This window comes from Eschrichtius robustus, chromosome 10 (genome assembly GCF_028021215.1).
Source record: "Eschrichtius robustus isolate mEscRob2 chromosome 10, mEscRob2.pri, whole genome shotgun sequence".
Taxonomy (NCBI): domain Eukaryota; kingdom Metazoa; phylum Chordata; class Mammalia; order Artiodactyla; family Eschrichtiidae; genus Eschrichtius; species Eschrichtius robustus.
In genome coordinates this window covers 7,912,729-8,040,854 of record NC_090833.1, presented here as the reverse complement: position 1 = coordinate 8,040,854, position 128,126 = coordinate 7,912,729, and the positions used below count along the sequence as shown (strand labels likewise).

Below are 128,126 nucleotides of genomic sequence, written 5' to 3'. Positions count from 1 at the left end.
CCCAGGGGGCAGATGAAAAGAATCACCCCAACAGCCCACCAAGGGGAACTTTCAGGGGCCAGGCCTGGCCAAGGTGCTTCATGTGGAACTTGGCTCCATGTACTCACTGTTCCCATTTTGCAGATGAGCAGACAGAGGCCTGCTGAGATGAGATTATTGGCCCAAGAAGATGGTGGAGCTGGAATTTGAACAGGTCTCATCAGGCACCAAAGGTGGTTTACATAAGTGTGACACCCGGCTGGCAGGGAACCTGAGGCCCAGGATAAGGGAGGAACACTCCAAAAGTGGCACAGCATGGCAGCTGGGGCTGAGGTCTCAGGGCCCAGAGAGGACAGGGGACAGGCAGAGGGCCACTTTCTCTCTGTCCCCTCCATGGTTGGAAAATCCTTCAGGGACAAATGACAGCCCTAAATGAAAGCATGTGTGTATGGGGAGGGGTGGGACACACTTTAATGGCTTTTTTTTTTTTGTCTGTGTTGGGTCTTTATTGTGGTGCGTGGGCTTCTCATTGCGGTGGCTTCTCCTGTTGTGGAGCACGGGCTCTAGGAGCGCAGCTTCAGTAGTTGTGGCACACAGGCTCAGTAGTCGTGGCTCACGGGCTCTAGAGCGCAGGCTCAGTAGTTGTGGTGCACGGGCTTAGTTGCTCCACAGCATGTGGGATCTTCCCGGACCAGGGCTTGAACCCGTGTCCCCTGCATTTGGCAGGCGGATTCTTAAACACCGTGCCACCAGGGAAGTCCCTTTAATGGCGTTTCTGACGTTCAGGACCCTGCCATGCTTGCTCTGAGCTGTGAGATCTCGAGCCAGTGCCCTCCACCCTCAGTCATCCTATTTGTAAAGTGGGCATGATGATGCCTTCCTCACCAGGCTGTTGTGAGGTTTCCATGGGTCGGGGCACTGCAGCGCAGAGCCCTGGGCCTGGCACTCAGGAAGCGCTCACCCATCAGTGCTCCCTGAGCCTGGGAGACAATCCCAGAACTGTCCCTTGTTCGTTTTGCAAACAGTAAGAGCCAACAACATGCTTACCATGGTGCTGGTCACGAGTAGCACTTTAGGGTCAGGCCCAAGGAAGCTCAGAGGAGGAAGCTTGAGCTGCCTGGAGGAGGTGGCATTTAGGCCTGGCCTGTGGAGGTCTGGGCAAGTTGGGGGTGGGGAGAGAAAAAGGGGTGAGGAGGGCATGTTGGGCTGGGGACCAGCCTGAGCAAAGGCATAGAGGCAAGAAGTGGCCTGACCACCATGGGACAAGCAGGGGTGTGGTGGTGACGGGAAGCCTGGAGGCGCAGACTCTGGCCCTGCTCTGGGAGGGGGACCTTGAATGCCAGGGCTTTCTCCTGAAGGCCATGGGGAGTCATGAAGGGTTCTGGAGCAGACGGTGCTGGCAGAGCAGGCTTTGAGAAGACAAATTTTGGTGTTTGCTGGCGGGACCCACAGCGGGGATGGAGCCAGGGCTTTTTCTCTTTATACTGTCCTGGTCACAGATGGAGAAATTGAAGTCCAGGGAAGGAGGAGAAGGTGGGAACGCTGGCTGCCTCTGAAGGGAGCAGAGGGCAGAGCCGGAGTGTGTGTGTGTCTGCAGGAGCTGACCCCTGGGTGAAGGGCGGGTGTGGCTCCTTGGGTGGGGAACGGGGTTGGGTTGGGGGGGGAAGGTTCGCTTGCCCAGCCCTGCGGCTGGCTGCGTGGCCAATTCCCGGCCAGGCCTGAGTGTGGGCTCACAGGAGACCCATCTCGGGCCAGCAGGCCAGGAAGGCCGTGACAGGCAGGACGGGGCCACCCCAGAGCGGCAGCCCGAGAGTGGCAGCTCCTCCGTCTTTTCCTGCAGCCACGGAGATGGGGAGGTGGGCGCCACGAGGCAAAGGGTGGCTTCAGTGGGGGAAGGTTGGGTGAGGTTTCCCAGGCCCCTCTACCAGCGTCTGTGCCCCAGGGACAGTTAGTTAATCCAGTTCCCTGGGGCTGAACTCTCCCTCTGCCCCGCCCTAGGCGTTCACCTTATCAGCTCTGAATCCTCACAGCCACCCCTAAGTCACACCATTGACAGAGGAGGAGCCCAAGGCCTCCTGAGGTTTGGGAGACCCCCAGCTGGAGACCCCAGGACTGCCTGGCTCCAAGCTCAGCTCCTTCCCTGCTGCTCCCGTCTGAGCTGAATCTGGAGAGGACAAATGTCACTGGGTGAGGGGGATTGTGGTCCAGAATGGGCATTGGGGCATCTGAGGCCGTAACATGGACCCCATAGGAGGCCCTTCTCAAACCTCCCTCCCTCCCACCTTCATGCTGCACAATCCAACCCCTCCCACGTTGTAAACAAGATCCACCGGGTTTCTCTTGAAAGCAGGAGAGGCTGCAGGTGGACACAGGAAGAACTTGCAGCAAACTTCCAGGGAAAGAAAAATCTATAGGCAGCACAGGAGGGCCTGGAGCCCTGACCCCAGAGACCTGGTGGAGGAAGAAAGAGATTGGGACACCCTGGGGTGGAGAGGCGGTCACCCCGAAGCTCCCACAGCACCGTGGGCCTCCCCCACCCCCGCTTGTGTGTCGTGCTACGTAGGTCTCTCCACTCGACTAGAAGCCCCTCGAGGGCAGGGGCTTCTGATGCCTCTGCACCACTGTGTCCCCAGCACAGAGCCAGGACTCTTTGGCCCTTGAAATCATCAAGTGCCCTGGAAGGTAAGGCAGGGGCTGGGGCCATGGAGGCATAGGGAAACTGAGGCACAGAGAGGTAAGCCTCGCTCCTGTTCCCCAGTGGAAGACGCCAGTCCGGGACTGGGCTGCCTGTCCCCAGGAAGCTGCACGGTCACACTGTCTCACGGGCGGGGACAGACCTTGAGTTAGCGGTCTCCTGTTTGCCCCCCAGATGCACGCTCCGTCCCAGTGGACACATCTACCTCCTCTCAGCCCTGCACAGTTCAGAGAGGGGAAGGAGGAGGAGGATTTGTTCCTCTGGTGCCTTCCCTGCAGGGTCACTGCAAATTGGGGGCCTCCCTGCACTGAAGGCCACAGCCCTGACCTGGCCCTCTCCACAAAGCCCTTCAGGCCAAGGGTGGTCATGGCCCACGGCCGCTGCCAGCCCCGGGCTCTGCATGGTCCCCTGTGGTTCCCCTCCACCCTGCCCACACCTGTGTCAACAGACCCTTCATTAAACTCTTCTCAAATTATCCCACTGGAGCGTGCCATCTGTTTCCTGCTGGGGCTCTGACTGATACAGACATTTTCGGGTGCCGCCTGCCTATCCACACGCCAAAGAGACGTGGCCAATAGCCAGACGTCTGTGCCTGGGCCCCACCGTGGGCAGGTACATGAACTCCACTCCTTCCTCCCCCGTGGCTGGCCGGGAAGGCCAGGGCTGCAGGAAGGGATGGAGCACGTGTACCCTGGCCACTGGCCACTGGAGGAATTTTAGGCGGCCCCCAGGGATCCCCCCACCAGGCGGCAGTCCGTCTCCAGCACCGGCCTGGAGCCAGGGGCTGTCGAAAAGAGCAGGGCCAGACCCACATGGGCAAGGGAAAAAGTGGGTACAGGGGAAAGAGGGCACTGGCCTGGGAGTCAGGGTATCCAGGCTCTGCCCTTGTGGCTTCAGGCAAGACTTTAACATATTCTGGGTCTCAGTTTCTTCCTCTGCGCAGTGGGAGGCCAGCCTGCTGGCCTGGGGGAGCTCAAAGCCCAGGAGGACAATCAGAATCACTGCACCACTCACACACTTGCCCTGTGCCAAGTGCCACCTCACAGCCACTTTAACGGGCTGAGACCGTCATGTCCCCACTTTACAATGGAGGAACCTGAGGCTCAGGTGTGCCGGACAACAGGGCTGAGGAGAAGCAGAGGATAATTCAAATCTGGGCCTGTCTTTCCTCCCTTGGCTTCCAGAACATTCCGTCCTGGTTTTCCTCCCTGGTCGCCTTACCTGTCTCTTCACTGGTTCCTCCCCATCCTCCCATGCTTGGACCCTGGGTATCTTCCCTTCTCTGTTCACCCTCACTTCCAAGTCAGGTTTTCTCAAATCTTTGTGACCATGACATCATGTCCCAGCACAAACCCTGGGATTCAGGCTCAAATAATTAAAACAAACATTTTGTGAACCTATGTATAGGTATATATACCCTTATGAGGTACATCCACCCTGTTCCATTTTCTTTCAAATATTGTTCACTAGCCACCCTATTGATTTCATTGCCCACCCATGGGTCTCGGCCACAGAATATAATGCCCTAGATGATCGCTACTCAAAGTGTAGTCTTTTTTTTTTTTTTTCTTTTTTTGGCCACGCCATGTGGCATGCGGGATCTTAGTTCCCTGGCCAGGGATCGAACCCGCGCCCCCTGCAGTGGAAGTGCAGAGTCTTAACCACTGGACAGCCAGGAGTCTTAGTATCTCCTGGGAGCTTCTCTCAGGCCCTGCCCCAGACCTGCTGAGTCAGAACCTGCCTTTCATCAGAATCCTTAGGGCATTCACGTGCACATTAAAGTTTGAGAAGGACTGTTCTGGGTGCCCTTATCCAGACAAATAGCTTTATTTATTTATTTGTTTGTTTTAAATAAATTTATTTATTTATTTATTTTTGGCTGTGTTGGGTCTTGCTGCGTGCAGGCTTTCTCTAGTTGCGGCGAGCGGGGGCTACTCTTCATTGCGGTGCGCGGGCTTCTTATTGCGGTGGCTTCTCTTGTTGCAGAGAACAGGCTCTAGGCGTGCAGGCTTCAGTAGCTGTGGCATGCAGGCTCAGTAGTTGTGGCTCGCGGGCTCTAGAGCGCAGGCTCAGTAGTTGTGGCGCGTGGGTTTGTTGCTCCGCAGCATGTGGGATCTTCCCGGACCAGGGCTCGAACCTGTGTCCCCTGCATAGGCAGGCGGATTCTTAACCACTGCGCCACCAGGGAAGCCCAGACAAATAGCTTTAAATACCATCCATATACTGGTGGCTCCCAGCTTTGTGTCTCTAGCCAGAACTCTCCCCCAGGCTCCAGGCTCTTAATAAGCAACTCAGACTTCACACATCCAAAACTGGGCTCTATTCGTCCTCTGCCAACTGTTCCTGCCTCAGTCTCCCCATCTCAGACCATGACGGCTCCCTCCTCTCGTTGCTCAAGACTTAAGGGTGACCTTGACTCTTTCTGTTATGCCCCTCATCCAACCTATAAGTAAATCCTGTTGTCTCCTCCCCCCAAACTCCCATTGTTTGTGGGGTTCCCACCACCCTACAGCTGCCGCTCTGGTCACCACCAGCACCTCTGGGAATATAGCAGTCACCGCCTCAGTGGGCTTTCTTGCTTCCACCTTTGCTCCCAGCCCATTCTGTACACCGCAAAGGGAATCCGTCAAAACCAAGTCAAGTTCCATCTCTCCGCTGCTCAGTACCCTCTGCAGGCAACCATGTCACTCAGTGTAAAAGGCAGAGCCCCTTAAATGGCCCTCGAGGTTCCCCACCCCTGTCCCCTCTTCAACCTCTGCTCTTCCCCAACTCGCTCAATCCACTGCAGCTGGCCTCCTTGCTGTTCCTTGAACGTACCAAGCACGTGCCCACCTCAGGGCCTTTGCACTTGCTGTTCCCGCTCCCTGAAACACTGTCCCCCTAGATAACCACAGGTCTTGCTCCTCATCCTTTAAGTTGCAGATCAAATGTCGCACGGGCAGTGAGGGCTTCCCATCGCATTGTAAATAGCCCTCTCCCCACGCCAGCAACTGGACCTCGGGTGCATGTCCCCATCTGACATACTATATATTGTTTATTCTGTCTGTCTCCCTCTTTACAACAGAAGTTCCATGAGGGCAAGGGCCTTGCTTTGTTTGCTGCTGAATCCCCATCGCTTAGCATAGTGCCTGGCCCACAACAGGCATTCAGTAAGTGCTCATGCAATGAATGAATGGACTTAACCACTGGGCTACACAGCCTGGGGTCTCATAGGTTGTGATTCTGAGTCTCCAGGGTGTGGGTGTTGGGGGCATTCTGAGCCCAAGGACAGGGTCTCTGAAGAGGGCAAATGACTCCCCAAGGGTACAGGGAGGTTACCAGGGTCAGTGGTCCTGCCAGACTCTATTCTAGAAGAGGGAAATCCCTCAAAGTCTCCCTCTCTTTCCCTGAGGAAAGGTCCTGGTACCTGCCGCCTCCTGGGTGATGTTGACCTTCTTGACAAAACCCGACGATGCCCAAGGTCTAGAGAACCCGTGAAGACGACCTAGGAGGCAGAAGGATTCCACTGGGCCAGGATTCTAGAACCTCTGAGTTGTAGGGGCTCTGAGTTCATAGGAAGGGAAACTGAGGCCCAAGAAGGGGAGAGACTGTCCAGCACCCCATGAACCACAGTGGGCAACAGAAGCAGGAGACCCTGCACCAGAACCCCAGGATGGGGGCAGAAGCAGGAGAGGCAGGCGAGGGTCTAGTCCTGTGCCCCTGCCTCGCTGTGTGACCTGGGGCAAGCCACACAACCTCTCTGGGTCTGCTTGCCAGAGAGGAAGCCCTGTGCTCGCCTGCTGCGCATGTCCAGTAGGGCTCTGCGCCCCCCTCCAAAGCCCCCCCACTGTGGAGCCGCCAGGCCTTCCTGTTTACTCGAGGCCCCTCTCGCGGCTGGGAGGCGACAGCCTTGGCCTCCTCTGCTCCCCGCTTCCGCTTCCTTCCTCTCCCACTTCAGCGCCTCCGGCCAGGCCCTCAGGAGCCCCGAGGCCAAGACTTAGGGGCTCAGTGAACGGGAGGCATCTGAGGACACCTCCCTACCTGGGATCCCACCCTGTCTGAGACCCTGAAGTTACAGAGGCACTGTACCAGTCCTCTGAATGGTTAGAATGTTCCAACATCTTGGGACAAGCCTGGAGTGTCCCCAGAGACCTCAAGAGTGTGACAGCTTCTGCTGTCTCAGATCCAATGCCATGCCGCCCTCTCAGCCCACCGCTGGGGGCTGAGCACACGCTGACCCTAGAGATGCCCCCTCCTCCCACGCCCTCCCTGGGCTCCCGCCTCCACAGAGCAGCTTCTCTCTGAGCTCCTCAAAGTGTGGGCCTCGGACCAGCAGCTGGGGCCTCTCTCCCAAACCAGACTTGCTGAATCAGAATCAGCTTTTTAATAAGACCCCAGGGAGATGCGTGTGCAGGTTAAAGCTGGAAGCGCTGCAGATCTGACAATCCTGCCTGTTTTAAAAACCCTTCCTGAGCCTCACCTATTAGGTATTCCTGCCCCAAAGGCTTCACTTGCATCTACGAAGCCTCTACAACTAACATCCAGTTTACAATAAATTCAGGGGACGGGGGAGCTAGTTAAACACCACCACGAAGAAGCAACAGACAAATCTGGAAGGAACAATTTTCTGCAGGACAGCTGATCCCGTCACAGGCCAACGTCAAAGAGTAGGAAGGGCATTCTAGGTTAACAGAGGTTTAATGGACATCACAACCAAATGCAGCATGTGGTCCTGGATAGAATCCCGGTTTGACCAAAGATACATTTTGGGGACAATTGGGGAAAATTGCATGTGGTCTGATTATTACCTATCACAATGTTACTGTTAACTTAGTGTTCTTGGACCTCTGAGTTGTGGTTATATAGGAAAGTGTCCTTATTTATTGGAAAGTCATGCTGAAGTCAGACTTCAGTGGTGAAATTTTCTCATATCTGTAATTTACTTTAAAATAGCTTGGCGAAAGTAAAACAATGAAGTATGGAAAAATGTTCCCAATTACTAAATCTTGGTGATAGGTATATGGGTGTTCATTATATTATTTCCTCCAATTTTCACTTTGTTTGAAATTTTTCATTCAAAAACAAAGCTCCTTCTGAGCTTCCCATCGCTCTTAAGGGAAAGACTTGATACTTGAGTCAGCATTCAAGGCCCTGAGAGCCCAGCTGCCCACCACCCACCAGGCTTGGCTCTTGCTACTGCCCTGCCTCTAGCCTGCACTCCTGTCCCTCTAAGGCCTCAGCCCTCCCCACAACTGGTCCTCTCCACCTCTGAGGCTCTGCAGAGCTGTTCCCTCCGCCCTTCCATGCCCTCTGTCTCACGGTGAAGCAAACTCCTCTGTACCCTCAAGGCCCCACTCCAGAGTTCCAGTTCAAGGAAACTCCCGCTACCAGGGGCCCCTCTGAGCTCTGTGCACTGAGCTGCCCAGAGCTGGTCTGGGCTGAGTAGGTGGGATGGAATTTTGTGAATACGGCTGCCCTCATTCTGGGAGCCACAGCACAGCAGGCTGGGGGCTCGCGACCCCATCTTTTGCCAGCATAGCCGTTGCTCCGGAAACGTGAACTAAGGAAACCCTCAAAGGGAGGCTCGCGGTGGCAAGGATGGGGTGGTGGTAGTTACTGGAGCTGTTAAAAAATTTTGTGCTTTTTTCAAGTTTTCAAGGGTTTTTTTTTCTTTAGTGAATAAAGTGATTCCATGGTGAATAGTTTGGGTCAGCTTAGGTTTTCATAAACTGAAAACACACCTGAATTAATGAAGCTGTAATTTAAAAAAATGAAGATATTGAAGACAATTTTGTCAGGTGGATTTCTCTTAGCTTTTTATCATCTTGGGGGCATGTTTTTCCACTCATCCTTGGGCTGATCATGACAACGTCGACAGAGGACGTGTGTGTGCACGTGTGTGCGTGTGCATGCGTGTGTGCGTGTTTTAGCCCAGTTTGACAGATGCGACTTGGAGACCCCGAGGTGGGCGGTCACAGAGTGAGTTGGGGCTTCCCGGCGCGCCTCAGGTGGCACGGGGCACAGAAAGACCAGCTGCAGAGACCTTCGGCCCGCACTCCACCCAGGGCCGCATGATGCCTGCCTTCTAGAACCTATCTCCCTGTGCTATCAGTTATTGATTTCGTGTTCTTCTTTCAATAGACTCATCTTTTATAACTTAAATACGTTTATTTTAAAGGAAAGTTTAAATAACTACTGTAAATGGAAAACCAGCCGCACTTGCTGTAGGTAGAAGGGGACACACAGGGGCACCATCAGCCCCGCACAGGATTTCGTTCCAGCTGGGGGTGCCCTGCTGAAGGCTCTCTTGGCTTTAAAGGGAGCCAGCTGGGCTTGGGACAGGTGTTAGGGACACGTGAGCACCAATGGAGACTTTCTCCGTGATGAGGTCAAAGAGTGAAAGAGAACAGAAGAGGGAAGATGTTTCTCCCCAGGGGATTCCGGGGCAGCCCCAAAGCACCCCAGCCCTGCACCTCCCTGAGGCTGCTCTGGTCTCCGGTCCCACAGGCCACGGTAACTGACCACCCACACCCCTTGCTCAGTGTGTTCTCATCCTAACCTTGGGGGAGGGTTGGGGGAGGGGGCACTGATCCTAATTCAGATTTGGAAATGGGCTCAGGAAGGGCAGGTTGTGACCTGTCCAGGACCACATGGTGGGATATCCTTCAGGTCTCGCCTCATCAGGGAGGCACCCCTGACCATGACCCCCCATTCAATCCCGATGCCCTTTCCGGACCCTCAGAGCTTCTTGCACCAAGGAGGCCAATTCGCTGCCCACTCGGCCGGCTGATGTGTGCTGCCCCCACTGCCCAGGAAGCCCTCCCACAGCCCATGACCACGCTGCCTGCTCCAGCCCAGTCCCCAGCAGGGGTTCGGGACAGAGAACACACTCGGAGAGCTAAGGGGCTCGGGACCAAGGCCACGTGACAAGGATGCAGAGGAACCCAGGCCAGGGCCCAGCTCTGCCTGACCATGAGTCCCCAAGAGCCAGGACCACTCCTCAGTCACCCAGTGTCCCCAGGCCTGGCACAGCCCAGGCCCAGCACGCCATGTGTGAGGAAGGGCCCTGCGTCTTCCAACGGAGCTAGGAGAGGGGCGCCGGCTGAGGTGGGCTGAGGGGCCCGAAGAGGTACGGGAAGGGCAGGGGCTGGGGACTCAAGTCTGGGGCGGCCACACCATGTGAATCATCCCTGATGGAATCAAAGAAAAAGAAGTAAAACTGAATGTCCTTGGAAATTCCTTTAGTGCTCGGCTGTCCATGAAAACAGGATAAAGTGGCTTCCTCTGCCTGTGCTCCGGCCGGGCAGGGTGGAAGCGCTGAGCTCAGGCTGGGAAGGCCTTGAGTCAGGACGAGGGTGGGGCCGGGCTCTGAGCTGGGGAAGGGGCTCCAGCTTTGCTACTTGAGGGCGTCCAGGTGGGTGCAGACCTGGGAGAAGACACTGTCCACGGAGCCTTCGGCATTGACCTGTGGGGAGATGGGCCATGAGGGCAGGATGCCGGGGAAGGCTGGGTGGGCCCCACCGAGGCAGGGGGCTGACCTCTCCCGAAAGCCAGGCCAGGCTCCCCGAGCCCAGCCACAGTGGACAGCAGGCCCTCATCCAACCAGTGGGGAAACCAAGGCCCAGACAGGAGAGCTGGCCCAAGGTCACAGCAATTTGAGGCCAAGCCAGGCAAAGACCCAGGTTTCCTAGGGCCCCCTTGGGCCCGCACCTTGCGAATGATGCCACGTTTCTCGTAGAAGGCGATCACGGGCTCTGTGGCCTTGTAGTAGGTCTCCAGGCGCTGCTTGATGGTCTCTTCATTGTCGTCCACACGTCCGCTGGTCTCTCCACGCTTCAGGAGCCGCTTGGTCATGGTCTCGGGGCCTGCGTCCACGTACAGCAGCAGCGTGGGATGTCCGATCTGCGGGCGGGGCACTATTTACAGGGGCTTCATTCCTGCCCCCTGGGGCCATCTCCTCCTCATCTTCCCACTTCTGAGTCCCCACTGAGACCCACTCGGACCCTCAAGCCCTTCCTGCAAGGCAGCCTGAGGGACCTTCCTAAAACCAATCTGCCCTGCCCCTCCCCTGCTCAAACCTCTTCCATGGCTCCCCAGTGCCCTCAGGAGAAAGTCCTAACTCCTTACCTGACCTACCCTTCCCACCCTCCTCATCTCGTGCTTCTCAGTCCTTTGCTCTCCTGGCTTCGGCCACATGGACTGTCTGTGGTCTGGGCTCTCATCCACCTCCTCCCTTGCCAGGCCTTTGCTCATGCCGGGAACCTTGGCCAGGAACCCTTTCCCTCAATACCAAGTGCTCGCCTTCAGATTTGAGCTAAAATCTCATTCCTCTAGGACAGTCTTTGCAGATGCCCAACCCCCCCCCACCATCCCAGCTCTCTGGGACATGCTCTTCCAGTCCCCTTTACTTCTGCCTTGAGCTTGTCTCAGGAGGGCCTCTGGTTATTTACTTAAGGTCCCTCTCCCGGCCAGGCCTGGAGCCCCCGAGGGCAGGTAGGTGCGTCTTATACCTGCAAGGCTGGATATGAACTTGACAAAGGAATAAGGAGGGCTGAGTGAAGGGGCGAGGGCCTGCTGAGCTCTGGGGTTTCTGAACAATGTCACTGTCATTGCAATAAGCATTTCATCCGCGGGGAAGATTTGGAAGGGCCAGAAGGCCGACCAGTCCTCCTTCGGTGAGGCCCAGGCGCCCCCTTGTGTCCAGAGCTAAGAAGACCAGGTGCCCAGCCCGCACAGTAGCACTCACAACAGCCCCAGGAGGGATGGGTTAACTTTCATTAGCCACATTTTCTAGATGTGACCCTGAGGGCCTGAGGTGACATCATGCATCTGGTACATCAGGACATGCCTCAGGGCTGCCTGGCATCTGACCTCAGGGTCCATGGCCTCCTAGTCTGAAGGAAACCCAGCCAATCCCCATTGCATAGATAGGGAAACTGAGGCCCAGACCAGGACAGACACTTTCTTGAGGTCTTGCAGCCATTTCGAGGTCAAGGACTATAATATCCTCCCTCTGGATGAGGCTCAAAGCTATGGAAGCCCAAAGATGGCCCAGCCTCACAGAGACAGGCAATGCGGATGGAGGTCTGTCCTGCCCCAGCCCCCTAAGATGCCCCGTCCTCCCCGCAGGCATTCCTGCTGCCGAGAAGCCCTCCCTGAGCCCGCACCCACCCTTAGAGGTCAGCAGACCTCTCCCTCCTCCTAGGCACTTGCAGTTTCATCTGTTTCCCCCATATGGCCTGTGACATCAGAGGTATTGGTGTATGTGTGTGCAACTGTGTATGCACATATGTGTGCATCTCTGTGCATCCCTGTATCTGGATGTACTGCATCCGTGCACACACGTTGCATGAGTGTGCGTGTGTGTACATTACATGCCTGTGTACATGTGTGCATATGCCTCTGGCCTTGTGCATGTGTGTCTGTACCTGTGTGCACATGTACGTGTGCTTGTATGCCTGTGGGCACATGTGCCTGCACATGTGTGTGTTTGGGTGAGGTGCTCCCCCACTGTGGAAAGTCTTCCTGGGGGACACTCATGCCAGGCAGCCCAGAGCCCTCATCCTCAAGGCTCACTCTTTCTAGCCAGATTCCCCGTGGCGCCTGGAAGGAGACTAGACGCCCCTCTGTGGCATTCGAGGCCTCAGCCCGGCCTGAAGGTCCCCACCCACATCACTGCCGGTTGCCCTGCCCCACAGATTCTGTTCTCCCCACACCAGCGTGACCCTTCCAGTCCTAGCCATGCTGTTCCCTGCCCCTCTGATAGTGTGTTTATGGGGTGCCAAGCCCCACTTTTGAAGGATGCATTCTCTCTAATCCCCACGCTGCCCCTCAAGGCAGCTGCGAACTGTCTGTCCCTATTTTGCAGTTGGGGACACCGAGGTTCAGAGAGGCAGACTGACTGGCCCAAGGCCTCAAGCAGCTGAGCTGGAACCTGCGGCCAGGTTTGTGAATTCCCCAGCCTTTGCCTGCCCATCCCATGTCACAGCTCCATGAGGGTGCACTTACCCTCCGTTCAAACTCTTCTCCCTGCCGCACCTCCCGGGGGTAGCCGTCGATCAGGAAGCCTTTGGAAGTATCTACCTTGGCCACTATGGCGTCTCGGAGCATGTCCAACACTGTGTCCTGGAGGCGTGGCAAAAGAAGGCGGAGTCATGAGCCCCTATTCTCCACCCCCTCCTCGGGCCTCTGCACGCGTGGCCCCACAGCCTGAAACGCCTTCTGCCCTAACACACATTTCCCAAACAAGCCTCCCTCTCCAGGAAGTCTTCTGTGAACTGTGATGACTTGATTGATTGATTGATTGAATCATTCATTCATTTGTTCATTCATTCATTCATTTCTTCATTCACTCAATAATATGACTGAGCCCCTCCTCCCAGCCTCCTGTCTGGGCCCTGAGGACACAGCTGTGAACAAAGCAGACCTTCCCTGCCCTCCGCAAACTCACAGTCTGCTGAGGGGACAGACAATTACACAGTTGATTTATAGTTTCCAAGCATGACATGGGTTATACGGGCAAAGAAGGGAGGCTACTGGAGTATAAAGTTGGCGGGAGCGGGGGGTCTTAGCCTAAGTCTGAGGAGTCAGCAAGGTATGAAAGATGAGGAGGAAAGAACATTCCAGGCAGGAAAGAGTGTGACCAATGTGAGGGGACAGAAAGGCCAGGGTGGTGGGAGTCTGGAATGGTTGGCAGGGCAGGTCCTGGAGGCTCGTGGGAGCTTCCGGAAGGAGCTTTCTGCCAAGGGCAGTGGGGACCCTCAGGAGGGTTCAGAAACAGGGAAGGTCATGGTCAGCCTTGCTAGTGTGTCATGGGCTTTGCTGGCTGGTGTCCACTCAGGGCCACCATCACCCCCAACCCTCACCCTGCCGGGGCCCACTCACCAGTGGCACCAGCTGCCCCTTCTCCATGATTTCCGACAGCATCTTGCCCCTGGCTGAGCCTGAGCTGACCTCAGCCCGCAGGAGGTCCCCGGTGGAGAGGTGGGTGTAGCCGTACTTCTGGACAATCTTCTCACACTGGGTGCCCTTCCCCGAGCCAGGCCCGCCTGCAAGCGCCCGCCCTTTCAGAAGCCCCGAGAAATGGGACCCCTGCAGGGACAGGGTCTGCCCGGGTCACCCAGTGAAGCGGGGGCAGAGCCCAGGGTGCAGCCCCAGTCCCAGGCTCCCACCAGGGCCTGCACAGCCCCGCCCTGCCTGCTGCCTCACCCGCCTGCCTTGGACTCACCCACCACAAAGATGATCTTGGTTTTCTTCAGCTTCTCTGTGGGAGAGAAAAGGGAAGCAGAGCTCAGTGAGTCACTGGACAGAGAACCAGAGGTACCTCTGGGATCCCAGGCCTGTGCTGGGCCCCAGGCAGTTGCACACACACAGCTCATCGTCCCGTCAGAGAGGCAGATGAGTCGGCCCAGAGTGAGGGATAATGGGGCGAGGAAAAGTCAGAGACTGAGACAGGTCAGGGAGAAGAGGGTGTTCCAGGCAGAGAGGCAGAGGCCTGAAGGCTACGGGCTCAGCACACGCTGTGAGGGTGCCCCTCAGGGGCTCGGACGCCAACCCTCGCGGCCCCTCCCTGTGGGCAGCTGGACCGAGACGCCTGGTCACCTCGGGCGTTAGCGTCTTCCACGCTGCGGGCGTCTGGTGCCGAGCAGCAGGCCTGCATGGTCCTGCTGCGCCGTGTCCCCTACCCTTCCCCTCCCAGGCCCCGGGCCAGCCTGCCGCCTGCCTTCCCTGGGCGGTACCAGTGTGGAGTTGGCAACCACAACATACGTTGCCCTGGAGACGGTTGCCGGGGAAGAGGGCTCTGGTGGGCACGTGGAACCCTTGCCCGGAGAGGGAGGGAGCTTACGTTTCAACCTCTATCTCAGAACTCAGCAAGACCGTAGCCCCACCAGAGAGAGGGGAACCTAGGCCTAGAGGCAGGGGCCTGCTCCAGGGATGCCAGAGCTAGGACTGGGGCCGGGGCCTCTTCCCAGGCTGCCAGGCCTTCCCCACTTCTCAGGGAAGTAGGAGCTCGCTGTGTGCACTTAGGAAAGAAGTCCCTGCCCCAGTGGGGAGGTGAGCTCGGCAGTTCCCCAGGGTCCTCCCAGCCACGGGGCTGGAGGTCTAGAGGAGCTGCCGAAGAACGAGTTCTGTGGGTCCCCATCGTCTGCTGCCGTGTGATGGGCACAAGCCTGGCCGTGGGGGGAGGCCACAGCCCAGTGGCAGCGGATGTTCAGAGGCCTGGGGGTGGAAGGATGACCGCCGGCCTCAGGCCGCAGCAGCAGCCAGGACAGCTGGGTTCCTTTAAGAGCCGCCCAGGCCGAGGCCCAGCGCCAGGGAGGGACGGGTGGTGCTGCCAGGAGGCGGGCCAGCCGGGCTCTTGGCCCACGTCTCCCTCCAGGTCCCAGCCCGTAGGAGCCAGGAGGGCCCAAGACACCCTCAAGACCCACCCCTGCTGGTCCGGGAGAGGGGCAGGAATGTGTCAGTGTTTGCCTCGGCATTTGCACTCTTGGGGCCTCTCCACAGGGCAGGCCTTCCCTCACCAGTGCCGCCTCCCTCTCCAGAAAGAGCCAGAGATTCAGCTCTATAAATACCAGTGTAGGAGGTGAGCTGTGGGGCCCTTAGGAGCCTCAAGGAGGCCTCTCCCCTTCTAGAAGTAATCCTGGAGCTGGTATATCCCGCGAGAGGCCTGAGGAGGATGCTGGAGGCCCCCAGATAGGCCCCTTCTAGCAGCCCCAGAGCCACGTCCGAACCCTCCCCGAATGTCTTCCGAAAGCCCACCCCCTAAACAGATGGGCACACTGAGGCCCAGGCTGTGAGCAGGAAAAGAGAGGAGCTTCCGTACCTTCCATGCTGCCGAGGTCTGGGGAGCCGAGGCAGCACTCTGCAAGACAAGGGCACAGGCGGGGCGGGTGAGGGGGATTCTCCTGCCTCTGCTCCCGCCCCGCCACATGGTGTGGCTAGGCCCTGACCGTCCTCTGAGGGTGGAGGGGCCGTTGGGGGCAGGGAAGGCCCAGGAGGCTGGGAGAACTTGACAAAGTCCCCTTTCCTCTGGGTGCCTCCACTGTCCTGTCCCTGCCTCCTCCCTCTGGAGCCAGACAGCGGGGGGGCAGCACCGAGGGGCACAAACAGCCACACAAGCAACCGCTGAGGGGCTCCCCTTGCAATTCCCGGAAAACAGACCCTGGGTCCTGCATCTGCCCGACAACTTGACAACGCTCCCCAGGGCCGGGAGGAAGGCCCGGAGGAAGGCAGGTGGGAGGGGAGCTGCACGTGTCCTCATCTGGGATGAGGTTTGGACCAGGATGCTCAAAGGGACACAGAGGCCCAGGGTGGGAGAGAAATTTGCGGGGCTGCTCACGTGGCCACAGCCTGTACGGTCCTCAACTGAGGGGGTCCCCAGGCTCTCACCCTTGCACAGGGCCAACTTCCACCCCTGATGTGGCCCCTGCCCACACTTTCCCCTCAGTGTGTAAATCAAGCCCAATGCCTCTTGGGACCCCCCCCGCTCTGCATCCACAGCCCCAGGGGTCTCCCTCCACCTTCCCTTCCCATCAGTGTCTTCAGAGTTACTGCAACACATCTTTGGCCCCCACTTCTTTACTCCCCACCCACCAGCCCTCCCCAAGGCCGCCCGCAACCATCAGAGACACTCTTGCCTTGGCCTTTGACCCTCAACCCTTGGCCAGCATTCCTCCTGCCGGGGACATCCCCACCCGGGGCCCCTACTCCACCCTCTCACTTTTGGCGTCAGGTTCCCAGGACCCCCATCCCTGCTCAGCCAGCCCAGGCCTCCTCTCCCGGCCCCAAACATCTACAGCCCCTGGACAGGCCCAGAGACCCTGCAGACCCCAAGCCTCTAAACAGTCCCTCCCATGTCCCCAGCATTGTGCCCTATCACCCAGCCAGAGGCTGCAGTCAGAGCGAACGCCCTTCTCCCCACGCACATCCACCCCACACACGCAAGTCCCAGCCCTCCGCTCCTGAACTTCCCTCCAGTCTGTGTCCTCACCGCCACTGCCTTGTTCCAAGCAGGGGACCTGGCCACTGCTCCAGCCTCCCGTGGGCCTCCTCACCTCCATACCCCACCAGGCAATCTGCAGGGTTTTCTCTGACAAGCATCAAACCACGTCTTTACCTGCTTAAAACCCTTCCATGTATGGCCCCCTCAGTCCCCAAAATGAACCCTAACGTAGCTGACCGGGCCCAGCAAGCTGGCCCCCAGCACCTTCTGCAGCCTTATCAGCCACTGCTTGAACTGCTTCGATCTCCCTCATCCACCACGACCGTGTCCCACTCCAGGGCCCGGCTAATGTTGCACCCAACACCTGGATGCCCTTCCCCAAGGTGCTACTGTTTAGGACTCAGTTCAGGTGTCACCTCCTTCAGGAAGCCTTCCTGGACTCTGCTCTCCACTCTCACACTGGCAGGTGACCGTTGCCCAGCATCACACACACCACACTGTACTGGGCCTCTCTGTTGTATACTGCAGGCCTGTGTCCACCACACTGGGCCCGGGCCCGGCTGAGCATGGCGCTGGGAGCCTCACTCCGTCCTCACAGTCACCTTGGGAGGGAAGTGAGGCTTGGAGAGGAGGAGAGACTTGCTCCAGGGCCTGGCTGAGGTCACACTTGGGGCTACGTTTTCTGCTGCCCTGGGCCTGGCACCCACTAGGTCCTTTAGCAGCTTTGCTGACCGTCCCGCTGCTCATGGGGTATGAGTTATAACCTCTTTCCTGCTGAGTGTGCTTAAGGAAGAGTAGGAGCTGCCAGTGCCCCTCTGCAGCTGGTGGGGGAGGGAGAGGGTCCCCAGGCCAGGGACAGCCGGCAGCGACACCCTGAGGAGTGTTCCCGACCCCACCCTGCCCTGCCCCCACCTGGTAACCTAAGCCCCTCTGTCCTGCTGGCACCTGCCACTTCTTGGTCCAAAATAACTTGGGTTGTGAGGAGTCCTCACAGAAGCCAGGGGTCCAGGACAGAGTTGGGTTACGGGCTCCGCACCCAGGCCTTATATGGCCCCCAAGTCAGGGCCACGGCAACTCCTAATATGACTGGGTGGTCTGCTGAGGGGCCTGGGGAGCTGAGGCCCAATGGGACAGCGACTTCATCTCAATCACAAGGCAAGGCCAGGGCAAGACCCAGGTCTCCCGGCTTCTGACCAAGAGCAGCATTTCCAGTGGTTGGCAACTGGCTAGGGTTCAAATCCCAACTCCATCACTCAGCTGTGTGACCTTGGGCAGCTGGTGTACCCTCTCTGGGCTTGTACCCTCAGGCCCAGTCCTGCTGCTGCTGGAGAGTCCTAGGTAGGTAACTGAGCAGCACTCAGGAAAGGCCCCATGGGCTGTCCCAGGGCTCCCACAGGGCCCCTGCCTTTCAGGAGGCTGGGGCAGGGGGCCAAACATCCAGGGGGCTTCCCGTCCCCCCAGCACTCAAAATGACATGACAGGATAGCTCCTCCCATCACCTAGGCTGCCCCTGCCCAGGTCCTCGGGGCAGGGAGTCCAGCCACAGCTCCCCCTCCCCAGTCCCCAGCTGGGACGTGCCAAGGGCAGGGACCTGGAGCCCCAAGAGTGCCGGCAGGACAAAGGGGTGACTGTCGCGGAGGCTGGGAGGGAGAGCAACATACACACACACACACATCCACAATGGCACACACAGTGTGGCACAAATACCCAGAGCAGCGCCTGGGGAATACAGGCAAGCAGATGCATACAGATCACAACCATGGATACAAACACACAGCCACACAAACCCCGAGGATACCCTGACACACACAAACACGCACCCCCCAGGTGCGTGCGGCTTCCCCACTCCCCGCAGGGGCACCCCACACACGTGCACAGGCACACACACACGGGCACACACTGACCTGAGGGAGGGGTGCGGGTGGGCACGGGGGACAGTGCGTGCCCTGCCCGTCCTCGCCGGCCGCCCGCCCGCAAAGGCGACTATTTATAAGGCTGTCAGCAGCGCACGGCATGCCGGGAGCCAGCGCTCCTTGATGGCAGGGAGGGAGGGACAGAGGGAGGGAGAGCGGACCGGGAAGGGAGGGGGCACTGGACCAGAGCGGAGCCCTGATGGGAAGCCAGGTCGGGCGCCCTCGCCCGTGCACCTGCAGGTGGCTGTGCCTGCACACGCATAGGGTACTTTACAGCTTCCCCAGGGTTTTTCATTCCTTCGTTACCCGCACTGTGCCCGCATGACTCCAGGGGGACGGAACCAGGCTTCCTGTATGACAGCTGGGGAAACATGCCCAGAGAGGAGAGGCTCTTTGCACAAAATCCCACAGCAAATTGGTGGCAGAGAGAAGCCAGAACCAGGGATGGAGGGCACCGAGGCATGGATTCTGGGGGATTTGCCGGCTGGACAAAGTTCCCCAGCCCCTCCTCGGATCCTGCCCAGAGGCCCCTGGGCCAAGACCCACCTGGATCTCCTCCTCCTCTGTTCGAAGGGACCCAAGAGCTCCTCTGGGACGGTAACTTCCCGGGACTCCAGAGACCACCCACATACCCATCTCCGAGGCGGTGGCTGTGTAGATTATAAAAAAACCCAGCCAGGCAGCTCCCAGTGAGGCCGTGTGAGGATGTGGGTCATTCAGAATGCTGAGGGCACCCAGATGGGGGACTGACAATCCTGATAAAAAAGAACAGCTCCCATTAATGAGACTCAGTGGGCACCAGGTGCCGGGCAGAGCACTGGACTCAGACCATGTCTGTCAATCCTTAAATACAGAGAAGGAAAGTGAGGGTCACAGTTGTAAAAGAGCTTGCCTGGGGTTCCCAGGTAGAGAGTGATGTATTTACCCAGCATTTTGCATGAGACTGGGACACAGCAATAGGTGCCCAATGATGTAGCAGAACAGAGATGAGAGCCTAGGACCATGCAGCTTCAGAACTCAGGCACTTGACCACTAGACCCCATCACAACCTTGAAGGCAGCAGCCCCAGATGGAGGGGGTTGAATTCGGAATTTGTCTTGCAGGCACAAAAGAGCCATGGAAGGTGTTTAAGCAAGAGGATGAGACTATCAGAAGGGTGAGACCACCTTAGATGGGTGGTTTCTTAGCAACAACAGCAGCCTGGACACCAGGACGCCTGGGCCTAATCCCAGCACTGCGACCTGTGACATCAGACAAGGTTCTTATTCGTTGGGATTTTAGTTTCGCCATTTGTGGGAGGGGTGAGTAGTGGGTCAGAGGGTCTGCCTCAGAAATTGTTTGAAAGGCCCTCTCGAAAGCTGTAGGTGGTTGTGTGAACTGGCAAATTGATGATGGGGAAAGCAAATTGATGATGTCAATCAAACTTTCAAATGTGTCTTTCTATTCTTAGGAATCACACAAGTGGGCGCAAAACGTGTACAGGATGTTCTCTAGTGCCAGTGGAGACTGACTGATGGGAGGGACAGTGGCACAGACAGTGACGCTGGGGAGATGGCAACTGCCCTAGAGTCAGCTGGAGAAAGGAAGCTGGAGGTCTGTGTAGCTGGTGGGGCAAGAGAAAGAGGCAAAAGGCGCAACAGCACTGATCTTATCCCACCTTCATGAAAACAATTCTAAACATACGGATGTGTATGTGCGTGTGTGTGTAAAATCTAACCCTAGAATTTATTTTTATTTTTTATTTTTTTTTGCATTTTAACATCTCTGAAATCGGGCTTCCCTGGTGGCGCAGTGGTTAAGAATCCGCCTGCCAATGCAGGGGACAAGGGTTCAAGCCCTGGTCCGGGAAGATCCCACATGCCACAGAGCAACTAAGCCCGTGGCCACAGCTACTGAGCCCGTGTGCCACAACTACTGAAGCCCGCGCGCCTAGAGCCCGTGCTCCGCAACAAGAAGCCACGACAATGAGAAGCCCGTGCACCACAATGAAGACCCAACACGGCCAAAAATAAAAACAAATAAATAAATTTATAAAACAAAACAAAAATCTCTGAAATCGTTTTGTCTTATAATCAAATCAATGGTATCTTAAAGCTGACGAACTACAGCAGAACTGAGAGAGCAGCTGTGCACACAGGAGCGCCTGGGTGGGGGTAGGACTTTCACTTCTTACTTAAAGGCTTCTCCATGCTTTTTTTTTTTTTTTTTAATATAACAAGCATCTATAGATGTACCTTGAGGACATGATGCTAAGGGAAATAAGCCAGTCACAAAAAGACAAATATAGTATGATTCTACTTATACAAAGTATCTAAAGCAGTCAAATTCATAGAAACAGAAAGTAGAATGATAGTTACCAGGTGCTGAGGGGAAAGGGAGAATTTCAGATAGGCAAGATGAAAAATTTCTGGGGATCTGTTTCACAACAGTGTAAAAAAACTTAATACTACTAAACTGTACACTTAAAAATGGGTAAGTGGTAAATCTTATGTGCTTTTTTTCCACAATAAAAAAACCTTAAAAATCTTACAAACTGAACAAAAAATATTTTAAGTACCTGTTTTAATTATTTCATTTGCGCATGACCTATGGATTTTCCGCCAATGCTGGGATATTAAAGTTTCAGGATTTTTTTCCCGGTTACACTCTAAAGAAAGAAAAAAAGGGAGGGAGGGAGGAAGGCAGGAGAGAAGTAGGGAAGGAGAAAAGGAAGGAAGGGAGAGAGGGAAAGAAAACAAAGTACACGGAAGAAAAATCTGGAAGATTAAACCCTAGACTGTCAACAGAGAATAGGACTGGGTGATACCCTCGCTTTCCATCTTACAGTGTTTGTATAGTTCAAGTTATTTTAAAACATAAAAAAAAATACCTAAAACATAACCATACAAAATGAAACCAATTTTTAAAAAACATTTTAAAATATTCTAGCTAATAAAGAATTCCAATGAGCCAGCATCGGGGGATATATCTGGGGTGGCCACTCTCTGAGGTGCACAGCTGGATCCATGCGTCCAGCACATGGGGCTCAGGTGTGGGGCTGCCCCGGGCGGGCCTGGCTGGACCGCAGAGCATCCGCAGGAAACAGCTGGAGTGGCTGCTTCGGGCAGCACATGTGGGGTTTGCAGCTGGTGGGAGATGCCCCCTCCGCCAAGGAGGAGTGGGGGGTAGGGGCCTCACAGGGGTAACGGGGTAAAAGAGTTCATGGGAGGGCCCTGAACCCCAAACTAGGAGGTGGATTTGGTCCTGACCACAGTGGGAAGCCAGTGAAGTTTTCAGAGCAAAGCTGGCCGTGATGAGGTGGCTTCAGGAAGTTAACTTTGGCCATGAGTGGAGCGGTCTCGGCTGGGTCCCATCTGAGGAAGTGAGAGCACGTGGGGTTGAGGACTAGACCCTGGACCTCCTGCCCTCATCCTCCATCAAAGTCCTACCTGCTGATGCTGAACCGAGCTTTCCCAGGGTCCACCCCCAGCAACCGACCCCTCTTGACTCCCTCCTGCTGACCTCCCCTTCATGTCCACCAGTGGGGAGACAGGAGAGCCACAGCATTCTGGGAGAAATTCCCCCTAGAAACCTCTGCCTGGACCCAGATTCCCAGAAGCCTTTGCGTGGGGCTGGAAGTGTGTCGTATCCCCATATCCCCTTCCCATGCAGGGCCCTAGGCTCCCCACGTAATGACTTTGCCAGGAGTCTCGTCCCTCGGATACTGTCTGGTTGCCCCAGGCCTAGACCCTGCAACCCCCCAGCCTCCTGCCTGTCCTGCTGCTGTCTGAGCAAGGATGGCCTCTCCTAGCAGGAAAGATCGAGGCTTTGCCCCGCCTCGGACTGGCACTCACGGCCTTCTGCCATCTGGCCCCAGGTGGTCTCATCTTCCACTGTTCCCTCCTTCTGCGGCCCCGCTGCCTACTGAGCGAGGCCGTGGGTCCTCCCACTAGGCTTCCATTCGGGTCCTTCTTCCCACCTGATATCCGCTCCCTCATCAATTGCACCTAACACAGCGCATGGCACGTGGGCACCTATTGAGCCAATGCATACATGAACTGAGACAAATGCAGGGGCCATTCCCGCTGGCCAGCTCCGTGGCCCCCATCCCGCTGGCCCAGTGCCCAGGAGAGCTCTTTTCCATCTCCAGCAGGCCACCTGCCCTTGTCTCACAGTCACCCTTTGTTAGGCCTCCACTCCCAAGGGCATCTTATCTTCCTAAACAGGTTGTAATCTCCTAGAGTCACGGACCCCCTTGCTCCTGCCAACCTGGAGTAAACAAGCCCTTTAGCTGAGAGGACAGAGGCAGCAGTGAGGGATCCACAGTTCACACGCCGCCTGGCCCAGGGCTGCAGCCCTGCCTGGCTCCCTCCTGCCGGAGCCTGCAGGGTACTCCGGCGCCCTGCCCTCAGCAACGCCCTCCTACAGCCAACCTCTGACCCCATCACCTGCCTCTCCCCTTCAACCCTCTGCTCTGGCCTCCTCCATCCCGTCCCCCGCAGATGCTTCTGTGACAGAAATGTCCTCTCCCGCCCCCCTTCTCTTCCTGCCGGAAGCTCTTCCCCAAAACCTCTGCAGGAATCTTCCTCGGGAAGAACGTCACCTCCTCCAAAGCTGTGCTCGCAGCGCCCTGTGTTGCTCTGTGTGGCCCTTACTGCCCTGAGCCTGTCGTGGGGCCCCTCCGCTCCCTCTGTCCTGAGCTCCTTGAGAGCAGTGTCTGGTTTCAGCCAAGAGGGAACTGGGGCTCTGAGAGGGGCAGTGACTTGCTCAAGGTCACACAGGCAGGGGGAGGCCAGACTGGAAGAGCCAGGTGGGCTTGGCTCCGGAAGCCCACGTACCTCCAGCCCCCAGGGCTGCCAGGTCTCCACCCAAGCTGTAAAATGCATGACTCACTGGCCAGCTGACAAAGCTGGACATCCTGCCTGTGTGTGGGCTCCCAGCCTGGACAGTGTGGGCACTGTCCCGACGGGGCCCGAAGTACAGGGCCAGAGAAAGCAGAGCTCGAACCCAGACACAGGAAATGCAGCCGGAGCTTAGGTGTGTTTATTCCTGTACAAATCATTACAAAACCAAGTCTAGGGTAGTCACCGGCCCCCACCCCTCGTCCCGGTGTGCAATGGCTCACTGCTGGCCTCCTCCTCCTCCGCCTGACTCGTCCCATTCCACAGCCTCCCCCAGTCTTCTCCTCAAGACTCCAGAAGAGCAGGGATTAAACCCACCCCACTGAAGTCCAGCAATAAAGTGCCTGACGTAGAGGGAGGGGACAGAACTCAGGCAACAGCTCCCAGCCCCCTAGGGCATTCCCAGGCCCAGCTGGCGGAGACCCCTGGACTACTCCAGCAGCTGCAGACAAAGGGGCTGCAGGAAACCTCAGTTGGGCTGGGATCTCCCCTCTCTCAGCCCCAAGGGCTCCTCCAACAGGTGGAAAACCTCACTGAGGGATGGCAGAAAAGGGGGCCTGGCTCTTTAAGAGCCACGCTAATGGCAGCTGGGCGGAAGGGCTAAGAAAACAGCTGAAGGTTTGTCCTTCTTTTCAGAGTCCCCCAAAGCCTGGGAGAGTTTGCGCAAAAATATCCTCAAGTTTCCAGGAGGAGGTGGGGAAGGGAACCCCAGACCCTCAGAGAGCTGAGCCCCCCGGCAAGGGGTGGTGGCTGGAGGGGTCCAGTCTTGACGGAGGACAGACCCAAGGTGGTCATTGGGGGAGGTGGGAGGGTTCTCAGACTCTAGAACCTGACACAGGCAGAAGGATGCCCAGAGAGGGGGCAAGGGGTCTGTCCAAGGCCACTCAGGGCAGAGCCAAGAACCGGACACCAGCCTCCCACGCCTGGAACCCCCCTAACCCCACAGATGCCCCTGCCTGGGCTCCAGACAGCTCCCACCTCCACACAGCCTCTTTCTGGCTCTGGGGAGTGAGGGGTCGACACGAGTTCCCAGCTCCTTGGGACAGGACCCCACTGTCCCAACCAATAGGAAGTGATTTGGAGTCCGTCCTGGGGCTCTGAACCAAGGCCTCATGGGAAAGGACACGACATTAGCCTCAGATTACTCAGAAATACCCTGATTGACTATGCTCAGACCCTGACTGGACAAGAAATACCCTCAACACCCGACTAACCACATAGAAGCCCAAATCCCTGATTGGCCAAGAGATACACCCAGGCCCTGAATGGCTGGAGATTATATCCTCTTCAAGGCCTGAATGGCCAGAAGACACTCTGACCAGCCTTGATTAGCCAGACGATGGCCCTCGGTCGAGCAGCTGGGCAGAGACCCACTTCTCCTGTGTCCCTTGTGAGAGTCTCACAGGCAGGGTGGCCTAGGTCCAGGAGGGGTGGGAGAAGGTGATTCCGTAGAGCTGGGCCCAGGACGAGAAGACCCTCTTTTCCGTGATGAAGCGGTGGTGGTTGCCCTTGCGGCTGTGCTCATTCTGGATGTAGGTGACACACTCGTCCGGCCCCTTGGGCTCATAGTAGTGGTAGGGCATGCGCTGCAGGCGGGGCCGCTGGCTGGGGCAGAGCAGATGGGGCCATAAGGGCAAGGTGGGCACCAGCAGGACCCTGCCCTTTCCAGCCCCTGACCTGCTGTAGGGCCTCAGTGGGAGAAATCCCTGCCCCTCCCTGGGCCTCAGTTTCCCCATCTGTGAAATGGGTGTAGGACGGACTAGGTGTGTGACTCTCAAACTTTCTTTTTTTTTTTTTTAATGCTGTGGAAACTTTTCCTTTTCCCAAGAGGGTGGCAATATGGGGTAGTGGTAAGGACTGTGGGCTCTGGAGCCTGGCCACTACCCCTTACTGTTCGTGGGAACTGAGGCCACTCACAAAACATCCTGCTCAGTTTTTCTATCTATGAAATGGGGAAAATAGTGCACTTGTCCCTTAGGGTCACTATAAGGAGTAAATGAGATAATAAAAAGCCATGCTTGGTACATGGTCAGCACTTAGTAAAAAATAGCTGTCACCTGCTGGGCTTTTCATATCGTAATAATGAAAATAGTTATTATTAATATACAAACTCTGGGCTCTGGCTAAGCTCGGGATTGAGGCTCCTGGGGTAGCTCTAAAGAGCCTAGATCTCGGCAGAGCAGTTTTAATTCTATAAAATAGAGGCCCTTGAAGGCACCCCAGCCAAGGTTTCTGGGACCCCAGCTCCACCCTGCGGCCAATGGCTGGGCATCGCCCTGGGGGTGCTCACCTGCAGTAGTCGGGGGGGACCATGCCATAGACGTGCACATGGTCACACAACTCCACCGCAATCACCATGGTGAACCAGCCTGTGCTCAGCCATGAGTGGGACTTTTCCCTGGGGGCAGAGAGGGGTCATGATGAGGGGGCATGCAGGCAGGGAGGAAGGGTCAACCCACACAGAGTTTTCCAGAACTCCTCCCACCCACTCATGGGGCCTTCCCCCCACTTCAGTCACCCCCTGTCCAGCCCTGCTGCAGCAGCAGGGGCAAGCTGGCAGAGGGCAAGCTGTCTGGACAGAGATGAGGGGTGTGGGGACTGCTCCTCTGAGGGGAGGAATAGGAACACAGCATGCTGGGAATTAACTCCTGGGGAGACTGGTCACACCTGGGCGGGCTGGGAGTGACCATGATCACAGAGCATGGTAGGTAGATGCAGTGATGTACATGCTAGGAGCAAACTCCTAAGGGGAGACTAATCAGAGAAGGTCATGCCGGAAGCGACCACAAGTTCAGAGCAAGGCATAGAACAAGTAACCAAGAACCTCAGGCTGTGCTGCCCGCTACAGCAGTCACTAGCCACATGTGGGCACACGTGAGCGCTTGACATGTGGTTAAGATGTGCTGTCAGTGTAAAATACACACTTGATTCCTTAGATAGTATGAAAAAAAGAATGTAGAATATGTCACTGATCATTTTTGATACTGATTACATGTTGAACTGAAAATATTTTGGATATATTTGATTGAGCGTGGTTCTTTGAAAAGTTTAAAAGAAAATAAACCTCTCACAAGACTGACAAAGAAGGGAGAAAAGACACAAATTACCAATAGCAAGAATAAAAAAAGAGGATATCATCATAGACCCTGAAGACATTAAAAGAATAATAAGAAAACTGCAAAAAACGACATACATGAATTTGACAATTTAGATGAAATGGGCCAATTCCTTGAAAACCACAAACTACCAAAACTCACTCAAGATGAAACAGATAACCTGAATATCCTATAACTCTTAAAGAAATTGAATTCATAGTTTAAAATCTTCTGAAAAAGAACTCTCCAGGCCAACAGTTTCACTGGTAAATTCTACCAAATATTTAAAGAAGAAATAAAACCAATTCTGTACAATCTCTTCCAGAAAATAGAAGAGAAAATATTTCCCAATTCGCTTTCTGAGGCCAACATTACCGTGATACCAAAACTAGGCAAAGACAGTACAAAATAAACTACAGACCAGTATCTCTCATGAACAAAGACACAAAAATCTCAACAAAATATTGCAAATCATATCTAGCAATATATAAAAAGAATAAGACACCCACAACCAAGTGGAGTTTACTCCAGAAATGCAAAGCTGATTCAACATACAAAAATCAATCAATATAATCCATCAGATTAATAATCTTAAGAAAAACCATGTGAGACAATTCTCCAGCCTGTGGAAGGAAAACCACATTCACAGAAAGATAGACAAAATGGAAAGGCAGAGGACTTTGTACCAGATGAAGGAACAAGATAAAATCCCAGAAAAACAATTAAATGAAGTGGAGATAGGCAACCTTCCAGCAAAACAATTCAGGATAATGATAGTGAAGATGATCCAGGACCTCGGAAAAAGAATGGAGGCAAAGATCGAGAAGATGCAAGAAACGTTTAACAAAGACCTAGAAGAAGTAAAGAACAAACAAACAGAGATGAACGATACAATAACTGAAATGAAAAATACACTAGAAGAAATCAATAGCAGAATAACTGAGGCAGAAGAACGGATAAGTGACCTGGAAGACAGAATGGTGGAATTCACTGCCACGGAACAGAATAAAGAAAAAAGAATGAAAAGAAATGAAGACAGCCTAAGAGACCTCTGGGACAACATTAAACGCAACAACATGCGCATTATAGGGGTCCCAGAAGGAGAAGAGAGAGAGAAAGGACCAGAGAAAATATTTGAAGAGATTATAGTCGAAAACTTCCCTAACATGGGAAAGGAAATAGCCACCCAAGTCCAGGAAGCTCAGAGAGTCCCAAGCAAGATAAACTCAAGGAGAAACACGCTGAGACACATAGTAATCAAATTGACAAAAATTAAAGACAAAGAAAAATTATTGAAAGCAACAAGGGAAAAACGACAAATAACACACAAGGGAACTCCCATAAGGTTAACAGCTGATTTCTCAGCAGAAACTATACAAGCCAGAAGGGGGTGGCACGATATATTTAAAGTGATGAAAGGGAAGAACCTACAACCAAGATTACTCTATCCGGCAAGGATCTCATTCAGATTCGACAGAGAAATCAAAAGCTTTACAGACAAGCAAAAGCTAAGAGAATTAGCACCACCAAACCAGCTGTACAACAAATGCTAAAGGAACTTCTCTAAGTGGGAAACACAAGAGAAGAAAAGGACCTACAAAAACAAACCCATAACAATTAAGAAAATGGTAATAGGAACATACATATCGATAATTACCTTAGATGTGAATGGATTAAATGCTCCAACCAAAAGACACAGGCTCGCTGAATGGATACAGAAACAAGACCCATACATATGCTGTCTACAAGAGACCCACTTCAGACCTAGGGACACATACAGACTGAAAGTGAGGGGATGGAAAAAGATATTCCATGCAAATGGAAATCAAAAGAAAGCTGGAGTAGCAATACTCATATCGGATAAAATAGACTTCAAAATAAAGAATGTTACAAGAGACAAGGAAGGACACTACATAATGATCAGGGGATCAATCCAAGAAGAAGATATAATAATTATAAATATATATGCACCCAACATAGGAGCACCTCAATACATAAGGCAACTGCTAACAACTATAAAAGAGGAAATCGACAATAACACAATAATAGTGGGGGACTTTAACACCTCACTTACACCAATGGACAGATCATCCAGACAGAAAATTAATAAGGAAACACAAACTTTAAATGACACAAAAGACTAGATAGATTTAATTGATATTTATAGGACATTCCATCCAAAAACAGCAGATTACACTTTCTTCTCAAGTGCACACGGAAGATTCTCCAGGATAGATCACATCTTGAGTCACAAATCAAGCCTCGGTAAATTTAAGAAAATTGAAATCATATCAAGCATCTTTTCCGACCACAATGCTATGAGATTAGAAATCAATTACAGGAGAAAAAAAAATCAATTACAGGGAAAAAAACGTAAAAAACACAAACACATGGAGGTTAAACAATACGTTACTAAATAACCAAGAGATCACTGAAGAAATCAAAGAGAAAATCAAAAAACACTGAGAGACAAATTACAACGAAAACGTGACGATCCAAAACCTATGGAATGCAGCAAAAGCAGTTCTAAGAGGAAGCTTATAGCTATACAAGCCTACCTCAAGAAACAAGAAAAACCTCAAATAAACAATCTAACCTTACACCTAAAGGAACTAGAGAAAGAAGAACAAACAAAACCCAAAGTTAGTAGAAGGAAAGAAAACATAAAGATCAGAGCAGAAATAAATGAAATAGAAACAAGGAAAACAGTAGCATAGATCAATAAAACTAAAAGCTGGTTCTTTGAGAAGATAAACAAAATTGATAAACCTTTAGCCAGACTCATCAAGAAAAAGAAGTAGAGGACTCAAATCAATAAAATCAGAAATGAAAAAGGAGAAGTTACAACAGACACCGCAGAAATACAAAGCATCCTAAGAGACTACTACAAGCAACTCTATGCCAATAAAATGGACAACCTGGAAGAAATGGACAAATTCTTAGAAAGGTATAACCTTCCAAGACTGAGCCAGGAAGAAATAGAAAACACGAACAGACCAATCACAAGTAATGAAATTGAAACTGTGATTAAAAATCTTCCAACAAACCAAAAAGTCCAGGACCAGATGGCTTCACAGGTGAATTCTATCAAACATTTAGAGAAGAGCTAACACCCATCCTTCTCAAAGTCTTCCAAAATACTGCAGAGGAAGGAACACTCCCAAACTCATTCTATGAGGCCACCATCACCCTGATACCAAAACCAGACAAAGATGCTACAAAAAAAGAAAATTACAGACCAATATCACTGATGAATATATGTGCAAAAATCCTCAACAAAATACTAGTAAACAGAATCCAACGACACATTAAAAGGATCATACACCATGATCAAGTGAGATTTATCCCAGGGATGCAAGGATTCTTCAATATACGCAAATCAATCAATGTGATATACCATATTAACAAACTGAAGAATAAAAACCATATGATCATCTCAATAGATGCAGAAAAAGCTCTTGACAAAAAAATTCAACACCCATTTATGATAAAAACTCTCCAGAAAGTGGGCATAGAGGGAATCTACCTCAACATAATAAAGGCCATATATGACAAACCCACAGCAAACATCATTCTCAATGGTGAAAAACTGAAAGCATTTCCTCTAAGATCAGGAACAAGACAAGGATGTCCACTCTCACCACTATTATTCAACATAGTTTTGGAAGTCCTAGCCACGACAATCAGAGAAGAAAAAGGAATACAAATTGGAAAAGAAGTAAAACTGTCACTGTTTGCAGATGACATGATACTATACGTAGAGAATCCTAAAAATGCCACCAGAAAACTACTAGAGCTAATCAATGAATTTGGTAAAGTTGCAGGATACAAAATTAATGCGCAGAAATCTCTTGCATTCCTATACACTAACAACGAAAGATCAGAAAGAGAAATTAAGGAAACAATCCCATTCACCATTGCAACAGAAAGAATAAAATACCTAGGAATAAACCTACCTAAGGAGGTAAAAGACCTGTACTCAGAAAACTAGAAGACTCTGATGAAAGAAATCAGAGATGATACAAACAGATGGAGAGATATACCATGTTCTTGGATTGGAAGAATCAATATTGTGAAAATGACTATACTATCCAAAGCAATCTACAGATTCAGTGCAATCCCTAACAAATTACCAGTGGCTTTTTTTACTGAACTAGAACAAAAAAACCTTAAAATTTGTATGGAGACACAAAAGACCCCGAATAGCCAAAGCAGTCTTGAGGGAAAAAAACGGAGCTGGAGGAATCAGACTCCCTGACTTCAGACTATACTACAAAGCTACAGTAATCCAGACAATATGGTACTGGCACAAAAACAGAAATATAGATCAATGGAACAGGATAGAAAACTCAGAGATAAACCCACACACATATGGTCACTTTATCTTTGATAAAGGAGGCAAGGATATACAATGGAGAAAAGACAGCCTCTTCAGTAAGTGGTGCTGGGAAAACTGGACAGCTACATGTAAAAGAATGAAATTAGAACACTCCCTAACACCATACACAAAAATAAACTCAAAATGGATTAGAGACCTAAATGTAAGACTGGACACTATAAAACTCTTAGAGGAAAACATAGGAAGAACACTCTTTGACATAAATCACAGCAAGATCTTTTTGATCCACCTCCTAGAGTAATGAAAATAAAAACAAAAATAAACAGATGGGACCTAATGAAACTTAAAAGCTTTGTAAAGCAAAGGAAACTACAACCAAGACGAAAAGACAACCCTCGGAATGGGAGAAAATATTTGCAAACGAATCAACAGACAAAGGATTAATCTCCAAAATATATAAACAGCTCATGCAGCTCAATATTAAAAAACAACCCAATAAAAAAGATGGGCAGAAGACCTAAATAGACGTTTCTCCAAAGAAGACATACAGATAGCCAAGAAGCACATGAAAAGCTGTTCAACATCACTAATTATTAGAGAAATGTAAATCAAAACTACATGAGGTATCACCTCACACCAGTTAGAATGGGTATCACCAGAAAATCTACAAACAACAAATGCTGGAGAGGGTGTGGAGAAAAGAGAACCCTCTTGCACTGTTGGTGGGAATGTAAATTGATACAGCCACTATGGGGAACAGTATGGAGGTTCCTTAAAAAACTAAAAATAGAATTACCATATGACCCAGCAACCCCACTACTGGGCATATACCCAGAGAAAACCATAATTCAAAAAGACACATGCACCCCAATGTTTACTGCAGCACTATTTACAATAGCCAGGTCATGGAAGCAACCTAAATGCCCATCGACAGACAAATGGATAAAGAAGATGTGGTATATATACACAATGGAATATTACTCAGCCATAAAAAGGAACGAAATTGGGTCATTTGTAGAGACGCGGATGGATCTAGAGACTGTCATACAGAGTGAAGTAAGTCAGAAAGAGAAAAACAAATATCGTATATTAATGCGTATATGTGGAACCTAGAAAAATGGTACAGATGAACCGGTTTGCCGGGTAGACATAGAGACACAGATGTAGAGAACAAACATATGGACACCAAGGGGGGAAAGTGGAGGGGGTGGTGGGATGAATTGGGAGATTGGGATTGACATATATACACTAATATGTATAAAATAGATAACTAATAAGAACCTGCTGTATAAAAAAGAAAAATAAAATTCAAAAATTCAAACAAAAAAAAAAGAAAAACCATGCGATATCAATTGATGCAGAAAATCATTTGATAAATTCAATATCCAGTAATGATTTAAAAAAACTATTAGCAATCCAGTAAGAGAAGGGAACTTCCTCAACCTGATAACTTCCTCAACCCGCAGTTTCAAAAACCTACAGCCAACATCATATTCAATGATGAAAGACTGAACACTTTCCCCCTAAGCCTGAGACCAAGGCAAGGATGTCTACTCTCACCACTTCCAATACAATTCAATGTTATATTGAAAGTACTAGCCAGTGCAACAAGTCAAGAAAAAGAAATAAGAAGCATGCAGATTGGAAAGGAAAAAATAACTGTCCTTATTTGCATGTCCTTACATCATGATCATTTGCACAGAAAATTCCAAAGAATTTACAAGAATCTCCCAGAACCAAGAAGTAAGTTTAGTAGGATTACAGGATACAAGGTCAACAAACAAAAATCTATCATATTTCTACATACGAGCAATGAATAATGGGAAACCAAAAAAAAATTTTTTTAATGCTATTTACAATAGCTCCAAAATTTTAAAAATATTTAGATATAAATCAAACAAAATATGTACAGGATCTATATGTTGGACATATTGAGTTAAATAAAAATATATTAAATTTAATTTCACCTGTTTCTTTTTACTTTTTAAATGTGGCTACTATAAAAATTTTAATTACCTGTGTGGCTTGCATGATATTTCTATTGGATAGCACTGGCCTAGCTTTTCTAGGGAGATTAGTCAGAGAAGGGCATACTGAGGGTGATGTAGCCTTAGAATAGAGCATGCTGGGAACAACTGTGTGCTTAAAGTAAGATGTGCTGGGAATGGTCAACACTTTCCATGAGGCATGTTATGGGGCAGCTCTCCTAGAAGATGCTAGGAGTGACTGTGCAACCTTAGAGTATGCTGGGAGCCCTAGTCTCTCAGAGCCACTCATGCACCCTGGGGGAGAAGAGGCCATGCAGAGCGTGTTGGAAATGACTCAGGCTAAGAGCTGGACATGAAGCCAACTCCCCTAGGAAACCTGACCAGAAGGTGGCAAGAAGTGACCACACCCTCACAGCAGTGCATGCTGGGAGCAACAGGCCCTCTGGACGGAGCGTGCTGAGAGGGAGCACAGGGCTGGCCAGAGGGAGCGGGCAGGAGGTTGGTACCTGTCCTTGCCTGTCTCACTCCGGAAGAGGTCATCAAACTGGTGCATGCGGCCAAGAGAGACGGCGTAAGCCTCCATATTGGGGAACACCAGGCCTGCCCGCTGGATGACGCGCACCAGGCTGCCCTGGGGCTTCTGCATCTTGTTTGGGGGACCCCAGAAGATGAACACGGTTTCAGGGGTCCGGTTGACGAACTCCTGGGGCCTCCGCAGCACACGGAATACGCTGGAATGGGCCACTACGCGGAAGGTGGTCTTGTTGCCCACATCGGCTGAGTAGCCCGTGGTGGGTGCGTCATTCATGCGGATTGTGCACTCGGCCCGCTCGATCTCAGGGCCCAGCTTGGTGCCCAGCAGGTGGCTGGAGCTGGTGACAATCACACACTGGTGGCACCGGGAGGGCAGAGTCTGGGGGGTAAGGAAAGCCAACACTGTTATGACCACTCAGTGCCAGGCGCTGTGCTCCGTACATCCAGGCCTCCAGGAAGCAGGAATTACGATGTTCATTTTAAAGACAGGGAGACTGAGGCCCATTCATTCAACATTCAACAAATCTTTACAGCAAGCTGGCTAATGGCCAAGTACAAGGGACAGAGCAATGAACTAAAGAGACCCCACACCTGGCTTCAAGAAGCTCACGGTTGGGGAGACATGGTGTACAAGTAAACGATAAAATAATGCCAGGTGGTAAGTTAAACACGCTGGGAAGGAAATAAAATAGGGGCAGGGGATCAAGAGTGGCAGGAATGAGGGCTGCTCTAGAAAAGTCACCTGGGGAGGCCTCTCTGAGCTGACACCTGAAGGATGAAAAGGAACCATGCAGGGGAAAGTATTCAAGCAGGAGAAACAGCAAGACCAGAGGCTCTGATGTGGGATGACCATGGTGTGTTGAGAAGCAAATGAAGGCTGCTCGGTTGGGGCAGAGTTAAGGAACAGAAGAACAGGACAGCCATGCGGGGATGTCCCCGAAGTCATACAGCAGAGCAGTGCAGGGCTAGGATTTGAACCCAGGTCTATATGGCCACGGAGCCCCAGCCTCAGCCTCCCCAGAGAAGACATCCTCCCCAATGCACCCATGACATTTCCACATCACCCATGAACAGGACACCACCTTGTCAGTAGGCAAGGGTGTGGAGGCTGCCCTGAGCCTCTGTTTCCACATTGGTGAAATGAACGGGTTGGAACCACAAGCTATCTGAAGCCTATTTTCTGCCCATGGAATTCCCATGCACCCTTCAAGGCTAAGCTCAGGTGCCACCTCCTCCAGACAGCCTTCCCTGAGCCCTTACTCTAAGATCAAGCAACATGTCCCAGGTACCTCAACTGATGGCTTTGCCAGCTTTCCTGAGCTCCTCCTTTCTGGCTTCTCCTATCAGGCTGGAAACAGCTGCAAGCCAAGCTCTGTCTCATTCCCTTCCACATTGCCCACACTCAAGCCATTCCACTTTCTCCCAGGTTCCACCTTTTAAATTTCTCTTTCAAGGGTCCTTAGGGTAGAAAAAGTCTCAACTCGGAGTTGATCTGTCTCTAAACACCTGCTAATGGGCCCTTTTCCAGTGAGAGTATGTTCAGAGCCCCAGGACCAACACACTGTATGCAAAGACCCCGAGAGATTTATGAGGGTTTTAGTGAGGCAGGAGAGAGAGGTAGGCAGGGCCTGGGGAGACCTCCTCCTAGAAGGTGGAGTCCATGCTTGAGGCCAATAATTTTCTCCCTGACCCCAGGGAAAACATTAGGGCTCAGAGGACTACAGGGGGAACTCCAGAAACACAACCTGAGTTTCATGGTTACCCAAGGCCAACAGAAGCCCCAGAATGACTTTTGGCCCCTTGACACAGCTGTAGCTCATCAGGCATTGGGGCAATACCCTGGCTCCTCCCCTCCCTTGCTGTGTGGCCTTGGGCAAGTGACTTCACCTCCCTGAGCCTCAATTTCCTCATCTCTTCAAGGGAGATAACGCTAACCTCACCGGGCTGGTATGAGGATTACTGCTTGTCACAGTGCCCAGTGCACAGCAGGCAACTGACAATGGGCAGCCATTATTGTTACTGTTGTTGTGTTGTCAAGTACCCTAGTGTCCTGCTCCAAAAGCCTATGTAGACTCCCACGCAGAGACAGAGATCAGTGAAAACCAGAGACTTTTCCAAAGGGATTCTGACTCAGGAGATGATAGGATATTAGCACTAAGGGTGGGACCTTGGAGAAAACTGAGGCCCAGAGAGAGACAGGGTACTTGTCTGAGGTCACACAGCAAACAAGGGGCTGAAGGCACTAGACTCTTGGGATTCACCCTTTCCTTTAGGAGGGATGGTGGAAGTAGAGAGAAGAGGTGGAGGAGAAGAAGGAGGTGGGAGCAGCGATGGTGGGCAATGGGGAGGATTAGTCTCCAGGCAGCTCCCAGGGAGCTTCCCAAAGCAGCTGCCCTACCTTGTTGCCGAGAATGGGGATGTAGCCGTCCGTGATGCTCCACTTCTTGAGGTTGACGGGCCGGTGGCTACGGCCCCGCAGGGAGCCATAATGAAAGACTTCATTGGCACTGTTGGAGCTGTAGAGGATGAGGATGGTGATGAGGGCAAAGAGGATCACGAACACTGCTGACCGCTGCTCCTGGAGAGGGGAGAGGCCAGTGAGGGCCCGGCTGCCCGGCAGGCTCCTTGCCACCTACCATGCCTGCTCTTTATTCCAGACCAGTTCAGGCACTACCTCCCCCAGGAAGGCCTCCTCCAGCCCCCTGAGCACCGCCTACCACAGCACCAATCACACTGCATTCAAAGAGCCGTCCCCCTCAATTAAACCATGAGTTCTGAGGGCTGGGACTGAGTCAGCCTTAATCCCCACCGTATCTCAGCTCCCAGGGCAGGGCCCAGAGCACAGCAGGTTCTCAGGGTTTGCTGGATTAGATTGGAAGTGCGGGTCAGAACGATCCTTCCAGCTGCAGCTGGAAGGATACTTGGAGACAGGTGGGACATTCCAACGAGAGGGTCTAGGTCTTCCCCAAACAGTAACTCTTTATAAATGTTTACCATTCATTTAAACCTGAAGGGAAAGGATGTGGTCAGGAATCAGGATGCATGGGTAGTCAGTACACCAACATATGGCAAAGGGCAGGAAAGTGATATTTGAAGTGTCCACTGTTATTTATTTGCCTGGGGTCTGCAAGGCTAGGTGGGACCCGGGAGTCCTGGCTCCTTGTGCTGAGCCCCCTGGGCTGGTTATTAATGTACTGCTTCTCAGCTCCAGGTTTACTCTTTTTGCCTGCTCTGTGAAAATGGATCTGGGCCCTTTACGTGTTTTTCCTTGCCAGCGAACTGCATAATAAACTTTGTCAGTAGAGGGCGCTGGAGAGACATGTCAGGAGGAAGGGAGTTTGCTTCCTGGTTCTGGGGGCTTTGGGCCTGGTGCTGGTGCACTTGCTTCTACAGCGCGCATGGCTTCTCCCAGTGGCCAGCAGCTTCCTCCAGCATCCAGCCTCAGGCCGTTTTGAAGCAGAGTGCTTCTGATTCCTGCTGCGACCACAGCTTCTCCAGAGTTGTGCTCATGTGGCACACTCAAACACCAGCAACACCCAAAAAACATAAGCTTCCCCTTCCTGGAGCAGTTTTCTTTGTTTGTTTGTTTGTTTTTGTTTTTAATAGGAATTGCTATCTATCTATTTACTTATTTATTGCTATTTATTTATTTATTTAGGCTGTGTTGGGTCTTCGTTGCTGTGAGCGGACTCTCTCTAGTTGCGGCAAGCGGGCTTCTCATTGCGGTGGCCTCTCCCGTTGCGGAGCACAGGCTCTAGGCCAGCGGGCTTCATACTTGTGGCTTGCAGGCTCTAGAGCACAGGCCCAGTAGCCGTGGCACACGGGCCCAGCTGCTCCGCGGCATGTGGGATCCTCCCGGACCAGGGCTCGAACCCGTGTCCCCCGCGCTGGCAGGCGGACCCCCAACCACTGAGCCACCAGGGAAGTCCCCGGGAAGCCCCCTGGAGCAGTTTTACCTGATGCTTGAAGTGTCTCTTGGGAGTTACCTCCTGTGAACAGCCTTCCCTGTAGCCTAGCAGGTGGATTTATGACAACTTCCACAGCACAGCACCACAGTGAGTTCTCTGCCATCCAGTGGGCCATAGCTGTGCCCTCTCCAGCCCAGCAAGGCCTGGGTCTCAACCCTGGGTGTGATAGCAGCTCCTTTTTTTTTTTTTTTGGGGGCCGTGCCACACGGCTTTCAGGATCTTAGTTCCCCAACCAGAGATCGAACCTGGGCCCCAGCAGTGGAAGCACCAAGTCCTAACGACTGGAAATTCCCAGTGGCTGCTCCTTATACCTGCTAGTCCTGTATTCTGTAGAGTTCTAATCCCCTGTTACTCCAATGCTCAATTATAATTAATAATTCTTTATGTTAAACTTTCTCTATTCAAATTACTGTGTGGTTTCTCTTTCTGGATTGGACCCAGACACACCCAGATCACCCCACCCCCAACCCCCAGGCTCTGCCAAAGCTGTAGTGCAGCTAGGAAAGGGGTGTGCAGGGCCAGGCACATAGTAGGTGCTCAGGAAAGCATAAATGAACGGATCATGGGGAACCCTGACACCCTCAGAGTGATGCTCACAATATCATGTCATTTTTGACTCTGATCACTGGCCCCTCTCCCAACCTCCCATTCACCTTCACTCCCCACCCCCACCCCCTGCACAGCACTCCACAGTCACCTTCCCGGCCAATCCTTTACCACAGATGGACCAGTCAAGCCTAGGAGGACAGAGGTGGACCTGGGCCCAGAGAGAGGCAGGAGCTTGCCCAGGCCACACAGATCAGTGGCCACAGCAGGGCTCACACCAGGGTCTCCCAGGCATCAGCAGCTTCTCGGCAGGGAAGAGAGACTTGTAGTGCCTGGGTCTGAGGCAGGTCCAAAGGAGCCCATTTCACGGAGGGAAATAAGAAGCTGAGATGGGGACAAGAAATGAAGGGGGACTTACTTTGTTGCTACTCATCTCTCTCCGGCGTCTGCTGAGGGGCAGGGGCCAGCGTCCTGCAGGTGGCCCAGGGGGCAGGGGTGTGGGGTCACACCTGCAAGCCACAGAAAGAGTTATGGCCTGGGTGCCCTCCCCCAAGTCCAGCTGGTCCTAGGCTACACCCTCCCCACCCCTGCCAGCCCTCCTACCCACCCATGACTTCAAGGCTCAGGGCTGTACCCATTTTGCAGGTGGAGACACTGAGGCCCAGAAAGGGCAGGAACTGGCCTGATGTCATACAGCCAGGTGGTGGCAAAGCTCTGCCTCTCTCCCTGCCCGTGCACTCTCCCACTCCGCTCGAAGGCAGCTGGCAGGCCTAAAACTGGCTCCCCTGCTGGGGGGGCCTGCCCCCCACCCAGCAGGAGCCCCATTCACACCCCTACTCTAAACCCTGTCTTATGTTCCTGAGGCCTGGGAATAATATTCCTCGTAGGTCCAAACTCCTCTACACTCATACCCTTCCAGGTCTTACATAAACTGGCCCCTCTGACTAGGACACCCTCCACAATGTTGTTCATGCCCGCTCATCCTCCCAGCCTGAGGTGGGCCAGGAATGTCCCCTGCGTGCCACCTCCCCGCTGAGAGCTCTCTGAGGTCGCAGCTGGCACAGGGCCTCACATTCTCTGCTGTGTCTCCAGAGCCCTGGAGATGGGTGCAGGAGGACTGCTGAATGACTTCATTCTTATCTTTTTTTTCCCCTTTGACTTTGTTCATTAATAAGTAAGATCTTGGGCTTCCCTGGTGGCGCAGTGGTTGAGAATCTGCCTGCCAATGCAGGGGACACGGGTTCGAGCCCTGGTCTGGGAAGATCCCACATGCCGCGGAGCAACTAGGCCCGTGAGCCACAACTACTGAGCCTGCGTGTCTGGAGCCTGTGCTCCGCAACAAGAGAGGCCGCGATAGTGAGGCCCGCGCACCGCGATGAAGAGTGGCTCCCGCTTGCCACAACTAGAGAAAGCCCTCGCACAGAAACGAAGACCCAACACAGCCAAAAATAAATAAATAAATAATTTCTTAAAAAAAATAAAATAAAAAAATAAGTAAGATCTTGGGGGTTAAGGGCTCAGACTCATCTGTCCAATGGTTGTAATCACAGCCCCACCCTGGGGCGCGGTGGGCCCCGGGACCATACAAGCCCAGCTCTGCTCCTCACTCCCCAACGGCTCCCCCATCCACGCAGGACGCAGCTTCTCTGCAGATCTCAATTTCCCCACCTGTCAAAAGGGAGTTAAGTACTTGTGTCCAGCCACCTCCAGCAGATTCGAGGCCAGAAGGCACTAAGGGAAGGAGAGTGCACAGAGAGAGAAACTGGGGCCCAGGAGCTCCCCAGCTCCGTCCTTCCCTCCAGGGGCCTCCCATCTCCCGCCACTATCTCCGCCCCCTGACCTAGCAGCTGTTTACTCCTACACCGCCACCAGGAAGAGCCAGAGAACCCCAGGCCAAAGGAGGTGCCCCCACACCGCTCCTGATTGGTTGGGTCTTAACTCCGCCCACCACCCAACCCCCCGCCCCCTCTCCGCGGGCTCCCCCTCCTCCCAAGCCCAGCTTCAGATTTCTCCGCAGCCAGCCTACAAAGCCAGGCAGGGAGGCCCCCCGGACTCTCATGGAGACTCTCACAGTCCAGTCCAGTCCCTGCGGCACAGATCAGGAAACTGCGGCTCATCAGAAGGGAAGAGCAGCTTGTTCTTAGACTCATAGCCCGTTAAGGCAAAAGTCATCCAGATCCCTGGGTAGTCCCCATCTACCCTGACGCCTCTAGCATTCCAGCTGCCTCTCTGAGCTGAGCCTCCCCTCTCACTACCCTTTCCTTCGGATGCCCCAAGCTCCAGACACACTAGAGCACTCCAGTTCCCAGGCCCACCCACGCCCCCACTTTCCCACCTTTGCCTGAGCAGTGCCCTCAGCCAGGACCACTGTCCCCCTGGTCAGGCCCGTCACAGTCCTGCTCTGAGAAGACCATGGTCAGTACAGCATCTCATGTTCAAGTGCGAATCCCGGTTCCACCACTTACTGGCTGAGGGGCCTCGGGCAAGCCATGTGACCTCTCTGAGCCTCAGTTTCCTCATCTGTGAAATGGAATAATAAGAGTAGGTAACTCACAATGTTGTTAGAAGGATTCAAGCAGATGTGGCAAGGGAAGCACAGGATTTGAAAGTGCTTGATCAGTGCCAGCAGCTGTTAGTTTTGTGGTTATTCATTGTTCAAGGCCTGCCTCTCCACGAGCTTGCCAGAGAAACACTCCCCTGCCCTCTGATGCATGGCCCAGCAACTTCCCTCTAATATCAATAAATGCGGAGCCTTTGCTAAGCATCACCCACTCACTGAATCTTCCTGGCAATTCTGCACAGCAGGGGCTCTTATCCCCATTTCACAGATGAGGAGACCGAGGTTCAGAGAGGCAAAGTGCCTTGCAGAGCTGTCCAGAGCCTGCTGGGGTGCCTTATTTCCCGGCTTGTTTCCAGGGATCAGCCCAGGGCTGAGCCTGACTGGATCCCTCTCAAGGATCCCCCAGGGCTGGAATTGACCAGAGGCCACTGAGTGCGTTCCCAGCACCTGGCCCAGCACCAGAGAGCAGGACTGTTGGGAGCGACTTGCTCAGGCTAGGGAGGCAGCAGCCCATAGCTCTGAGCCAGGATCCTGGACTCAGCCCCAAGGTGGGCCAAGCCGGAGGGCTGAAACCGCGAGCTCAGGCTATGGGGCCACACCCTGCCCTCTGTTTGGGGGCTTTGCTTCTCCCAGCTCGGGGAGTCCTCCTGCAGGCTTGGGACGCCCCCACGAGCCGCGTGGGAGGAGAGCTCACGGGAGAAGGGGGAGGGGGGCTCCTAATTCCAAATGGGGGGCGCCAAAACCGTGGGTGCACCTAGGAGGGGGACGACTCACCCTCTGCGCCCCGCTTGCGCTGAACCCCCCCAACTCCAGCACTCCGGGGGGTACGGAGCTCTAGCCTCAGCTGGGAAGAGAAGGGAGGCAGGACGGCGGCAGGGTCCCCGAGCTCTAATGGGGTAGTCAGCGGCAGGAGGCCCCGCGAACCCCGCGACAGCCCTTGGGCGCGGGGACCGGGATCTCCAGGCGCGGTTGCCAAGAGTGAGTGGGTCTACGGGAGCCCCCGGGGCCCCCATATCGATCTCCATCCCCAGCGGCTCCTGACGGCCCCCCCACCTCCAGGGGCGCAGGCAGCGCCCCCCTCCCGCTGCCCGCCCCCGCGCGGCGCCAGCTCACCTCCCCCGGGGAGCGCCCGGCTCCCCGCGACCCCCGAGCCCCCTCACATGGCGCCGGGAGCCAAGAGCCAGGGTCCGCGCCACTCTGGCCGCCCAGGCCCCGCCGCAGCCCCGGCCCGCCGGGTCCTAGCGCCGCCGCTCGCCTCTCTCCGGTTCAGGCCTGGGAGGCGGGCGGAGCCTTGGGGGGCCGCGGGTGGCCCCGCCCCTGGGCGGTGCAGGCGGGGATGGGTGAGGGGCGGACGAGCCCCGGCCCGGGGCACCCGAGCGCCTCGCTTACTCCTCTGGGCAGCCTGTAGTGACAATGACAATAACAACAGTCTTCCGGAGAACATTTAGTGTGGGTCAGGCCCACTTCTACCTCGCTTTATTGTTACCACGACGGGGATGGGGAAACTGAGTCCCAGAGCACACTGCGCTTGGAATCAGTTGAGTTTCTCCCTGGGCATCCCTACCTCGGGCCTCCAGAGCCCTGCACCCAGTAGTCACCCTGGGTGAACTCAGGGATCCACTCTTGGATTCAAGTTCAGCCCTGCCGTCTACTAGCTGTGCGGCCTTGGCACGTTACTTATGCTTCCCCTGCTTCCAGGAAATAGGGAGAACAACCTCACAGGGTGTTGTAAGGATTAAAAATGTTACATTACTTCTTATAATAATTGTGGTATTCATTACATCATTTTATGCGATAGTGAAAAATAACTTAAGTAGCCTGGACAGCTGGTTAAATGAACAAAGACACAGCCCCGCTAAAATGAATGATGCAGATCAATAGGCACCGACAGGAAGAGATGTCCAGGATATTTACAGGATATGTAATAAGTGAAGAAAGCAAGTTTTTAAAATGCATCTCTATAATCACTTTGGAAAACAAAGCTGGAAAATTTTGCATTCTGCTCCCAGGTATATACCCTGGAGAAATTCTTGCAAATGTATGTAACAAAGCTCATAGCAGCAATGCTTAAAATAATACAAAACTGGAAACAACTCATATAGCTATCAAGGAGAATGGAATTTTTTTATTGCATTATGATACGTTCACATGGTGAAATATTATATAGCAGGGGTGGGGGGGAATGACATGGATGAAGCTTACAGACATGAGGAGTGAAAAAGCCAAGTCCTGGAAGACAAATGAAACTACACAACATACTGTTTAAGCATACAGCAGGCAGTAGGCCGCCTGTCATAGGACAGGAGATAGTTTTGCCTATCAGAGTGATTAAAGTTTTAAAAGCAAAAGTCAAGAGTACAGCAGTCTCTGTGGGGAGGGATGAGGGAGAGGAGAAGAAAGGCAGGGGTGTGCAAGTTATAATAACAAAGGTCTCGTCTTTAAGTGGGACATGAGTTCAAGAGGTTCATTACATGTGTTTTATTTTTACAAGTATAATGCATGCCATCATTCGGGTGTAACACAGTATTTTAAAAGGTGAAAAAAAGAAGAAAGATAAGTCAAATGAAAATAGATACTTTTGCCCGTCGTAGTGACTAAAGTGTCAATAGTGGTTATTTCTCGAATGATAAGATTATGGGCTGCTGTCTTCTTTTGGCTTAACTGTATTTTCCAAAATTTTTAAGATAATGGTCAATGTTTTTATATTTAAAATTTTATTTTTAATATAAAAAATGAACTGCATGTATAGCATGATTCCTTTTTTTATACAACTATCTATGCATATGTGTTTGTAAATGCACACAAAGGCTTCTGGAAGAATCCACTCAGGACTACTGGCAGTAGTTTCCCCTGGAGAGTGGATGTGGGGAGAGTGGGGTAGGTGCTATTTTCACTTTCTGCTTCATAAACTTCCGGGTGGTTTGCATTGGACTAATTTGGGAAGTTAATACCACTCTGTTTTTAATTAAAACAAAAGTCAGGGGGCCCCCAAGGTCCAGCCTCCAGGCCACGGAGGCACTGCCCACCAGGCAGTGCGGCGGGGGGGGGGGGGGGGGGGGAGTGCAAACAGCCGCGGGTGCATGCAAGGCTTCCTGCCCCCCTGGTGTCCACCTCCATCTGCTTCCTGAGCCTCAGCCCCATCCTCACCCCAGCCCTCCTCGGCACCTGACCCACCCTGCTGGCCACAGGACAGAAAACCACAGAGCAGGAGGCCCGGCAGTCAGGCAGGACACCTGATGAACGTAACTGCTGGGAGCTCAGAGAACGGGAGCCCCTTGCTTGAGGTCACAGGCAGGTTAGAGGCGAGGGGTGGAGGCACCCAATCCACCCCTCGCCCTTCTCCCAGCTCCAGGCCAGTGACCTAGACTCCGGAAATAAAAGGGTGCCGCAGCCCAGCTCCTGGACCAAATCGGGACCTGGAGCTCCCCCGTCAGGCCTGCCGTGTCTCTGGGGCCAGGCTTGCTCCAGGAGGCTCTGCTCTAGGGCTAGCTTCCCTTTCCTGGGCCCCAAGAACAATAACAACCATTTCCATAATATTAACAAGGGGACTTCCCTGGCGGTCCAGTGGTTAAGACTCTGCACTTCCACCGCAGGAGGCACAGGTTTGATCCCTGGTCGGGGAACTAAGATCCTCCATGCCTCGCGGCACGGGCCAAAATAATAATAATAACAACAACAACAACAACAAGGATACGAAAACCCACACAGCTCCATGTGTGTCGGGTGCTTTCTCCTGTGCTAATAAGCACTTTGCAAACATACCTCGCTGAATCCTTAAAATAACCTATGGGCGCTGCTGTTACTCCCACTTTCCAGAGGGAGAAAATGAGGCACAGAGAGTACAGAGGTGCCCGAGCTGGGATTCCCGCAGACCTGTCGGCTGAATAACCACAAGCCTTTCTGCCCCCTGGAAGCCCCAGGCCTGCCTCACACGCACGCCAGGGCCTTCACGGACGGCAGGTTGCGGCCAATCCCGGCGCTGCTCCCCGACCCTGCCTGCAGCTGGGCAGCCGGTCCCCCGCCCCGGAGTCGCTCCCCCATGGTCTGATGGAGGTGGCCTATGCTTCAGCCCTTCCTGCCCCAGGATGGGGGTCCAGGGTGTGACTCTCCCCTTCTCACCCCTTAGCAATCTTTACACTGTTAGGTTTCTTCCCTTCCATGGGATACTGGAAAAAGCCCTCAGAGGCCTCTGGGCAGTGGGTCTGGAACCAGGAAGTACTTGGTTCTTCTCAGACAGAGGCTGGAGCGGTCAGGCTGGCCCAGGTGACGCCGGACATGGGTGCCCACCAGTACCTAGGAGAACCAAGGTTCCTGTCCTCACCTGGGTAGATGAGGTTTGAATGTGAGTTCCTGACCTGGCCCGAAGTTCCTTCTGAGGAGAGGCTCCTTAAGATACCTCCAGGCTATGAGACTCACCCAGCTTCCCCTCTGTCCTCAGGAGGAAGCAGAGGGGGTCCCCAGCAGGCCTGCTGAGGAGACAAAGGAGCCTGGGGGTGACAGGAAAACAGAGGCCCAACGAGGGGCTGCACGCCAAGGTGCCCCCCCCAGACACACTCCTCAGGGCTGGGAGGTGGCTCCTGTCCCCCAACTCACCTCCCGGAAGCTGTAGGAACCGCAGTGGCAGAGAAGGGGGTCCAGAGAGCTGTCAGCAGGCCCAGATCCAGTCACCAGTCACCTTCATCTGCCTGGAGGAAGTAGCTGGTGGTTCGTCCCTGCCAGGTCACCAACCCAGAAACACAATACTTGGGCCAACACAGCAATAAACATCTCACCCACCCAAGGCCAGGGCCAAGACAGAGATGCCTCTGTGCACTGGGCCCCAAGGGCTGGGCCAGCATCTCCCAGGCGATGGAACAGGAGGAGGAGGAGGCAACCTGCTGGGAGGGGGTGGAGTTGGAGTCCTAGCAAACCCAGCAGACGCTGGGCCTTGCAGACGGCGGATGACGCGGTGAGCAGACACAGCTGATGGGAGTGGGAAGTCTTCCTGCCCAACTATCACCACCGAGGAGGGCAGGGTTGGGTGAGCAAGGGTGACCCCATTGAAAATGATGGCTCCCACATATCAAGTGCCAGCCCTGGGGACAGGCACTTTACGGATGCCATCTCTCCCAGTTTGTACCATCCCGTGAGGTAGGGACTACTTTAGTACCTTTTACACACGAGGGAGGCACTAACCTGCCAGGGTCCCGCAGCAGGAAGTAGAGCCAGAACGAGGCCAGGTCTGACTCCAGAGCCCTCCCTCTGGGCCCAAAGTTCCCCCACCAACCCCTCTGCCTGCCAGGTTACATTCCCCCCTTACCTCTGCCCAACACCTGCTCACAAGCACTCGCCGGCTGCTGGGCCAGCAGCTGTGGCTCAGCTGCCAGCCTGCTCCCTCCCAAGGGCGTGCTCCCTGCCCCCCAGCCTAGGGCTCTCCTCCCACGCCTGCAGAGGCTTCTGGGCCCACCTGGCACCCGGTAGGGGGAGGCAGGGCACAAAAGGCAGGTGGGCCAGGTGCCAGGTCTCCAGTCTCTCCTGAGAAGGCTGGGGGTGGGAGAGGGACTGTCCTGGGTCACCCAGACTCCCTGGCACAGATGGTTACATGATTTGTGAGGTCTAGTGCAAAAGGCGCAGCCCCTTGTTAAAAAAAAAAAAAAAAGAAGAATTTCAAGTGCCAACAGCAGAACGCTGAGCTAAGCGTGGAGCCCCAGGGCAGTTTCTGCACAGGTCACCAGCCAATGAAGTGGCCAAGCCCCGGAGCTGGAAGCTAGAACCCTAGGGCTCCGTCCCAGCTGACAGCCTGGGGTCCCGGCCCTCCATTAGTCTCCTGGTCTCCAGAAGAGGGAGGGAGGGAGGGAGGAAGGAAGTTAGGAGGGAAGAAGGGAGGAGGGGGGTGAAGCCTCCGTGGGCTTTTTCCAGCCCCCTGGTGCAGGGCCCAGACACTCAGGCGCAGCTCTCAGACCTTGGATTGCACCCTGGCTCGGCCAAGCAGCTTCATCTCACCTGTAAAACGGGCTGTAACTCTAACCCACCCCAGCGTGGCTCTACACCCTTGCTACCTGTTCATTGGTGGATGTGCTTTTCCACTTTACAGGTGACCAAACTGATACTCAGAGAAGGAAAGCCCCAGGCCTGCCCTCCTCCTTCCTTTCTAGCAGTGTAACCAACCCCAGAGTTAACTGGGAATTTAACTGGCAAGGCCAGTGGAATTTGACCCTGGACCAGGAAGGCAACATGATGTGGAAGAATTTCCTCCCACCCTGACTCTCCTCCCACTGGGTACAGGGTGGGGATCCCATGGAAGCCTCTGAGCTGGCGTGTTCCCTGGGTCAAGTGCAGTCATGGGGTCAGACTCCCTGACCTGGTGGGGAAGTGGGTAGGTTCCTGGGGAAGAAACATGCAGGCAGATTAAATGGCCAGAAGCCCAGCCGGCTGTAGGTCTGCCCTCAAGACGACAGGTCACGGCATTGTGGCGGCGAGAGGAGCCCCAATCCCCACCCCCAGACACGTGACAACAGCCAGGACAGGCTTTCAGAAAACATGTTTACCCATACACTCCAGAGGCGGCCCTGGCAGTCACAGTTCAAAGGCCCCTTCGCCCAACAAACCCCAAGCTCTGGGTTGCCCTGACCAGGGCGACCAGCCTGGGAAGTGTGGCACCAAAGGCAGGTGGAGAGGGAGTGCAGAGAGGAAGGGCCAGGGCTGGTGCTCGGTTGAAATTCATGGTGCTGGTGAATGAGGCGCCACCAGCCCCGGGAGCAAACGCCACCGGACAGACTCAGAGGTGGGATGAACCTGACTCAGATTACTCAGGGAGCAAGGGTAGGGAGGAGGGTGCAAAGGTCACCACGGCCCTCCTCTTCTCCCCCTAAGTCTGGAGGCCTGAGATGGCTCCAAGTGTCCCCAGGGTAGGGCAGGAAGGGAACTTCGGTCTGCTCGGCACATGATAGGAGGCAGGATCCATAAATTAAATGTTTTTGGTGGAGTGTGGTCGGAACAGAGGCCTGGTGAAGGCGTTGTGGCTGGCTGGGCGATGGGGCTACTGGGTCCTCCAGGACGGGTGGGCGAACACGATGGGCCTCTTCTTGGCCCAGCGGGAGAACACGGCCTTCTCAGTGATGAAGCGGTGAGCGCTGCGGGGTGCCCGCTCGTGTGCCAGGTACATCTGACACTCGTCCAGCCGGCCCTTCTCGAAGTAGTGGTAAGGCACTGAGGGGTGGCTCTCCTCCCTGTGGGTGGGGAACGGGGACGAGCGTGAGGCACCAGGACTCGCCCGCCTCCCACCAGACCCTGCCACCTACCGGACCACCCCTCGCCAGGTACTACAGGCCACAGAGCCCCATGCTTGGTCCCAGGGGAGGCCAGAACAAAGGAGGAACAGGGCAGCCCCTGAGGATCCCAAAGGCCGGGGTTCAAGCCCTGGCTCTGCCTCTTGCAAGCTGGCTGACTCTAGGCCAAAGACGTACGCCGTGAGCTTCAATAACCCATCTGTAAAATGGGGATGGTGATTATCTACCTTCTCGGCTGAAACCACCGGTCAAAATATGCAAAGCGCCTGGTGCTGGGCTCTTGGGGACGGACCCCTCATTCCCCGCAGCATGGAGCTGCCAGCCCTGCACACCCACCTACACACTGGCTGTCTGGCCAGGTGCCATGGCAGAGGGCACACGGGCTACTTCCATCTCACCCACGTGCTCAGCAAAGAAGTTCCAAAAAGAAAAGAGGGTGAAGACGTGGGACCCTTTCAGTTCAGTTAATTATGTCAGTTATGATAACGTTGAACTATATAATATCACAAGTCAAAACTTAGGTGTAATAGATCACTGACACCATCAGCCCTGATGCTGTGGTAGGCACTTTGGTAGATTATTCTCCCTCTAAACCTTTCCATAACCTTCTGAGGAAAGTGTGATTATTTTCTCTCTTGGACATGAGAAAATAGAGGCTCTGGGAAGTGGCGGCCAGGCCCAAAGGCCACACGGGCAGAGCGGAGGCTGGTATCCAGCCTGTTCCAGAGGTCGGGCTCCTTCCCACCCTGGGCCTCGGCCACCCATCGGGAAGCCCACGCACTCTCCAGCATGGACAGGGCCCACGCATGGTGCCCTCCCGCCCGGCGTCTGGCTGGCCTGACCTGCAGTAGCTGTCGCTGACCATTCCATAGACCACGATCTCCTCACACAGCTCCAGGGCGAGAATCATGGTGAACCAGCCGGTGCTGAGAAAGGAGCCCGACTGCCTCCTGGCAGAGGGAGGGAAGCAGTCAGCCAGCCGCGACCCCCAACTCAACTGGGAGCAAGGCGGCCCCAGCCTCAGCTCTCTCAGGGCACAGCACTGGTTCCCCTCCCAGCAGAGGGCCTCTCACCTTGACGCCCACAGTGGGGCTCTGGGGGTGGCTTAGGACGGGGCAGCCCCAGCCCAAGGCCAGCAGTGGGCAACAGGTGGGGGCGGGGTGCAAAGCCGGGTCCGTTCAACTCTTCCCACCCACAGAGGACTTGAGCAAACCACCCCTCCCCCAGCGGTGGTGCGGCAGCCTTGATCACATCCTGTCCACAGCTAAGGGACCAAGCTTGGGGAGACAGCACGAGGCAGCAGAGCACCGTCGTTGAAAGTGGGGAAGAGGGTCGTCTGGAGTCAAATGGTCTTCGATTTGAATCTGCTCTGCGGCATCAGGTTTGCTCGTGAACTTCTCTGAGCCTCAGTGAGCCATCCGTGAAATGGGGATAATTATGGGTGGTTATGGAGAGGGAACACCGTCAGCCTAGCTCTTCCCCCAGGCCCCAACACCCAACTCAGAGCAAGGAACTGTGTGGCCACCCCAGGCCTCGACTCTCTCAAAGCACCAGCACTGGTTACTCTCCCAGCCGAGGGCCACTCACCTCCACCTCTACCAAGGGGTTGTGGGGTGATTCAGTCATTCAAACTGAACACCTCCCAAGCCCTGTGCTGGCCTGAACCGGCCCCGCCCACTGCTAACATTCTCAAGGGAGGGGGCGGCTGGGAGAGAACTGCTGGGAAGACGAAGAAACAAAAGAATGGGATGAAGGATGTCAGGTAGCAGATGCTCCTTCATTTGGGGTCAACATGACCCTCCATCCACATCTGGAAGCAAAGAGTCGTCCGTGGGAGGACCTGGGGGAAAGAACGGCATGTGCACAGGTCTGCAGGTGAGAGCAGCGTGGATGTCTGAGGAGGCCCAGACAGCCAGGGTGGCTGGAACAGGGTAAGCGAAGGAGGATGAGGTCACAGAGGCAGGCAGGGGCCAGATCACGTGGGGCTCACAGGCCAGGGGAGGGAGGAGGTGGGAGTCTGGACTTTACTCTCCCCGTGATGCGAAGCTGCTGTAGGGTGAGGGCGGGTGACTGATGGGATGAATTCCCTGGGGCAGTTGGAGCTCAGACTGCAGGGGGTGCTGCGAGAGCAGGGGGGATGGTGGCTTAGGTCACGGTGGCACCCGTGGGCACGGGAGGAGATTCGAGAGCCCATCGTACGTGGCGGGTGATGAAACAAGGGGAGTCAAGGGCAAAGCCCAAGTGTTTGTCTGAAAAACTGGAGGCTGGCGGCCGTATTTTCTGAGCTGGGGAGGTGGCAGGGGGGAGCCCGTGTGTGGAGGAGGGGGCCACAGGAGTCGGCGCACTCTTTTAGGCGTGTGGTAGAATGAGATCTTGAGGGCAGCGCCTGGTGCATGAAAAGGGCTGTTAGAACTGTCACTGTTGCTTTCCTTATCAGGAAGGGACGTCAGAGACCAGTTCAGGTCTCAGAGCACCCCCTCCAGAGAGAAGAGCTCCCACACCAGTGGGAGCAGGCCCACACCAGTCACCCCCGAACGCGTGCTGGCGAGGCCGAAAGCCCCTCACCACCGTTTGGAATTCTTCATCTATATGATAACTCGAAGAATGACAGCCCTCTGATTCCCATCCCCCATCAGAGGGCAGGACCACGTCCGCCTGTATCACTGCTGAGCCCCGGCGCCTGACAGAGCAGATGCTCGATGGACCAGAGGCTGCTGGAGAAGGCAGGCCCCCAGCCGCCAGGGAGACCCCAGCAGGCAGGCCCCTGGCTCACCGGTTCTTGCCCGTCTCGTCCTGGAAGACCTGGTCGCAGTAGGCCATCATGCGCTCGGTGAAAGTGTACACCTGCAGGCCCGGGTACGTCCTGGTGAGCTGCAGCAGCACGCGGTAGGTGCGGCCGCCCAGCGCCCGGTCCATGTGTCTCCCCTGGCCCCACACCACGTAGACGGTGTCGCGGGCCTGCTGGAAGTAGTGAGAGTAGTTCCGCAGCAGCAGCGGCACGCTGGTGTGGGAGATGACCCGCAGGGTGCTGCGCCGGCCCACGTCCGCCTCGAAGCCCACGGTGGGCGCCTGGTTCATGCGCAGCACACACTCAGCACCGTCGATCTTGGCACCCAGGCCCGAGCCCAGCATCTGGCCCGAGCTGGACACCACGGCACAGCTGCGGCACGGCTCTCGGACCAGCGGCTGCAGGGGGAGGGAGAGAGAAAGAAAGTCCTGGGGGGCTTCCCTGGTGGCTCAGTGGTTAAGAATCTGCCTGCCAATGCAGGGGACATGGGTTCGAGCCCTGGTCCGGGAAGATCCCACATGTCGCGGAGCAACTAAGCCCGTGTGCCACAACCACTGAGCCTGCGCTCTAGAACCCGCGAGCCACAACTACTGAAGCCCACACACCGAGAGCCCGTGCTCCGCAACAAGAGAAGCCACCGCAATGAGAAGCCCGTGCACCGCAACAAAGAGCAGCCCCCGCTCACTGCAACTAGAGAAAGCCTACTCGAAGCAATGAAGACCCAACACAGCCAAAAATAAATAAAATAAAATAAAATTATATAAAAAAAGAATGAAAACTAAAACAATTCTTTAAAAAAATAAAAAGAAAGTCCTGGGCACACAGCTTCCACCTGCCAGCTCCCCCACCCAGGAACACCCCCTGACCACACTTGACATCTGCATCAGTAAGATGTATCAGTAAAGGGATGTAAGTCCCTTTATCAACCCATTTTGCAGATGAGGAAACCGAGGCTGGGCAGCTGGAGTGACTTTCTCAAGGTCAGACCGTTGACAAGTGGCAGAGCTAAGATTCTGCGTTCAGGGAATCTTCGTGCTTCCTCATCAGCCACATTCCTGACCCTGGTCTCTATTGCTGAGGCCCTAAGAGGCCCTGCATTGCATTTCCTCATTAGGGTTACATAAGCAAATATTTATAAAGCACTCAGAGCAGTGCCTGGCACAGACTGGGTGTCAGGTATGTGTTTGTTAGGTAAATATGAACCTCAGCTCTTCGGAATCACTCTCAGGTCACTCCCTTCTCCGCCCCAGTCCCATTCTCATTGTCCCAGTTTATAAGTAAAAGCAGTCTTTAGTGCCCACGACAACATTGGGAACCTCTCGTTCTGAGCCTCAATCCTGGCTCTGCCCCTTCCTAGCTGTGTGGGCTTAGGCAAGTCACTTTGCCTCTCTGAGCCTCAATTCCCTCATCTGTAAAATGGGGATGAAAATAGCATCTACTTGACCAGGTTGTAAGGAAGGATTCAATTGAAAATGCCTGGAGAGTGATCAGCACAGACCAAGGGCACAATAAGGGTCCAACCGTCACCTCATTATCCCCCAAGAGGCGGAAGCTGAGCCAACAAGCCTGCAAACATTCACTGGGTGTCAGGGGTCAGGGCTCCCAGAAAATGACTTGCTGCCTACCCCAGGCCTCCATTCCCTCCTGGGGGAACACAGGTTTATGGAGGCGCATAAAGGATATGGGAACATTAATTCTAGTCAATAAAAGACACAGTGTTGTAGCCCACTCAGGGACATTTTATGTCTGACATAATGTTGATTTAAGGGCTCGTAGCCCCATTTTCCATGCCCCAGCAATAAACAACAAGACTTCCTTATTCTGCCCTCAGTTTGAGCCTGACCTGACAACTGGGGTCTGGTCAGATCCAATGTCACCATCAGCCCCAGGAGGTGTTCTGCTTGTCCTACACAGGGTCTTTAAGACAATTAATACTTAATTTATAAAATTCAGCCCTTTTGACATTCCAAACTTAGATTTCGTGCTCTGTTAACAAACTTGGGGGACTTCCCTGGTGGTGCAGGGGTTATGAATCCACCTGCCAATGCAGGAGACACAGGTTCAATCCCTGGTCCGGGAAGATCCCACGTGCCACGGAGCAACTAAGCCCGTGTGCCACAACTACTGAGCCTGCACTCTAGGGCCCGCAAGCCACAACTACAGAGCCCACGTGCTGCAACTACTGAAGCCCGCCCGCCTAGAGCACGGGCTCCGCAACAAGAGAAGCCACTGCAATGAGAAGCCCGCACACCGCAACGAAGAGTAGACCCCAATCGCCGCAACTAGAGAAAGCCCGCGCGCAGCAACAAAGACCCAACGCAGCCAAAAATAAATAAAAAACAAACAAACAACAACAACAACAAAATTCAGAGGATCTGGCCACCCTGGGCCCACGTCACCATGAGCTCTGAGCATCTGAAATGAACATTGGCCGTGACCATGGAGCTGGGACAGCGTCCACCCAGCCCACCTTGCCATTTGTCCCACCTGGCCAAACCTGTATGGCACTTGAGTTTGTCCCCCCGACCCCAGCTGTATTTGCATCTTGATCAAAGATTTACACAGCACCCGTTCTAAACACTGTCCATGAATCATCCAGTTGGACGTGCACAGCAACCCTGCTGAGGTAGGAACTGTAATGACAGCCTTTTACAGATAAGGCAACTGTGACTCAGAGGGATGAAGGCCTGAAATAGGTCTCCTCCAAGCCAGGGTCCCTGAGCACGCCTCCCTCTGACCAACACTCAGAGAGCTGTCAAACTCCGAACTGGGAGCTTCCTGCACCGGGTGTTATTGGGGGATGCCTTTGAGAAATATACCAGATGGGGCCGCTGAAATCAGGGTGAAGGGGATAAAGTACTCCAAACTTCGCCCAGCAGAGCAAGCATGGGGAGGTGCGTGCCGTGGGGCAGGGGCCTCAGCTGCCTTCTCACCCCCGGGCCCCACTGTCCCTGTCTCTCCCAGAGGGAGAGCTCTGGGGCTGATATGACTTTTATCTGTGTCATCTGTATCCCCAACAGCAATCAGCACAAGGCAGGGCACATCCAAGGCACCAAATACACACTTGCTGAACAAACGGATTGTGCGTAGACAGGTAAATCTAAAGACACACGCATCACTGTGATGTGATGATGTCTGGCTCCCCTCGCTGGACTGGGACTTCCGGGTGGCCACCCTGTCTGACTCACCTTTTTTTATCCCCAGCACCCAGCTGAGAGCAGCCAGGCAATTATTTGTTGAATTAAAAAAAAAAAAAGACATTTGGGAATTCCCTGACGGTCCAATGGTTAGAACTCGGCACATTCACTGCCATGGCCCGCGTTCAATCCCTGGTCGGGGAACTAAGATCCCGCAAGCTGCGCGGTGCAGCCAAAAAAAAAAAGACATTTCCTCTTAGAACTTGAGGCTCAGAGAGGTAAAGTGACAGGTCAGCTTGTGAGCAGAGGAGCCAAGCCCAGGGTCCAGGCTGGTCTGACATGAGCCCATTTCTCACAATCCCCAGAGAGTTGGGGGGCACCCTGGTAGCCTCGGCCGGGCCTGCCCCCCACATGTTGCCCAGCCAACTCACCTTGCCATCTGGCACGCTGCTGTAGCCACTGAAGTGCTGGGGCCCTGGCACAGTGGGCCTGGGGTTGATAGAGAGGCGGGAGTCCAGGCAGGAGGCCAGGCAGAAGGGCAGGCACGCCCAGCAGCACAGCAGGATGTAGACAGCGGAAAAGCCCAAGGAGCACAGGATGACGAGTAGGAGCCGACCCTGGCGGAGACAGTTGTCATGGGGTGGGAGTGGGGGTCGCTGGGACTCCTAGAAGCTTTTGCAGGGGTGCTGTACCCCAGCCTCATGGGTCCAAACCCCAGCTCAGTAGTTCCCAGAACATCAGCAGAGGCCACCATCTCTGTTAACCAGGCCTTCCTCTGGGCTGCCACGCTCAGAGCACATGACCCTGAGATAAGCCCTATTATTATTCCTATATTCTAGATAAGGGAACCCATCTGGGGTGAAATGGGTAGCTCAAGTCCACACAGTAAGAAAGTAGCAGGGTGGGGCCTCAAAACCAGAAACGGTGCTCTTAACCAGAAGCTGAGGTGTACTGTGCAGCCTTGGGTATAACTCTCCACCTCTCTGGGCCTGCTTCCTCTTTGAAATAGATAACGCCCGAAGCGTGAACTTACTGTGAGGACAGTGGCCAAAGCACTACCATGAAGCGCTGTGCACATGAGGACAGGAGAGTGGCCCATCAGAAGGGCAACCAGCCCCCTTCAGACCCTGGGTTGAGGCTGCCTGCATGCCCATAGCCCATCCCCTCCCCCAGCTGACTCAGTGGCCATCCCCCTAGCTGATGATCGCGATTTGGGTCAGCAGACCGGCTGAGTAAAGGGATGGTAGAAAGGGATGTGAGGGGAGCATCATTCAACGAATGGCTTCAATAACTGAAAGCTGCAGCCCAGAGGCTCCCGCCTCCAGAAACCACGTGCCAAAGGCCATCTGAACCAGGAAGCCCTCCTGGCCCACTGCCTGGCGGGCAGACTTAATGAGTACCCCCCACCAAGCCTTCAAGGCAGGGTTGCCTAGTGGGGGACACAACCCGGGCCTGCCATTGTGTGCTGGGCCACCTTGGTCACCACCTGTGTCTCTCTGGGTGCTAACTCTCCCCCAGCCTGCCCAAGGCACAGGTCCCTCTACCACCCCTCAGAAACCACTGAGCAGCTGGCTGGGGCTCTGTGAAAATCAGAGGTGAAAAAGCAGCCCCACCAGCTCCCCCAGGCATATCCTGCCAGAGGCCCTCGCTTTTCTGCCCACAAGCCACTTCAGCTTCTAAAAATAAATCTCTGTGTGACCAGCTGTGCGGAGGAGGGGGCTCAGCCCCGAAGCCTCAGGCTGTGCCTGGCACCTGGTCCCCTGCCCACAAGGGACCCAGAGACCTTGATTCAGGCAGCCGTGGCTGACTTCCCACAACATCCAAGGCTCTCACCAGGGGCTCCTGAATAAAATCAAGAGCAGCTAAACTGAACTTTCACAACATATTCCACTCCCAGGTAGACAGATGCCTCACCTGGGTGACCCTGGATGCTCACAGGAGGTAGTACTATTATCTCCATTCTACAAGGAAGAGGGGCAAGGCCCTGAAACCAGAGATGGAATGCCACTTGCCTGGGGCCACACAGCCTGCCAGATCAGGGCTGGCCTTTGAGGCCAGTCTGGCCTTCTCCTCAGCTCAGGAGCAGTGGAGTCGGAAGTGACGGTCAGCCCTGGGGTGGGAGAGGCTACTGAGGCTGCTGTGCCAGAAGCCACCTCCAAGTCCCCTGTGAGCCTTCCTCCTTCCGCCACTTACCGGAGCCTTCATGCCGTCACTGCCGCTCAGCAGCCGGGGGGCTGCTGCCTCCAGGGATCACGCTGGGAAGGGATGGGAGCCGGGGACCTGCCAAGACCCAGACACTCAGAGCTGGGTCCCAGGCCTCTGAGGAAACTGCCCAGGGAAACTGAGGCAGGGGAGGGTACAGGCCGGGGTCGGGGCAGATGGCTTCTGGGAATCAAACGCCTTAAAGTCCCCAAACACGGGGAAGCACTGTCCCCATCCTAAAGGAGCTGGAATCAGTGACCCTTGGGAAACCTCCAGCCAACCCAGTCCCCATTGCACAGATGGGGAAGGAGAGGCAGACAAGAGGAGCCCTCGGCTCAAGGTCACCCCTCGACTCTGGGTCGGACAGAATCAGGAGCCTGGAGCCTCGACTCCCATCCCATCCCTCCTACCTCACTAACGGAGAGGCCTGGGGCGGGACAGCACGAGGGATTTCCACCCCACTCCCAGATTCCACCACCCCTCACCCGGCCGGGCGCTAACCTGGAGGGCAGGTTGGGACGCGCCGGCTGCTCCCGATCCGCAGCTCCGAGCTCCATGACCCGCGAGCCGGACGAGCCGGGCAGGAAGCCGGAGCCCCGGGGCGGAGGCGGCGCCGTCGCCGCAGCTTCTGGAGGCTGGAAACTGAAAGGGCGGTCGCTGCCGGCGGCAGGGGCGGGGTTTGCCAGGACGGGGAGGAGACAGGCGCGCTGGGGGCAGGGCTGAACGGCGGTGGCGGGGCTTACGAGCGCGGCTTGCGCGGCGTGAGTGGGAAGTACGCGGCTGGCAGTGGCGGAGGGGCCTCCGGGGCTGGGGGCCGGGCCTCGGCAGCTGGGGGCGGAGTCTGAGCTGCAGTGTCTCCCGTTTGCTGTCCTCCCGCTTGTCTCCCAAGCTCCTGCCGGAGGTGGGTTGGGCGGTCCGCCTAGGAAAGGGCTAGAGGGTGTCGGAGCCAAAGTGCCGTGGCTCCCTTGTCGTCCGGACTGGAGTTTCTCCATTTATGATGTCGGGCGGCGGGGGGCGGGGAGGGGAGCGGTGCGGGACGGTAATTAAGCGGGGTTTTAGGCTCAGGCAGCCCCGGGTTTCAAGCTTGGTAGGGTTGCCAGATTTAGCAAGTAAGATACAAGATGCCCACTTATACTGGAATTTCAGCAACAACCAATAATTATATTAGAAATCTGAAATTCCAGTGTCATTGGGCGTCCTGTATTTTCTCTGGCAACCTTACCTGGACTACCTCGGGTGAGTTCACCTGAGCCTCAGTTTTTCTCCTCTGTGGAGTAGGGGTGATGATAGCACCTACCTGATGATAGCATCTCCCAGTGAGATGGTGCAGAGGCATCTTGTGGCAGAGCCAAGATTCAAACCCTGGGCAGTTACTGCAGAGCCAGGACTCTGACCACCTACTTTCACCTCCCAAACACCCCCGTTTTGCTGCAAGATCCAGCGGTAAGACCAGGTTAGAATCACAGGACTGGGGATATACAGAACATAACCATGGGACTTCCCTGGTGGTCCAGTGGTTAAGAATCGGTCTTGCAATGCAGGGGATGCCGGATCGATCCCTGGTCAGGGAACTGAGATCCCACATGCTGCAGAACAACTTAAGCCCATGCCACAACTAATGAGCCTGGGTACTCTAGAGCCCGCGAACCGCAACTAAGACCTGATACAGCAAATAAATAAATAAATATTTAAAAAAAACAAAAAAACAAAAACCATAACCAGTATTCAATTCATGAGTCACTTGGTTTATTGCACACAACACAGGTTAGTGGGGAAAATAGGAAAGGGGGTAACAAACAACAAGGAGAAGACTGGGAAGGTCATGTCTCAGCACGAGCGAGCGGCGGGCTTTGGTCCAGCTGAACCAGAATCTCATGACAAATGTGAGTGGGAAGTCGCCTTCCGCTCCAACAGAGCATCCGTCTGGAACAGCTCGCAGCAGCGCCAAGTCCTCCAGCAAAGAGCCTTCAAGTTGCTCAGTCTTGTAGTCTCATTTTAAAGGATCTGCCTGTAAGGTGTAACAGTTATGCCCCAAAGAATCTTGTCTCTATCAGTCTCTGTGCCAGTAGAGTCTTCCCGAGGAACCAAACAAATTCCTTACCTAAAGCAAAACTACTGGGCCTTCCCTGGTGGTCCAGTGGTTAATACTCCACGCTCCCACTGCAGGGACCCCGGGTTCGATCCCTGGTCAGGGAACTAGATCCTGCATGCCGCTGCACATGGCAACGAAGATCCCACGTGCCGAAACTAAGACCCAGTGCAGCCAAATAAATAAAGCAACACTGTTAATTTTTTTTTTTTTGGCTACGCCAGGCGGCATGTGGGATCTTAGTTCCCAACCAGGGATGGAAGCCATGCCCCCTGCAGTGGAAGTGCAGAGTCTTAACCGCTGGACCGCCAGGGAAGTCCCTAAAGCAACACTATTAATTTATGACACTCAGACACTTGCAGTCCTGTACTGGACAGTTCACAACAACTAATATGGAAGTTCACATTGGCCACTGTGACTCCATCTTGAGTTACTGAGCTTAAATCCTATGAGTTTCACACAAGATGAGGAAGAATCATGGTACAAAAGAAGTCACACTATAACACCCCCCTTCTCAAAGTGTCCTCCAATTCGAAGCCAACTCAGTGTAGGGCCCCTGCAGGTGCTGAAATGTGTCCCATTCAAAGGCTCACCTGGGGTCCCTTGGGGATTCAAAGTCAAGTGCTTTCCGGGGCCAGATAGGATCGAAGGGGCAAATAGGAGGCAATAGGGAGAGGTGGGCCTGGGGTGAAGTGGAAAGCATACTTCCCATCTAAACTGTTTTTCTTTTTTACAAAATGCTTCATGAGCATTGAAAGAAAGCTCATCTTACCACACACATCCCCTTCTGCAGGGCCCTGGCCTGGGAACCAGCCTGGGCTCCGGCTCTGGTCCCATTTCAAACTCCATTTTCCTTTTTCTAAGAGGTTCTGGTGTGGGCACAACAGCAGGGTATCTGTGTTGGGTATCTGCACCCAGATCAGCAGCTTTCCAGGGCTAGCACTCCATATGCAAAGCCAAATTCCCCCAAGCTGGTGATCTAGGCCTCCATGCCTCTCCCCATCCTGCTGGGGGCTGCTGTTGAAGCAGCCCTGCCCCCGGGGCATCCGTTGAGCACAAACCTTCCTTGTTTCCCCCACTCCAGCCTGAGCACACCTCAGTTCAGTCTCTCTCTGTGGCCCCAACCCCAAGGGGAAAATGGTGAGATGTTCCCTATGGATTCATTGATCACCCACAATGGCTGGTGACGATTCCTTCCCCAGAGAGGCAAATCCTTCCTTGCTAAGGCCACATGGAGACATGGTCAAGTTCTTGTCTTGACAAGCCCAGACATGCCCAAATGTCCTGGGCCCCCAGAGTGGATGAGGATCATACATCCACAGTGGAACTGACACTGGGAAGTCCCACAGCCTCAGATGAAGCTCTTCAATTTGGCTTTGGCAAAAGTCCTCTCCTTACTCTTCTTCATAGAATAAGGAGGCCCTCCTGCTTCCTTCTTAATCACCGTCCACCCACCCTGGCCGCCGTTCCAATCTCCAGTTGCATTGAGCTCGTTCCTACTTCAGGACTTTTGCACTTGCTATATCCTCTACCTGGACTTCTTTATTCAGATGGCCAGCTCTTGTCATTCAGCTCAAATATCACCTCCTCAGAAAGGCCCTTGCCAACTTTTCTATCCAACACCGCACCACCATCCCTCTTGTCCCAACATGATTTATTTTTTTCATAGTACTTGTCACACTCTGAAATCATGCTGTGTATTAACTGGTTTTCTTGTTTATGGTCCATCTGCCCACCAGCTTCTAAGCTCCATGTGGGCAGTCAGGCCAGTCATGTTCTTAGGGCATTTCCAACACCGGCACAGTGCTCGGCACACACTCAGTGCTAGAGAATGTCTGTTGAATGAGCCAGTTAGAAGAGCCAGGAGTCCTGGGCCTCGTGAGACCTTGGACAAACCACTTCCTTTCCAGCCGCAGGCCCTGCCTCAGCCCATTGCCAGAGATCCAAAGTGGGTAGGGGCTGAGCCATCCCCATCTCTGAGTGTAGGGCTCGGGCCCTGACTCAGCCCTGTCGGATCCAGACCCCAGGGAAATGTAGGGCCAAACCCCAGTTTCCTGCTGTGCTGCCCTTCCACCACAGAGTCTCCACGACCCACCCACCTCCTTAGTGATGACCTTAATGCACTCTATGTCTCAGCTTCCTGCTGAGCCAGAACAAGAAATGCTCTGTGGCTTGTGCCAGCTCAGAAAGGTAGAGTAATCACCCAGAGTCACCCAGACAGCTAGGGGTGGTGTCAATTATATATATGTATATATATTCCAGGAACCCGCACTCCAGCCCTGCAGCATAAGATTTCCCTTTCCTCTCCCTTCCCCCACCAGCCATTTTTCCTCCTTTTCTCTCAAGGGCAATGGAATGGCAGTGGTGGGTGTAACTGAGTGAATTTCCCAAGGTCTGGAGTCATCCAGTCCAGGGATCAGCCATTGGCCCACAAAGCCCCTCACACCATCACACTGTCCCCCCAGCCCTGAACTCCAACCACAGTGTCATGTTTTTCTCTCTAGTGCCAGGCTCTCTCTTACTCCAGATCTTTGTTGTGTCCTTGGCTTGGGACCCTCCCAGAGCTGCATCTGATTCTTCTGGTCTCAGTGAAGGGGTTAGAGTACACCCACCCATCAAATAATTAGGTAGAGGCTCCTTCCCTGAGCTCCACGGCCCCATGTGCCTTCACAAGGCTTTGTCACACAGGTTGCTTTTGTCACTGTCCCCCCCCCCCCCGACTGTGAGTTCTGTGGCGGTAGAATCTATGCATCTTGCTCCACCCCACGTCCCCATTTCCCAGCAGAGGGCCTGTCACATAGCAGGTGCTCAGTAAATATTTAATGAGTTAAATGTTTCCATTTTAACGATTAGACCACTGAGGCACAGAGAGGTTTAGCACCTTGTCCTGATCACTCAGCCAGGCCCCAGAGAAGCTCTAGAGGAAAGGGCCACTTGGGCATGGTCGGATTGGACTGGGGTCAAAGGCAGAGTTGGAGTTTCCTGGAGGAGGGAGAAGGAAAGATCAGAGGCTATGCAGGCAATTTTCTTCTCTGCTCCCAGTGATGTCTGTGTGTCCAGGTCCCTCCGTCTGACCACCAACCCCTGGTCCCATTTCACAGATGATAAAAGTGACTCCCAGAGGAGGGCAGAGCTTACTCAAGATCAATAGTGGACCGCAGTCTAATGTTTCCCAGAGCTGAAGCCCCCCCACTCCCCCACCTCCTCCCACCTGCATCCTAGAGGAGCAGGAGTGAGGGGGGCCACCCCAGAGGGAGGCCAGTGGGCCCTGCTTGAGCCAGGGCGGGGGGGTGGGAGGCGCGGGTTCTTGGGCTGGCCTTGCCACTTACCCGTGCATAAGCCCCTTAAAGTCTTTGGGCCTCAGTTTCCCCATCTGGACGACAAGGGGGCTGGGCTTGGTGGCTTCAGCCTCCCCCTTTCCCCAATGAGGACAGGGCTGCGGGAGCTGGTGAGTAAGAATACAGGCTCCTGAGTCCAAAAGGCATAGCTGAGTCCTGGTTCCAGCATTTATTGCTGAATGATCTTGCTCAGTCCCTTCACCCCCTGAGCCTTCATTTCATGGTCTGTAAAAAAAAAAAAGAATAATAGCATTTTTTTTTTTTGAGGATTAAATGAGCTAATGTAGGGGAGTCCCTGATAACAATGCCAGGCACAGCATCCCCAGCAAAATGAGTTCATAATATTAATTAAGGGATGCTGCCCTCTGGAGGCCAAGTGGAGGAACAACAGGCGAGGAGAGCCCGACCCGCTGCCCGGGCCAGGCTGGAACCCGCGTCCCCAGCGGGCGACCATTGTCCAGGTGGGGAGAGCGCGGCTGGGCGCCGGTCACTCGGTGTGCGCCTCCACCCACTGGCAGAGGCGACGGGCGTAGCGAGTTGGGCTGACGGTGGAGAAGGTCCGGCCTGGATAGCGCAGCGTCTTCCACAGGTGCTCCAGCCGCTTGCGGAGCCCATAGACTGTGGCGAGGTCCACGAGGCCCAGGAAATAGCGTTGCTCTGGCCCGTCCAGGATGTGTAGGGCGTTGGGGGCGTCGGGCAGCAGCCGGCGGTTCTGGGCTTCTGGCTCCTCCAGGCTCTGTACCCCTCGCATAGACCTGGGGGCAGACAGGAGGGTGAGGTTACCACCTCCTCCAGGGAGCCCCAGCCTATGGACCCTGTCAGCATGGCCATGCTGCCCCTGGGTCATTCTCACACCTCCCGTGTGCCCGGACCTGTGATGTCAGATAAACTGGGCGGCTGAGTGAAGTGCAGTTGACGGTCTAAAGCTGAGCTGTTCATTATGCAGCCACCAGCCAGCCATATGTGGCCACTGAGCACTTAAATGTGGCCAGTCCCAAATGAGATGCGCAGTTAGTATAAAATACATACTGGATTTCCAAAACAGTATGAGAAAAAGAATGTAAAATATCTCATAAATGTTTATATTGATTAGATGATGAAATGATAAAAGTTTGGATGTACGAAGTAAGTGAAATATGTTATTAAAATTATTTTTACCTATTTCTTTTTTACTTTTTAAAATGAGGCTACTAGAAAATTTAAAACTACATGTGTGGCTCACATTAAATTTCTACTGGGTAGCGCTGGTCTAGAGCATTTGGGTCACACAGACTCTGGCTCTGCACTTATGTGCCACATCACTTTGGGTAAGTCCCATGTTTGGGTACTTCCTAAACTGCTGTTTGGGGTCGTCCAACCCTGGAAGTTTCAGGGTGGCAGAGTTGAAACCTTGCAGACAAAGTCCAACCTGAGTTTGCAGATGGTGTGTCTTTTTGCCTCAAATTGTATTCCAAATCAGAAGATGCCTCTGGCTGGGCCCCCAATCCCAACCAGAAGCAGGCTCAGTTCCCTAACATTGTCCTCTTGTGATGGTGGGAGTTTGGGAGTGGGGGTCGCGGGGTGGGTGGGTCGCTGAGGGCTTTATCCCTGCCCTGCCCAGGTCTTGGGGGAAAAAAGCCAATCAAAGAAAGCCCCACCCAGGCACCAACCAATCAGAACCGAGTGGTCTGGGAGCCAGGACAGAGTGCTGGTACTCTCTGCAGTGCCAGGGTTAACCTGGGGGTGGTGGGTTCTGAATGAGGGGCTGGGAACTGGGTGGGGGTGGGGCTGTAGCTGTGACCATTTACCAGGCAGCATGGAGAAACAACCATCGTAGGCAAACTTGGGTTTACTTGCTGAATGACGGCTGTAATCTGAGCACCATCTGGGGGTAGAGGGCAAGGGAGAAGCTGACCTAGGTTGGATGGGCAGACTTGGTGGATTCTGTGCCCCATGGCAGGCATTCCACCATCTGGTCAGGATGTGCCCACCAAGCCATTACCTTGGGTTGTGCCCAAGACTCACCCATCCCAAGGTCTTCCTCCAAAGGGTGGGGATGGGGGCTAGGTGAGTGGACATCATTTTTCACTTGTCTTGTCCACCCACTGGATCAATGAACTTATTTCCTTGAAGTGCCTGTCTTAATCCCTGAGTAATTCGGTTCAACCACAGATGTGGGCCTTGGAGGACTGAAATCCAAGTAACTAACCAAGTACTAACATGAATCCTCAAAAGTCATTCTACAACTTCACTTCCTCTCTCTGAGGCTCAGTTTCCACATCTCTAAAATGGGAACGAGCCCATCCTCTCAATGAGGCTCATAGTCAGCATGCAAGGATTGGCTGCATGCAAGAGGAAGGCAACAAGATGATGGTGCCAAGTGGTGATGACTTTGGGGTCCTCAAAGTGAAATGACCGAGTTAAGGGGCAAGGGCTCTTTCTAAGGCAAAAATTAAATAGTTCTGAAACCTTTAATGGCTCCACATCTCCTTCTGGAAAATGGGCAGATTCTTCAAAAGCACAACTGGATCTCACCTGGTCTTTCCTCTGCTGTGATCCATCTGTGCCTGCTACCCCTGCCGGCCAGACTTCTCCAGCCCTCCAGCCTACACACACACACACACACACACACACACACACACACACACACACACGTACACACATACACACAAACACTGCACTTTCCAGTCTTCAAGCCTTTGCCTGTGCTGTTCCCCCACTACACCATCTGTCTTTTCCATGTTCTCATCACCTCATTCTTGCTGTTGCCTCTGGGGGGCCCACCTGGCTGTGCGGAAGATGAGGCTACTGCCTGGGCCCCGCTCATCCTCATGGAGACGCTGAAAGGCCATCAGGAGGCTGTAATCCAGCACGTTGAGCTCCCGGAGGAAGGCGGTGTCCAGTTCCATCTGGCGGAGGAGCCAGCTCCGCTGGGGCCCTGCCGGAGCATCAGTGCCCCCACCTGAGTGCTCGTTGAGTGCCAGGCAAGTTTCTGAGGGCTCCGCACACATCTGCCCCAGAAGGGCAGATGTCATTACTGTCCCATTTCACAGATGAGGAAACTCATCTGTAATTTGCCTTGGTCACCTAGCTAGAAAGCTGTGGAGTTAGGATTCTCTGCCTGACTCCAGAATCTGGGCTCTTAAAGACTCAGGCAGAGAGGAGTGCCAGGGACACCCTTCTAACTTCACTCTAAATGGAGGAAGAGCAGGCAGTGACCGCCCCCGTGGCTCACCCAGGTTGATGGTCTTGCCCTGAAAGTTGAGGTCTTTCAGCACCAGGACAAAGGGGCTGCCCTCAGGGGCGGGCTCCACCCAGCGGCTCACCTCGCAGCCCTTGATGTCATACCTGGGAAATGAGGGGTGGGGGAGACAGAATTCAACCTTATAGAGACTTGAGACATACAGGGAACTCACAAGGTAATAAGAAACAAGAGCTTCCACTGGGTGACTGTCCAGATTCTCAGCACAACCCCAGTCCGTTATTGTCCCCATGTTAGAGATGAAGAAAAAGCCTCAGAGAGGTTTTTTGTTTTGTTTTGTTTTTAATTTGCCCAAGACCACACAGTGAGTAAAAGGGCAGAGCAGGGATTCCAACTCAGGCCCTTGAACGTCCAGTCCAGCCTTTACCCCTGCCTGTGACTGCCTCTTGGCACCTTGTCATCCCTGGGGTATCCCAGACAGAGGGGCCCAACCCTAGACGCAGCACCAGAGGGCATGAGTGAAGTCCGCGGCCCTGGGAGAGCACCAGAGTGGAGCTCGGAGGCAGAGGCAGGGCTAGGAGGCTCAGAGGGCCACCTGCAATCAGAGGCTAGTTTGAATCCCTGCTCCTCACGTAGTAGCTGTGTGGCTTTCCCCTCCTCAGCTTCTCTTCGACAAAATGGGGATGATTAAGACAGCTACCCCTCAAGAGTTGTTCTGGGAATAAGGATGGTGATGAATGCAAATGGCTCACACAGCGCCCATGGCATACTGAGTGCTCAAGAGATGCTGGTCGTGGGAATCACTGTCTCCGACCCGTCAGGAGATCTTGGTAACGTCCCTGCGCCTCAGTTTCGCTGTCTGTCTAGTGAGTGTGGGTGCTTCAGGTGGCACATTCCGGGTGGGGCCGGGAGGCCGACTCACCTCTCGGAGATGCGGCCGGTGGGATAGAAGACGCTCTGCATGATGATGAAGTATTTCTGGAGACGGGGGTAGGGAGTGAGGGAGGACAGGATCTCACCCTCCCCCCGCCCCCTCCGGCCCGGCCCCCTCGCCTCGGCCTCACCCACCTTCTTTCCCCGGGCCACCCGCAGACTGTGCACCCCTGGAAAGGGAGAGGGCGTCAGGCAGAGAGAGGCCCCAAACTCGGCAACGCCGGGTGCATCCTGCCCCAGTTCCAGGCCACGCCTCCTTCTCGCGATCCGCCGCTTCCCGAGCCTCCAGGCCACGCCCCCATACCCCTTCCCCAGCTTGGGGTAGTGTCCCAAGTCGACCCGCTTCTAAACTTAGCCCCAAAGATGCCGTGTCCCCCAGGCCTAGCCCTGCCCATATATCCTCCTCCCGGGACTATTCAATCCCAACCTCGCCCCCTTTGGGCCCCGCCCGAGGTCTTGGCCCCGCCCACAGACCCCCGCCCTCCTACGTTGCTGTCTAGGACCCGCCCCCCCACTGAGCTCTGCCCCCAGCCGGCCCCGCCTCCTGTCCAGTCCCCTCCACCCTGCTCGGGCTCAGGTCCCCTACAGCCCCCGTCCTGAAACCGCCCACTCCCTGACCCCCTCCCCTTCTCGCTCTCTCTCTTCACCCCTCCCCTCGCCCCGCAGTCCCGGGTCCCTGGCCGGTCATACCCAGCAACCGCGCAAGCAGCGAGTGTGGGTGCCGCTGCAGGTGCTGCACGTAGCGGGGCAGGTGGGCGAGCAGCGCCCGCACCTCCCGGCGCCGCAGGGTCTTCAGGAAGAAGCGCTGGTCGTGGCTGGGGGGCGGGACGGAGAGGTCACTGACCAGGTGGGGCAGGAGCCGCCTCCCCACCGCCCCTCTCGCCTCCTGCCCTCGCCCTCAGTCTCTCCTCCTCCATCTGACCTCTATCTGGCCCTGACCCAACCTGACCTGGCCATTCTGTCTCTCTCCTCAAGAGCCCCCCTCCACCCCGGACACCTCTCCCACCCCTTCCCCACCCCAGCCGCCAGCTCACGACAGGAAGAAGCTGGCCTTGCTCTTGGAGGTGCTGAGGAACTGCAGGTAGGGGCCGCCGGGACCCAGCGCAGCCTGATAGTCCTCCTCTGCCAGCCCTAGGGAGCGCCGCAGTCGGGCGAAGGCGGGGCCAGCCAGGGTGCCCAGCTCGAAGCCCTGCGGAAAGGAAGAGCAGCCCCAAGAGTGTCCCTGGGGCCCAGGTGTGTGCAGTCGGCTCTGGCGCGGGAGGGTCAGGGTAAGCACACCCTTCCTGCAAAGCCCCGGGGCAAGCCATCATTCCCACTGCACAGATGGGGAAACTGAGGAGAAGAGCAGAACACACCCCCTCCCATGCAGCACTCTTGGGCTTTCTACCTCGTGAACCTGGGTCAGGACCTCAGAGAAATCCTCCTCCGTGGGCAGCCCCTGTAGCAAGGAGCAGAGGGGCTCAGGGCAAGTCTCAACCCCCCGGTGCCAGCCCAGGGTCTCCAAGCATCCTGTACCTGGCCTCACCCCCGTTCCCCCCAATTTGATTCCTCCAGCCAGTGGGGACCACTCTGGGTGTGCCTGAGTTGGGCAGATAGACTGCCAGCCCTCCCAGAGCTGGAGGGAGGAGGAGAGTAACCCAAGGCAGGTCCTAGGTGTGTCTCATTCACTGCTGGGTCCCCAGCACCAGTCTCTGAGTTAGAGCCTGACACATGTGCCCAGACACACGTTGGCCAAAGTGTTGCCAGATGCCCTCCCAGTCGAAGGGGATGGCCTAGAAGCCTAGGACTGTCTGACTCAGCCTGGGAGAAGCAGGATCAGAGAAAGCTTCCTGGAGGAGGTGCCCCCTAAGCTGAAATCTCAAGGGTAGTGGAGAGGAGGAGCAGGGTGCTCATAGGAGCGGGAACAGCATTGGGGGCCACCAGGAAGGGAAGGAGAGCCTGAGTGACTGAAGCGAGTAAGGATGGACTGGGAAGGAGGCTGGACAGTCGGCCCTTGGGGTTGAGCCAGCAGGACCGTGAGGCCAGGCTGAGTATTGGGGAGCCATGGAAGATTTTCAGCAGGTGATGAGATTTAGAGGACTCCTACTCTCTCCCTGGACCTCCAGGTCCCTGTGCTAGGACCTGGCTCCCAGGATGTGGTCACACTGTGCACACGTATGCACACACACAAACAACACACATGCTCACCCGGGCCGTCCAGCTGCTGAGCTTGCAGTGGGCGACCCTTTCTGCTGAGCCAGCCTGGCCCCAGCCTGAGCTCCAGGGAGGATGGGCTGGGCTGGTGGGGTGGGGGCGGGGTCCCTTCTCAACCACACACCCTGGCAGAACCGGGAGGGCCAAAGAGACCAAGGAGTACAATCCCTCCCACCCATTACACAGAGGTGACACTGAAGCCCAAAGAGAGGCAGAGACCCACCTAGATCACACAGCAACCACCCGGGTCAGGGGGTTCCTCGCACTCCCCACACACCCTGGGCTTTCTGGCTTCCTGGCCTCAGCCCCCGCCCCAGAATGTCCCTCCCTCCCTGCACCAAGCCCCTGCCTTCCTCTCCTTCTACCTAGCCCGCTCTGTTTCCCAGCCCTGCAATATTAGCAGGACAGGGCATCAGCCTGGTCTTGCTGTAGGTGCTGTGGAGGTGCACGGGACAGACTGGCCACTCACCGTGGGTGGGTGGTCCATGGACACTTGAGTGGCAGCCCACAGCCCTGCCTGCATCATACACGTCAGCTGGTGCAGCTCATGCCCTGGGCCAATCTCAAACAGGCCTAAGCGAGACTGCTTGTCTCGTAGACGCCAGAGGAGGCCACGGCGGCCAGAGCTCGAGGTGGCAGCTCTGTGTCCAGCCTCTGGGGAGGGGGCCAGGACCTGGGGTGGGAGGCACCAGAAGCAATGAGCCTGAGGCAGCAAGCATCCCACAGGGGAGAGACCCTCGTCTGATCCCACGTCCACTGCTTGTCAGCTCACCCCTCATCCCTCTCTGCCTCAGTTTCCTCAGTTGTAAAATGCAGATAAGGCTGGTACCCACCTCACTGGGTGTTGTGAGGGGACAGTACCTGGAATGCAGTCAGCACCCAAAATAGTGATGGTTATTATCAGTAGGTAGAGCATTTGTTCTGCACCCTCTCACTAGCTTAGGTAAATCACCTAACCTTTCTGCACCTCGTTTTCTCATCTGTAAAATGAGAACTACAATAACTCCTTCGTGGCAGGTATTAACTGTTGTTACTGTTGAGTTTGAGCATCCTGCACAGGAACTCCTTATAGTAGGAGCTGTGATGTCAGTGATTCAGTCATCTATTCCACTCGTCTATGCCGAGTTCCTCCAGGCCAGCGCGGAGGGTCAGCACGAAGCTGAGATCATAGCTGCTGACCCCTTAGCATTGGGCACCCACCAAGTGCCCAGCACTGTCTGAGAGCTTGACCTCCTAACAGCCCTATGAAGGAGAAGCTTTTATCATTGTCTCCATTTTCCCGATGAGGAAACTGAGGAAGTTCTCGGGGGATACCCGCCGGACTCCCCGCTTCAGACCTGCGGCCCCATGTGGGGCGTGTCCCAGTCCCGCCCAGTGCAGGACCCCTTCTGGGCTTGGATGGGGGTGTGTTCGCCGTGCACGGGGCGGGGAGGCCCTGCCCCTGCCCTCCAACCCTTTCCTTTCCTGTCCTCTCTCGGGTCTCTGCACCTACCTCGCGGGGCCCCGGGCTCGGCGCGGCCATCGCCCCCGCAGCAGCTTCCCCGGGCTCTGGCCGCGTCCCCCGCTGCCGGGCCGCCCCGCTGCAGGAGCCAGGCCCCGCCCCTGCTTCTGGACCGACCAATCGCGTGGTGCCGGTCACGGCTGCACCCAATCCGAGCGGGGGCGCGGGGGATCGCCTGCGGGTCCCGCCCCCGGGTCCCGCCCCCGGGGCTGCAGCACCCTTCGGACCGTGGTCCAGGGCGGGGCAGGGCCGCCGCGCGTTGGTTAGGGCCCCCACCGGGGGAAGACCCCACATTCCCTTCCTGGGGTGGAAGACTCAGGTCTCGGGGCGCTCGGGGAGGCGGGTAACCTAAATCCAGTCCCGCCCACCCACCCTGGCGTGAAATTCCCACCGACCGTATTTCGGGTGAGGAAACTAAGGTCCAGAGAGAGAAGTGACTACCTCCAGGTCACACAGGAAGTCAGGGGCGTGCGTTCATTCAACACTTATTTTGAACATTCACTATGGGCCAGGAGCAGTGTAGGCCGGGGTGGCGTGGGGGGGGGGGGGAGGCGGATTTTAGTGGTGAGTGAGAGGGAGGAACACAGCTGCCAGCGTGAGCTTTTAAAAGCATAAATCGCATGATGTCACTCGCACGCTCTAAGCCTCCAGTGGCTTCCCACGGCACTGGAACAAAGTCCAAACATCTCGGTGTGGCCCCAGGCCCACCTGCCCGCTCTCCAGCCCCATCTCAAATCACTGTCCCTGCACCCAGCACACGGTCACAGGGGATCCCTGCTGGCCCTTGGCCACCCAACTCTTTCACACCTCCAGGCTTTTGCAGGTGCTGTTCCCTCTGCCTGAAATCCTCCCCCACCTCCACCCTCGACTTGATTTGCTTTATTCCTTATCACCTTGCCCGACTCTAAGTGTCCCCTCCCTTCAGTCATGATCACATCGCTTTATTTTTCTTCATCACACTTAACACTGTCAGAGACTGTCTTGTTCATTTATTTGTTTATTATATCTCCCCTCCCCCACCCAGAGTGGGAGTGCCAGGAGGGCAGGAACCATGCCAGGCTCCTTCCCTGGCTCAGTACCTTGCACAAACCAGTGTCTGAGAAGTATATGCTGAACCAATGTGAGTAGGATGTGCAGAGAACCTCAGTGAGTCCCAGGAAATGAAAGGCCAGTGTGACTGGAGTGAGGAGAGCTCTAAGCGAGCATGCAGGCTCTTGTCGGCCGGCCATGGGAGGGAGAGGGACGGCAACCCAGAGAAGCATTGTAAGTGCGTGAGAAAGATTCTCCGAGGAAGAAAAAAAAAAAGCTCAGGGACTTCCCTGGCAGGCCAGTGGTAAAGAGTCTGCACTTCCACTGCAGGGGGTGCGTGTTCGATCCCTGGTTGGGGAAATAAGGTCCCGCATGCCGCGTGGTGCGGCCAAAAATTAAAAAAAGAAAAGATGCTCGGATGTTTTCAAAAGGCCACTGGTTGTAGTGCAGTCGGATTGGAGGGGGCCATTGTGGGCAGGGGAGAGCAGTGAGGAAGCCTTTGGTGATTTAGGGCAGGGGACGGTGACTTTGCATCTAGAAGGTGATGGGGGAAGGGGAGAAAAGGGGAGAATTGACAGGATTCGGGGTCATGTGGATGGGGGGGTGGAAGAGGAAAGCCAAGGTCAGTGATGTCTGCCAGGCTTCTGGCTGTGGGTCAGGGATGCAGGGTGATGATGCCAAGGCAGGGCACGAGGGGAGAGCCAGATTTGTGCGGGGGGAGAGTGAGGGAGTCTGAGAATTCAGATCATGACAGGATGAATTTGAGGTGTCACTACGACAGCCGATGAGGATGTCAGGTGGGCAGCTGGTGCATGTGCAGTACACTGGGGCTCAGAAGAAAGCTGGGCTGGAGGTGAGCCTGGGTAAGCATGAGGTCACCCAGAACAGCGTGGGGTGAAACAGCCTGTGATGAGTCCCGAGGAACCCACCCTCTCGTGGCAGAGGAGCATGAGTGCCAGAGAGAGCATAAAGTAGGAGAATGGGTCATCCAGCGTCTGAGGGTGTACCCAGGGGGGAGGTCACTGGCCAAATGTGGCAGAGGGGTCAAGGAAATGTGCTTTGGATTTAAAGACTGGATGTCACAGGTGGTCTGAGTGCAGCCCCCCTGGAATGCTGCCAAGCACAGCAGGGGTGAGGAAATGCAGGAAGCAGGTGCGGATACCCTTTTGGGAAGTTTGGCTGTGGAGGGGACAGCGCGGGAGAGACCCGGAGGGAATTACTGGGTTGATGGAGGGTCCCTTAAACGGAGCTTGTAACATGTTCATTTAACACTGGGGGACCTTGTTGAAAGGCAGAGGCTGTCCCCTTGAGAGGGATCATCAGACAGAGGCTCCTGCTATAGCAGTGGGAGCGGACAGGACCCAGAGTCCGGGTGGGCAGCTCTGCCTGAACTGGAAGATGGAGAGAGAAACAGGTAAGGACAGGGCAGGTGTGCCTGTAGTTGCTCTCTCTTCTCTGATGAGGGGGACACCTTTGCTAACTGGAGGAAGAATGAATGTCCAAGGTGTCAGGGGTGGAGGCCCACACTGTGAACGGGAGAGCTGGCTGCCCAGTGGGGCATGGCGGGATTGCCAGGGACTAAGGCTGGGCCTGTGCCAGTTAACCTGAACACAGTGGAACCAGCCCTGCTCTGGCTCGTAACAGCCCTCTGCTCAGAGCCACGCTAAGCTGGGCTGCTGGGTACAAGAGACAGATGACAGGCTTGTGTTTTCGGGGACTAGCCTGAGGGTCCTTAAAATACCAGTGCCAGCTGGCTAGGCTGGCACGGGGGAGACCTGGTAGAGGCTGATGTGGCGTCTGGCAGATTGCTGTGCCTCCACAGACTCCTCAGCCATCAGCTGCGCCAGGCCAGACCCGTATCGGTCCCGGTCCCGGTCCCGGTCCCTGCTTTATCCTGTGTCCAGCACACAGATGATGCAGGAGGCACCTGAGGGCACCGACTGCACAAACCAGGGTCTCCTGACCTGAGACCAACGCAGAGGCCAGCTCCCAGCCCCTCTCCAGCCCCTGGGCGGCCCAGTCCCCTGGTCAGGGATGGCACTGAGACAAACACACCATCAACGTTTATTGTTCAGCTCTCCCCAACAGGCCAGCACCGAGGCTGGGGGGCTGGGCCTCCATGAGAAGCGGTCAATCCAGGGGCCCCCCCGTGTGGCCACCCTAATGTGCTCTGGGGCCTGTCAGGCCTCCCCCTAGGCTTTCCAGGTCCAGAAGTCCTTGTGGGGTCTGGGGTATGTCAGACCTGGGAAAGCTGCCTTTGTGGAGGAGCAGGACATGGGGGGAGAGGTCACGTGATGCCCCAGAACCTGCCAAGTCCAGCAACAGCATGTGACATGAGGGAAACTGAGGCAAGAGTGTAGAAGCCAGAGGAAAAAGCGACAGGGAGTCTGAAAAGTGAGGTGGGGAGGACCAGCATTTTCCAGGCCCTGAACCTGAAGAGGGTGAGAGGGAGACTTCCAGGGACCCCCTCCCTTCTGGCTTCTGGAAGGGTGAGCAGGGCCTCTGGTCAGTCAGGGGTGAGTCCTGAACAGCTCCATCCCACGAGGGTGTCTGCAGGGTTGCCAGGCTTGAGGGGCCCTCAGTGCCTGGACGGGTCCTCTGGGCCCCCACCCTTGGTCTGCCCTGGAGAAGAAGCAGAGAAGGGGCCGGCAGCCTCATCCCTGCTGGGCCTTCACTGAGCCTTTTTGGTCACCTTCTGATTCTTCAGCATCACGTAGGTGATGAACACACCTGGAATATACAGACCAGAAAGGTCAGGTAAGAAAGCTCAGGGCTGCTGGGAGGCCAGAGCAGGACACAGCATGGGAGAGTGACCCACACAGGGGGCCAAGCACCTACCCAACCACACTCCAGGCCACCTGGTCATCTCCCCAGTTGTTCATCAAGCCACACATCCACCCATTCATTCAAAAAACATCAGCCGGGTGCCTACCACAGGCAATTTGCTGAGTTTAGCGCTTCCAATTCTACAGGGAATAAGATCCACCCAACTATCCATCTACTCACCCCGTCAACCACCTATCCTCCTACCTCCCCACTGACCCACTCGGCATCCATCATCCACCCATCCCATCAGCCAGACACCTGACTGGTGATGCATCCAAACCACTTTCTTGAGCACCAACTCAGTGCCACAGCTTGTGCCGGGGGCTGAGTACATAGCAATGATAAAGCAACAGTCCTTGCCCCTTAAGAGGCCCACACACTAGACCCTGGGAGACAGAGAGGTGCAGGGATCTTGAACCGGGGTGACAAGGGGGTGAGAGGTGATGGAGGTGTGAGCAGAGTGATGGTGGTGGTGGACGGAGCAGGAAAAAGGGAGACATCCCATTAGAGTCCAGTGAGCCTGGGGCATCGGGAAGACTGACCTAAAGCCCTGAAGGATGAACAGGGAAACCCCAGGGGATGAGTTGGGGGCAAGGAGCCTCACGGAGATGTACAGCCAGTGACAAAGTGTAGCAGCATGTTCAGGGCTGGGAGAGGGTCACGGGGTCCCTCAGACACGCTGCCCAGGGTTGGGGGAACTTACCCACAAACAGGAGCAGCAGGAGGCCGGCAGCTAGTGGGATGGCAACGGCATAGGCTTGGGGCAGGAAGTACTTGTGGATGACATGCTGACTGTCGATGAATGGCTGGCATCGAGGGCAGAGCTCTGGTGAGCGTTCCTCGCCCTGCTCAGCTCCCCAAGCCCAAACATCCCACCTCCTCCGTCTCCGGGACTGACCCCATCAAAGCACTGAGACTGCATTTGCTTTTCTTTAAGATGATGGCATTTGGGGTGCCTTGGTTTGTTCCCTTCCTTCATTTATCTAACAGTTGTGTACGGGGCACTTGCCTGGTGCCTGCCCTAAGTTGGGGCTGGGGACCTGGCAGGGAACAGAAGACAAAGGACTTGCCCTAAGGCCCCCACAGCTTAGCAGGGGCAAAGGGTACATGAGGAATCCTCGAATGATTCCCAACCTGGGCTCCAAAGTCTTCTTTACTAACATTTTTCTCCAAGGGATACCAAGTTCTGCAAGATTTTGCCTTCCAAACACTACACTTTTAAAGCAGTAACCAGGAACTTTTCCCACAGGGAAAAGAAAAATCTTAAAGACTCTCACAAAATCCACTGGCACCTGTCATGCCCAGGGGCCCGCAGGATAACGAGATAACGACTAGAACTCCCATCAAAGGCAGCGCAAATCAAGGACAGGACTTTACAGTGTAGTGGTTAAGGGTTCCACCTTGGGCCTGAGGCTTCCCCCTGAGCTTCCGCTTCCTCGTGTATAAAGTGGGGGACACCGCTAGCATCTTCCTCATAGTGCTGTTCTGGAGCTTTCGTGAGGTATGCAGGTAAAGCACCTAGCACAGCACCTGTCACATGGCAGCTGCTTAAATGATGTTAGGAGTTGGCCTCAAGATCCAGGGATGGGAGGTGAGAGAGGGCGGGGCAGCACACATACCAAGAGAATCACCCAGACGGTGTAATAGGTGAAGATGATCAGGCTAACGGCGACGAGGCCGAGTCCCACCACCTGGTCTGTTCCCGTGGCCTGCAGAAAAGGGAGAACTCAACTGAGCCAGTGATGCTCCATTTAGGTGCACTAATGAAGGGGGGCGTTGCAGCCTGGTTACGCCCGTTCACTCAGCAGACGTATCAGACGGGGCGGACTAGGTCAATTTTAGGCCGGGAGACAGAGCGCCGGGCCAAGGCCTATCACCCGTACGACGGACTGGCGGGAGAGCGATGCCGGCTCTGAGTACTCAAGCCCCAGCTCCTGAGCAGACCCAGGACCCCACCCCCAGACGCCCCCGTTTCCCGCACTCGGCCCCAAACTCACCATTTCCCCAGCGCTGCGGGCACTGGGGCAGCAAGCCTCACCCGGTTCCGGATCCGGGCCCTTCTGGCCTTGGGCCGCGGGGCACGCCGGGAGTCGTAGTCCTGAGGCCGGTCCAGGACCCCGTAGCCCTAGACAGACAGGCACCGCCTCCCCTTTGCATGTCGGGAAATGTAGTTTCTCAAGGGCATTGTGGGCCGCGTTCCCGAATCTCTAGGGAATGGGACAGAGCGGGGGCGGGGAGGAACTCAGTCTGTCTGGCATTTGTGGTCTCAGTCCTGTCGAACTCTCCCGAGAACAAAAGCCCGTCTCTCGATGTCCCAGAGTCCCATAGCCAGAGCGGGATGGGGGTGGGTGGTCGGAAGTCCCATATTTCCGATGGAGATAATGAGGCTCAGAGAGGGGCGCGCTCTTGCAGGAGATCACAATCTGAGTCAGTGGTGTAGCCGACTTCAGAACCCGAGGGCACTACTTCCTGGTCCCGAGGCCCTAACTTGTCTGTTGAGGGTAGGGTGCAGAAGAAGTTCACCGACCGGCCTGGGGTGGGAGGAGGGGTTGGCTGGGGCCCCCAGGGATGGGGAGGATTTCGACTGGCTGTGAGAGGGCACCCCCTTACCATGCCAGGCTTCCCTGGCGACCCTTCGGGTGTCCTCTCTTCACTGCGTGAATGAGGCTAGGGTGACCCTCCCTTCCTTCACCGTCTGCCTCTCGGGCCCTGGGTGTCCCGCAGCCCAGACAGGTCTTCGGACTGGGCTGGTGTGCAGGCCCCTCCCTAGGCTTGGAGGCCAGATCATCTTCGATGTCTCCTCCAGCTCCGAGGTCCGGAACACTGTCTCCTCACAGCTCATGGGGCTGGCTGCTTCTCCCGCATCAGGTCTCACTGGGATGCCACACATCCCAGGGAAGTGACCTTCACAGCTGGGCAGGGTTCCCTCCTCTGCGCTCCATAGCCCCAAGTGTGGCTCCAGGATGACACTTATCACTGCGTTTTAATTAGCTGATTTACTTGTTGATCTGGCCCACGTGACTGTGAGCTCCCTGAGATTAGCATCTGTGGTCACTGCTGTATCCCCAGTGCCCAGAGTGAGGCTTGGCACAAGTAAGAGCTTTGAATCAGTCAACCACCTTTAAAATTTCGGTGACTTCTGGAATGCTACAGAGGACAGCATGTGGAGACTCCAGGCCTCCTGAGGGGTTGTGTGGAGGCTCTCGGTGTGTTATCTTCACTGGGGGGGCCGGGGCACACAGAGATCGGGTCTGAACCGGGCATGACGTGCTCCTGCTGGCAGCATCTGTCTCCTTGGGTCGTCCAAGCCCATCACAAAGCTGAGAGGGACGTTTTTTCCCCCTACCACTTTGTATACTGATTTTTCACTAAGCATTACTGTGTTCCAAAGAAGCAACCTGTTTTTGGCCTACAGCCCAATTCCTTCCCTCTCTGTCTCAGGAGAATTTGAGCTCAGCCAGGAGCCACCTTTTCCCTCCCCAGGTGTGCACAGAACAGAGGAAGGGACTGAGAATCAGCCTCCAGGGTTTACAGGGGCCATGAGTGGGCATCAGCACTAAGAAAGGGTGGGGACAATGCGGTGCTGTGGCAGGGACAAGGCCTGGTAGTCTGATCCCTTCTGGCTTGTCCAAAGCCCTGAGGATTCCTGCCACTTCTGAGCTCATTAAAGGCCCAGGGTGACTTGCCTTTCCCAGAGCTTGGCTAAGTCAGCTCTTCTGAGTCAGGGGCAGAGAGTGAGGGGTGGTCCCGGCCTGGAGACGGTGCTGGCCTGTGGCTTTAGAGAGGCTGGGGAAACGCTCGGCACCTCCCGGGGTCTAGCTCCCTAGGAAGGCCTGTATACCCACTTTCTCATTTGATTCACAACCCCATTTGCAGCTGAGAAAACTGAGGCACAGTTGTTTGTCCTCAGGCATGCCTGTTAGAGGCTACCTGACTCTGGGGAGGTTAGAACTTGGGCTCTGAGGTCAGAGCTGCCACCTAGTAGGTGTGAGACTGGCAAGAAACTGCCCTCCTGGGCATCGGTTTCCTCCCCAGGAATCTGGAGTAATAACAGTGGTGGTAATTGTGATAACTACAGTCAGGACTTTGAGAACCCTGGCCACCAACATCTCCCCCACCCCCAGCATGTCACCTTATACATCCTGCTTCCTTCTGATGCCGTCTGTGACCCCGACTTCAACTCAGTGAAACAAACAACAGCCAACATGCCATAACAAACAAAAACTGCAACATTTAATTTTTTCCCCCCAAAACCAAGACACTGACACTAGGCTGATTTCCCTTTACAATGTTATTTTCTACAACAGAAGCTGGGACAGAGATACAAACACAGCCCACTGAATCAGGGGGTGGTGGTGTTATAACATTCTGTTAGAAAGGAGGGGTGTTAAAAAAAAAAAAAAAGACCTCCCCTCCCCCCATCTCCCTGCTCACCTCCCTAAAGAGAGGAAGCCATGGACATTCTCCGTCCTGGCAGATCATGCCATGTGGTCAGTTTGTGGGGTGACCAGAAAAAAAAAAAAACAAAAAAAACCTAAAAATATTGTAGACCTTTATTTCTTTTCTTTAAATCTCCTAGTAAAAACGTTAAACTGTCTTTCAAGAAGATTCCAAACTGGCATTGCATAGACCAATTCCCTTCCAAAAATATCTCTAATATACTTTCTATCTCTCTCTCTATATATAGGATTTTAAGTCCGGAGCTGTGGGCACCTAATGGGAATTCACTGAGCTTGAGGCAACCAGAGGGCCGAAGAAGGAGCTCCCACATGGGGATGAGGCCAGGACTCCAGGCCTCCGGCTCCAGCCAGCATTAATTTGGTTGTGGCCGAATTCTGTTAGTCCAATTACCCTGGCCCAGGGCCTAGCGTGGGAGGGTGTGGCAGGCTCTGTCTCCTTCTGGGTGACTGTCAAGTTCAGACCTCGCCTAGGTTGGGGCTAGGGTTCTGGTTTGGGGAATTCTCCCCAACAGCACCAAAGCCAGCTATTTTATGTCTAAAGCCCCAGAACTTTGAATCAGACCCCAAATACACCCTGAATGCATCTCCTCACTGGGCTGAGGTCATGAAGACACAGAAGGGAAGGACAGCATTCCCCCATCTTCTGGGGGGTCACTTCAACTGGAGACAGTGCGGCCAGCTCCCTTTTAAAGTGCCAGGTGTCTGTGGGGCAGGAAGGGACCCGCAGAGCTGACCAGAGCCTTCTCCAGCCAGAGCAAATGCTCCGTCCTGCCTCAGCAGGCACCTTCTAACATTCATTTTCTAAAAGTTAGGTAATTAAAAACAACAACAAAATTCCTAGAAATGCTCTGGCCCCAACGCCAGGAGGTTCCAAGACCAAGACTCCAATTCTTGCCAGTGGGGCAGAAGCGCAAGGACCCCTCCCAGCCTGGGGAGGAGACACCCCCATCTGCACCCCACCCAGATCCCCAGCCCTGCTGGGACCCAGCCAGCGGGTAGGGAGAGAACAGAACCACCTCCCCTCGCCTCGGGGAGGAGAAAAATACCAAACTGTGAACTCTAAAAAAGAAAAGAAAAAGAAAGGAAGGAAGGAAAAAAGAGGAAAAAAAGAGGAAAGAAAAGGAAAAAGGAATAGGGCTAAGTAAACACCAGCCTGCTGGGTTTATACAAAATGAGTGAAATTTAAGAGTGGCAGGGGGGGTCTGTCCAGGGACTGGCTGGCAGTCAGAACCCACCTTCAAGCAAGTAAGGAGGACTAGGGCGGGGAAAGTGCTGAGAGCAGAGGATTTAGGGAGGGGCGGGGGCGGGGGCAGGGCCAGACTGCCCCCCCGCTGGGAAAACCCCATTAATGGACCCCACCTCACCCTTGCCCAGAGAGGGGATGCTTTCAGAGGATGGCTGAGGCTTTTCTGGCCAGGAAGCCAGCTCCAGGCCAGTCCAGTCACAGCCCACCTGCGTCTCCAGCACTGGCCCCGGCCTGGGCCAGCTGACCCTGAGGGGAGAGAAAGGGTGCTTTGCCTGCCCAGCCCAGCCCAGCCCAGCCAGGCCACTGAGCTCCAAGGGCTTGGGAGGCACCTGCCCTGGCCTCCTACTGGAAGCCAGCTGCTCAGGACCCAGTCCCGGGCAGAGGGGAACCACCGTCCACGCTCACACCTTTCTCGAAACGGGGCTCGGGCCTGAGCTGGAGCTAACTGGAGGGGGGAGGGGCAGTGCCACGTTCCAGCCGGGCTGCTAGGGCTGGGCTGCTGACTGCACAGCAGGCAGCGCCCAGGAATCCTTGGGAAGGGCTCAGAGCACGGGCAGGTGAGGGCCAGGGCGCTGTGCTGGAGACAAGCGTGTGCAAAGTGCAGGCTGCCAGGGCAGCAGGAGAACATTCATTGCGGGGGGGAGGTGGGGTCTCAATCTGGAGTGTGGGTGGGGTTTGAGGTCTTGGTTCCCAGGAGGAGGCCGCCAGCAGGTCCCCCGGGACACAGGGAAGGGACGGTTGAAGCACTGAGCAGTCTGAGGGCCATGGTGGCAGGATTCCACGGGTGGACTGGCCCCCCAAGGGCAAGGGAGCAATGGAGCAAGGCCCTGCCAGGGCCACTGGCTGGGCCAGTGCTCCTGGAGTGAGCAGGGACACAGGACAAGAGGCCCCTCAGCCACAGGCATCCCTGCATGTGCAGGAGTTGCTGCATGTCCTCGCTGAGGGGCCAGGTGGGTGTCCAGAGGGGCAGTCCCCGCCGTGTTTGTCTGGCCCACCTGCTTCACGGGCCCATGTGTCCTGCCCTCTAGTGGTTCAGAGGAGAATATTCACAGTGGTGCCCGGGGCCCTGGCGGGCCATGAGCGTCCCAGCAATGATGGGAGGTCAATGGAATGATGCTTTGGGGCTGGAGTGCACGGAGCAGGCACAGATGAAATGCGGCACGGATGGTGATCCGAAGGGGAAGGTCCCTTGTGGAATGACTTGCGTCTGGACGCCTGTGAAGGCAGGGCCCTTCTCCAGCCTGGATGCCCGCTCCTCAATGGCTTTCAATCACGACTGGCTCATAGACCCCAGAGGAGACCCTGCGGGGAGAGACAGGTCAGCTTGTCATCCTTGATGGTCCTTTGGGCCAGGGGCCAGGCCCTTGGGAGTACTTCACAAGCAGGCCCCATTTTGCAGAGAAAGAAACTGAGGCTCAGAGAAGTTGAATCACTTGCCCAGGGCAACACAGATGTTAAGTATCGGAGTCTGTAGGAGTGCAGAGATGGCACAGACCATGCCCCAAGCCCTCCTGGGCACCAGCAGCTCTCACGCTGGGGTGTGCTGCGCCCATCCTCACGACAACTCTGGCAGGGAGGGTCTGCAGCTAGCCTCACTTGACAGGTGAAGAAACTGAGGCTCAGAGGGATTATGAGGCTTGCTAAAAGCGCAGTAGAAGGTTGGGGAGCTTGATTGGCTCTTCTCCCCACCGAGGGAGGCCAGAGCCACCCCTGGGATTGTGGACATTCAGGGCTCAGCATACAGCTCTGCAATGACCTTGCTGCCACATAGATTGGTTCTTCCCGTCCTGCATCTCAGTTTCCTCATCCTCAGAGGGGGCTAGAGAGGGATGTCACAAAGCCCCAAAGAAGTGCCCTCTGTTTTCTTCTTGCCCACCTCACCCGGGGCAGCTGAGGCGGCCATGGACAAATGGCAGTTGCAATTTCAAGCCTCAGCCAGTAGGGGTCAGCAGAGCAGCACCAGAGGGGAGGTCTGGAGGCCCTGCATGGCCCAGCCAAGCCCCCTTCTCGCTCCGGCCGGAGATGTTAAATGGGCACTTTCCCATCTGGCCCACAAGAACCAGGGGAAAAGGCTTCAGCACAACCCCGCAGGTGGGAAGCTCCAACACTCACTCATTCGTTCATTCATTCAGTGAGCCAGGCACACAGAAAGCATGCTGTAAGTGAATGATCATGAGAGGGCACTCTATAAAACTGTAGAGTTCAAGTCCAAGTTCGATCCTACCACCTCCTCGTCTCTGAACATCACGCAGCAGAAATCTGTGTTGCTCACTGCCGTATCCCCAGCACCTAGGGATAGCTCAGTACCTGGTGTGTAGCTGGTGTGCAATAAATATTTGTTCAATAAATAAACAAGTCATCATCATCATTTTTTAGGAGTTCCCAGATCCAGGAGGAAGGGAAATAAAAGTAGAATCCAAAATAAAGATGTATTAAGCCCCTGCTATGTGCCAAGCCTTGTGCTAGGCACTTACCAAGGTTCCTCAGAACCCCCAAAACCAAACCCAGGGCCTTTGTCCCAGGTTTCCAGGTAAGGTGGTGTGGTCCACATCATTTGACAGATGGGGAAACTGAGGCTCAGAGAGAAGTGACTGGTCCAAGGTCACACTGACAAGAGCTGGCATTCAAAGCTAGGTCAGTGGGCTGCAGAGGCCATATGCTCTCACCACTATGCCCCAGAGCCACACTCGTGACCCACCCAGAACCTTCAGCCCTACCTGTTGGCCAGCTGGATGCCACTCAGGGTGGTGGAGCCATCGCGGCTCACGAACAGCCGGAGGTTGCTGTCTGTGGGGACACAGGGAAGGATGGGGGCTGAGCGGGGCGGCGCCACCAGGGAGCCCCTGGGCATCGTCCCTGGCCCGCCGGCGCGGGCAGCTCACCCTCAGTATTGCTGCCGTCCGTGAAGTCCTGGCTCTGCATGATCTTCTCCACGATGTCGTCAGCGTCAATCCGCGTGTCATCCACCCACGTCGGGTGGCTCTCCACGGAGTCCTTCTTCCTCCTGGGGCGGGGCGGGGCAGAGTCACAACAGTCAGGGCAGCAACAGGCACGACGACGACAGGACCAAGCACCCGCAGCACTCAGGAGGCTCAAAGTGCACGTGAGAGCTGGTCCAGACTGTATTCATTTAACCCTCACATCAAACCCTACGTGCGGATGCTGCTACGACCTGGTTTTACAGAGGAGGCCACGGAGGCCCTGAGAGGTTAAGTACCAGCCTCTGAGAGGCTGCAGAGCAAGGGAGCAGGCGGGGACAGAGCGGACACTAAACCGCACGCAGCAAGCGCTCACTGAGCATGCGTGCCAGGCCGGGGCGCCGCGCCTGTGAGCGTCAGCTGGTTGAATAGCCACGCCCACGCCGCTGCGGCGGGGGCCCCCTTGTCCCCGTTACAGGTAGAGAAGCAGACGCTCAGGGAGCCACCGGCGGGGTCTGCTCTCCAGGGGCACCTATGGTGAGACTTACCGAAACGAGCGGTCCGACAGATGTGGGGGCCGGGGTGGCCGCGGCGGCTTCTCGGGGGGCCGGTGCTCACGCTCGCTGCCCTCGGGACCCTCCACAGCTATGCTGAGGCCGCCCGAGGCGCTGCTGCTGGTGGACGTGTTCCGGCGGTGCGTCAGGTCCGAGAGGCTGGAGGAGCGCGAGTGCTCGGTGCTGTAGCCTGGGGGGCGGTCGGGGACGTTGATTACCGGGAGCCGGGGAAGGTGGAAGGCCAGGGGCAAGGGGCCGGGCGGGCACTCACCAGAGATCTTGGACTGCTGGCTGGCGTAGCTGGAGTTGCGGGAGTGGCCGGAGTGGAACACCTCCTCGGGGCTGGAGAGGTTCTGGTCCGGCTCCTCTGGCACCCCTGGAAGCCGGGTAGGGGCAGGGGTTACCAGTGTGCCCGCCCTCGCCCTTGCTCCTCCTCTCACTGAGTGTGGCGGGGGGGTGGAGAGCACATTATGTATTTCCATTTAAGAGACTGAAAAGCTGAGGTCCAGGGGAGCAGCAACCTGCCCCGAGCCGCAGGTCACCACTCGAACCCAGGATCATTCGTTCATTCCACAAATATCTGTTGGGGACATCCTCCACGCCGGGCGCTCTACTGGGTGCTGGGAACAGGAGACGTGGTGTCACAGGCACCAATGGTGGGAAAGAAGAATGTTGAACAAAAATGACCCACGATCAACCACAACTGGCGAATGGTGCAGAGCAGGGAGCGTATGGGGGGGGGGTCTGACCCAGTCTGGAATCAGGGAAGGCTTCTCTGAGGAGGTGGCCTTAATGCGAAACCTTCAGGATGCGTGGAAGGGAGCAAGCCAGATAAGGCATCAGGGACAGGGCCTTCCAGACAGAGGGAACAGCATAAGCAAAGGCCCTGAGGCTTGAATGGGCTTGGGTCTGTGTAGCTGGAGTGGAGTGAATAAGGGGGTGCGGGAGGCGGGGAACACACTTTCGGGCAGTGACAGCAGGAGATTCCAGGGAACCAGGCGGGGTCTGCCCAGGGCTCCATGAGTAACCCCCACCCCGACCAGTCCTCCTGGTCAACACAGGAAGCAAGGACTCATCCATCCTCTCTTCGGAGATGAGCACACCCAGGCCATAGGATGGACCCCAGGCCTGCCTGTGTCCCCACCCAAAGCCACATGGCTTTTCAAGTCAGCAGGTTCTCCGCATCTGAGGGGTTGCAGAAGAGGGAGAGCGAGAGGCAGAAAACCAGCTATAGAGGCTTGTGGGGGCTCAAATCCCACCCCCCGTGGGAGAGGCACCTCTTCTACTTTGCACAAAAGGCTCCATATTTGCTGGAGTGGCCTGGTCCCCAGATCTCTCCTCTGGGGACCCCCACCCTGAAGCTGGAGAGAGCAATGGAGCTGGGGAGCCCCCATTCCTGCATGCAGCCCCCAGGCTGAGGCAGCTAAGAAGCCCAGCTTTCTGCTCTGGGCCCCACTAGGCTGGGTGTGCAGGAAAAACGGGAGTGGAGGGAAGCTGGCCCTTGGGGTCAGAGGGTCCCTCACTGCTCCCATCCCCCGGGGGCAGAATCACCCAGCAAACAGGGCCTGAGGCCCTGTGCCCTAATTGCTCTTGCGGCACAAATTAGGGCCGCCGCGTGCCGCCTTGCTTACTGATCAGCTAAGGGGCAGTCCTCCTCCCAGCTCTGAGCTCACCCCCAGGGAAGGGGTGCAGAGGCCAAGGCTCATGCTCGGAGGGGCGTGCTTCACCCCGCACAGCACTCAGGGTTGCGGGGTGGTGCAGGCTGGAGCCTTCTCTCCTGGTATCACCTCCCCCTCTTAATTGCCACGCTGATTCCTCTGGGGATTCAAGCTCATTTGCATTTTTCATAATATTAGTAATAATGATAATTTAACAAAACACGTGCTGGGAAATACAGAGGACGTACTATGTGCCGGGCAAGGCACGCACGTACGTTTGCTCAGTTCATCCCCAGAGCAACCCAAGATGTGATTGCTACTGCTGATCCCATTTTGCAGAGGAGGACGCTGAGACCTGGAGAGGCAAAACGGCCAGTCAAGGTCACGCAGCAAGTCGCAGAGCAAGAGCTCACGGGACATCCCTCTGCCAGGAACACTGCACACCACACCCCAGATTCAGCTCAAATGACACCCTTTCAGGGAGCTTTCCCCAGTCATCCCCAGGCGGACACCTTCTGTGTCTCTCTGACATCTCTCGTCACAGGTGTAGGTGGACATGCATTTGACATATTTATTGTCTCATTGACACCTGTCTCTCCTGCTAGGCCAGGGACCCGGTTAGTCTCGGTCCAGGGCGCTGCTGTGATCCTGGGGCCACGCACAGAGCCCGGATCACAGGAGGGGCTCAGACGCCTGCCTAATGGAAGCATGGGTGGGTGAATGCCATCCCACTAGCCTTCTCTTCTCAGCAAGCATCCCCCTTGGGACCTAGGGATATGGGGAGGTAAAAGCCTTCGGCCATGGGAGGGGTAGGGAGGGCAGGTGAGGAACAGTACCTGAGCTGAGGATGGTGGGCCGGGCCTTGGGGGGCCGGGACCCTGTCAGGGAGTTGGTGCCACTGCCACCGCTGCTGGTCCCGCCACCCTTACACGTCAGCTGCAGGGAGGAATCCTGGCCTGGGATGGAGATTGACTTGGCAGTGGACGGCGGCCTTGGGAAGACAGACGGGTGTGACCGGAGTGCCCCACTTTGGGGTCAGAGAAGACAGGGGAACCCAAGAGCCTGGAGGAGGGGACAGTCCCTTGTCCCCCCTCCCCGTGTCCAGGACAGAGCCCCCACCCCTCAGGCACCCTGCACCAGCACTCACGTCTTGAAGCAGGGGTCTCCAGAGAGCAGGAACATTCCAATGGTGACCTGTGCAAAAGCCGGAGAAATCAGCCACGCCCCATCCACCCCCCAGCCCAGGCGCCCAGCCTTCCTGTGGCCTCCCTGCTCTGGCTTCAGATGGGCTTGGACTCTGATCCTATCTCTGTCCCTTGCTGGCCCTGGCGAAGCCACCAAACTTCAGTGAAGCCCAGTTTCCTCGTGCAGAGGACAAAACTGATTATAACGCCTACCTTGTGGAATAGTGGAGAGGATGCTGGGCACCTGGCACGGGGTGAGTGAGGAGGGAAAGTCAGCTACTGTCATTGCAAAACTACAGATAGACTGTGAGGCCCTCGAGGGAGGAGCCGCAGACACTCTCCATCCTCTGTGCCCCTCGCAGCCCTCAGAGCGGGTGAGCAGGTGGGAGGGAGGCTCTCGATGCCTACGCAGTGGGGAGGGGTTCACAGATTCCAACACAGAGGGCAGGGGCTTGTGAAAGTTTGTTGAATAAAGTAAAGCAAGAAGCCATTAGAAATGTAACATCCACTCGGGCAAAGATTTTGGCAATGGTCTAAACAAGGCAAGGTTTGGGTCCCCAAATCTGGGCTGGGACGGAGTGACAGGCAGAGGGGTGATGGGGTGGGAAAGAGGTGCTCAGATCACAGGGACACCTCTGACAAAAATGGTGACCGCTGGGGTGAGGCTTTGTTTTTAATGGATTGTTTCACATGGCCATGATAGCAACCTACAAAGTACATGATGGCCCCAGGCTGTAGACGAGGGAACTGAGACTCAGACTCAGGGGAAGGGACTGCTCAAGGCCCTGCAGACAGGATGTGGGGGAGATGGCCTTGAACTGGAGGCCACCTGCCCCTGGGGCCCCCTCGATCTGGCCTGAGGATGCACTGGGCCACTGGAGCGAGGCTGGAAGGGCTTGGCTCTCACAGCAACTAGCCTGGACCTTTTCAGGTGCCTCTGGTTTCTTCGGCAAAAGGCCCAGGAGGCCCCAGAGCCCTTGCCTGCCACCTCTTGCCCGGCTCTGCCAGGCATAACATGCTCCCGCTGGGTCAGCTCGCAGAGGTGTGGTTACAACAAGACTGTTTTCTCAGCCAGGTGGAAGGGTGTGGGGACGAGGAAGAGAGGCATGCTGGCAGCGGATGCCCAGATATCTCTGTCCCAAGAGGCCAAAGCGGCAGCTGCCTGGGGGGAGGGTGACGCCCCGGCTGGGCCCTCTGAACAGCCGGCCGGGTCTGCCAGGTCCGGGCACGGCAGGCCATCTGCTCACTGATGCTCTGGGAGCTCAGGCTGCCTCATGACGTGTGGGGCAGTGGTTGGGAGCTGGACCGCAGGGTCACGCGCCAGCTCTGCTTGTGACCCCAGGCGGATGATCTAACCTCTGTGCCTCAGCCCCCTGCGGTGCAAAACTGGGGCCAATGATAGATACCACACCCCACGGGGCTGTTGTCAGACACCACGAGATAAGGGGTGGTAAGCACTCAGCCATGCTGAGCTCACCGAAAGTGCTCACCAAAGCGTTAAAGAGACTATTGGGTCCACCCCTGACCCCCGATTATGGATGGGGAAACTGAGGCCAGTGCCTGAGCCAGGGCTTCGATGGTGGCTTCCTGACCCCAGGGCCCACGTCTTTCCCAGTGTCTCTCACTGCCTGTCTGGGGTGAGAACCTGTATTCTTAACAACCGTTCGGGGGACTCTGACACGGAGCACGTTTGCCCCCGCCCCTTGCTGGGAAGGGGCGGATGGGGCAGCGGAGCCCTGGTACCTTGAGGATGGAGTTGTCCTGTCGGGTGTTCTTCGTGTCATATCCCTCCAGCAGGCAGCAGCGCACTGTGGAGCCCGAGCCTGCAAACTCCGCCAGGTTCAAGTCGGCAAAGCCCAGCTGTGGGGACAGAGGAGAGGGTGGGAGGCTGAGGGGAGTGCGGGCGCATGGCTGGCAGCCCAAGGGTTAGCTTGGCAAGGTGGGATGGGGAGGGGAGGCAGAGCCCTCGGGCCCGCCCCACGGCCCAGAATGCCTGTTGCATAACCGGCACCCAAGGACAGAGGCCCGGGCTGGCGGCTCCAACGTGGCAAAGCCAGGAGCTCACATCCCTGAGCTGCACAAAGCGCCCTTTGTGCCATGTCCCAGCGTGCACCAGGGCAGCGCCCGAGATGAAAGGACATTGTTGTCTGTGACACAGACGCATTGTTCCCTGGGAAACAAGGCCGTGCTGTGGGAGCCACCAGGCCAGCGGACAGGAGGGGAGGGAAGGCCCGTGGGAACTTGGCGTTGGGCTGGGAGGGTGGAGGGCACTGCAGGGTGAGCAGGAGACCCTGGCGGGAGCTGGAGTGAGGGGCTGGTGGGAACTCCCAGCTGCTCCTGCGATGCAGAAGGGAGCAAGGGATGCGGAGGGAAGCGAGAAAGTGTGAGAACATGGTGTATGAGCTGAGAAGGCCTCCTGGGTGGAAGCCAAGTCTGCCAGACCTGGAGGTTGAGGTTGGGGGGATGCTGGGCTTGGCGACTTGGAAGACGAACCAGGCCAATCAGGGACATTTATTGAGCACCTGCTGCATGCAAGTCTCTACTGCAGAGCTTAGGGCACATGCTTCAGACAAGGAAACTAAAGTTCAGAGTGGGGAAGTGACTTGCTCAGGGGCTCACACACCTTAACCGGCAGAGCCAGAACTGACACTAGGCCTGATCTGCGTCAAGTCTCACCACCTTTCTGGGCCTCAGCTTCCTCCTCTGATTAAGGGGAGCTGAGCCTGTGGTGGAGGTTTGATTAAAGAATGGAAGGGAAGGGCCTGGCAGGTCTGACATGTGACATAGCAGGATTGTGGGGGGGAGGGGGAAGGAGGTGGGGTGTTCCGGCTGTTTGCTGGCAGTTTCTTTCCTGGCTGTCCTTCACCCACATGCATCAACAGGAGGAGAAATCTCCACTCCGAGAGCATCTTCCACAGCCCGGTTCTAGCCACCCTGCCCTCTGCTTCTGGAGAGGGCATCAGCGCCCCGGCCAAGGCAGAGTACAAGGCCTGGTCCACTGAGCTTCCTGGGCTCTGGTCGGTGGGAAGGAACACGCCCTGCACAGCACCTCCCTCGGGCTCTCCACGCAGAGTGAGGTGAGGCAGAGGCATGTCCCCTCTGGACTGACTGAGCCCACCCCCTGCTGCCGGGCGCCTCCCCAGGCCGCAGACGGTGGGCGAGAGTCCCCACGAGAAGGGGGCTTAGGGCAGAGCAGGCGGATTCAAAGCCAGAGGTAACCCTTCCAGAGCCGTCTTCCCCCACCTTCCGCAGTGGAAAAGGTTTTAATGCATAGGCCTGAACTGTCTGTGGGCACAGGGAAAGCCCGGCAACCACACAGATGTGCAACAGCGGGGCCTGGCCGAGCCCTCTTCACCCAGCCAAACGATGGGCCCCGCCGCTGTTAGACAGCAAAAGGAAATTTGTGATGACACAAAAACATGCCCATGATGTATTGGTAAGTAAAAAACCAAGTTGCAGAATCTGTTTAGAACAAGTCCCTCTTGTGAATTTAAAAATCGTATCACCTGCGTGTGCGCAAGTATACACATAGGGTGCTCCTTGTATGATCCTCTAAACCATATGCACACGTTTTATTCACTGCTCTGGACGTATATTTCATGCATTTTTTTTTTTTTTTTCCTTAAAAGGTCTGGAAAGACCCTAACAAATCAAAATGGTGGAGTCTGAGGAGGCGGCCTAGAGAGGAATGGGGTGGAAACCACCCTTTCCCTCTGAAAACCTCTGTCCCGTTTGTGCTGCAACAAGCATCCACTGCCTTTATGTTAAGTGCAAAGACTATCAATAAAGATATTTCAAAAAAATTGGGACTTCCCTGGTGGTGTAGAGGTTAAGGATCCGCCTGCCAATGCAGGGGACACGGGTTCGAGCCCCAGTCCAGGAAGATCCCACATGCCGAGGAGCAACTAAGCCTGTGAACCACAACTACTGAGCCTACGCTCTAGAGCCCGTGAGCCACAGCTCCTGAGCCCACGCGCCTAGAGCCCGTGCTCCACAACAAGAGAAGCCACCACAATGAGAAGCCCGCGCGCTGCAACGAAGAGTAGCCCCCACTCGCCACAACTAAAGAATGCTCGCGCGCAGCAGCGAAGACCCAACACAGCCAAAAATAAATTTAAAAAAAAAAAAAGATATTTCAAATAAGTAATACATCTCATGGAGGGCAGGGCGTCTTCTGTTTGGGGCAAGAGAGGCGGCTGGAGGTTCATCTAGGAGCTTCTCTCATGCCTGTCCCATCCACCCATCCCGTCCCACCCCGCCACCCCTTCACATGGCCCCGCTTACCTTGGAGTAAGCCTTCCCGCCTTTCAGCTCCTGCATGGGAAACAGACGAAGGCAGCAGGATGACTAGGGGATCCCAGGGACCTCATGGGTCTCCCCAGTCCACCCCACCCCCCAATCTGACTCCCAGGGAAGGAGGACAAGAAAAGGGGTTGACTGACTCACTCAGGGGATGGGCCTAAAGCCAGTAGCCCCGTGGCCCTACCAGCGCCCCCCGGCCTCTCACCTTGCGCACCGACACACGGAAGATGCAGGGGTCCAGCAGGCCAGTGGCCGGGTTGGCGCTCATCTTACACACGAAGGTGAACCTCTTCCGCCACCGCACACAGTTCTCTTGCACCTCCTCCCTGCGGGTCAGAGAGACAGTGAGCGCAAGGGTACAGGGTCCACTTTTAGGGAGGTGAGGGCCCTGCTGCCTTTGGGACGGGGAGGGAAGCTCTCACTTTTCACTTTGTATCACAAAGTGACTGTATTTTCATAACAAGAATCTGCTTGCGTACGTGTTATAAAAAAAACAACAAAAACATAAAAATAAAAAAATGAAAAAACACAAGGCGAGGGTGAGATCAGGCTGGGGGCAGCTGTCTGTTTCCAGCACTGCCTGTCCCACCCGCAACCTTGCTCTGGGGTCTCGGGAGCTCCTTTGGCTGCCGTTACCTCCCCCCAGCTGGACTGCCACTGGCCATCTCAAGTGAGCCTCACACGGTGTTCCCAGGATGGACCCCCAGCCCTTTTTACAGATGAAGAAACTCAGGCTAGATACACTGCCCAGTACTGCCCAGCCAGGAAACAGCTGGCCCTCAGCCCAGTGCTGCCTGGCTCCAGAGCCCCCTTCTTCACCAGTAATAATGATGATAATAATAATAATAACAACAACAGCTAATGCTCATACGGCACTTCTATGTGCCAGGCACCACCCAAAGCACTTCACAAAACCAGCTGCCACAGGAGCCTTCTCTAAGTGCTGGCGATCCAAGGTTACACTAACCCTCCCAGCAACTGTCTGGGGCAGCTACTACCCATAGTCCCAGCTCACGTTCAAAGAAACCGAGAGCTCTAGGGCTAAGACCCCGGCCCGAGGCCCACCACTGGCGGAGCAGAACAGGGACTTGAACCCAAGCAGCCTGGCTCTGGTGCCACATGCTCAACCCTCCCTGCTGGGTCAGGGCGGGGTGGGGGGGCGGTGCTGGCTTTCCAGCCCCTGGAGCGCCTCCTGGACCTGAGGAGCACGACGACCAAGCCCACCAATTCAGCACCGCCCCCCACTGGGGAGGCACCCTGTGCCCTGGGGGTGAGTGGGAGCCAGTGGGAGCAGTCCACCAAGCCTCTCCAGCTGCCTCAGGGGCCGGTGGGCCCTGGGGGCGGCAGCGGCACGTGGTGGAAATGAGCTCCCCTGCCACGGCAGGACACGCTCAGGAAGGGAGGGGCAGGCGTACGAGGCATGATCTCCAGCCTCATCCCACCTAACAGGAACGGCGAGTGGACAGCTGAGGAAGTGACCGCTCCACACCCTGGAGACCGGAGGGGCTCGGGTTAACGGCCAGACGGGGGCCGGTGGGCGGAGGGTCAGCACAGGTTGAGCATCTCCTGAACACGGGCTGGCCTGCTTCTCACGGCAACCCCGGAAGGAGACTCTGTGCCACCCCTTCTACAGCTGAGGGCACTGAGGCTCCCGGAGACCACCCAAGGTCACACCCCCGGTGATGGACAAAGCAGGATCTGAACTCAGGACGGTCCAACTGCAGAGTCAGAGCGCTCAGCCATCACCGTGGTTCACGGGTCAGGGGCTCGGGAAAGCACGGCAGACAGAACCCCCTGGGGTTGTGGAGCCAGCGGCGCCCTAATCTGCACCCAAGGTGTCTACCCATGTCTCTGAGTCCCAAGTATGCGCCAGGTGCTGGATGCTGCGGTGGACTTGATTCACAGACTGACATCTGACGGTCATCCCACTGACGACTCAGTGTCACCAGGACAGGGTGGGGGAAGGGGTGAGTCAGGGAAGGTGACTGGCTGCAGGGAGGTGGCATTCAGGCTCAGACCCAAATGAAGAGGGGGGAGTAGCAAGCGGGGGAGACGGTTCCTGGCAGAGGGAACCGCATGAGTGAGGAACAAACATACTCTTGGTTTCTCGGCCAGTGAAAGCTCCAGAGCCAAGCCGCTATGAGGAGCTCCCTCCTAGCCCCACAAGGCTTTGAGGATGGGACCAAGGCTTCCCCACATCCTGCCAGGGCTGTGACAAGAAGCAACAGGACTCAGTCGGGCAGACCTGGGCTCGCAGCCTCACACCCACTGTGCAACGTGGGCTGGGGCCAATCCCCAAAATGCTCTGGCCTTGTTAGGAAGCTGAGCTCCAGCAACCCCTGCAGACTGGGGACAAACAGAAAAGGTCAGGGCTAGAGATGAGGGGGAGGAAGGGAGAGCTCCCAAGCCCCCAGCGGACATGGGCAGGGACCCTCCGGAAGCAGGTGCCAAAGGAGGAGTTGGGTCCCTGGGCTGGAGCATCACCTGACCCAGCCATGGCGGCTCTCCTCATTCATTCATTCGAATAATTGAGCACCCGTCGTGCGCCAGTCCCTGTTGTATGCACTGGGGCCACAGCAGTGACGAGCTTACATCTTGCTGGGAGTGGGAAGGAAGAACGAACACTACCTCTTCGGGCAAATGACTTAAGTCTCGCATGTAGAAAATCCTCAGGAATCCACTAAAAAAACTATTATAATACACGAGTTCAGCCAGGTTGCGGTATACAAAACTCAGTTACTTCTATATACAGTACTAGTGAACATCCACAGTGAAATGAAGAAAACAATTTCATTTACAATAGTATCAAAAAGAATAAATTTAACAAAAGAAGTACAAAAACATATACTCCGGAAAACTACAAACTACATTGCTGAAAGAAATTCAAGAAGATCTAAATAAATGCAAAGACACCCCACAGTCGTGGACTGAACGATTTAATATTGTTAAGATAATAATACTCCCGGGCTTCCCTGGTGGCGCAGCGGTTGAGAATCCGCCTGCCAATGCAGGGGACGCGGGTTCGAGCCCTGGTCCGGGAAGATCCCGCATGCCACGGAGCAACTGAGCCCGTGCACCACGACGACGAGCCTGCGCTCTAGAGCTCGCAAGCCACAACTACTGAGCCCGCGTGCCACAACTACTGAAGCCCGCGTGCCTAGAGCCCGTGCTCCGCAACAAGACAAGCCACTGCAATGAGAAGCCCACGCACAGCAACGAAGAATAGCCCCTGCTCGCTGCAACTAGAGAAAGCCTGCGTGCAGCAACGAAGACCCAACACAGCCACAAAAAAAAAAAAAAAAAAAAAAAGATGATAATACACCCAAATTGATCTAAAAATTCAATATGATCCCTATCAAAATCTCGGCTGGCTTCTCTGCAGAAAATTGACAAGTTGATCCTAAATCTTGGGAATTCAAAGGACCAGAACAATCAAAACAATCTAGAAAAAGTAGAACATAATTAAGGGATTCACATGTCTTGAATGCAGAACTTCTACAAAGCTACAATAATCAAGAAAGAGTGGTTCTGGCATAAGGATAGACACATAGATCAATGGAATAGAATTGAGAGTCCAGAAATAAACCTTCACATATATGGTCAGTTAATTTTCAACAAGGGTGCCAATGGGGGAAAGAACAGCCTTTTTAACAAACCTTGCTGGGACAACTAGATATTCACGTGCAAAAGGATAAAGCAGGACTCATTTCTCACACCGTATACAATAAGTAACTCATAAGTTTAGGAGCTGAAACTATAAAATTCTTAGAAGAAAACATAGGGGTAACTCTTCATGACCTGGGATTCGGCAACAGTTTCTTAGATATGACAACAAAAGTACAAGCAACAAAAGAAAAATATAGATATTTTGAACTTCATAAAAATTTTAAAATTTTGTGATTCAAAGAACACCATCAAAATAGTGAAGACAACCCAAAGAATGAAAGAAAATATTTGCAAATCATATATATGATGAGACTTGTAGCTAGAATATATAAAGGGCACTTACAACTCAATAATAAAGACAAACAACCCAATTTAAAAATGGGTAAATGATCTGAACAGACATTTCTCCAAAAAAGATATACAAATGGCCAATAAGCATATGAGAAGATACTCAACATCATTAACTATCAGGGAAACACAAATCAAACCTATATAACGAGTTACCACTTCACACCCACTAAAATGGCTATAATCAAGACAGATAATAAGTGTTGATGAGGATGGGGAGAAATTGGAACCCTCGCGCACTGCTGGTAGGAATGTAAAATGGTGCAGCTGCTTTGGAAAACAGTCTGGCAGTTCCCCAAAAGGTTAAGCATAGAGTTACCATATGACTCAGCAATTCTACTCCTAGGTATACACCCAACAGAAATGAAACATATGCCCACACAAAAACTTGTACACAAATGTACGCAGCAGCATTATTCATAATAGCCAAAAAGTGAAAGCAACCCAGATGTCCACCAACTGGTGAATGGATACATAAAATGTGGTATATCCATACAATGGAATATTATTCAGCAATCAAAAGAAACTGAGCACCTAAACATGCTACAATGTGAATTAACCTTGAAAACATTATGCTAAGTGAAAGAAGCCAGTCACAAAGAACTATACGTTGTATGATTCCATTTCTATGAAATGCCCAGAATAGGCAAATCCATAAGAGACAGAAAGACTGATGATTGCCAGGGGATGGGGGAGGTGGGAAAAAATGGGAACGACTGCTAATGGGTACGGAGTTTCTTTCTGGGGTGATGAAAATGTTCTAAAATTGACTGTGGTGATGGTCACACAACTCTGTGAAGATACTAAAAACTACCAAACTGTACACTTTATTATTATTTTTTTTAATTTATTTTATTTATTTTCATTGGGTCTTTGCTGCTGTGCGCAGGCTTTCTCTAGTTGCGGTGAGCGGGGACTACTCTTCGTTGCGGTGCGCGGGCTTCTCATTGCAGTGGCTTCTCTTGTTGCGGAGCACGGGCTCTAGGCACGCAGGCTTCAGTTGTTGTGGCGTGCAGGCTCAGTAGTTGTGGCTCACGGGCTCTAGAGCGCAGGCTCAGTAGTTGTGGCGCGCGGGCTTAGTTGCTCTGCGGCATGTGGGATCTTTCCGGACCAGGGCTTGAACTCGTGTCCCCTGCGTTGGCAGGCGGATTCTTAACTACTGTGCCACCACAGAAGCCCCCAAATTGTACACTTTAAATGGGTGAATTGTGTGGTCTGTGAATTACATTTTAATAAAGCTGTTATCAAAACGAAAACATGGTAGTTCAAATAAAGAGAGAAAAATGGAGAAAACAGAACAAGGAAGGTGGGTAGGGAGTACTGGATGGAGATGAGAAGGTGGGGGCTGCTACTTTGGGCAGGTGGTTAGGGAAAGCCCTTTGGCAGTGACGTCTGAGCAAGGTCTGGAGTGAAGTGAGGATGTCGGCTGAGCAAAGACTGGGGGAAGAGCTGTCCTGATGCATGAACAGCAAGTGCAAAGGCCCTGAGGTAGAAACAAGCTTGGCAAGTGGAGAAGCAGCATGGGGGCCAGCGGCTGAATGGGGCTGGGGAGGGGAGCAGAGGGGACGAGGCTGTCGAGGGAACAGGGGTAGGTCATGCTGGGCCATGGTGAGAACTTTGAGTCTTCCTCTGATGGTGCCTCTGTCTCGCCATTATGGATTCCGGTTTTAGGCAGAGGCTGAAAGCAGCCCTGAGGAGGTGAATGGAAGGGTGAAAAGAGCAGAATACTTCCCAAGCAGCCAAAGGCCCAAGCCTGAAAGTAGGGAAAGCTAGGGGGCGGCCAGGGCTCCCATGTGGACCCTCAGATCTCCGCCCACCCCCTCCACTTGCTCGAGCCAGCCAGCAGTTGGAAGCAGCTGCTGCAGCCTGAGGAGGAAGCTCAGTGCTGGGCGTGTTGAAACACCCAGAGGAATTAGGATTCGTGTCTGGGAACAAAAGCCGATATCGAATTGTGGGCTCTCTCCCTTCCCCTTTGTGAGTCTGCCATGGGAACACCCGGCCAGGAAGCCTGCTTGACCGTGGTTCCTGCAGGCCTGGCCAGAGAAAGCCATGCGGAGCCCTCCCAGGCTCAGGTAACAGGCTGCTTCCTCTCCCGCTGTGGGAAGGTGGGCAGGGGCAGGGCTCACGGGATCCAGCCCTGGGCCTCCCTCATGTTTCCACAGGGCTCTAAACACACACTCTTAAATGCCACCACTCCCATGGGAAGAAGCTCAGAGCCTCGCCCTGGCCCACCCCAGGAGGTCACAGCAAGGATAAAAACAAACACCCCAGCAGTGGCCATTCCCTGTGGGCCTACTGTGTGCTGCCTGGAACTCTTGAACGCTGCAAGTTGGGTGTTATCGTGGCCCACTTTACAGATGAGGAAAATGAGGCTCAGGAAGGCTGAGAAACTCACCCACAGTTACAGAGTGGTGAGGAGCAGAGCCCGGTCTTGACTCCAGGTCCATCTGCGTCCAGAGCCAGAGATGGCACAGCCAGGACTCAGCCCCGCAGCCGCCTCCAGGGCCCTCTGGAGAGAGGGAGCTGGGCACCCTCAGTCAGGTGGTATGGCTTCTCAGGCACAGGGCAGGGATAATGGGGGGAGATGAAAGATGAGCACAGGCTCAGGGGTGGGGGTGAGGGGGCATTCATTTAAAAAAAAAAGACAGGAATTAAGATGCCAAGCAGGGGACCATGAGCCCCAGGTGGGAGCTTGCCAGGCCAGGTTTGAGGGAATCTCAGGGGCTTGATTCATTCAAAAACCTCTTACTAAGCACTTAATAGGTGCCAGGTACTGCTGAAGGTCCTAGGGACATAAACAGTGAACAAAACAGAAATTCCTGCCTTCAAGGGGCTTATAGTCTGGCAGCAGGAAGGAGACAGACAAAATAAGGCAAAACCACACAGATGGTGGTAAGTGCTGTGGAGGAAAAAGGAACAGGGAAGGAGGCAGGCAGTGTCTGGGTTGGGGGCGCCTGAGGGAAAGACGACCAGGGAAGGTGTTAAAGGGAAGGTGACATCTGAGCAAAGAGCTGAAGGGGGTGAGAGAGTGACCCACACAGACGCCTGGGGGAAGAGCAGTCCAGGCACGAGGAACAGTCAGTGCAAAGGCCCTGAGGTGCGAATGTGCCTGACATGTTTAAGAAGGCACGAGGAGGGGCTTCCCTGGTGGCGCAGTGGTTAAGAATCCGCCTGCCAATGCAGGGGACACGGGTTCGAGCCCTGGTCTGGGAAGATCCCACATGCCGCGGAGAAACTAAGCCCGTGCACCACGACTACTGAGCCTGCGCTCTAGAGCTCGCGAGCCACAACTACTGAGCCCGTGCGCCACAACTACCAAAGTCCGCGCGCCTAGAGCCCGTGCTCCGCAACAAAAGAAGCCACCGCAATGAGAAGCCCGCGCACCGCAACAAAGAGTAGCCCCCGCTCGCCGCAACTAGAGAAAGCCCGCACGCAGCAACAAAGACCCAAAGCAGCCAAAAATAAATATAAGTAAATAAATTTACTAAAAAAATTAAAAAAAAAGAAGGCACAAGGAGGCTAGAGGCCAAAAAGCCACCCCAGGAACAGCAAAGGCCCACTGCAGCGCTGCCAAGAGCCCTGAAGGGTGACCAGGATCCTGAAAGTTGAGCACCGCTTGACACCAGCCATGACCTCGACGGACTGTGGCCCTGGGGGCAGGGACAGGGCCTGTGTGGGAAACGTGGATCTCTGCATACATTCCCCAACTCCCCAGGTACAGTGAGCCAGAAAGAGGAAGAGCGTGAAAAACTTACGACAAAGGAGCATCTATGACGAAAAATCATACAGAAGATGCTCATTAAGAACACACAGGACTGTGCATCCGCCCCCCACCCCAACCCCCGCTTGCCCCGCTAATGTGGCTCAGGATGTGCTGAGAACTGAAATGTAAAGATGATGGCACCAAGCCCAAAGAGGACACCGTCCAGAGCCCTGGACTCCGGGCTCCCAAGCCGAGTGGCTTGTTCCACCTGCAAAGGGGCAGGAGAAGACAATGGCTGAAGGAAGGAGGGAGCTCGGAGCCGGTCTGGCTAAGGTGGGGTGAGGAACCGCAGGGCCACTGTCTTCGTGTCTGTCCAAGAATTGTTTCTGTAATTGAACTTGAAATTGAAAAATGAGAAAAGGGTGTGAGGTTAGAAGAGCTGGTCAAAAGCAAAGGGATTTGAATGCCCATCTGCCTGATTCAAGGCCTGAGCCCACACTCACCCTCCCAGCAGGACCGGGCACCCCTTGGTAAAAGATGAAGATGGCCTCCCTAGCCTGGGGTTTCAGGGCTTGAGTCCCCAGCTCCATGCTGCCAGGGATAGGTAATTACAGAGACTGGGTTTTCAGGGGAGTTTTGTTTTTAGCTTTAAGATACACAATTAGATGTCCAAATCCCAGAGAGGCAGGGCGAGCCCTCTCCACCCACCACAGCCCGCTGGCAGAATTCGGCTCTTTCTGGGTTGTCCTGAAATAGAGCAGAGCATCCTACCAGGCTGGTGTCTCCCTCGGAGCTCCCCTGGCCCCAGATCCCGACCAGGGCCTCTATGATGCATCCACAAAGCCTCACTGTGTACGCCGGCTCGGTGCCAGGCCCACGTGGGTGTGGGGACACAACGGGAGCAGACCTCCTCAGGAGCCCCCGGCTGAGTGGGGAGACAGACTCACACAAAAAGCAACTGACAACTGCCACCAGCCTCCAAGGAAGTGGAAGGGGCTGCGAGGAAGCAGAACACTCTGGGGGCCTGACTTGGTCAGGGCAGTGACGCCACAGCTGGGACCTCTAGGCTGCGGTTGGCTGGGCGAAGACGCGGGGAGATGGTCCAGGTGGTGGGAAGAGCCCAGGAAGACCCAGAAGGAAGGAGGTGGCTCTCAGGAAGAGGCGAGAGAAGGCCGGGGGGAGGGGGGTAATCAGGCAGGTGAGGGTAGGGCTGCATGAGTGACCCGGAGGCCCACCACCGGGAGCCTGGACTTCATCTGTGAAAGGGTGACACTGCCCACCGCGTGGAGCTGTCGCATGACCCTGCGGTGCCGTGTCCAGCTCCTTTCTCCACTGCTCACCCAGAGAGGCGATGCAGAGAATTCTACCGGCACGATGGGTGTGTAGCCACATCTTTCTAGCACCTGCCCTACCATGTGTCAGTGACCAAGAAAGGCAGCTGGCCACCATCGGGGCCCCACACAGATGGCACCTATCTGCCACCACTGCCTCCCCAGAGCTCAAGACAGAGCTGCACAGAGCGGGACCCTCGCTCTAGAACACTCGCTCCTGCCTCCCAGGTTCATCTTTAATTAATCAACAGTAAAACCCAGTCCTGTTCATTGAGCTTGTTCTACAGGACATGTGTTTTATATACATGAGCACCTACCACAAGCCTAGGAGGTATGTGCCATTATCATTCCCATTTTACAGATGAAGAAACTGAGGTCCAGAGAAGGGCAGAACAAGCCCAAGCAAGGTTGGACAGAACAACAGGGTTGGATGCTGACCCAAGGCCACACCTTCACCTCCTCCCCATGTTGGTTTCCTTCAGAAGCAGGAAGGTAAGTGGACACCTGAGAGGAGGGAATGCTTCTTCCCAGGGCGCCAACAACTCAAGATGCCTCAAAGGCTGTGAAGGGCAGCAGACCAGGTTGAAGTGAGCCACCATCCTCGGCCTCTCAGATGGGGAAGTTTGGGACTCCCAGCAAAAGGCCACCCCAGAGTCCGGGTTCCGTGGTTCCCCGAGGGTGGCTCACTGCCACATCCCTAGCACCTGGCCCAGACCAGCCTCACTGCCCAGGAAATGCAGCAAGATCTCAGAGTGTTAGCACTCCCCAGTCTCCATCACGCAGATGATGAGGGGTCAATTCCATGGGAGCCACCTCCTGGCCACAGGCTGCCCATGGCCCGCAGGGTCCTCATAGACAGGGACCATCTGGGGCCCCTCCCCGGAGTCGGAGTGAAGGCACAGCCAGCAGTGGTCTCAGAGCAGGAAGTTGAGAGAAGGGAAACCGGGGTATCAGTGGGGAGCCATGGAAGGGCTCCAGCCTGACCCACCCTCAGTCCCTCACCTCCCCAGCAGCCTGGCTGCAAGTACTCGTCTGCACATCCGTCTGGTCACCACCGTATACCCAGCACAGAGCCTGCCTGGCAGGGGGAAGCTCAACTGTGGCCACTATCTACGGATGGGGGTGGTGAGGCCTGGGAGGACAGAGCTTCTCAGACTCAAGTCAACACTGAAAATTCCTTGGCTTTTCACAAATGAAGATTCCCAGGCCCTGCCAGAACTAGACTCTGTTATGGCAGGGTTTCTCAACCTCAGCACTACTGACATTTTAAGCCGTTCTGCTTTTTGGGGGGTGTCCTGTGCATTACAGGATGTTTGGCAGCATCCGGCCAGTAGCACAACTCCAGCTGTGACAACCAAAAATGTCTCCAGATATTGCCAGCTGTCCGGGGGCAAAGTCTCCCCTGGTTGAGAACCACTGCTGCAGGCCTTGGACTGGACTTTTTTTTTTTTTTTTTTTTATAAATTTATTTATTTATTTATTTATTTTTGGCTGTGTTGGGTCTTTGTTTCTGTGCGAGGGCTTTCTCTAGTTGCGGCTAGCGGGGGCCACTCTTCATCGCGGTGCGCGGGCCTCTCACTGTCGCGGCCCCTCTTGTTGCGGAGCACAGGCTCCAGACGCGCAGGCTCAGTAGTTGTGGCTCACGGGCCCAGCTGCTCCGCGGCATGTGGGATCCTCCCAGACCAGGGCTCGAACCCGTGTCCCCTCCATTGGCAGGCAGATTCTCAACCACTGCGCTACCAGGGAAGCCCCTGGACTGGACTTTTTAAACCAGCTCCCAGGTGATTCTGAGGCAGGAGCTGGGCACCTGGCTAAGCGAGGGCATATCCATGAGAACTGAGTGGGACCCCAGGGGCTCCCAGCCCCACTGCCCTCCTGTGGTCCTGAAAGGGCTGGTCCCCGGATTCCTCCCCTTCTGCCCCCATGATGAGAGATAACCAGAGCAAGGCCCCATCGCATGAATCCCTCCCCGCTGGGCCGGCAGTCACAACGTCCAGCCTGCACCTCCTCAGCCACACCCACTCCGTGATCTCCCCGACCTTGGTCCTTGGCCGGGGCTCTGGAAGAGCGAGCAGTCACAGTGATGCAATCAAGGTTCCCGGCTGATGAAACCCAGCCCAGGCTGGGTCTCGCCCAGGAAAGGCGAGAGTCTAATAAGGAAACAATTTAAATCGACAACATCTGCCTGTGCTTCCCTGAAGAGAAGAGAGTACAGCTGCCTGAGAGAAGAGAGTACAGCCGCCTGGGGAGGGGCCCACCCTGGGGACCAGGCAAGGCATCTGTCCAGGGGCTGCAGGGCGGTAGAGCCTCCATTCCAGTGACGTGGCCAACGTGGCCGCCCAGCAGCATCTGGCTCCTGCCAGGAATTCAGGGCTGCATGCAGGGGAAGCAGCTTGTTGCAGTTCTGACACAGCCAGCCCCTCCTCCTGTGACACGATGAGGCAGCAAGAAGTTCCTAGAAGTCAAGCCACTCAGGCTTGGTGGAGAGGCATCAGTATTAGGAGTAAGGACTCTGGAGTCAGAGGCACCTGGGTTCTACTCCTGCTACTCACCAGCCCGGTAACCTGGAACTGCATCAAAAAACCCAAAGTGGGCAGATGCTGGCTTCCCCATTTTACAGACACAGGCACGCTGCCTCCCTGGCTCTGCCTTCGCAGAGGTGCCTGGACCCAGAGGCAGGCTCTGCAGGCAGCTCGAGTTTCCCTATCACCCAGGCGAATGTGTGGGCATGCTATTCTCAACTGATGCACAGCCCAAGAGGAGAGCAGGCCATTGAAAGGAATCCAAAGTAAACTGCTGGCTTTGACCAAGTGCTGGTCCAAACCCAGGCACCTGGGCGAAGGTGCCCCCATCACCAAATGTGGCCCAGCCTGGCTCCTGTTTCCCGGTTACCCTTCTGTGTGCCAGGTGCTGCTCAAGCATGTACCCTCTGCAGACACGATCAGCACCCACTTCACAGATGAGCAAATGGACACTCAGGGAGTCCGCAGGTCACTCAAAAGGTGAGGGGTGAACTGCACCTCCAAGCCCTACCTCAGGAGCCCCCCCGCTGCCACCGCCCTGCAGGACCGCTGGGAAGATGCTCTAAGATAGAAAAGCTGTTCTCAGGGGACAGCAGCAGCCGTCAATGTCCCTGCGCTTTGTGGGCTGACCCTTCACGAGTCTCAATACCAGGGAAGAGGCGGCCTTGAGACCAGTCTTATCCTAAAGGAGGGGTGGTCATGAGGTCAAAATGTACGGTCAGTGGGGCAGGGCACTGGACCAAACTCGTCAAGACCTGCTGGTGTTGGGGACTAAGCCTGGTCAATCCAGGGTCGAAGGGAGAGTGGGGGAATGTTCCTATAAAAGTCCATAATGTCAGCTTCCTGCCTCCTGGGCATTTCCTACTTACTGGGCACTGAACTGAGAGCTCTCCCTGCCTGACCTCCTGGAGTCCACACCCCAAGCCTGGGAGGTAGCTATCATCATCCCCACGTCACAGGCAGGGAAACTGAGATTCAGAGCACAGAAGCCACCGACCCCAGGTCTGGCTGGGAGAGGGCCGTGATCTGATCTGAACCCATAGCTGTCTGACCTCAGAATCTTAAACTGGGCCCAGGCTCTCGAAATTCAAAGCAAGCAGCTGCAGCTGGGCTATAGTAGCAATGTTCCCTCCTCCGTTCCAGAACCCACGACTGTAAAACACAGAGCTGTGGGGTTGGCTGTGCACAGGGAGTTTCCCTTCCTGAGCCCCTGAGATCCCCAGCAGGACCACTCACTCACAAGACAAGGGTACAGGAGGCAGATAGGCTGGGGACCAAGGCCAGGATCTGCCACTCACTGGACACGACCTCTCTGGGCCTCAGTCACTGCCCTACCCTGTCTCACGGGTTTGCTAAAAGGCCTAATGAGAGAACAGGGCCTGGCACATAGCCAGGGGACACTCACACTGAAAGGGGGATATGGCCGCTACCATCGAAAGTAACTCTGAGACAGATGGTCCAACAGGAAGCCAGGGCCCTGATGGAGGCCCCACTTCCCCACCCCAGGACCATGGATCAGGACATTTCCCCAGACCTTGAACCTGGCTGGGACGTCCTGGGAGGTGGACGGGCAGGTAGCCCAGGCCTGCTCAGGCCGCTCCTGGCTGACTCACGCCTGGGTGGTGTTTGAATCACCCAAGGAAGGGAAGAAACGGGAGGGAGGTATCCCCATCCCCGGAGCCCAGTTCCTTGAATAGCTGGACTCAAGTGAGTCACAGGGATGTCCCTGTCGTCTGAGCCCCTACCCAACCCCATAGCCTTTCCTGAAAGCACCCTCCCCACAACGACTGCAGACAAATTACTTCCTCTTCTGGACATGGGTCTTATTAATGGTGAAAATGGAAGGAGGCTTCCATGTCCCAGAGCGCAGGGGTCCTGGAGGCAGGGCCTTTGTTTCACTCACTGCTGCTTCCCATGTCCTAAGGATGGCACCTGGTACATGGGAGGTGCTCAGTAAGTCTCTGATGACTAAATTAGTGATATTCACAGCGCTGCTCCCAATAAGGGCCACCCTAGACCTTCTTCCACTGATATTTCCACCTCCAGGAAAGGGGCCTCCAGCTGTGGTCAGGTCATGTTCTCCAGCTCTCTGTAGTCACTGAGGGGTCAGAGGTCATCACCATCTCTGGATCTGCCCCCAGGTGTTCCCACTGCTCCACACCGCATTCCCCATGGCTCCTTGGACTTCTGAGGTGACCGAGGAATAATCAGGGACCACTCAGCCAGAGTCACGTCTCCTCACAAAACCAGCACAGACTAAGACCTGCTTTGCTGGCCATCCTCAGCAGCTCTCTGAGATTCCAACCACAAGACAAAGGGCTCAGGGTCAGGTGGGACCAGGAGGCCCGGACTCACCAATCTCCACCTCCTCCCCAGACAGCTGATTCTCCTGCAGACTCATGGACTGACCTTGGGCTAATCGCTGCCCCTGTCATTCACTTAGTCCACACACATTAACTGAGCACTTACTACGAGCCAGGCCTGAGTGGGACACTGGGAAACAAACCTGGGCCTTGGTCTTGTCTGCATCCAAAAGGGGCATGGCCATTCTCACCCAGGTCCGTGTGATTCCTCTTTAGCCGACAGAAAACCCTTAGGAGGTGCTGGAGCCCTGGGTCAGGCCTTCTCTCGCATTCAGGGAGAGTACCCAGTCAAAGGCCCATCCCCATAGACAGCGGTCAGGGCCAGAGCAGGCAGGAGTGGCTGATGCCTCCCCTCCCCCACCATGCTCAGCACTGCTTGGAGAGCTGATGTGTCTAATGGTCTCCCCTGGCTCATGGGCCCAAGGTCAGGGGCCATGGCTGTCTCAGCCAATGCTGGACCCAGTGCCCAGTGCAGGGCCAGGGCAGCAGCCTGGCTCTAATCACAAATGTTTGCTGAATGGGTGAAACACAGGAAGAGAGAAGAGAAACAATTAAGGGGAGAGCAGGAGGAAGGTGAACCTTTCCTTCCTGCTCCCACCCCTGGATCCTCTCCAATGATTGCCCTGCATTAATACCAACCACTGCCAGCCTTTCCTGAGCACTTACTCTGTGCCGGGGGCTATGCTGGGCACCTAACGGGGGCGTTGGGGCAGGGGAGTGGTAACCCACTTAATCCAAGCACCAAGAAGGAGCTTATCACCCCATTTCACAGAAGAGGAAAGTGAGGCTCAGAGAGATCCGGTGGTCTGGCAGCCTTGGGAGCCCGCCCTCCTTCTGAACCGCCAAGCCCCACACCCAGCAGCCCCTGCCAGGGTTTGCAAGAGGCAGAGGAAAATCCCCAGCCAGAGAAGACTGCTGGCAACTGCTGAGTTAAGGCTCATAAGTGACGCTTATTGGGTAGGGATGGTTCAGGCTGCCCTGCCAGAAAGACCCTGGAAAGACCTGAGGACCTCCTCCAGGGTCTCAGGTGCCCAGCACGATCAAAGGTGTGGGTGTCTCAAGGCCTTTCTCACACAAGACATGTGCACACGTCAGTGCACAGCTGGCTGACTCTCAGAGCAGTCCTGTGTAACCAGCCTCCTAGAAGCAGGACCTTACAGGTCCCAGAAGTCCCCTCCAGACATGACCGCCACCCCAATAAAGACAACATCATCCTGACTCGTATCAGGATGGGTTTTTTTTAATCAGAATGCTTTTGAACTTTATATAAACGGCACCGCACAGCATGCTCTTGTGTCTGGCTTCCTTCCCTCGAGGTTGTTTGCGACACTGTCCTTGTTGTGAGTAGCACCGGCTGCTGCACAGCAGGCTCGAGTTTTGTTTTTAATCATTCCATGATGACAGAGGTGGGAAACCGCTCCTCTCAGCTGACAGCCACCTCCCCTCCTACAATGTGGAGTCCCAAGTGGTCAACCTCATGGCTGCCCTTGGGGGTTCTAAAATACAACTCTGACTCTGATTCACACCCCTTTGTGGGTCCCTGGTCAGAGAAGTCCAAGCCCCTCCCCGTGGCCTCCCCCGACTCCAAGCCCCCAGGCCACTAGCTCTTCCCTGCTCAGCACTCTTGCCCTTGCCTCCCTCTGCCCTGTGCTGCTCTTCTCTCCCCTCCACCCCAACCTACTCACCCACTGTCCCTGGGACGGAGCCCAGCATCCATTCCTGGGCAGGGCACTGCAGGGCAGGGCACTGCGGGGCGGGGCTGGAACCCCGGGAAGCTGCACGGGGCCCCACACACAGAAGGTGCTCAGGAACTTGTCCCTGGGGGTCGGGGAGCCGCAGGTGTGCTGCCTCTGTGTGTCTGCAGAGAGTCCAGCACTCGCGCAGAGGAAGTGGTGGGAAGTAAGGGCGCCTTGCGTGCAAAAAGGGCGCAGACTTCTGCCTTCCCCAGCGCCCTCCCCAGCACGTTTAGTCTGGTTTCAGCTGCCGGGTGCCGGGCCCTGTGCGAGCAGGTCGCCCTGATCTAGGGAGCCCTCCCGCCCCCACATGGGCACCCGCACCCCACTTGATGGAGGAGCAAGCCCAGGCTGAGAGGACAAGGCTGTTGGCCACGGTCACAGAGCCAGTGAGTAGCTGCCGAGGGGCCTCCCGGGGCAGGCACCAGCCTCCGCCGCCTCCCCATCCCCCAGGAGCATCCACTCCACACACAGGGGCCACCCGACACACCACTGGTGCGGCCAGCTGCCTCTCAATCGCAGCCTCTGAGCCCAAGGCAGTGCCCAGCTGCATGGTATGCAGGCGAGGGCTGCTCCTGACACGCGCTGATACCTCCCGCACCAGGGTGGGGAGGGGCTGGGTCCAAGTAGCTGGCGGTGACTGGCACTTGGTCCAGCACCATCAGCACCCACACTGGTTCAGGGCCAAGGGAGAAAAGTTCCAGCCCTGCGCCAGCGCCAACCCTCGGCAGGAAGCCCCAGGAGTAAGATGCAACAGAGGCCACTCCTGCCCACGGTCTGGGGCAGGAGCTAAGACGCATGGCCCACAGGGGTGTACAAGGCCAAAAGAGGCCAGGGAAGGCCTCCCAGAGGAGGTGGCTCTCGGGCTGAACAGGAGTTCAGCCAGGTGAAGAAGCGGGGGCAGGGAGCTTGAGGACAAGGCAACTGCAGAAGCAAACAACTAGAAAAGTCAGGTGTGGTAAAAGTCAGGGAGCACCAGGGGCCTGCCACCCACCGAGGGCCCCTGGCTTTCTCCCCTGCTCCCCCGTCCCCCAGCAGAGTCTGCCCTCTGCCTCACGTGGGGGGCGGTCTTCTGCTTGCCAGAGTGGGTCCCAGAACTGGCTGTGCAGAGGGCCCCTTCCCGCAGGCAGAAGCCCCCTACACCCTAGTCCCGCCCCACCCCGGGAGCACTCCAGCTCTCACTGGCTCGGAGCCAAGCACCCCAAGACAGGGCAGGTTCAAGCCAACAGAGGCAAGAAAGTGCACAGGCCCCACTGGGGACCCTGAGCTCCAGAGTGAGGCCCAGCTCCTTAGACACTAGGTGTGCTCCTCACCTGCTTCCCACCCCTCCGGAAGTAGCCTCTCCCCACGGCACCCCTAGAATCATGAGACAGAGACAGCACCCCAGTCAGTCCTGGCCCACAGGGAAGTTCCAGCTGCCACAGAAGGGCAGCTGAGGTGCGCCATCCAGCCCACCACCTTGACTCAGCCAGGGGTGGAAGGATGGGCGGCAGCGCATCCAGTGCCCCGACCACGTGCCAGGAGCCGAGCTGGACATTTGACAGGCATTATCTCACTTGGTCCTCCCAAGAACACTGCGAGGCAGACACCAGCAGCCCCTGAGGCTTAGAGACTGAGTCCCTTGCCCAAGGTCAAACAGGCGACAAGAGGCAGAGGATGGGAATGGCCTCCCCAGGCCTGTGCAGGGTAAGTCATCAGCCTGAACAAACAGGCGGCACGTCCTCCATCGGGGCTCCTTCCTCCCAACTGCGGGCTGGCCACTCCCAGTTGACATCTGGGCAGATGGGGGGGTGGGTGGTTCCAGGCCTGCATTTGAGAGCCATTCCAAGCCCAGGCCACCAAAAGAAGGTCACAGCAGAGACCGAGGGTTTTCAACAACAGTCCTAAGCAGACACCAAGGCCAGGCACAGGCTGGGCAGCTTCAGGCCTCACCAAGGCCACCAACGGCACAGTGTGACCTCGTGGAGAGCCAGAAGGCCCAAGGGTGATAGACCTCAGGTCACAGAGCACATCTGAGGCCCTGGGAGCAGGTCTGGTAGCCCCAGAACCCAAAGCACTTGCCAGGCCAAGTGGATAATGAAGAGAGACAGCCCTCGCCCCAAATTAGTTCCAGGTCTCGTTCTAAGCAAATCTGATGTCTCTCCCCTGCTCAAACCTTTCCGTGGCTGTCTGATGAGATGAGGGTAAATCTATATTGGTTGCCATGGGTGCTATACTGCTCCTCCCAGCAGCGGGCAAGTGACCGCAGGGTCACCACACAGCAGTCACCAGACTCCACATACTGAGTCCCCAGGCTCGCGAGGCCCGTGAGCAGACATGCTAGCAGCTATCATGAGGTCCAGGCAGGGCTTCGTGAATGCAAGTCAGGACTTCCAGGCAGTGAACAAGCAGAGTTCAAAGGCACTCGGGGCCCTCCGACACACGGTGTGGTTGCTACTAAGAACCCCTGGCCAGAGTAGCTCCCAGAACAGAGATCAAAGTGAGGAACAGGCCTCGGGGAACAGCCCTGGCTCCACAGGGCCAGATCACCTCGGGTCAGGGCTCTGCCACAGCCAGGCTGGCAGGCAGGTGGCAGGGGCTGCCAGGGTGGCACCTGCCAATGATGTGGCCAGCTGGCGGCAAAGGCTGGGCTCAAGGAGCAGACACCAAGGCCACGCACAGGCTGACCCCAAGGGAGCCCGCAGCTGGCCTGGTGCCACAGCCTGGCTGCCATGGGTGGTCTCTGCAGCCTGCCAGCAAGACATCTCTCCACAAGCACCCGCCTCCTCAGGCCCCAGCTTGTGCACGGAAGGCCTTCCACAAGGGCCCCGGGGACCAGGCTGGCCCGAGTAAATGAGGGAGGCAGACCACCGTCAGGGATCCAAGGGCATGCAGGGGGTCAGCAGGAGCCCAGAGCAGGCAGCCCACGGAGGAGGCAGCGCAAAGCCCCTTGGGCCAGATGCTGCCCACGTGACACCGTTGCTCGATCTTCTGATTTAAAAGATTTTTGTTTATGCTGTCAGAAACTCTTAGAGCACTGTATAGGGCAACAAAACCCCAGCTGCATTTGGCCACTGTGCACTCTCTGAACTTCCATCTTCCAGCACCTACTAAGTGCTGGGTGTGGTGCCAGGAACTTGAGGACAAGGAAACCCACCTGCCGGCTCTACCCGCCCACCTTCTCTCCAGCGTGCCCACTCTTCTCCCTCTGCCTGCCACGGCCCAGCCAGGCCACAACTCCAACTTCCCTTACTGAGTACCGGTCAGGCACCCTGGCATCTTCTCCACCTGGCAGCCAAGAGCCAGCATCCTAATTGGCAAACCAGGCACACTGCCCCCCTGCCCCTCGGCTGGACCCCCAAAGCCAGGAACTGTCCAGCCCAGCTACCCCCATCTTCATTTACTGCAGCCAGCCCCGTGCCACCCCTCTCCATTCCCCAACCATGCCAGCCCCTTGCCTAGATCACTGACCAAGTGCCTTCCAGCTGGGGACCTCTGCCTGACCTCTTCCCAAACTCACGGAGCTTATGCTTTCAGGATGGGGCACATCACTGTGATAGGGAGGGCTTTCCCTTTGGCCCACAAGGCTCCCATGAAGGGTCACTTCCTCAGGGAAGTCCTTCCTCTGTGATGCCCGCAGGCATACTGCCCCCACCCCATGGGGAGCTCCATGGGAGCAAGGCTGTCTGGTCCCGGTCACCTCTGAAAGCCCAGGACCAAGAGGGTGCTCGGTAAATGTGGAAAAGGGACCTGTGCCTGCCAGCCTCCTCCCCCTCCTCCTCCTCCCCGCTCCCGACTCGGTCTCCAGAGCTCCCGATCTGTGAAGGGAAGTGGATGTCCTGCCTGCCTTAGGGTCCCACTGCACCTCCACATCCCTGCACCCTTGGGCCCAAGAGACAGAACTGTGTGTCCATCTCCACATGACCCTCCCTCCACATTAAGATGTGCATGAGAGCAGGCCTCGCAGGGCAGCAGATTCAAGTGGCAGCTGCAGCCTTTTCCAAGGAGGGAGGGAGAGGGCCTCGGGGAAGCAGAGGCCCAGCCAAGCCTGTGGTGTGTGTGTGCAAAGACCTGGCCTCCCCAGGCCCGGGCACAGGGCCTCCAGCTGCAGAGCTGACCTGTCCAAGGTCTTCTTCATGCCCCCCACAAATCCCAGACATCCCTCGGAGGTCTCCCGTCCTGGCCTGCTCAAGGCCAGGCCCACAGAGAGAAGTCAGTACCTGTATTGTGAGCAGGCATGCCCTCTTTCAAAAGGCTGCCCAAATAAAAACCCCACCGAAGAGATAGTTGAGAATTCAAAGTTGTCAAAAAGAAAGGACGGGTGGGAGCCTGCCCAAGTCACACAGTCTGCTTCTTAGACAGCCTGGCACCCAAGTGCAGAGCAGGAAGAGCCATCGGAGGGGCCCCTCTTCTCTTTCTGACCCAGCCTGCCCCTTCATGCAGAGGGATACTGCAGAGGGGACAGAAGTCAGGGCCAACCAGAGCCCATCTGGCTGTGCCATTAGCTCCTCCTATGAAGTGACCCTGAACAAGTGACTTCTCTGTCCCCAGCCTCAGTTTCCCCATCCATTGGCCTAGGAGGCTCGCCCTGCCTGTCTCCTCCAGAGAGGACTTGCTATTAGGTAAATCAACGCCTCCCTCTCACTCCCTCCCACCACCAGCCACGTGCATGGGGCAGGCCACAGGACCAGTGCCAGCTCGGCACAGAGACCTCTCAGGATGTTTGGGATTCCTCCTGCCTGAAAGACAGATTGGCTCAAGGCTGGAAGCCTGTGCCCAGCCTGCCCTAGGGAGACCACAGCCTGGTCCACTGCTTCCCGACTCACCAGACTTGGCTGGGACGCATCCCTCCTGGGACCCCTAGGAAAGCCTCCCAGATGCCATTTGGATGCGTCTGCTGGAAGGCCTCTAGGCAGAGACGTTGGCAAATGCCCATTGTGCCCCAGTGCCAGCCCGTGCCTGGCACCAAGTCCACAGCAGTGGACTTCAGCCCCACCCCCACCTGTGGCCCCGAGGCCCCTTTTCCTCAGATCTCACAGGATCTAGCCCAGTGCCTTGAAATGATCCAAATCTGGATTTCCCTGTACCACCCAACCCACTAAAAAGAACCTCCTTCAAAAGTCTGAGGACATGACATGAGGCTGTAGCTACTTCAAGCCCTCTGCCACCAAGGCAAGGCAGGGCCTTGGAGCCGGACCTGCCCACATTTAAATCACAGCTCTGCCACTCCCTCGCTGAGTGACACGGGTCCATCACTTTAGGTCTCTTGACCCCAATTTCCTCATCAGCTCACGGGGTGGTTCAAGGACTCAGCTGATCATGCATTCGAGGTGCTCAGCAGGTCCCTGGCATCTAATAATGCACAGTCAAAGGCAGCTTAAACCCTAATGATAAAATGGTTATTTTCCCAATTGCATTTCTAGCCAGGTGACCTCTCCAGATGGCCGAGAGGATGAACAGACACAGCATGTGCAAAAACACTCAGCACGGCACCTGGCACGTAGCACTGAACATGGTAGCTGTGAGGATTATGGTTCATAAGGAGGCCTCAGAAAGATGAGGCTGGGGAACAGTGCAATGTACCACCTGTTCTACCTGCTCAAATTGGGTCAGGCTGGAGCTGTGTACCCAGCTGTTGCCATGGCACCCAACACACAGGGAAACACTCTAGCTAGGAGGGTGGCTGCTGCAGGAGTGGGGCCTCGGGCCTGCTTTGCTCAGACACCACCCATGCTGCCACCACCCCCACACCCTGGGACATGTCAGGGGTCTCTGGGGTTACGGACAGTGTGCTAATAAACTAAGCAGGTCTCGTCACCCCTGACCCTACCCCACCTCGAAAACAATAGGGCCTTGGCCCTCTGGAGAGGTGGGCTGTGAAGAGGGGCTCCCAGGCTGCAGACCAGGGTGTGTGGGATGGGAGTGGAAGGGTAGGAACCCAGGAACCCCCATCTCCTGGGCAAAAGCCAAAGCAGCTCTAAAGCAGCCTCAGGTCCCAACGTGTCTGTTCCCTCCAGCCACACATGCCCAGCAGCAAACAGGTACCCAGAGCCCACTAAGTGCCCAGTTGTGTGGGGTTCAATGTCAGCTCTTCCCTCCTCATGCCACTCAGGTTTCATCCAGGATGAGGGCTGGGAAAGCCTGTTTAGGTAGGCTCAGCCGGGTTCAGGGAATTCATGGCCCCTTGCCAAGAGGGAAGAAGGGGAGAGAGAGGTGAAACCCAGACACTGTGGGCTGAGACCTGGAACTTTCCAGACTTTCCCGGATGAGGGGGCAGGTTTAGGGCAATTGAAATGCTGACAGGTAGGGTGACAGTGGCCCCAGGGCCTGGGAAGCCAGCTGAGACCTCAGCCTGGGGCTGAATACTAATTCTTCAGTAGGATCCAAGACCCTGCCCCCAGCCCTCAGGTCAGATGTAGGCCCTCTGCTGACTCCACCTGGTCCCCCCAAGACCTAGGAGGGGCTGGGGCCTGGGCCCCTCTACCATAGTAACAACAGCGGCTGCAACAATCTGCCTGGCCAGACATGGTATATACAGTACCCATTCCCCATCACAACTCTAGGGGTGGGTATGACTTCTCCCATTTCACAGAAGAAGAAACTAAGGCTCAAAGGCAGAACAGGCTAAAAGCCCATCCTGAGTTTGAATCTGGGCTCTGCTGTATTAACGCAGAGAAATCAATCCCTCTTTGAGCCTCTGAGCCACCTCTATAAAATGGGAATAACAATACTACAGGCCTCCCCCAACCTCCACTCTGCTCCATGGCATAGTCAACAGGTTAAGTGAGAGGTGCTAGTGAAACAGGGAGCAAAGCACCAATAATTGCTGGTTCTTGGAATCAGAGAGTTTAGGTAACTTGCCCTAGGTCACCCGGCCACTCACTGGCTGACCCCAGGCCCTAGCTCTGAGCACCACAGCCCTTTCCCAGAAAGGCTGGGCTACTCTGTGGGTGGCCACGGGATCACAGGCTTCCCAGGCAACGAGGACAGCCTCCCACCCCCACAGCAAAGGGCAGCCCTCGTCTGAATTCCTCAGATAAGCAGCTCCCAGCCTGAGCGGACCCAAGTGCACAGAAAAGGCACCCCACCCTGTCCCACACTGGAGATTCCTAAATCTGGGTTAGGCTGTATGCCTCCTCTCCCTCCTCCCAGCAGAACATTCGACCACCAGATTCATCCAACAGGTCTCCAAACAGGCCAAGTTCAGTTGACAACTGCCTCCTTCGAGGTCCCTGGCAAGCCACTTACTCCCTCTTTCTGGGCCTCAGTTTCTCCATCTGTAACAGGCACCCCATCTCAGAACTGTGAGGCAGCTCCAGCTAACTGGGCCCACAAGGAGGCCTGAGGAGCAAAGGGACAGACCAAGGAAGGGAGCCAGTGGGTCAGAGCCACTGGGCCAGGCCCTGCACCGCATTCTCTCTGCTGAAACTTCTTCACAACTCTGACAGAGAGACCTGTATTGGGCCCACAAAGTGGCCGAGCTAGGACTCAAACTCCCATCTGTCACACTCCAGGACTATGTGACCCCAGATGGGCCCAGGCAGTGGGCGCAGCTTGGGAACTCAGCCGCCCTCAGCAATGAGCCGGGCAGCTGGACCTGCAGGATGGGGAAGAACACAAAAACTAAACTTGACCGAGCCTCTTTCTTTCAGAGAGGGCAGCAGCCTCCTTGACAAGGGCATTTGCAATGCAAAGCAGCCCAGCTCCAGCCAGAAGAGGGCAGTGACTCAGAGGGGGCTGGGCAGGCCAAAATCCAGCCACCACCCTCCAGCCAGACCAGGAGTGCCTGGGGCTGGACCTTCCCAGGAGCCAGGGAGTGCCAGGGAACCTGTGGCTGGCCGGGGCTCTAAATCATATGACAGCCCGAGCGGCCAGCTGGGTGCAAGATGCCCTGGAACACTCCTCCCCTTCTCAGCCCTTCGAGCCCAAACCCCGCTGGGCTCTTCATACTAGTCTGCAGAATGGGCCTACTGTGGGCTGTGTGTGCAAGGTCCCACAAGGGGGCTGAAACAACAGACCCCCAGGTATCTGGCTGGTCACCTGCAGATGGGTGCCCAGCACCCTGCCAGCTTCCTCAGGCCCAGACCTCCCAGATCACTCAGTCCTGCCTTCTGCAAACCTGCCCCAGACACACATAATCTCCAGGACTCTCTGGACCCCAAGAGGCACTTCCACACTCGCCAAGTGGCTAGATCTGGCTCATTATCCCCCTCCCCTGCAGGCAGGCCTGCCCCAGCTCCTACCTTGACGACAAGCTGACAAAATCCCCGCCATCCAGCAGCCGGACCTTGCAGAAGAGGACCCCGTTCACGAAGGGGACCGCAGTCAGCTCCTCCAGGGTGAAAGTGGTTTGGAATTTGAATTTCTTCTTCTTCATCAAAAAAGCCATGAGCGAGTTCCCTGAGTCTGAAGCCCCGAAGGCCAAAAAAAGGGGGGGAGCCAGAAATCCCCAGGATTCCTTTCCCTACACCACACCCCCTCCTCAAAACACCAGAGCCGGATCCCGCCCAGATGGTGGCTGAGGCGGCAGAGCGGATGGGGATCTGAGTCCGGAGGGCCCTGGTCTGAACTACCAGTCCAGTTCGCAGGCCGGTTGGCTTCACCCTCGGGGAGCTGGGGCTTGGAGGGGTTCGGAGTGGCCGGGGGCTTCACCGGCATGTAAACACTGGGGCATGGCCCAGGAGTCAAGGGAAGGGGTGGCGGGCGGCGCGCGAGCGGCCGCGCTGGCGGACAGCATCCCGAGCCGCGGTCCCTAGGGAGCTCACGCCGCGCGACTGGGCGCAGCGGGCGGACCGGTGAGACTGAGGGCGATGGGCGGCCCGGTGGGGCCGAGGGCGGCCCCGCCCCCGCCCCGCTGGCGGCCGGGGGTAGGCGCCCACGCCGTGCCCACGCTCCCGCTCCTGGGTGCCAGGCAGCCGCGCAGGTAAGTCCGGGAAGGCTGAGGGCACCCCCAGGGGGCGGCCGGGAGCTCTGGGGGCCTCTCCGGGCTGGGAACGTCCAGCCACTGCCCCCTCCCGGCGGGCACCGGGCCGGGCTCCAGGCAGCAGGAGAGCCGCCTCCTCCTCGGTCTTGGGTCCCGCTCCGCGGGCTCCGGCGGAGCTGAGGCGCCCTTCCGGCCTGCCGGTGGCGCACACCTCACCCGCCTCACCCGCCGCCTCTGGCCAGCACCCCCGCAAGCAGCAGCGCCGCCGCCTGCGATCCCGACGCCACCGCCCGCCAGACGCTGCGCAGCCCAGCTCGGAGAATGCCGAGGCCCAGCGCGGCCGCCCGCGGAGCCGCCGCTGCGCGCGGGAGGGGCGGGGCGCCAGGGGCTCAGCCCGCCCACGATTGGGCGGCCTGGCGGGGCGGGCGCGGAGCTCGATTGGCGGACGGCGGCGTGGGGCGGGACTCGCGGGAGGCCGAGGCAGCTAGAGGCGTTCGGATTGGTGCGTCGCCCATCTGGGCCCGCCTCCTCGGTCGGGGCGGAGCGGAGGGAAAAGGCTAGGGGCCCTGGGGAGGCAGTGGGAGGTCGCGGGGCGGAAAGCCGGGGTCGGCAGGCCGGCAAGGCGGAGGGCGCGAGCAAAAGAAAAGGAGAAACAATGACGAGAAGAAACAATATGAGCACTATGGCTGAAGTGGCCCTCCAGTGTCCTCCCAGATTTGAGTTCGTTGACGACTATATCAGGCCCGGAAGGTAGCGAGTCCCATTTTTCAGAAAACACACCCAAGAGAGGTGGCCGGAACTAGACCATGCAGGTGTTTGGCTTCGAATCTCTGTTTCTCAGCACTGAGGAGGGAAGTGCCTGTAAAGGCTTCGCCAGGGCTTGAGTTAAAGCAGTTCATCACACAACCTGTGATAGAACCAGCTTCTCCCTTTCCAAGCTTCTATCAAAGCCTTTTGTTGTTGATTAGCTTCTTACCTAGTTATGGCTGGTCTCCCTGACTGCATTAACTGCCCTGGACACAGAGACCAATTCAGGAGCTTTTTACTTCCCAGGCTTTCAACATATTGCAGTTCACTGATTCAGTCCCCAAATGTTTAGGTGCCCCTGAGCCAGGCTCGGATTTAGGAGTGAGACTGGTGGGCCTGCCATCTCCAACCTCGCCAAGCTCACGATCAGGTGGAGAAGCAGACAGGGACACAGGCAGAGACAAATCTGGTGGATGAGGACTGTAATGGGGGACTTAACAGGGAGCTCAGTGGAGGCAGGGGTGGAGGGGAGGGGGACTCAGAGAGAATGCCTCACAAAGTTATCCAAGCCACTGGCAGGATGCATACCCTGAGTCAGGCAGGGTCCAGGCAGAGGGAGCCTCAAGAGGCCTGGCGGCCAGAGAGTGCAATGCCCACAGAAAGCTGTGAGTACCTCCATGCTTCTGCATTGTGGCTCTTTGAGAGATGCAGGAGGCGAGAGGTATGGCTGGAAGGCCTGTAACGGCTGGATCTTGCAGAGTCTTGCAGATCAGAGGAAGGAGGGGAGCTATGCACATGTTTTGAGCGGGAGAGTGACCCAGACAGATTCGCTTTTTGTTAGAAGAAGCTTGCTCTGACTACAGGTAGTGTGGAAGAGAGAAGATGGGAAACGGGGTGAGGGGCCTGTTGTGGTGATCCAGGCCAGAGATAATGACGGGGAACCACAGCACTGCAGGAAAACTGGAGTCCGAGAGGCATTTGAGAGACAGAGTCAAGTGCACCTGGGGATGAGTTAGGTTGGGACATGTATCTGAGGACTCAGATTTCTGATTCCTTCCTGATTCCCAGCCATAAAATGGGTGGCCACCTGTACTTCTCTCCAGTTTGTCCCATAATTTGAAAAACACAGTAAGCCAGATAGGAGAAGAATGATAATAGCAGCTCCCAGTACTTTCATGTATCCCCATGTACAGCCAGGGAAGTTGAGGCCTGGAGAGTTTAAATTACTTGACTAGGGTCCTGACCCTGGAGCACAGGCGCTAGAGTGCTAAGCTGTGCTGCTCACACTGGCGTAGGGGCGGTGGTTCTCACTAATCCTGGCTGGACCTGCTCCACAGGGGAAAGGCCTGTGGCTATGTGACCCCAGAAGGGGATTTCAGAGGAGGGAGCCAGCCAAGGATGTCCCAAGGCCCGGCTGGCTTCTCAGCTGTGACCGTGAGTAACCCCAGGCCTCTCCAACAGGAAGCAGGGTGGGCCTGGCTGCCAGACTTAGCTCGGGTCGGGTATTTATCTCTCTGAGCCTCTGGGCTGGGAACCCAGGAAGTCTCCCTTCCCTCATTTCCCAGGTGGGTCCTGGTTAAGGGAGAGAGCTAGGTGCCAGGACAGGATGCCGCATTTGGGGCGAGACAAGCCTGAGTTAGGATCCTGGTTCTGCTGCATATTGGTAGTATGGCCTTGGTTCGAAACACCAAGGCTCAGGGACTCCAAACCAAGAGGGCGTTCAGTATGGTCTGGCTAGGATCGCTTGCCCTGGAGCCAACAGAACTGGGTCCGAAATCTGGCTGACACAACACCGACCACCTGTGTCACACACACTTTGGGTATAGCTTTGCATGCATAGGAAGGAATCTTGAAGGAGACACCCTAAACTTTCCCATCTCTGAGCCACAATTTCTTCATCTATAAATTAGGAATAAGAATATCAACCTTTGGGACTTCCCTGGTGGTCCAGGGGTAAAGAATCCACCTTCCAACGCAGGGGGCAGGGGTTCGATCCCTGGTCAGGAAACTAAGATCCCACATGCCGTGGGGCAACTAAGCCCTGGTGCCACAACTACTGACCTCGCGCTCCACAACTAGAACCCGTGTGCCGCAAACCGCAGGGCCCATGCACTCTGGACCCCGCCTGCCACAACTAGAGAGAGAATAAAAACCCACACACCACAACTAGAGAGAAGTCCACGCCACAACTAGAGATAAGTCCGCACCGCAATGAAGACCCCGCGTGCCGCAACGAAGACCCGATGCAGCCAAAAAAATAAAGAAAATAAAGAAAGAAAATAAATAAATATTAAAAAAAAAAAAAAAAAGAATATCAGCCTTTCCAGAAGAGGCTGTGCCTGCAAAAGGCTCAGGCCTGGAGGGACATGGGGATCTGAGTGAGTAGTCAGCAGGGAGCTCCAGGCTGGCACTTCCTTACTTCTCCAGCCCCCTAAATTCCCAAGCATAGCCTGTCCTTCCTCCCTGAGGCCCTGACCGGACACATGAGGTAAACCAGTACCTAACAAGATAATTCAGACAAGTAAGTGGTCTGGAAAAGGAATCCCAGGAGAATTTGAGAGAGGATGATCGGATTGGGAGTCCTGATTTAGATGATCAAGGAAGGCCTCTGCAAGGCGTTATCTCAGCCCAGACCTACATAAGAAGGGGGCCCCAAGCACAGGAAGCTCTGGGAGCAGAGGCAGGAGCTGGCATGTTTCCAGGACTCTGTGTGCCTGGAGGGGAGTGTGTGGAGGGAGGAGAGAGAGGCGTGGAGTCAGGCGGGAGCCGGCTCACGTGGGCCCCCTGGGCCTGGGAGGAGTTTAGATTTTAGTTTAAGCCCAAAAGGACACCATGAGAGGATGTAAGCAGGTTGGTGACAAGATCCAAAATACCTTTATGAAAGTTCTTTCCAGTTTGCATGTTGTTTCCGGTTCTTTCCCTTCTTTGGAGAACGGATCGATCGTCAGCAGGCGAGAACAGAGGCAGGCAGACAGGTGAGGAGGCTATTACAGCCATTCCAACGGGAAACTGGTGGCTCAGACCACGGTGGAGCCAGAACAATGGGAAGAGAGAGGGAACACCTGTTGAGAAGTGACAATACTTACCCACTAGAACTTTTTGAATATTCCCAGGATTTTGAATTTGACTGAATGGTACCAGGTTCTCCTAGTTAGGAGGTAAGTGAGCTGAAGCATTGGAATAGGAGTGAGGCAGGAGTAGAGGGGAATGGAAGAACTGCGTGGGACATCAGCCTGTAGAACAGAATCACACCTGGAGAAAGTGGGGGTACCCTTAGAGAATCCTTACCTTTATCTGGCCCTAGACAAACTCTTGTGATGCTACCTTCTTCTCTCTCGTTACAGCATGAGCTTCACAGGATCAGACACCTCACCCATGGTGTCCCCACATCCAGTTCACGGCCTGTCACATGATAGCCAGTCAATAAATGGTTGTCCAAGGGATGGATGCATAGATGGATGCATATATATCATGCATATGCATATATCCATACATATGTATGGATGTATATATGAATGGATGGATGTGTGGATGGATGGACGGGTGGATGGATGGATGACTGTAGATTTAACCTTGTCACCTCCTATTTTAAAACTCCTTGGTGTTGCCAATAACTATCAAAATTCAATATGCACAAGTCCATTTAAAGTAAGTTACCCAATAGCAATACTCACACATGCGTACAAAGTTACATGTGCAAGATGGCCCTGCACCATTATGTATTATACGAAAATATTGGCAGCAGCCTGATGTCTGACAGTAGGAAGAGGGGGTCTTTGAGGGAAGGACTGTGTTTTGTGCCTTGCTCCATCCTCAGCACCTGGGACAATACCCAGTACCCAATAGGGTTAAATAAATACATATTTGTGGAATGAAGGGAAGCAGCATCAGTGAGATGCTGTCCAGCTGTTGAGAAAGATGCTGGAGATGTGTGTGGCAAGGCGGGAGATGTCCACCCTATCGTGGCAAAGCAAGCACAGACAGTATATAAAGGATGAGCTTATTTTTGTGAAGAAAAATAGATCTATTTATGTGTGCATAGAAGAGAATCTTGAAGGATACACTAAATTGTTACCAGAGGCTTTCAACTAAGGAGAGGGTTTGGGGGGAAATGTTTATTATTTTAATGAATATTCTGGGATATTGTTTGGTTTTTGTAATATGATAGATTTATTTTATGATTTAGTAATATATAATTATAAGGATATTATTAACAAAAGGCCTTCCATGCTTGTCCAACACCCTCTGGATAAAGTAAAAGTTTCTTTTCTTTTTTCTTTCTTTTTTTTTTTTTTTTTAGGTAAGAAGTGGATTTCTTTAGAGAGGTACACATTCCATAGACAGCATGCGGTCCATCTCAAAAGGTGAGAACGGCCTTGGGAGAAACACACTTCACAGACAGAGTTGGGCCATCTCAGAAGGCGAGAGCAAGTCAAAGGTTCTTAGAGAAAAAAAAAAAAAAAGGTTCTTAGCCAGGCATTCAGTCCCCTCTGGAATCAACTGCTCAGCCTCTCCCTGCCTGCCCTGCTCGGACCCCTGCCGCCCTGCTCAAAGGTCCTGGCCTTGTCCTCTTGCCCACCTGGTGACACCTACTAAGTGTCAGGCTTCAGCTCAAGCATCCTCTCCCACCCCGTTCCCCCACATCAGGCACAATGCTCACTCCCTGCTCTGTGCCCCCAAGTTACCAACCATCTGTGTGTGGAGAAATGAGGGCTCGGCCTTCTGTTTTCTGTCACAATAACTGGTGTGTACTTGGCATTCATTGGAAGGGAGGTGGGAGGGTGGGAGGAAAAAAGGGAAGAAAGGAAGAGAAAATGAAAGGAAGAAAGAAAGGGGAAATCGAGGTTGGGATGGAAAATGCCACTTGCCCAAATCACCCTGAGGGCAGGCATCTACCCAGCTGGCCTGCTCTCTCAGTCACCTGACAGCCAGCACAGAGTGCCACGTCAAGCCGTTTTCCCAGCGCTGCTTGCCACAGGCAGTCAGTGCTGATTCAATGGTGACTCGGCTCCAATTATTTGCAGAACTGGAATGGCAGCTGAGCCACCCCAGCAGCTGACCAAGGGCGTATCGATTTGTGCTAGGCTCCTTGCTAATATCTGAGCCAGTCACACATGAAGATAAAGGCTCCAAAGAACTCACCCATGGTGATCTGTCCTGCTTAAACCTCCCACGGCCAAGTCCACAAGTCTCCCCATTGATCAGCCAACTCTGCCCTTTCCAACCCAAGCCTGACCATCACTCATGGAGAGTAGTCATGGTTCAGAACATGAGATCTGGAGTCAGGCAGCCCGGGTTCCAGCCCAAGGATTACTGAGTCAAAGGGTATTTACATATTTACTGTTGAGAGATGCTGCCAAACTGCCTTCCAAAAAGTTGGACCCATTTATACTCCCACCAGCAGTGTAAGACAGTGCCCGTTCCCATACTTTCTCCATCTTTACCAATCTGTTTCAAAACAAAACAAAACAAAACACCCTCTACTACCATGCTTGCATTTCTTGCACTAGCATCTTTTCATCTTTTTTTGGCAATTTGAATTTCTGTATATTGCCTGGCCATATCCTTTGTCCATTTTTAAATATTTGAGTTGTCATCTTTTTGTTATTTATTTGTAGTAGCTTATTACATATTTGGATATCAACCTCTGTTACAAATGTTAAAGTATTACTTCCACTTAATCAGTGGTCACTGGACTTTGTTTATGGTGTCTATTTGCCTCACAGCAGCTCTTACCAAACCCCAGCTAAGAGATAGGAATCCACCTACTTCAGTGGAGAGAGCACTGGATTGGGAGTCAGGAACCCGGGTTTTGAGTTCTACGTCTGTCATTGATTCACTGTGTGACTTTGAACCAGTCCCTGACCTCTCTTTCACTATCTGCTAAATAAGAGCATTGATTTGGGTGGTTTCTGTAGAACTGTCCACCTCCATGGTCTAGACAAGCACTATTAATAGAACTTTCTGCAATGATGGAAATGTTCCATCTCTGCACTGTTCAATATGGTAACCACTAGCCACATGTGGCTATTGAGCACTTAAAAATGTGACTAGTGTGACTGAGAAACTGAATTTTAAACTCCATTGAATTTAAATTAAAAACTTAGATAGCCACAGTTGGCTAATGACTACCGTATTACACAGTGCAAGTCTGGATGGTCTAGATCCCCCACCTCTGAGTATGCTGTGATACAGTTTAATTAAGGCAGCAATGGAGAGTCCCTGTGTGACTTGGGGAAGGTCATTCAACCTCTCTGAGCCTCAGTTTTCCCATCTGTCCAGTGGGGCCAGAGCAGTCCCTATCTCCTGGGGTTGTTGGCCAGATTTGATTAGTGAGTGTGTGAAGGCCAAGGCCCAATGCCTGACCCGACACTGTGTAAAATCAGGCCAGATTCCCAGGTTGAAACATGAGAGTGTGTTTACACCATTTTCATTGTGTCCAGAGGCCCATGGGTGGCTTTCCCCAGAGCTGCTCGTTTTCCCCTACAGCTTCAAGGCCAGACTTATTTTCTTAAACCAGGGCTTCGGCTCCAGCATGCCTTCAGCCCAGGATTCCAGATCGCTGATGGGCCAAAGTCCAAACTTCAGCCTGTGTTCCCACCTCTGAGCGCTGGCCCTACCCTTGCAGTATTGTCATTAATACAACCTGCAGGTCAGCCCAGCCACCTCACCACCCTCCCCCTCTGTCTGTTGCCTACCGCAGCCTTCCAAGGTCTGCCAAGCACGTCATTCATTCATTTTTCATTCACAGATGTTTATCACGCCATCTGCTCTGGGACTGGGGCTGTAGTGGCAGGCATGTAGATGTGGCCCAAGTGATGAGAGCTGTGATACACCTGAGGTCAGGAGGAGTTCAGGGAGAAGTGAGGACACAGAAGAGGCCTGGCCTGGTGTGTGTGGTCAGGGCAGACTTTCCTGAGGAAGTAGCATGTAAGCCTGAGCCTGAGCAATGGATAGAAGTCAGCCAGGAGAGAGGGGAGTTGGTGGAGAGGAAAGACTAAGCTGAGAGAATGTAGGAGCCCAGGATCTGTGAGGGGTGAGGGCAGGCCTAGAAAGGTAGGCAGGCCCCATCCTACAGGAGGGCCTTGCAGGCCATGTTAATGAGGTTGTGCTTTATGCTAAAGCTAAAGGGGAGCCATGGAAGGTTTTAGAGAGAGGATGATGGGATTATTCCAGGCCAGCTCCCTACATGGCCTGTAAGATTCAGGAATTTTGGGAATCCCCTGGCAGCCTAGTGGTTAGGACTTGGTGCTCTCACTGCCAGGGGCCCGAGTTCAATCCCTGGTCGGGGAATTAGGATCCCACAAGCAGCGTGGCCAAAAAAAAAAAGGGAATTTAGCCTCTTTAACTTTCCCTTCTCTGCCTGCCACCTGTATCTCAAGGTACATCATGAACACACAGTTCTCGGGACCTTCCTTTTGTTTAAAGCAACCTGGGTTCAAATCCCGGCCCTAAAAAAATGAAAAGAAAAAAAAAAAAAAATCCCAGCCCTATCGCTTCAAGCAAGTTATTAACCTCTTTCAGTGTCCTCACCCATAAAATGGAGATAATGACACCTTTGCACAGTTATACAAGTTATGAGGGGAAAGTGTATGGCACAGAGCCACTCTGGAAATAGAGTCCAGTTGAATTCCTTCTGTGCAAAGTCAAATGAAAGCCATGGTGGGGGCCTCTGAGGGTTTCCTGAAAGGGCAGGCAGAAGTCCCATTTCTGGGAAGTGTCACTGTGTCCCTGTTGGCCTCGACCAGGGTAGAGGGAGGGATTTGGCCTGAGGCCTTTCTCAGGCAGCCTGACCGTGTGCTAGGCGACCTCAAAGGGGACCTCCAGAGCTAGACTTGGTCTTCTGAACCTTTTCAGACCCCCACCCAGCAGACCAGGAGTCGGCAGGTGGACCCTGAACTTACCTAACTGGTCAGGAGTCCGACACCTTTCGCCCAGTGATCAGGGCTGTGTTTACTGAGAGGAAGTGTTCCCAGGTCACCTCCCTACCTCTTAGGCATTCACACAGCCCTTTAGCCCTTGCTGAGCTCTGCTTATTTTATGATTTCTTAGTCACAGTGCCTGGTGTTACTGTCAGCAACAGCTATTTTTTTTAAATTGAAGTATAGTTGATTTACAATGTTGTGTTAATTTCTGTTGTACAGCAAAAGGATTCAGTCACATATATATATATATATATATATATATATATATATATATATACATTCTTTTTTCATATATTCTTTTCCATTGTGGTTTCTCATAGGATATTGAATATAGTTCCCTGTGCTATACAGTGGGACCTTGTTGTTTATCCATTCTATATATAATAACAGCTATTATTTTTAAATGTGAAAATCATCAGTGGTGCCATTTAGTGGTGAGGCGCTGGGGGATCAGTGGGGGACAGGGGCTGCAGCAGGGGCCAGGGTATGAGTCCCAGACTCCTTCACTCATTAGCTCCATGACCTGGAGCCAGTCGCTTGGAGACACTGAGCCTCAATTTTCACAGCTGTAAAATGGGTTTAGTGACCATACTTACCTCATGAAATTCTTTTGAGGATTCTACAAGGTAGTAAAATGTACATAAAGGGCGTTGTAAATTACCCGGCACAGGGGAAGCACTCGTCAAATGTTAGCTATTAACATCACACCGTGTCTTGTAACCTGTCCCTTCCACTCAACTCACTATGAAACTCTTTCCAGTGACAGTGAGGAATTCAACACTTGGGATTTTCTAACGCATCCCAAACTCCTGACTGGGAACTGGGAATCCTGAATTTTACTCTCCTGCTTGGCTTTAGGGCCCCACCCTCCCAGACCTTAGTCCCCACTGCCCACTTGTAGAACAGCAGGGGAGTGGAGTGGAGATTGATGCTTGCTAAGGGCCCTGTTCTCTGATTCTGCGTTTCAGAACTACAGACCCCAGACCCTGCCCCTCACCCTTTCCTTCCTTCCTTCCTTCAACAAATACCTCCCAGGGTTCAAATTTCCAACTCTGCCACTACTTGGCTGTGTAACCTTGGACAAGTTATGTAACCTCTTTATGCCTCTGTTTCCTGATCTCTAAAATGGAAATATAGTACCTATTTCCCAGGGATGTTATGAGTAATGATTTTTGTAAAGTGCTTAGAATAGTGCCTGTTCGACTGGATCAAAAACTGAGTGCCCATTCTGTGCCACGCACTGATGTGAGCACTGGGGGTACAAGTGTGAACAATTGGGTAAGAGTGGTGATCTCAGTGAGGTTTTGTTGACGGGGAGGGTTGAAATCAGCACAGCGATACAGTGATGTGGCCCCAAGGCAGGGCAGTGTTGACCATTCTCCTGCAAGGGGGTTGGCTTTCAAGGAGGCCCTGATGCTCTGATGCTGTCACTTCTCTTTGTCTAAGCAACAGCTTCTGTGTATTGACCTCGCCCTGGGGGCCCATGCCCCAAGCTAAGCCCTGTACTCCTAAGTTCTCCTCAAAAGCCAACAGCCTGCAGGGGGTTCCATCACTGCTATAGACCAAATGTTTGTTTCCACCCCCTCAAAGTCATATGTTGAAACTCTAACCCCCAGCGTGATTGTATTTGACAGTGGGGCCTTTTGGAGGTGTTTGGGTCATGAGGTGGAGTCCCCATGAATAGGATTAGTGCCCTTATAAAAGAGATCCCAGAGAGCTCCCCTGCCCCTTCTGCTATGTGAGGGCACAGCAAGAAGACAGGCTCTCACCAGTCACCGAATCTGCCAGTACCTTGATCCTGGACTTCCCTGACTTCAGAACTGTGAGAAATAAATTTCTGTTGTTTGTAAACCACCCAGTCTGTGGTGTTTTTGTTATAGCAGCCAGAACAGACTAAGACAATCGTTATCCCCATTTCACAGAAGAGTTCATGTCCATTCCCCCTCCCAGGCCAAGCACATAACAGGGGGCCGGTGAGTGAGTGGAAGAAAGAAGGAAGGAACAAATGAACACAGAACACGACTGACACTAATCCTTCCACAGGGTAAGCATCACACTGGGGCTCAGGAGCCCTTTTGCTCCTGGAGGGCAGGGAGCTCCATTGTACATGCTTGTGGCCACCATACAAGGCTCAGCGGAAACATCCTCTAGACGGTGCTGTTGCCACTGTCCCGTCCTCCCCCAATCATCACACTTGACACTTCCCTGAACCTTAGTATGTGCTCCAGGCACTGATCTAAGGTTTTTAGCAGATGAACTCTTTCAATCCTCACAACAGGCCCATTAGGTATGTCCCATTTCACAGATGAATAAACTGAGGCACAGACAGGTGATGTCATGCCCAAGGTCATACGGATAATCGATGATGGAGCTGACTTCAAATCCAGGCAGTCTGGATCCTGGGCCTGAGCTCTTCACCACTGTGCTATCCAGACTTTCTCTTTCTCTTTTTAGTCACTGCTCTGCTGATCTCAAATGTAGCACACTCTCTGAAGCAGATTGAAACTAGAAATCAGTGGCAGGAGGAAAATTGGAAAATTCACAAATATGTGGAAATTAAACAGCACATTCTTAAGCACTCAATGGGTCAAAGAAGAAATCTCAAGGGAAATGAGAAAATATCTTGAGAACAAATGAAAACAAAAACACAACATACCGAAACTTACGGGATACAACGAAAGCAGTAATAAGAGGGAAGGTTACAGTGGTCAATGCTTACATTAAAAAAGAAAGATCTCAGGGAGTTCCCTGGCGGCCCAGTGGTTAAGATTCAGTGCTTTCGCTGCAGGGGCCCAGGTTCGATCCCTGGTCGGGAACTAGGATCCCATAAGCCACACAGCGTGGCCAAAAAAAAAAAAAAAGATCTCAAAGCAAAAGTAACATATGCTCTCATCTTTGAAAAATTCAAGCAGCACAAAATAGATAACTAGTGGGAAGCAGCCGCATAACACAGGGAGATCAGCTCGATGCTTTGTGAACACCTAGAGGGGTGGGATAGGGAGGGTAGGAGGGAGACGCAAGAGGGAGGAGATATGGGGATATATGTTTATGTATAGCTGATTCACTTTGTTATAAAGCAGAAACTAACACATCATTGTAAAGCAATTATACTCCAATAAAGATGTTAAAAAATAATTCAAGCAGCACAATTTCATGCTCTAGAAAGTGAAAGTTTAAAAAGTGACAATCCCCTGTGATGCCCCCTCCCAAAGATGACCTCCATTAAGATGCTTCAGGTAGCTTTTTTAAAGCTTGTAATACTGGCATCTTCAAAAAAAGAAAAGAAAAGAAAGAAAAATGGAATAATACAATACATATTGTTTTGTCACTTTTAGGTTGTTTTGTTTTGTTTTACTTAAAAGTGACTCTTAGAGGTTTCCCCTTGCTGGAACATTCTCTTTGGGGACTGCAGTTGTCCATGGTGAGGACATCCACACTAGATTTAGCCAGTTCCATCAGGATATGTTTGCAGTGCTTGCATTTTTTAACTACTTCAAGCCACTGCAGTGTGCACCCTTGTAAATGCCCCTTGTGTGCTGATGGAGGATCCCAGGATGGGTAATTTCCAGATGTGAAATCTCTGGGCCAACAGTCAAGAGCATTTTAAACATTCCCTCCAAGAAGGCAAAACCAGCTTTGCCTGAAGAGCAGGAGACGGTGAGTTTCCTGCCTTCACATAATTGCTGCCACCTCTGCCCAGCTGGTTAGTATGAGCCCAAGCCATTGTCTTGCCCTGTTGAGTGGTGCCTGACCCTCAAGAGTGACCCAGCCTCCCGTGTTGACAGCCCCTCTGTTGTCGTTGGGGTCCAGAAATTGACCACTCTTGTCGAGAATGTCATCAGATGCTGAGGCTGAAGCACTTCTCGAAAACCCCAGCGTTTGCTCTTGAACTCATTTCGAAAAGCCAGCAGTGACCACAATAAGCCCTTGGAAAGACGCCAGGGCTGCTCCATAGACCACTGGGGCCCCACTCTCGAGGTGACCAGTGGCCGGCCCGGCCTCTGATTAGCATCTCTACGCTTGGGTAGCCGGATCGGCTGAATACCCTTCCAGAATCCAGCAAGTAGCTTTTTCCCTGAATCATCATGACTCCCGCAAACTGGGCACTAAAGTGATTAGCGTCCTTCCGGGCCACTTGGTAGCAAACAGCGATTGAATACATCCACGGGTTTGTCCTGCTGCCACCTCGGACAGCTGCAGGCATTTGACGGTGACTGCCAGTGGGGAGGTGAGGCAGGGTCACAGAGAGGCAGGGCCAGTCACCTGGAGGCCAGGGCAGGGTCCTTATCATGCCTTCTCACCTTTGCCTGGGGTGACCCTCAGCAAAGCACTTACCTAATCTCGGGCATGCTGTACATGTGGTTCCCTCTCACCTGGACCTCTTCCTACCATAGACTCTGCCCTCTCCGCTTTGCCTCCCTCACTCCTTGTCGCTCTGTAGACCTCAGCATCAGCATCAGTTCTGCAGGGAAGCCCTCCCTGACCCCTCCAAGCAAGGATGGTCCGTTCCTAGATTCTCTTAGAGTACCAAGCTTGCAGCTCTTAAAACAACAGCGACAGCTCCTGATGTGGGTCACTGCTATTTGCATCATTTTCCCCAGGCCCACAAGGAAGATGTCTGTATCCCAGTGCCTGGAACAGTGTCAGACACATGCCAGCGCCTGAAGGGGCAGTGGTTACAAGCATGACATCAAAGCCAGGCTGCCCAGGTTTGAATCCCACCCCCGTGAACCAGGGCAATTTACTGTATCTCTCTGTACCTAGTTTTCCCATCTGTAAAATGGGGGTAATAGGGGACTCCCCTGGCGGTCCAGTGGTTAAGAGTCTGCGCTTCCACTGCAGGGGGCACGGGTTCAATCCCTGGTTGGGGAACTAAGATCCCACGTGCCGCATGGCGCAGCCAAATAAATAAATAAATAAATAAATAAATAAAATGGGGGTGATAGTACCTACCTCTTGGAGTTGTTAGGAGGGCTGCATGAGAGGATGTAATATATGAGGTGCTTAGAATGAGTGCCTGGCCTGTTGAAGGTGCTGGGTCAGTGCGAATGTTAGCATTAAACGCTAGTAGTTAGACAAGGGGCTCTGAGCGTCTGTGTGTAGCGGGCACTGGTGGCTTCCTACTCGGGGTCCTCCTGCGTGGAAACTGCTTAGCCTGTCGGAAGAATGACTTGCTGTGCCTTGTTGTGGTGGTTGCTGCATCAGTGTTGCCGCGATGACACTGCAGCTCTGGTGATGGTCAAGAGCCATCACCATTATCTTGACTCCTCTGTCCACCCCGTGCGTATCTTTTCATCCCTGCTCCTACTGACATAGCTGACCTTTCTCCGCATAGCCTTGTTCAGATTCCTCAGAGGACTTCTGCCATTGCTGCCCTGGGGGAGGTGACTTGGCAGCTGTCACCAGGGATGTGCACAGACCTGGGTGGGGATCCGCTCCATGGGAGGGGGCTTGGACCAGGCTGTCCTTCTAATACTTGGGCGCCTCAGGACAGCTGCCACATGGGGAGGCACCGTGCTGTCTGGAGGCTAAACCAGCCAGTCAGATTTTTCTGTGTTCGTGTGTGCTCGTGGAGCGTAGTGGACAGCCTTTGGGGAGCGATCCAGCCGGCGCCTGCCCCTTCCCGGAGAACCACTTGGAAGGCATCTTAGTATACTTGAC

General features: G+C 54.8%; 6 protein-coding genes across 12 annotated transcripts; all 6 read right to left on the bottom strand.

The window, feature by feature from the left end:
* Positions 1-9,877: 9,877 nt before the first annotated feature.
* Positions 9,878-18,596, bottom strand: AK1 (adenylate kinase 1). 2 transcript variants are annotated; one of them, XM_068553601.1, is made up of 7 exons: positions 18,500-18,596; positions 15,477-15,515; positions 13,881-13,916; positions 13,538-13,701; positions 12,662-12,778; positions 10,364-10,555; positions 9,878-10,118 (listed from the first exon to the last, which is right to left on the bottom strand). In XM_068553601.1, exons 2-7 carry the CDS (start codon positions 15,481-15,483, stop codon positions 10,050-10,052), a joined length of 585 nt encoding a protein of 194 aa, XP_068409702.1. In that variant the 5' UTR covers positions 15,484-15,515; positions 18,500-18,596; the 3' UTR covers positions 9,878-10,049. The 2 variants fall into 2 exon arrangements, with proteins under 2 accessions (XP_068409702.1, XP_068409701.1); XM_068553600.1 differs by lacking the exons at positions 15,477-15,515; positions 18,500-18,596 and adding an exon at positions 14,255-14,359.
* Positions 18,597-23,508: 4,912 nt separating this feature from the next.
* ST6GALNAC6 (ST6 N-acetylgalactosaminide alpha-2,6-sialyltransferase 6) lies at positions 23,509-41,675 on the bottom strand. 6 transcript variants are annotated; one of them, XM_068553737.1, is made up of 7 exons: positions 41,532-41,675; positions 40,194-40,378; positions 38,277-38,367; positions 35,743-35,922; positions 33,317-33,723; positions 25,679-25,786; positions 23,509-24,989 (listed from the first exon to the last, which is right to left on the bottom strand). In XM_068553737.1, the coding sequence occupies exons 3-7, from the start codon at positions 38,289-38,291 to the stop codon at positions 24,788-24,790; spliced, it is 912 nt and encodes a 303-aa protein (XP_068409838.1). In that variant the 5' UTR covers positions 38,292-38,367; positions 40,194-40,378; positions 41,532-41,675; the 3' UTR covers positions 23,509-24,787. The 6 variants fall into 6 exon arrangements, with proteins under 6 accessions (XP_068409838.1, XP_068409837.1, XP_068409834.1 ...); XM_068553736.1 differs by having other exon boundaries at positions 23,509-24,993; positions 40,324-40,378; XM_068553733.1 differs by having other exon boundaries at positions 40,324-40,378.
* Positions 41,676-46,923: 5,248 nt separating this feature from the next.
* ST6GALNAC4 (ST6 N-acetylgalactosaminide alpha-2,6-sialyltransferase 4) lies at positions 46,924-56,403 on the bottom strand. Its single transcript, XM_068553740.1, has 6 exons — positions 56,315-56,403; positions 55,805-55,891; positions 54,043-54,228; positions 50,460-50,872; positions 48,529-48,636; positions 46,924-47,626 (listed from the first exon to the last, which is right to left on the bottom strand). The coding sequence occupies exons 2-6, from the start codon at positions 55,814-55,816 to the stop codon at positions 47,437-47,439; spliced, it is 909 nt and encodes a 302-aa protein (XP_068409841.1). The 5' UTR covers positions 55,817-55,891; positions 56,315-56,403; the 3' UTR covers positions 46,924-47,436.
* A 5,054-nt stretch (positions 56,404-61,457) lies between these two features.
* Positions 61,458-69,103, bottom strand: PIP5KL1 (phosphatidylinositol-4-phosphate 5-kinase like 1). The gene is made up of 10 exons (XM_068553154.1): positions 69,040-69,103; positions 68,017-68,220; positions 66,742-66,792; positions 66,389-66,543; positions 66,045-66,169; positions 65,490-65,524; positions 65,344-65,399; positions 64,455-64,567; positions 64,004-64,157; positions 61,458-61,995 (listed from the first exon to the last, which is right to left on the bottom strand). The coding sequence occupies exons 1-10, from the start codon at positions 69,067-69,069 to the stop codon at positions 61,728-61,730; spliced, it is 1,191 nt and encodes a 396-aa protein (XP_068409255.1). The 5' UTR covers positions 69,070-69,103; the 3' UTR covers positions 61,458-61,727.
* Positions 69,104-72,125: 3,022 nt separating this feature from the next.
* DPM2 (dolichyl-phosphate mannosyltransferase subunit 2, regulatory) lies at positions 72,126-74,969 on the bottom strand. Its single transcript, XM_068553353.1, has 4 exons — positions 74,901-74,969; positions 74,523-74,612; positions 73,607-73,709; positions 72,126-72,807 (listed from the first exon to the last, which is right to left on the bottom strand). Exons 1-4 carry the CDS (start codon positions 74,901-74,903, stop codon positions 72,749-72,751), a joined length of 255 nt encoding a protein of 84 aa, XP_068409454.1. The 5' UTR covers positions 74,904-74,969; the 3' UTR covers positions 72,126-72,748.
* A 2,147-nt stretch (positions 74,970-77,116) lies between these two features.
* Positions 77,117-114,126, bottom strand: EEIG1 (estrogen-induced osteoclastogenesis regulator 1). Its single transcript, XM_068553077.1, has 11 exons — positions 113,114-114,126; positions 89,431-89,551; positions 89,208-89,237; positions 86,667-86,783; positions 84,887-84,933; positions 84,576-84,730; positions 82,353-82,457; positions 82,076-82,271; positions 81,492-81,613; positions 81,327-81,396; positions 77,117-79,911 (listed from the first exon to the last, which is right to left on the bottom strand). Exons 1-11 carry the CDS (start codon positions 113,257-113,259, stop codon positions 79,866-79,868), a joined length of 1,155 nt encoding a protein of 384 aa, XP_068409178.1. The 5' UTR covers positions 113,260-114,126; the 3' UTR covers positions 77,117-79,865.
* Between the last annotated feature and the right edge of the window lie 14,000 nt (positions 114,127-128,126).

Coding starts and splice junctions, on each gene's coding strand:
- AK1 (XM_068553600.1), bottom strand. CDS start 14,312: ATGCAGGCCTGCTGCTCGGCACCAGACGCCCGCAGCGTGGAAGACGCT. Junction 13,917..14,254: donor GGAAGACGCTAACGCCCGAG/GTGACCAGGCGT, acceptor TCTCTCCCACAG/AGAAGCTGAAGAAAACCAAG. Junction 10,119..10,363: donor AACGTGGCATCATTCGCAAG/GTGCGGGCCCAA, acceptor ATCTCCCCACAG/GTCAATGCCGAAGGCTCCGT.
- ST6GALNAC6 (XM_068553733.1), bottom strand. CDS start 40,349: ATGGCTTGCCCGAGGCCCCTCAGCCA. Junction 35,923..38,276: donor GAGAGATGAGTAGCAACAAA/GTAAGTCCCCCT, acceptor TCCCCTCTCCAG/GAGCAGCGGTCAGCAGTGTT. Junction 33,724..35,742: donor TCCCCATTCTCGGCAACAAG/GTAGGGCAGCTG, acceptor CTTACCCCCCAG/ACTCTGCCCTCCCGGTGCCA.
- ST6GALNAC4 (XM_068553740.1), bottom strand. Junction 50,873..54,042: donor GCAGCGTGCCAGATGGCAAG/GTGAGTTGGCTG, acceptor CTCCCCCTGCAG/CCGCTGGTCCGAGAGCCGTG. Junction 48,637..50,459: donor GACGAGACGGGCAAGAACCG/GTGAGCCAGGGG, acceptor TCCCTCTGCCAG/GAGGCAGTCGGGCTCCTTTC.
- PIP5KL1 (XM_068553154.1), bottom strand. CDS start 69,069: ATGGCCGCGCCGAGCCCGGGGCCCCGCGAG. Junction 68,221..69,039: donor CGAGCCCGGGGCCCCGCGAG/GTAGGTGCAGAG, acceptor CTCCCACCCCAG/GTCCTGGCCCCCTCCCCAGA. Junction 64,158..64,454: donor GGGCAAGACCATCAACCTGG/GTGAGCCACGGG, acceptor ATGCTCCGGCAG/GGCCCCAGCGGAGCTGGCTC.
- DPM2 (XM_068553353.1), bottom strand. Junction 73,710..74,522: donor CCGTCTGGGTGATTCTCTTG/GTATGTGTGCTG, acceptor CCTCGATGCCAG/CCATTCATCGACAGTCAGCA. Junction 72,808..73,606: donor CCTGCTGCTCCTGTTTGTGG/GTAAGTTCCCCC, acceptor TGTATATTCCAG/GTGTGTTCATCACCTACGTG.
- EEIG1 (XM_068553077.1), bottom strand. CDS start 113,259: ATGGCTTTTTTGATGAAGAAGAAGAAATTCAAATTCCAAACCACTTTC. Junction 82,272..82,352: donor CCAGCAGTCCAAGATCTCTG/GTGAGTGCCCGC, acceptor ACCGCCCCCCAG/GCTACAGCACCGAGCACTCG. Junction 81,397..81,491: donor GGACGGCAGCAATACTGAGG/GTGAGCTGCCCG, acceptor GTGTCCCCACAG/ACAGCAACCTCCGGCTGTTC.